At 42.0% G+C, this 144,179-nt stretch overlaps 1 protein-coding gene across 1 annotated transcript; it reads right to left on the bottom strand.

Moving 5' to 3' along the window:
- Nucleotides 1-26,492: 26,492 nt before the first annotated feature.
- Nucleotides 26,493-125,985, bottom strand: KIF26A (kinesin family member 26A; the record flags this gene model as incomplete). The annotated part of the gene is made up of 16 exons (XM_079537655.1): nt 26,493-26,668; nt 27,172-27,322; nt 27,761-27,781; nt 28,238-28,428; nt 31,830-35,202; nt 35,751-35,913; nt 37,466-37,625; nt 37,897-38,080; nt 38,328-38,590; nt 39,073-39,166; nt 40,991-41,200; nt 55,452-55,635; nt 75,258-75,424; nt 93,269-93,769; nt 123,897-124,160; nt 125,851-125,985. 16 exons carry the CDS (start codon nt 125,983-125,985, stop codon nt 26,493-26,495), a joined length of 6,237 nt encoding a protein of 2,078 aa, XP_079393781.1.
- Nucleotides 125,986-144,179: the final 18,194 nt, after the last annotated feature.

The following is a 144,179-nucleotide window of genomic DNA, read 5'->3' as shown; positions in this document are numbered from 1 at the left end:
AGGAGACTTCACTGCTAGAAAAAGATAAAGGTCAGGGAGGAAACATTTTCAAGAAAAAGTTGTTTCAGGCCTTAGTATACATAAAAGGTCATTTATTTCTTTCTGTTATACATCACCTTTAGACAGTCACACAGTTAAGGCAACACAGACATCCAGGAAGCTGGCTAGCCAACATACAAAGAGCTTTAAAAAGAGCATAAAGGCCAATATGTTCCTATTTACAACATTTCGTGACCCTAACCTAATCATCATGTTTTATTATTTTCTAATTTTATAGCTCTGCTCTTTTAAGAGAGCCAGCAGCCAACATTTCATCTCCACTGGAGAAAGGAGCAGCCAAGTGCCTGCTTCACAGCCAACGTCAGTCACTGAGCCACAAGCAGCAAATGTGAGATTGTGAATGCACAAAGTAGCAGCTGATACCCTTCTACTGGAAAATTAGACTTGAATTTTAGGTACCTATGGGTTCTCCTTTGACTTCAATTTTCGCTGGGACCCAATTTAATATTTGATTAAATTTGGATTTAAATTAGAGCAGCCAGTGGAACAACAGATTTATGCCAGCTGAGTAAAGAACTACATTTTAACTATTACATTCTTGTGTTTTTGTAAAGGAATAAACAGGCAGGAATTCAAGCCAAAGAAAGCAAGGTGTCATTGTACAATTTCAAAGCCATACAGAAGCATGTATGCTGAAATCAGAAAACAACAACTCAAGAAATAGAACTTGACAGAAAAAAACATTTTCCCTGTGCTTGAGACTACATGTTTCAGAATCACTGCTTATATCTAAAGCTGATCAAAAGCCATAAGATGATGTGTTCACATCCCCCACTGTGTAAATAGCAGTCATGACCCTCAGATTTCCTTCACCTGATATCTCAACATGCAGCCAAACCATTCATAGTCAAACTGTAGAAAACAGTAATAGCACATTCCCATTACTTGAGAATTGCATATTGTTCCATAGAAACAGTTTCTTTACAACATTTTCAATTCTAAGAATGACTGGACAGCCCTTTTAACACTATTCCTGCGAGCAGAGCTGATGTGCAGAGAGGACACCAACACATTAATCTTGCTTAAGTCCACCTGAACTGAATTCATGGAAGACTAACACCTAGAAACCCATATTAATGCCCCCAGAACACTTGAGCCTGAGCACACTCTGAACAGACATGCATTTGGATGGGGATTCCTCTCAAAGAGATACACTGAGTTGAATTCTTGTCAAAAGGTGTCTGGTTATGACCAGTCTACAGCCAGTAATTTTTCCAGGAGAAGCAGAAGCTGCAAGATCTTGTTAAAGCTCATTGATTGCCTTCTAAGGCTGGATAGTACCCAGATTCACCAAACTCACTCAGACCTTCATCTAAGGATTTGTACTGAACTTCATTTGGCCTTTACTGACATTTTGTACAAGACCAAGCAATACTCCTTCAAAGTTAAAATCATTCCAAACTATTATTTTTTACACAAATTAAATGAGCATTTGCAAAAAAAAAAAAAAAAAAAAAAAGGCATCCTGAATTCAGACAGCTTTCGTAGCACCTGTCTCCTCTACAGATATAACTGAAACAGAGCCTGATACATAAGCAATACGTACTTCTTAAGTGGCAGCATTAGTGAACATGATTTCAAGCTTTTGCTAGACCATGAAGTAGACTTCAGAGAGAGTTAAAAAGGCATGTAAAGCATGAAGGTGTTTCAGCTAGCAAAGCTATATTCAATTGTTTTAATAACATTCCTACAGCATGCAAACAGACACAACCATATTACACCTCGAATTCCATGTAAGCATATTTACGGGGAAGGAATAACTAGGTATGATCAATACTGCAGTTTCCCCTTAAAGAGATTTTTTCCAATACACATCTGAAATGCCAGTCAGTACACTCAATTTGCAAGTTCATATTCAAGTGCATTCCTTACAAATTGTTTTCTGACAAATACAAAAGAATTTCTGCTTAAGCTGATTACACATGGTGCTATAAAATATTTTAAACTCCCCAGTTGTACCTCAGTAAGTAAATACTCATGATTTGAACTTTAACCAGCGCAGTGCCTGTTGATGATACTGCCTTAGGTATATAGCGTGGCGTTCTTCCTAGGTAGCAGCTCCACACTAGAAATCTAGGAATATTAAGAGAATCCTTCTTCAAGTCCTTCAAGTAGCGCTGTGCCTCAAGCATTTTCAGGAAAGATACAGTTGAGCATTTGCAAAGATGCATACCAAACAGATTAAGTTGTATAGCACTGGTACAGTAAAAAAAAGAGGGAAAACAAGCTCAGAAGTTGAATAGGAATATTTAAAGCAACCAGTCTTACATAGAATATCACAACTTGTCATTCCAAGCACTGGTAGTTGGAGACAGGGGCCTAGGAGGAGGAATGATTCATGCATGGGCTATTGTTTACTGTAATAGCATCCCAAAACCACTGGCAATAGCAGAAGCACAAGGAAACAAGCAAGATCATTCAGTTAAATATGTCATTACAATGTGAGCACAGTTGATTTAATACACAGGCCAGTAGAAGATTGGTGCTCATCACCTAATGGCATATGATGTTTGCCACAGAAGCAGATACGGACAGGCAATGCAGATGTCCACAGATGCCACACAAGCAATGAAAAGCTATATTCATGGGAAAACTGGAAAAACTTTGCCCTCTAGCAGATGATGTGTCTAGATAAAGGCAGACTGGTATTTTCCCTTGTCACATATCAGGGGATAAAGAGATGGTATAAAATCTTTCATTTCTTGATTACATGCAGCCATAAATGCCAGCTTGTTTTAATTAAAAGGCTGAAGCATCAAGCATTTAATAGGGATTAGAGATGTTGCTCAGAGAACTTCCCTTTCCCCTCCTGTGATATGCCACTTGGTATTACATTTCCCCACACCACATTTGAAAACTCATTTCTCAGCAGTGCTGCTTGGCATTCCCAGCATATTTCATAAATTCCACATAAAACACTGTGGAGATGATACGGTGCTCATCTCAGCTACCTAGATACGGGTTTGAACACACCATTTACTTCTGTACTACAGTCAGTGTGAAAAATTTTGTCTAAAATGATTCTTCTAAAGCAGAATAAAAGATAATTTCCTAATGTCTTAAGAAGGCTGTTGCTAGCCTCCAGACTGGCTGTATTTGCTGTGCATTATATAAAAAACATCACTGATCATTTCATACTGTAATATTTTCCATTACTTTAGCCTGCTTTCAAGACTTAGTCCACCATTAACATTTACCTCTACCTTACATTTGATGTACTTTTCCCTTTTTCAACCTCCCCTCTTCAAATCATTGTTTTAGAGGTTGATAGTAATAACAAACTTAGAGATTTCTACTTTATGACATAATTCTGTGCTCACAGCATTCTAAAGTAACTTGGATGTGTATAACTGAAGCAGGCAAAGACAACAAGAAATACCTAATTATTTTAGGGTTTTTTTTTAATTAAAGACAGGTCTCCTGCAGCTGATAAACCCACCTTTATACACAAAACCCCTCAGTCAGGTTTCCATCAAAACGCAGTTTGTGGGGTCATCATTGTTCAGATTAATTTGGAGATTCAAGTGATTGGGCTAAACCACCACCTTACCAGGGGCTAATTTGAAATAAGTAGAGCTTTAAAATTAGCAACCAATATTAAGATTGAAGATGGAAGTTCAAAATAGCCCATATTACCATTTATGTTTTAACATGCTTTCATTCACCCAGTACCCTGAAGATGCAATTAGAAGTCAAAGCCTGAAGTTTAACTCTGCTTATTTAAGGCAACTTACCTACCTGAAAGTATACAGCCAGTATAAAACAGTGACAAAAATAACCAAACTTGATGACCAACAATTAAATGAGTGAACAGCCTCGCTTTCTTTCATGACCATAACATGCACACAAGAGACTTAATGAGGAACCTCTAAAGCCTATCAGTGCTGGTGGCAATTAGTTCCAAAAATTAACAAGAACAAGGTAAATAAGTTAACTATCTCATGTAGTCAGTCTTGCTTACATGCATCTGAATGTGCATGTATATACAGAAATACATAGGCACAGTACCAGTATCTACAAATTAGTGATCTGGATGGCAGAGAAATGAGAGTAACCATAATGCTGTAGTATACGAGAACATACACAAGGTTCCTATAGCATATCAGGTGTTGTGGCACTTTGAATATCGTACTTTATGCTAAATGCATTGGTAAAGAGCTCACACTTTCTTCCTCTGGCTCATGAGACACGATCACTTCCCTGCAGAGGCTGGGGAGCAGTTGCAGTTATGCTCACTGACACCTGCTGCATTTTTCCCTTTGTGTGGCAGAAGTCATCAGCTGCTGCTTAGAATAGCTCAGAAGTCCTTTTGCACAAATCCAGTAGAATAAGCTGACCCCAATACATGGCAGGATATAGCCTTACATTGTAAGACACTTATCATCCAACTTTTTTTTTACTGCATTCTTTCCCACTCCATAGCAGAGAGCAAGGATTTGTTACGTATTTCTATCACTGTACTAAATTGAAATGCTTTATGTTTCACTACAGTTTTTCAAGTAGAAAGACGGGAACAAAAATTTAAAGTTGTTTTAACATTATTCAAATACATAAAACTTAAATGCCAGCAAGAGTTGCAGCAAATGGTGAGGTAAAAATTGTTTCTTTGTTCTTTCTACAGCTCACACCAGCACCCTTTCTCATTCTTCCCTCTAAATTAAAGGCATGGTTATTTAAATGCATTTACTTAATTTCATGTAGTTATGCACTGGCTCCTTCCTCTGCAAAGCAGATAAAAATCAAGCAGATAGCAATCAAAGACTTTAATAGACCACCAGTCACTAGGACATGGCTATTTTACCCTCCCTTCTCTTCCCTCCTTCTAAAATAACTTGAAGAAGCTTACTGGGCTCCAAAGGGGGCTGGGACTCTCCATTTGCTTTTGACCCCTTAATTAGGGCAGCAAAGTAGAAAGAAGCCCTGACTTCTACCTTCATGACTTTTGATTTCTGACAGAGTTAGCTAGTCTGAACACTATTTCAATACAATTCCTCAGAAGGAGGGGAAAAGTCTGATCTGCCCTTTCTGGTACAGGAGAGAAGACATTTTTATTCAACAACAACAACAAAAAAAAAAACAATGTTCTTTTTACTTAAAATTAATAGCATACTTAATATTACACTTTTTAGTTAAAAGAAATTATCTCCACATTCATGAGTTCCTCCAGAATGGTGAACTCACTGAACATGACCCAAATTTACAACAGTTTTTATTAAGTTTGTTAGTTTTCCAGTAGATTTGATGTTAAAAAAAAAAAAAAAATCCCTCTTAACATAGCCCTTAAAGGCTGACTTACGGATTCTGCTACAACCTCCAACCAATTTTAATAATCACTGTTCTGATCACTTGAAAATCTCTAACACAATAATTAGAATTTTGGGACAAATCCTCAAGCTGGTGTAAACCAAAGCAGTTCTTCTGGCAGGTCTGCAAAGTTGAGGTTCTAGAGACTCAGCAGAAAATATTGCTGATTATCAATAATTAGAATACATATCTGTAGAATAGTATACAATACTTGTTTACGTAATATGGATAAAATTATATGGTGTCATTTTTCCAGGTGTACTGAGCCAATCAGTTTACATCAGCAAGCATGTGACTTATGTTATAGACAAGCACTAGATGCTATGTTATATTCCAGCACTAGAAGTGGCACATGGATGGGCCAAACCTATAACTAGAAGAACCACCAGCTATTTCAGGGCACCCCCTATCACTTTAGATCAGATGATCTTCAGTTCAAGAACGTGACATTTTCTCTTATCCTCCATGCAAACTTTCATCCTAAGATACACTTTCAGAATTTAAGAAAATTATTTAGGCATCTTTGTTGGCAGTAGATGAATGATGCTAAAGCTTTACTTCTCACAAGGCCATCACACAAGAAGTCTTTCTTTGCCTATTTTTTCCCCCCTCAACTTTTCCTATTTACATTTCCTTGGGCAAAGTTTTCTTACTTACTAAAATGGAAAACTATTTGTCTCATGAGAAGATTTTTCAGATGTGGAAATAAATTCAGAAATGACCAAGTTTCATATATGTTATTGCAGCTTAAAGAAGTGAACTCACCATATCTTCATGTCTACACCTTCATCTTACAAGAGACTCAAGGCATGAGAGTAAGGTTGCATGCAATTCATTTTCTAGCTACTAGCTTCCTCCATATGAAGCCCTGAGAATTATTTGGCCTGTTTCATAGACACCATATTCTGCAGAGGTGACAGAAACCTTGTGAACACCCACTCTGAAACAGCAAAATGGACAATGACTAACAGAAGGTAGAACCCCACTAGTCCTAGCTCTCACTGGTTAAAACCAAGGCTCATACCATCATTAAAATTTGTTAGACACAACTTAATTATTCCCATTATAAAATAATACCTCGATGTTACTTTCATATGAAGTGCTAAAATGAAATGGAAGTCAAATCCTTTAATCTGCTTACAAATCATATTCAAATCCAGGTATGATGGGATTTAATGCAGATTTAATCTCACTGCCTTACTTCAACATGACCAAACTCAGCTGAGTTAGTCTGCTTCAAAGCAGCTGTACACTCTAAAAAGGTAGAAGTTATCTAAGGACTGGTATGTACCAAACTGCAGTTCAGGAAAGAAATAGTTACAGCCTGGATGATCAATATCTCTGCAAGTCCAAAGCAAAAACAGTGTAGGTACTTCACAGCTAGCATTCTCACCTTGGTAACAAGATCAAAAAGAATATATCCAAGGGGTGTAATTTTCTCCTCCTATGTCACTTCCCAAAGTGTTAAATACGGGTTCTTCTTCAGCAATCCCCATACAAAAGGGTAAAATGAAGAGCAGTGTTCTTGAGTCTATTAAATGTCACCCCAAAAATCTGTAATTACCATATGCACATTAACCTGATACACGCCTTTTTTTTTTTTTACTAGGTTCTCTTTTACTATCTATTACCAGGAATTACCATCTTAATTGATGTGCCAGTGAAATCTTTTGGAGTCGCAATTAAGGCATGCAAAACTTCACCTAGCAGCTAATTCTTAACAATGCTGACAAAAAACACAAAAATACTTTTAAAAAATCAGTAAGTACGTTAGCATGGCACATGTGATAGAACTGGAACTGTACATAAAATTTCTCCCGAAATCTCCAGGCTCTGAGGGAGGAGAGATGACCCTAGGTCATCTAACTTCTCAGTATTCATTTGCATTCATACTTCTCCAGCTCCCTAAGAGATAATACAATTTCTGTGTTTCAGCTGACAATTCATAGGTCTGAACAGTTTTTCACTAGCAGATTGACATGCCATCCTCAAGAAAGTGTTTCAGTTCCTATCTTCAGTTCCTACTTAAGCTCCAGAGCTCTCCAGAAAGTACAAAGTACAGTAAAGGTACGACACCATAACCTAACTATCATCCTTCAGGTAACTATATAAAGTCCATATGAACAGCAGTCTTTCTTCTTGAGGAGAGCAAGCTCAGAGCCTAGAGCACTCAGCTGCAGATACAGCGTGGGCCCTGGGCTCATTGTCCACATTGCAGAGCTTGTTCTTTATCATGTGGCAGAACCTCCAGGGTTACTTTATCTCTAGGGATTCTTAGAGCCTTCTTGAATTTCTATGGCCCCAAAGCTTTAAAATCTTCCTACTTTATTCCAAGAGAAAGAAATAGTTAAAGATCTTTAAAGCCAAGAGACTGACTTTTTTTTTAAAGCTGTGTGAAATGAATTCAACTGAACACAGCAACTCAGTGGAATCCCTAGATCTCTTTAAATGAACCCCTACAGCAGATAATCTCCTCTTAATCAGTTTGACGCTCTGATAAATCAGCTCCTATTTCCTAGCATGGGGAGAAAAAGAGCAACTGAGTCAGTGCTCATTTGAAACAGAATATGTTGATAGAAGCTACTTGCACATGTAAATGCCAGAAAGCCTCTAATTTACGAACACAGGAAATTCATTTCTATTTTAAGTCCATGTTCATCTAATCCTAGGATATTTTTGAGGGATTTTGTGTTAGCCCACATGCATATCATTCCACTTGTCTGCACTACAGAATTTGCTCAAGTATACAAAACAAACTTGTTGGGCTAAGTAATAGTAGTAATCCATCTAATCAGTCAATTCAGCTGCTGGTTGCTTATGGGCATCTTTCACACATTAATTTCAAGACTGAATAAGCAACATCAGAACAGCTATTAAACAAAAGCTTGTTCATAAAGCTATCAGCACTGAGCCTGATATTCAGAGGCTTGTGATCTGGGAGAATGCTCTTCAAGTTTACCAGCTTTAACCTTTCCACCTGTCACTAGACAAACTACACGACAGTCAAGTCAGAGTATTAATTTATTCCTAAATATCACTTCTGATCAGCAGTTTGGTCGCTGAGAAAGAGGATGCTTTTATTAAAAAAAAAAAAAAAAAATACATCAAACTCTGCTTGTTCCCAGTCTCAATTTGCCTCTCAGTGAGTCAGAATTATTCCACTGAAGTGTTAGGCATGACAGGATGCTCAAGTGGCACACACAATGTTTATGAAATATTTCTTAAATATGTTTGAGAAGGGATACCACACATTGTCTGATGTTGAAAATAATCATGTCCTCGCCCCTCAATGGTTGGAGAAGATGCACTCATTGCCTAAACTCAACACTAAATGTACTGGAAGTCAAGAAGAATGAAAAGCCCTCTGCCTGTCTAGTAGTACACTACACAGAGGGAACATGAACAATAAATCAGAAGGGCATTCTGTGAAGGTGTATTTGAGCATATGAAGAGACAAGAAGCACTGTTATTCATTGAGAATGAAAACTCATACATGAGAATTAAGAACAGTTCTTCCTGAGAAATTTTTCATGGCTTTTTGCTTTTAAGTCTGAGATACAGAATGCATAGGAAAACCCCAAGGATGAAAAAAAATGGATACATAGATAAAAAGTAAGCAGTAGCGGCTACAGATATCCTTACCTCTGCATAGCAATAGTTTTTCTAATGAGTGCCCTCAGCAAATGTCATTCAAGAATCCAAACTTTTTATAGCTGAACTGTACAGATAAGTTATATATTTCCCTGGAGGCCCCAGTACAATCACAGCAGGCAGATCAGGGAACACATGGATCAGTGGAAGTCCACTCGTGATAAAAATCATGCAAGGAGCAGATTTTTGTTTCTGAAGTTGAGCATTTGACATTAAAGGCAGATATGCACAGTGAAGTCACCAGATCCAGTATCATTCACAGAACTTAAGGTTACAACTAAAATTTGGAAACTAATTGTATGCTTTACTTTTACTCCTTCTAATCAAAAAACATATTAAGATCCACAGCTTGATTTACAAGAACACCCTTCTTTAAAAGCACTTGTTTATATACAACTAGAGGCGTTTGAAGTCTCTCTTTATCCAGTTAATAGAAATTCAATTTCATTGTTAATACAGCTTTTGACTTGTTGATTTATGAAACAGAAAGGACTTCAACAATCAACTTTGCAGTCCAGTCAATTTTAAGACGTCCCACATACAATAAGACACCTATAAAAGTATTCTTGATCATTAAAGATACCATTGTTACATCATTATTTGGGATAGAGCATCCAGATTTCTCAATTAGGTTTACTAATCACCATAGATCTTTTAATATTCCAGTTAGATGTTTTTGCTTCTGCAATACATGGCACAGTAAACAGACTGATCTTACCCTCAGATCCCTTAAATAGCCTGAGGCACATTCAGAGCACTCTATATTAATGAAAAGGAAGTCTGCTTTATAGTTAAGTCACCAGATCAGTACTTGAGAGATCTGAATTCACTCCTTTCCCATACATGTTTTGTGTTGTGGCTGGCATCCTTCCAAATAGCTCCAGGTTCATCCCTTAGTAGGTGAAACTAATGACAGGAGCAAGACTAGGGAGTTCCTAGATAAGGACAGAAAGTGTCAAAATAACCAAGCCACAAAAAGCAAAAGCAACCTCACACAGTAACATCTTCTGTATCAGGGAAGATGAAAAGTAACTCTTCTCTAAATGAACATCTTATCTAGTCTTAGACAAGAGGAGCTAAATGTTAACCCAAGGAGGCTACGCTCCTTGGCTACACTCTACTACCCTCACTGATGATGCATTTTAAACTAGGCAGCTAATTCCACATTTCCTCCCAACTATATCACGATATCACATCAAAGCAGTCATGAAGCCCTAAGAACATGGGCAAGTTAATGCTAGTGCACTGTATTTCACATCACACCTTACTCTTTAGTTCTATCCATACTATACAGGCTACTCTGTGATAATTGCAACCTGCACAGCTTATTTTATGGAAGCTGAGGTCTCTGGACACAAACTGAAGATTTTGGGGAAAAAACTCAACAGATAAGGTTTTAACAACAGCAGTTCTTTCTCTGAAAAACACTGCTCTGCGTCGGTGATCTAACATGTGCAACTGAGACTCAGTCCATTGCTGATGAGGACCGGAGACTGGATAAAACTAACAGATTTGAACTTGTTGAAACATTTCAAAGCATTTTTGAATGCCTGTAATATGACAGTCGAAGGTGATGTAATAGCATTGGAAAGTTCTGAAGCATCTTTATAGCTTGCAACCCTCTCACTATGCCAGGTGTGTAGGAATAGAATACTCTATGAAAAGTCTTCAAAAATGACATTTTCTACAAATTTTTATGTCCATATAAAAACACTTGTACACTTTTTTTAAACAGTCTGGAAGATGAAAGCCTTTAAAATCTTAGCAGATGTGTTCTTGAAGCAAGATGGTATTTTCGAGTCAGGAAATTCTAGTCCCTTGTTCATGCTAAATGATATGGCACCTAAAAGCTCCCAGTATCAGGCCTGCTCAAAACAGCCAGATGAGGACTTAGCATAGAAGCTCTGCATGCAAAGCCTTATGAAAATTTGAACCAAACTCTTAAGTTTGCACAGATCCTTTGTATTTCACTGAAGCTAGTGATTACATAACCAGTTTATCTCTAGTAAAAGCTTGGTCCAAAGAATCACGTTTTAGTCTCAGAATGAGAAATTAATCTGAACTTAGTAGGCCTAGTCCAGGCCATTCTAGAAATATTCTCCAAGAACAATCATGTACATAAACCATGATTTGACACTTTCAAGTTCCTCCTGATAAATATAAACACAAAAGCATCACAACGTGTGAGCCAGTTACCAAATAGTAACTCCATATTTCTCTTATTCCAAGTTTTCACAATCAAACACGCTTAGACAATCCCATATTTTTCTGCATGCTTAATGCAATAAGCTTCAATAAGCTTTGATAAGAAATACATCAGGAGATTATTATTCAACTGTGGCAAGAGCCACAGAACATGTGAAAATGTACATAACATGCACTAAACTACATTGTACAGAGCCACTACACCACTGTACAAGAAATAAAAAAATAAAAACAAAATTTCTTATACACCACTGTATAAGAAATGCTGTGTTTAAAGCTACCCCATGCATAGAGAACACATCTACATATTGCAAATGCTCTGTTGCTTCATAGAATAACCCAAGTCAGAAGGAACTCACAAGTCCAACTCCTGACTCTGTCCTAGTATGACAACAGCAGGCTTCAACCATCTTGCACCTCAGATAGGTAATCGAGGCAATGAATTTGCTTCTCTGGACTAGTTAGAGTGGTTCATATACCTTTCTGGAAGCTTCTAAAAATTGAAACCACTAGCTTCTGGACTCTGGCTGCTGGCATAGTCATTGTAGATGGAGAATGGTGTGATATCAACTTTGACTGAATTGCTTCAGTCTTGTGCTTCAGACTTGCTCAAAAACTTGCTCAACAAGACATCTTGTATGTATATGCCCCTAATACTCAGTGTTTATTTCAGGCTTTCTTTGATATGTTCCTAGGGCCACTTGCCATATAATTAATATCACACATTAGCTGCAATCATTTCATTCAATCAGTTGTCAAATGCTTACAACACATGAGATCTCTTCCTTTCTCTACAAGGAAGAAAAGATTAACAAAAAAGACCCCCTGGGTCAGATTTCAAAAAAAGATACAAAGAAGATTTGGCTTCTCAAGCTTTCCTCTATGGCCAATATGTTCTTCAATAGCTCTCCCAGTATCAGCAAGCCTGCTAATCTCAGGGGAATTACATTTGATAGCATATTTAGTTCACAGGACCAGCACAGCTACATTAAACAGAGCCTGCTAATAAAACATTATATCTCCCCCCCAGCACTCCATTTGCCATGATGTAAAAGGCAGACACCCCATAGAGAAATTAATCAGAAAGAAGGAGAGTGAATCTGAGGAGTGAAAATTAAAAGACCCCACGACATCTACATCCTTATACTACATCCAGATGAAATTGGGTCCCAAAACTCAAGGATGTATTAGAATCCTTCTGAGAGATGGAAATGGTTATAGAATTCAGCATATTAAGATCATCAATATAAATTATAATTTTAAATTGAAAGATTTCTTTGCTCATCACTGAAGCTCCAGAGAATGCAATGTTTTGGGGGGGGTTGGTTTGGGGGTTTTTTTTTGTTTGTTTGTTTGTTTTTTTAAAAGAAAGCACATCTATTTTCCTCTGCAAAGGGATGAAATAGACAAAATTTGAAGAGATCTAGAAAAGTTCATGTCAGTCTTACATCAGTGAAGCCAAGCTGTTTTTCCTCCACTGGAGATACGCACTAAGTATCTGCATTTCTCCCACAAACTGAAATCTGGAAGAGGTATCCATGTTCAAATGAAGTGACATAGTTGAGTTTCCCCAAATCCCAATAATTTCTGTGTTGATCTAAGTATTCGCTAAGTTTTTCATAGCGCCAGAATAATTGTGCTTACACTTTTCCTTTAAGCATTTCCTTTTAGCTCAAATATCTTTCCCCTAACCATCCATTTTCTATGGGGGTAAAACCAGCATGTCATACAGAAGCCTCCATTGAGAACATCTAAGCATAAAATGCATAATATCAGTCTTCCCTGTCAGGGCAAAGGCTAGAATCATAGAACTGAATTGGAAGGGTTTAAAGGCCAGATGGTCTCAGGTCTATAAGACTAGCTGGAGCACTTCACAGAATTGCATGGCTTGGAAGGGACCTCTAGAGCTCAAGTCCAACCTTTCTGCTAAAGCAGGTTACCTACAACAGGTTACCTTGCATAGGTAGGCATCCAGACAAGTCTTGAATATTTCCAAAAAAGGATACTCCATAACCTCCCTGGAGAGCCTGTTCCAGTGCTCCATCACCCTCACTGTAGAGCTATTGCACATATTTGTGTGGAACTTATGTTCCAGTTTTTAGCCATTGCTGACCTATCATTACACACCACTGAGAATTCTGGACTCACTCAGTTGTTGCCCACATTTTCAATATTTATAAACATCTATTAGATCCCCCATTTTCTCTTCTCTAGGCTGAAAAGACTCAGGTCTCTCAGCCATTCCTCATATAGGAGACGCACCAAGCCCTTTATCATCTTCATGGTCCTATTCTAGATCTCTAGGAGATCCCTCTTTTCTGGAGAGCCCAGAACTCAACACAGTATTCCAGATACAGCCTCATCAAGGCAGAGTAAAGGGAGAGGACCACTTCCCTCAACCTGCTGGGCACACTCCTTTTAATATAGCTCAGGATACCATTGGCCTTCTTGACCACAAGGGAACACTAATAGCTCACAGCTGCAGAGGTCAGCCCCTAACCTGAACTGATGCATGCATTTTTTTCTCCCCAGGTGCAGGACTGACTCTACACTTGCTTTTGATTAACATAAATGGAGAAATTCTAAAAGGACTGAACAGGTTTAAAGTATAAGAAAGCTATTTTCCACCCATTTTTATCCTTGTATTTTGTTTGGCTAACAGCACAGCAGTTAAGTTCAGAAAGATGAAATCATACTCAGCATTAGTTAGAAAAAAAAATCCTAAATTGTTCCCCAGGTCAGGAAAGTAAGAAAAACTGAAGATTAAAAAATATCAGCTCCTCCACCTGTAGGACCTGCTTCCCAGAAACTTCCCCATGTTTAAGAACTAGTACAGTTACACGGTGCTATTTTCCATTTATGACCTGCTAGAAGAATGGTTCCCAAGGCTTTTTGGGCCAACACACCTGAAATCCTCAAAACTTCAAGTGGCTTACTCCACATATTTTTCATTTTCCTTTCTACTAAAAGCACTCAGAAGCAAAAACTATTTCTCATGCATACAGCAGTCTAAACCTCTAAACTAAGAGAAGCCTGCAGCTACTCATCATGGGTTTCTGCCATAGTAACCCTTCACACATACAAAATCTGATGCAGCAAAGCAAGAACCAATGAGCAAGAAGTAAATAAGGGCTGTTTATCAGGTAAAAGACTGGGGCATAGAAAGGGAGGATTAAGAAAAAAGGAAGAGCAAACCACATCACAACACCATTGCCATGCCTGACTCTTCCCTGGTACATGGTTATTATAAGTGATTAAATTTATCTTGGGCTTTGGCTCTCAGTGCCTCCCTGTGGTAACATCTTTGATAATTAGATACCTTGTTCCAGCACTGCAACAACAGCAAGGTTCTATCCTGGTTATGTGGTAGGAAAGAACAAGCAAAGGGAGAGATCAGGTCAAGTCACTTAACAAAATTACTTACAGTACACCTTTCTCAGATTAAGAAACATCCCAAATACATCCTATAAACCTTACTGCACTGTGTTCACAGGTAACAGAGTGGAAAAGGTAAAAACGCTTGTTACAACTGCTCCTTATAGATGAAGTCAAGATAGCTATCTATCTCTAAGCATTCTTCAGAGGATGCTTTATTTGGCTGGTAAAACAATCAGGTGGAATAAATCTTAATACTGATCAGCACTACACATGCAAACACTCTGCAAAACTTTAACCAAGTGAAATATAGTCCACTTGTTGGAAATCAAACACAGTTTGCGTTTCTGCGTTTCTGACTGGGTAACACCAGATTTTCCTAAGTTAGCACTCACTGGTTCATTTTTGCCATTTCCCTTGGTTGTTTTCCACTCCAGCCCTATGGAACAAGGATTATTTCATCAGTATGTTCAGTTTTGTAGCTTCCCTTCTTGTGATACAAGTACAGAAACAGTAAAAGGACAGCTCTATCTCTTAACTTTTAAGAAATATGTCTAGCCCTGTAGGCACTTATTGCATAAAAATACAGAGAATTTTCTGCTTTTGGCACATAAGCTGCTCTCTAATACAGCATAGAAATGATAATTAAGATAACAGCTTAGTTATACAAATGACTTTCATTAGATGCGTTAGACAGAATTCAAAAGTAACTTCACATACACAGTGGTTAACAATCTGCCCAGGGTTGAAGCTTGCGCAGAGCACTGGATTTTCAATGGAGTTGTGAGGAAGGACTGTTTCAGCTTTCAACATAAGTAAAACAGCATATTTCAACAAATTCACAAAGCAAAGCAACTTGGTTTTGACCATACTTCTCTGCATGAATACATAATAAAATTATTTAATTAGTACACATCAGTTTTCCCCAGGAACAGAATATCACCCAGTTGTAAAGGTACCCATAAACCTCTACCCAAGGTAAGTTCAGCAGAACTCAAATCTGAGGTTTTACAGTAACAGAATGAGTATCTTTTCCTCAGAAGCACATATTGGCCCTCAAAATAGCATTTTCACTTTTGATTCAAGACATTTGTGCAGGTCCAGGCAATGTTACATTGGTAGGCCTGGGATTCTGAGTGCTCTGCAGTAGCCAGAGCAAAGAACAAGGAGCCAAGCCCACTACCTATTAGTCTCATTCCTTTTCATGCTTTAAATTTCCCACTGTTTATCCTCCTACATTATTCTGATATTAATAGCTTGCTTTACTGTTTGCAAAATACACTTAGCACAAGGCACTGGGTTCAGATACTAATGATTTCTTTTCACAGCAGGATGAGCATCTCCAAAACCCAAATATTTTGGTATGCCGAACAAACATGAGAAAATGCTTTTTGCACTATGATGAGGAGAACTCCAGTAGGAATACACACATCAGCACTTTCTGCTCCCTTTAGCACAAGGCAGGCTTTGAAGTACAGATAGATGAGAACAGGTGTATTTTGTAAACATGTTTCTACATCCTCTTCCAAGATTACCGTGTAAAATGATTAAAGTCTCATCAACATCCTAACAAAGAGTAACAAACTTTTTTTTTTCCCCCCCCTTTTCTCAGCAAAATTAGGTTGATCAACAAACCTATTACAGAAAATCTTGAATTAGTCCGATTGGTCTCAGACATAGAAATTCAGAAAAAGACACCTCACTTTGCAAGACTATGATTAAAGGCTGCATTCACAAGAAATCCTGAGCAGGATTAGGCACACTTCTGGCAATATCTGCTGTTTGTCAGCCCTTCCCCCAGAGAGCATGACTAGAGCAATTTATGACTTTAAAAATAATCACTACAAGGCCTCCAAACCTGAAACACAGCTTCCTGGCTTCTAGAGACAAAGCTATATACAAGCTAAGGCCACTTCAGATATTCTCCTCATCTGACTATCCAGGCAAAGGAAAACATCCAATCCACTTATAGAAGGAAGCAGGTAAAAATATTGCACTTATCCATTCTCCAGAGTCACCCCTATAGCACCAATAGGGTCAGACAGGCAGAAAAAAAGAGCAGGAAAGGGAGCAAACAAAACTCATTATCTTACCTCATAATACTGCAGCCAGCACAAGCAATGAGAAATCAGCAACTCAGAGCCACAAAATGGCTCATATTCCATCCCAGGAGGCACTGTAGGGCCAACACTGCCTTTTATCAAGTCCTTAACAGGTGTAAAATTAGCAATCATTATTAAATACAATGGAGTTACATGGATTGCCAGCAGCTGAAGAAATGTGCTGGGATTGTTCTCACCTCTAGTTAATTTGCCACCATTCAATACTGTGCATGAAGCCAGTAAATTAGGAAGGTGCTCTCTGAAGCACAGCAGTAAGTTAAACCCTTTCCAAACACAGGTGCCCTCAATTGAGGATCTAAGGACCAAATCCTGCTCTCATCAATGCTGGTTTAATTTCAGGCAAACTAAATTTACTCATGTGTACTCCCTCTCAGTCTGCTCTAGTGTAATCTGTAAGAGGTCCTCGTGTGCAAATTCCAGGACAGAGCAATTTTCAGCCTGTCTAACCCCACTGAGCACAGAGCATCCTCCCTTCTTGGCTGCTTACAATTCATTCCTGGAAGCAGAGAAAGGAGTTATTCACTGAGAAAGGCAGAACCAATATCAGCTGTGTCTCATTACAGGAGATGACTTCAGGTTTAGGATGAGAAGAACCACTCAGGAAAGTGCAGCTTCATTGCACATTTTTCTGTTTTAATAGCAAGCTCAGTTTTGAAAGCAAGTTATTTGGATTCGTGCTGCATGCAGGAACTCCTCTGGCTGCCGACCGGCTTTTATTCAATTGTGCTGTACATCACATCACTCCCCCTTCTCCCCAGTAACTTGGAGAAGCTTTGGCCATCATCAAACCCATCCAACAAAAGGCAGAAATATCAGCAATAATTGCATTCCCACGGGGTTTCGTGTGAACTGGCTGCACAACTGAGGAGGAGATTAACTGTTTCACCAAGGGAAGGACAGACATGAGGTGGGCATCACGCAGACCCCAAGCAGCCAGATTGCTCTGCACTAGCTGCAGCACTCGCTGCTTTTTGTTTACTGGGGCTTTGTCACAGAAGCCTGACTTCAGTGGGAAGGACGGAGGGAAGTGCTCACAAGTCCAATAAAACCACACTTTGTTTCTGCTGCCAGATCCTGAGCACATGTTGAAGCCCAGACTGTGGGGCAGTGCTCCCTTTTATTAATACATTCTATTACTGATGTGTGTGGGAAAGGTCTGAGGGAGTGTGGTAAGCTCAGAGATAGTCACTCATAGCCGCGGGTTCTCTGCTGTTAGAGCTGCTCTGCAATTTTCCTATCGTCGTTTTATGATGTAGTCAGAACATGTCTGAAACACCCAATATAAAAGCAAACTATTGCTGTGCTTCTATTGAAAGGCCCCTGGACAAGTTCAAGTTTGGACAACCCTTTTGCTTAGGCATGAAAACGTGTTACCACTGTCCTTGGTTCATTGCATATCTTAGAAAAGGCAAAAACGAGCATAAAGCAAATAAAGAGAGTAATTTGTCTTTGTGCAGAGCTCTGGTTGGGCCGTTAGGTGAGGTGAGTCACTAGCACTGCTGGAGTTGTCACTGTGATGGCTGTAGCCCAAAGGCAGAGCCCTTCCCCTGTGCTCCTGAGCCTTGTCACTCCTTGTGCCATATGTAAGCTGCTTTTATTTCATGGCTCTTGCATCCCTCTGGGCAATGGGAGTGACTGCAGTCTGACTTAGGTTAATGCCAACAAAACACCCATCTTGACATTGTCAGGGAAAGGCTCTGCCCCAGAGGGCAGTGGGCATGGAACAGGCTACAGAGGGCAGCAGGCACAGCCCTGAGTGCCGGAGCTCAGGGAGCATCAGGACATCGCTCTCATACATAGGGTTTGGATTTTGGGTGGTGCTGTATGGAGCCAGGAGATGGACTAAGTGTTCCTTGCAGGTCCTTTCTAGCTGGGGATATTCTGTGATTCTAGATATGTGCCAGTGTGCTGCAAGCTGGCAAAAGACATCAGTAATTCATTCTGATGTAACGATAGCACAACAAAGGGAAGCCTTACGCAACACATTTGTAAACACACAGCCACGCTTTGCTGAAGTATTGCCACATCTTAAATACAAATAGCAGAACAACTGTCTGTACAGCTTGCTGCTGTGGGAGATGACGGCAAGATCAGCCCATGTGAAGTGTGGGGAGCTCTGTGAAAACAGCAGCACAGATGGAGCCACTTGCTGTGCATGCAGCAACTTGCGTGGGCCCCGGAGCACCAGCAGAACTCGACTTGTTCTCAGCTACCATCATCTGGAAAATCATGATCAGTCTGTACGAGGGTCAGAGAGAGGCCTTTCCCAGAGAAGGGCAGGCATTTGCGTTTCCAGAGGCTCCCAGTTAGTTTGCACATGGTGCTGTCAGGCTGCGATTCTCGCTTCCAACCTTATTATTAACACTGCTAATGGGGAAAGGCCTCAGAGGGCAAGGGCTGCACAGCTGCATGCCTGGTGCACTCAGAGCGGAAATTCCTGGCCACATTCCCAACATATATAGACCCATCTATTATATTAACTGATCTTATAGCATCACTGCCTCAATGTCACACCCATTCTATGAGACCTATGGATGAGAGGGGGGAGATTTTATGAAGTTTTCAGACCTGCATTTACAATTTACACACCTGAAAGCAGATGGTTTAGTCCCTCTGAGAAACCAGTCACTGCATCACCAGTGTATCTGAAAGTCTTTCCCAACAGGGTATGTAGATGAGGCCTTTGGTTGTCTGGTCTGGTGGGTAGTAGCCAGCCCACTGCTGGAGGTTGGGACTGGATGATATTTAGGGTCCCTTGCAACCCAAACCATTCCATGATTCTCTGATTCTGTGGTTCTATAAATAGCTCTCCCAGCTTCTGATTTGAAAGAAAATTTCTGTAAGTTGTGTGATTGAAATTCAGTGCTTCCATGCTGCTTGGTTTGTGTTGGATTGGCTGTCTGTCAAGGACAACCTCAGCAAAAAACTTTGACCTTCAGACTGGAGAAGGGAGTTTTCCAAGAACACACAAAGGTCTGAAGATGGTTCCAGGGCATCCTGAGAATATCACAGACCTCTCATTTTCAGTCGTTGCCTAAAAAATAATCTTGATAACAGTGCAGAGTTCTATCTTCAACTTGGATTTAGCGATGATTATGGCTCAATGACTACACCCAGCACTGGAATTTGAGCATGATGCAAAACTGTGCAGTTCTCACATGCTGTTCAAATGCCAGTACAGCTCAGTGGGCTTCAAGCAGAAGAAGCCCTGAACTGAAAGATAAGAATATGACAAATAAATGTGATTGCTGTGCTGTTAGCACCACTGGTCCAAGCCCAAACGTAACCTCACAGTAGAGCACTTGGGTCCTAGAGGAGAACATCATCCCTGGCTTTTCTATTGAGCATTTCTCCTATCCCAGTGCCTGCCCAGCACACACAGCTTTGGAAAAGAAATGCACAGTGTAGGCTCTGGCACTTCCTTTATTTATAGATGTGTTTTATATATTATTATATTTTCCTCCTTCTCTTTATCTCCCCAAAAGATGAAGAGAAAAGCTGAAGGGAAAGCTTTGCTTTCTCTCCTTTCCTGTCATAAAAGCAAATAATACTCCTTCACTGTGAAAACTGAGCAGCAGCCTGGAAATGGGATCCCATTGGAGCCTGTCTGCAAGGCTTCAACTTCCATGTCTGAATGCTTTGCTCAGGACCCAGCAAAGGACAAAGCAGGAGACAAACGTTAAGAACTATTACATTGCCCTTTCGGAGGGGAACACGACAGTCCGCACCATCCTTCCCCTTCATACCCTTTTGAGGCTAAAAAATGGTGTTTGTATAGCACTTAGCCCCATGAGATAGAAGCCTTTAGGTACAAATATAACTCATTTAAATGGTAATGTGCAATGAAATGAGTGGCACCCTTCAAAATCAGGGGCATCTGTAGGTATAACGGTGATGGGTGTTGACAAATGGAGCATCATTGTGACAGGCTCAGGGTGAACCTATATTTAAAATCAGGTTTTCCAGTCACGGGCCAAACCCATTGCACTGTGCCCTGGAGCACCACATGCACCTCCCAGAGAGCAGCATTAGGGCTCTGCAGGTTTTTCCTACACAAGGTCAGATTAATTAAAACATGTTTTAAATACAGTCGCATGAGCTGTGTCAAGTGCTCTGCAGCCCTGATTATGTCCCTGGTACTCTGAAGGGCAGCACGGAAAGCAATCTGGTAACCTCAGGCAGCAAGCCTGATAAGGAGACTGAGACTACCTTGTCACTACCCTGGGCCTGAGGGCTTTGCCTCTGCCCATGCAATGCACTGGCTGTGCTGCCAGGTGTTAGCTAATTACCTGGTACTTCCCTGTTGAAGTCAGCAGCAAAGCTTCATTTAGTTTCAGTAACAGGCAGGCTCGTGCTTCCAAAAGTCAGGACACGCTTCTTCAGCCATCCCAGGGTGACCAGGAGCACCACATGAGCTGCTGCATTCCTTTGCCACACCTGAAAGGAAGCTCTGATGGAAATGTTTACATCAAAGGAAAAAAAAAAGAAGCAACAAAATCTGCAGAATTGGACCGTGACTCCACTACCTCCCTGGGCAGCTGTGCCAATGCATTGCCACTCTTTCTGAGAAGATATTTTTCCTAATATCCAACCTGAACTTCATCCAGTGCAAGTTGAGGCCATTCCTTCTTGGTCCTACTATGTTACTGAATGTGTGCTGATGCACTGGAGAGAAACAGAAATGTAGCATGGATTTGCTGCATGAACATCACTTTATAATCCAACTTCTGGTGAGAGCCAAAGGATTGTTGCCCTTTCCTCCCACTCAGGAGCCATGGGGAAATGGCCAGGAATAACCTTTCTCAAGCTGAAGTCAATAGTCAGAAGCAAAAGGCATAAAAGTGGCAAAACCAAGCTACTGAAGTTGTCTATCACCTTCTATCACATCTAATCACTGTGTGAATTGCTCTGAAGAACTCCTATCCTTCTGCCACCATGCTCCTGCAGCCCCCTCAGCTTTTGGGAAGAGTCTTAGGAAGGGAAACAGCAAATGAAATAACAATCTCCTAAGTATGCTGCTGCAAGACTACTGTGGTGCTAAATACACCCAATCCTCAGGCAGTTCCCCTGCAGCTCTGGTAATAAATCTCTCTGAACACCTACACTGTCAAGAGTTATGTCTTACTCTCTGCATTTCACAAATAGATTTCTGCAAGTCAAACTCTGCATGAAGGCATGAGACGCACAGGAGCAGCCTGGAAGGCAATTTTTGCTTTCTAATTTGCACTCGTGATACCATTGCACATCAACAGAATTATTCTTTCCATTCTCCCAAATACCACTGATAAGTAAAAAACACTTTAAGCAGGACCTACATAGCTGAACTGAACTACTGCTAAGGCAATTAACACTGTCTGAAGCCCTGGAGCAAAAAATCCAAGTCAGTGGGACATAAGCCAAAACTGGAGTGTTTTGCTGGATACAAACCAGATTTACTTGTTTGCTTAAGCAGGTGCCTAAGTGCTCTAGTGAACCAGGGCCCAAATACACCACCATTTTTTATTTGTGTCCATTTTTGCCAGCCTGGACAGCTGATACAGAGGTCATCTTAGAGCCAACATTTTTGCCTTAAACCCTGCTCACAGCCTCAATATAGAACAGCTGCCGGTGGAGTTATGTTCCACACGTAACTTTAAAAATAAAATGCAAGTGACTGGAAAACATGGGTTTATAACCAGGAACAAAATACATGAGCATCTTGAAATAGAAATAAATGAAACACTTACTGCATGCTGAGAAAAGAACAAATAATCTCATATTTCTGTTGCATTGTCTACTACTACTGATGTTTCAATACTGCAATTAGGGTGTCCTAGAAAAGCCTTAGCTTAGACAGAAACACTATTTGGAAAAAAAAAGATTTAACATATACAATGAATAAGGTTTTGCTTACACAGAGTTTGATCTGTCTGTAGGGAATCTGTGTTTGCAATAATTGCATTTACAAAGATGTAAACGGCCCCTGAGATGTACACTTCTTGGTCAACAACAGCAGAGCTTACAGAAGTGACCACCACCTCATCCATCTTGCTTGTAAACTCTCACAAGCAAGTTGAAATCCCACTTCTTAGAAGTAGTTTTAATTTACTGGTCCACATCCATGGGAAAATACAAAAGTAAGCTTGGAGAACATCTCCAGAATCCAAGGTTCTCCTCAGCTTCCTGAGACCCCAGTAGCCAGACAAGAGCTTGGCTTTCTCACTTCATTTCTGAGGTTTTATTGAGTTACCATTAACTGATTTAAAAATACAGCAACTGTCACTACATTTTGGCGGGCTGGGAGCAATCCTGTTGCCTGGAAATAATCATAACGTGAGCTGCTTGGTAGATTGGGCCATGAGGGGACCAGAAAGGGTTCCCTGTGGAAGAAGGAGCACAGGAATTTCATGGGAAGATCCACAACCAAAAGAGAAAGCACTGTTCTGTGGCTGAGGCTTGCCAAGAGTAACTCAGAGAGTTCTCCAGCACCACTGGGATTCTGTGGTTTTATTTGATACTGTGACAAATTCAACAAGCACATTCCTTTAAGAGTGCAGTTTAATGGCTCTCTTAGATCATTAAATCTCAAAAGAAAATTGATGAAATAAAGCGCCCAACTTCTTTTTGCAACTCTTCTTTGAAACCTTCTGCAATTAGGCCACTTACAATTTATTATAAACTGAACATTTGTTAGCATGAATCTTAACTGGACAGGATTGCAAAAGTAAGTAGCCAAAAAGAAAGGAATATTACAGGATGCGAGGACTTGAGATACAAAACATACCTCACTATCCACAAACACCAGTAAGGAACACTATTTGCATAAGTAAATGTCTGCTATTTCACCCATCAGTGCCTCACCTTATTTTACATCTCAGTTTTGTTTCGTGCCACCAAGCCAGAGGCTAAATGCATCTAATACATATGCAATTTCCACGTTGACATGGAACTAAGCAGCCCTGAAATGTTTCTTTTGCTATTTTGAGGAAAACATAAGCATAGTTAGAAATTAAGGAAAAAAAAGTGTAAACAGTTGCAAGACTGACAGTAAACACTGCATGGCAGAATATTAAAACAAATGATGTTTATATAATTTGTGGTAGATGATGAGTGGCTTGGTTTTTATCTCAGAGTATTACAATATTGCTGGAGTTGGGGAGAAGCAACAGAGAACTCCCAGAGAATGAAGTGGCTGGCAAATAAAAGAACTCCTGTAGCCATTCATTAGCAACTTACAGGCCACTCTGAAAAGATGTGAGCCCAGCTGCACAGCTGTGCCCACTGCTCAGAGGTGATCACTGGTCAACTCTTGCTGCAGCAGCACCATTAAGATGCAAATCTCCACACAACAGTGAAATGGAAGCACTAACAAATCTAGCATTGCGTTCCAGAGCTCTCACGGACGCATTCTCCTTCAGCCCTATATTTTGGAGGCCTTCCACTTTGCTAAGAGATAGTCATTCCTCAGCGCTCCTCTACCTTCTTCATTTTGCTTTGGAAAAGCCACAGTGCAGTGATCCACATCTTGATTTCAATGCTGTATTTGGAAGAACTGTGTAATTCTGCACACATGCTCAAAAAAGTACAGCTAAATAAATATATCTGATAGTCAAGGATATCAGCAAGGGGATCTTCCAGAAATTCTAGATGTCACATTCCCCTGCATACAACCCAAAGCAGTGCCAAATTCCAGTATGCAAACACGGTACAGCTTTTTCCAGGAATAAACCATAAGGGACTTTGATAAGGGAAGAGCATCCTTTGCAATTTATCAAAAATCATAAAGGTATTTAAGCATCAGACTCACGCTCTCACTGTCCACCTCCTCCAGCTATTTAATGAAGAGAAAAGCATTATCACCCCAACAAACAGACCCCTTCTGAGAGCCAGAGAGTGTGGTGCTTGGATGTTGTGCTGTAAGGGCTTTGAAAAGAAAGAGGGAGGGAGGGACAGATGGGAAAATGCTACACATTACAGGTTGTTTGGACAAATAGCTTGAAAATACTTGAGATGGTGTCATTAGAAACATTAGCTTTACATTAAATCTGCCTGGAGCTACTACAGCTGGCATCAGTGGAAGATAAGGACCAGGCACAGCTACTGTCCAACAAGAGAGCAAACGCAGCAGTGTCAGAAATAGGTGTAGTGATTTGCCATGATGGTCCAACGGGGTACAGGTCTCAATTCCAGTTCCTGAAGCTTTCATGTGTTTGCAGACCCACTCATAATTGCTTTGTCTCATCATGAGAAACAAGTTATCTGAGCCACAGGTCTTTGTTCTGTAAACTGTGAAGTACTAACAGTATTATCATTGCTCTTTATTTTACCCTTTGGCGTTTTGCCTCTTTTCTGATTGGTTTATGATGACTAATGTCAAGACTCTCTTATAAGTTCTCTCTTGGGAGAGGAAATAATATAACATGACATTTAGTGCTGCGTACCACAGGCCATCCTCTCTCTTCCTAACATCAATATCACGTACATAGCAAGGAGAAATCATAACAATAGATGTATCTTTTATTCACAGATAAAAACCGAAGCAAGCTGTTATAATACATATTTGTACAAAGGATTTGAAAAAACCATAAAAAGGAAGATGATCAGAAAATATGATTCATTATGAAATGTGGTATTACATACACTATTAAACCTTTTCAAAAGTATTTGTTTGGCAACAATTTTTCAATAGTTTCCACACCTATGTGGCCTCCTTCAAAAAAGCACAAATCTCATGCAGCATGTATAAACTTGATCCTGAGGGTTTGCCTTCCTTAGAAAAACTGTAAAAAGATATACTATCTGTCTTAAAAGTTCAAAATGCAAATGCTATATTTATAGTCAAAACTATATAAAAATATGGACCTAACTTAACATTTACAAAAAAGTTTTTGCTTTTTTTTTTTGTTTGTTTGTTTTAGGGTTTTGGTAATAAACATAATTCTCAATTCCTGCAGCCACAGAGGAAAAAAGAAAAACAAAAACAAACCACAGTGCCCTTTGTAGACTTCCTCACATTAAAAAAGACCAGGTCTGTGAGAAGTAAGGTTAACCAAGGAAGTAGTAAGCAGTTAATATATATCTATATATGAATATATAAAATGGAAAACAAACATTTATTTTGATCTGAAAAAGTAATAATACAAAACCTGAAGGTAAAACAATCATCTCAAAATGCCATAATACACCTTTTCAATAGATAAATGTTCATAAAAATATCTTGAACCCTAACCAAGAAAACAATTATAATACAGTTTTAATTCTGCTACATAAAACAGCTTTTCTATGAAACAAGAAGGCAAGTTCAGGTATGAAAACATAATTTACTTATTGCTTTTGCTACAATGTTGTTTGTTTTTACATATAGTCATAAATACACTATACAGTATAAAATACTTCGTAGGAATACATTTTGTAGTCTGCTTAGGTTTGCTGGCTTTAATTCTAGCACCAAATACAAAAATGAAAATCAAATGAACTTTAAAGGCACTTCCATTGTATGCTTGTTTGAATTTTATTTTTTTTTTTTAATGTCTTGGTTTGTACTAAATTTCTTCACTTCCCTCTGGTAGAACCAATACTTGTTCCTACTTTCCTCTTTGTACAGTTCAGGTCACGTTGAGGCACCAAATGATTTATGAACATTCCCATCCCTCAGCCGTTTCTTTCTCCTACAACATTCATTGCTGCTTTTTAGCCTTCGCTTTTTCTCCTCCACTTCCCAACTGCTTAATCTCTTTACTTCTTCATGTCGGACAATCCAGCTTCACTTCCTTCAGACCCTTGAAAAACCCCTCTTCAAACCTCCACTTCCCTTACTCCGTCTTGTGCATCTGTTATTCCAATATCAAAACACGTCACTATCATGATATGTGACTTGCACAGATTAACACACTGCTCTAGTTCCTCTGTCACTTGTTCCAGTGCCTCCAGGTACTCCTGTGACTCCTTATCGAGATCAGGATCCACTTCAACTATCAAACAAACAAACAAACAAAAGCATGTTAAGATAAGAAGCTCACAAATAAAACATTATTCTATCATGAGGTTAAAAAAAAAAAAAAAAAAAAGAATGGACCATTTTACTTCTCTTCAACTAAGAAATAATTCCATTTTTCCACAGTTAACCTTGAAACTCAATCACTGAGTCTGCGAACAAATCTCATGCCTCAGTTTCCCACCCGTAACATGGATTTGAAAATACATTTCCTTCTTTGGAAAGAAGGACAATAAAAGATTATATGAATATTTAATATTAAGAATCACAGCAAGTCTCTGTTGTTAGTTTCTTCCATTTCTGGTACTACTCACCACTGAACAAAATCCTGTATCACAGAAATGCTAATGGTGTCACAGAGCGCTTGGGTCTCCTTTCAGCAAAGTATCTTAGCAAGTGCTTAACTTTGTCAGAGGGACTGCTCACATGCTGAGAATTTGCTACATGTCTGTCATACTACTATTTTGCAAAAATACTTACAGTCTTCCTTCCATTTATTCGGGTCCATCATCAACCTGCATTTTGTCTCTTCCAATTCTTCCTTCAAAAACTCATGCTTTGCCTTTACTTCTCTGATCCGCTGCTGGCGCCTCTCTAGTATCTTCAGCTTGGTATGGAAATACATCAGACCCTTTAAAGACACAGAAAAAAACTTCTCATTAATTTCCCTGTTATGAGTTGACCTCTGGCATTTGGATGCAAATTGCTCCCGGTTCACTACCTATGAAAGTTGGCAGATGAGTTTTTTGTTTGGTTGCTTTTTTTGTTTTGTTTTTACTATTATTATTGTTACTATTTGAAGTTCACATTAATGGATTCCAGTCTAGAGGAACAACATGCTACATCACTCAAGCATTTGTTGCACTTCTCAGTATGAGCAAACACCTCCAATACATTTTAAAATTACCACTGTTTATAGAGGACTTCTTTTTCCAGTAGTGGAAAAAAAAAAAAAAAAAAAAAAAAAAAAAAAAAAAAAAAAAAAAAATCAAAACAGCCTAATAATAATGAAGGAGTTATACTTAAACCTAGGAAACATGAATTCTTATTTTCTTAAAAGTATTCCTACCTTCTCAACATCCTGGAAAGGCTATTATGAAAGAAATGGGAAAAAGGCATCAGAAGAATATAGAATTTTGGTCTCTAAAATAGAATTAGGTGAAGTGTTTTCCAATTACAAGTAAATTAAACTCAGTGTATCCCTGATTTAATAGAACCCTGTCATTTACATAAAAAGTTAATGACCCTACAGTTGAGAGAAGCTGTAAGGTTTCATCAGCTAGGCTAAGTTTATGAAGTTTTCTCATAATGTATTCATTGGTAACTTTCATTTACATCATCAGTCACGTTAAACACAATTAATTTTAGATAGTAATCACTTTCGTTTTCTGTGTTAAGGGTACCTCAACATATGAATTGTAAAATTAATAATTATAGTGCATTAATTGCAATCTATTTCTCAAATACTGTTCCAGCATTCAAACAAGGATTCTGCCTGTGTACTGTAATTTATGTTGTCTACAGTTGTTATAAAATATGTGCTGACCTCGGTTTCCTCTTGTCTGTGTCGATGTAATCGTTCCACATCATCAATCTCATAAACTTTAATTTCAAATGGCTCCTTTAAAGTGCCTGGCAAAGGTGGTAGATCAACCCATTGGCCAGTGACACTGGGTTTTCTTCCTAGGGAGGCAGCATCTGGCAATGGAGCAGGAATCAGTCTACGACGCTGGAGACCTATAATAACAAAGACAAGTGATCCTCAGATTCCAAGGAGACTAACAGACTGCAGAACATTATGGCAGCAAACTGAAGATCTAGGTTATCTGGAAACTTAGGAAGAAATGCTTTTCTCGATCTTTTCCTTTTAGTAATTCCCCTCAGGCTGCTGACTGAGTTACTGCCTTGACAAAATACGTTCCTGTTGGTTTGTCAATGGGAGTAACAGCAGTTCCATTCCCAAAGCAGATGTCTGAGCACTGGTTGTTTATTCTCTCCTTGGAAAAACATTTTTCCTGGATTAACTTCTCTTTGGTGGATTTTTAATGGTATTCATTATCTTGCAATGGAAATGAGATAGAGAGTAATTTCCCACCAATACTGATAATGGCTGACAAGTATCTCCTCCTCCGGTTAAAGACAAGCAAAGCTAACATCCCTTCAATTCTATTACTTCTTTGCCAGGAGCACACAGTCCCCTCCACACAGCCACACTACCAGTACTTAAAGGAGGTAAACGTCAGCGTTTTCAGTGACACTGTAGGATTAAAAGATGTTTGGCACTTCAGAAGGTAGCAATCAATCAAGTTGCAGCTTGTCACTGCTATGCCTGTCACTGCTCATTTACACACCGGTCAGAGTATGACAAACCTCATGAATTCCTCAACAGCAGGGATTTGTTTTTTCCACAAATAAAGAGCAAACCACCACACTAACACAATTCCCAGGAGAAGAAGTTTCCTAGAGGAGAAACCAACTGGTGTACTTGAAAAATGCTAGTTCTTTTGTATACAAAAGCTGACACTTTGGTGTCCAGCAGTTTTCACAGTCACAAGTCTCTCTCTTCGTTCTCTCAAAGGCAGAAGTTTATATATGACATGAGTGAACACCTACATAGGGCTGGTTAAAACAAGGCTGCAGTGCAATCCCTGGGTAAATAGAAGGGCTGAAGGCCACCAGAAATAAGCTGAAACATCGCGTTAGCAGTAAGTACAAGCAGCTTTGGCTGAATGGTGGCAATAAATAAATTCATTGCTGACAAATCTCCCTCCTTTTATTGAAAACCTACTCTCAGAGTTGAGTTTCATTACTTTTAGTCTTCTTGCTAAAGGGAGCGTATCAAACAGACAAGGCAGTGCTGTTCAGAGGAAAGTGCACCCAAGGTAATCTACTAGGCTCAAGACCTCTACAGGAAAAATTCAAGTTAAGGCTGTCAGGTGAGCCCTGTCACAAAACTCCAGATGAAATGGAGACAAAACCCCAACAGACACCTTGTGAGGCCAATACACCTCCACAGATACCTGATGAGTTTACATGCTCTTAAAAAAAGCATCCCTTACTCTTAATTGCTAATTTCTATTATAAATATAAGGGAATGAATAGAATAAATTCCCTTAGAATAAATATTCTAAGGGAATATTTCTGGAAAGGGTAAGACTTGATTCTGCTTCTCCAACACTACTTACCATTCTCACATTCTCAATTTATTTAGTCTGAATCAATGCTATTTGCCCACTGAAACCACCTACGCTAACTCTGATCTTGTAAGTACATTGGTGAGAGCTGGATCCCCTTCTGAAGAGGACACTGAATAGAAGTAGTAAAATACAAGAAGAGAAACTTCATATCCTTCCACCGAACCAGCCAACATCAACATCATTTCTCTATGGATAAAGTTAAAGGATGAGAGTACAAAGTTTCCAGTGATACCTAAGGGAGAAGGTTTGTCTACAGGAATAGGTTTCTCTTCCACAGGTTCTGTAAATGCAGAGACCTGTCGCTTGACTACGACATAGTTGGGAGCAATGTAAACATCAAGAATCTCTAACACTTTGCAAAGATTGCAATATATTTTATGGCAATAATGGGAGTGCAAACATTTTGTCTAAGAAATATTTCATGAAGTTCCCAGGAAACCTCATATCATGGACAAAATACATTATGGTCTCTAAGTCTAAAGTATTCCAAAAATAATTTACTGATATAGAGCAATTTCAAATGGAAAAATAACTAGTTTGTCATTTTTAAAGACATTATAAGCATTTCCTGTGGCAAAAACAAATAGAAATCCATCATTGGGTAGTGCTTTCTCAATATGTGCACAACTTATACAGCTGCTAATATTGATTTGCAGGAAAAGGTTTAAGAGATTTGTATGCTATGGAAAGAGAACTGCAGCAAATGCTGCACTAAGTTTCCAAACTGATTTAAACCCCACTGAATCAATTCAGTTTCTTTGACGATAGATCCACATCACTTTAACTCATTTGATTTTACTGCCAGAATTATGCATCATAACTGTCTCTACAGATTGCAAAAATTACCCCTTGCCAACCAAAAACTCAAGATTCAGTGCACCGCTGATATCCGTTCCTGCTCTACTGCAGTACACTTAGATTACTGAATAAGAATTTGGTCTTTAGCTGACACTGACTGTCAATGATTCTTTATGATACATGTCTTCAAGCTAGATAGATAAAAATGACTACTGTACCAGCAGTCACACCAGCCTGATTTTGAAGCTGGCTACAACCAGGGACACTTAGATGAGCACCACCTGCAAGAGCAACAAGGAAAGGCACTGGAGAGCAGAAAAGGGGAGCTGGCATTCATATGCCACCTCTGCATGGTACAGTTAAGTGCGTCTGCCTTGGCATAGCATGCAAGTGAGAGCAACTTCTGAGCAACTTCCACAATAGCGTGCTGTTCTTTTTACACAAGTACCTTCCAAACATTTTTCATGAAACCTTCGCTACAGTGCAACGCAGTAATTTTGCAGTTAGCTGGCAGTATTAATGCACTCTCCCGCTCTGCCTGCAGGCCCTACTTTTAGATAATCCAATACAGTTTTCATTAATACACAAATGCTGTTCTCCACTCCAGACCTATTCCCTTGTTCCCAAACAGAAGTCTCAGCCTACTCCACAGAAATTTCCCATCAGCAGACCATCTCCTCTCCTCACTGCCCCCCTCTTGCCCTTCTTCCCCAGCCTGCACAAAAACACTCTCCATCCTCATGAAAATACTTTCAATATCTTCACTCTTCCCAATCCATCTGTAACACCCTCTTCATCTGCGCTGCACTCGCTGCTGACCCTACTGAGGAAGGAAGGTCCCCGTCTGCTGGCAGCCACCTGCTGCCTCCACCTTCACAAGGAGGCTGCCAGAGCCCCAGGGCACTCAGCACCTTCTCCTGCCCTCTCTGCCGCAGCACCTGTGTCACACCTGCAGCTTTGAAGTGAAATAAATGACAAGTAGCTGCTGTCACAGCAATACACATGCACACACAAGTGCAATGCAGGCAGTCCCCACTTCAAGCTTGCCCCAGCCCACTTCTGTTGGAGGCGCTGTGAGAATTTCACACCCTCCAGGACGCAGCAGTGCGCCGGTGGCCCGGCCACCTTCCCTTTACTCCTCACCTGTAGATCGTTTCTTGGGGGACTTGAGGCTCCTCATCCGTCCTGGAGAGGACATCCCGCTTTCACTCATGGAGTCGTGTGCAGAAGAGGCACTGCCAGTGGCCTCACTGTCCCGAATCATACTCTCATAGCCGCTGCTACCACCGCTGTGGTAGAACAGGGCCGTCCTCCCCATGGCCGGTGGCAGTTCCCCGCTGAGGACACTGCTGTTGTCACTACCATGCCCGCTGCTGTACCGCTGAGGCCGCCGGGGTGCTGTTATCTTGCTGTATGGAGATGGCAGCACTGGGATTGGAGACTTCTCATCACTGAGATTAATTCCACTGTCATTGCCACTGTCAGAGTCGGTAGAGCCTCGGAAGTGGCCCACCTTGGCAGAGCCACCAGACACCAGCTCGTTCACGCGGCTGTTGGCCGCCCTCATGGCCTGCTTGGTCCCCATGATGGTCCCTCGGCCGGGTTTGCCACCAGCAGGCTGCATGGATCGGGGTGCAGCCTTTCCTCCAGGAGCCACACTGGAGCTCTTCCCCACCGGCTGTGCCAGGGACTTCACGGAGGAACTGAGAGACTTTGATCCGCTGGCGGAGAGGCCCCGGTTTTTATTCCCGCTGGCTTGGACCTTCTGGTTAGCTGTGGGTTTTGCCTGGCTGCTTTTACCAGGTGCAGGGTTGTTGAAGGTCAATGGTAAAGCTCCACCAGAGGCAACAGGGGGAACGCCCAGCCTAGGGACAGAGCGTCCTGCCCGGACATTACCAGTGCTCCCATTTTCCCTCACCAAGTTTGCTTTGGATCCAACTGACGTCAGGCTGTCACACCTCTCCAGAGACATGTGGCTCCCATAGCGGTGCACAGCTTCATTCTTTGATGCCTTTGCCTTCAAGCTTGATGTCATCTTAGGCAAAGAGTGATCACCTTTCAGGTTCATTCTACTGCTGGCACATTCACTGAAGTAAGACCCAGCTTTCAAACGCAAATCCAGTTCATCTTCAGCCTTTGGTGTGGAAGCCCTGGCAAACTCTAGGCTGGAGGCTTTTCCCCCACCATTTCCCAGACCAACAGGTTTCTGTTCCAGGCTTGATTTGCGCACGGGAGGTGTTGGAGGCATTGGCCCACCTGGCCTGGGCAACATGCTTGACTTCTGCGGCATGCTCTTCTTTCCCAGTGAAGATTTCAAGCTGCCAGTGGCCATAGGAGCATCCGAATTCCCTCTGGTGATGGCCTCTGACAAAGTACTGTTATTAGCATGCGATACTGGCATCACTCCCAATGTGGTGGCCCCTCTCTTCAGCTGTGGCATCTTCATCACAGCTTCTGACTTCTTCGCAGCTCCACTGGAGGATTTGCAGGCCATTTCGCAACCATCCACAACCCTCTGCGAACAGGCAAGCATAGTTTGTGACTTAGTTGGCCCAGATGATGTGCCAAAATACGGGGCAGCTTTTCCTGGCTGCTTGTCAGTACCAAATGTGTGAGATTTTGGAGACAACAATGCATCTGTGGGTTTTGTTTCCAGCTGATTATCTGTGCGCAGCAGCCAGGGATCTTCAAATACACCACGTGGATTCTGCAGGTCTTTATAGCTGATGACAGTATTATTGTGGATTGGAGACGAGGTAGTTTTTGTTTTCCTAGGAAGACTAGAATGTATTGTTTCTATTACAGGCGTATCACGAGAATTACATTTTATTTTTACAGGCTGATCAGAGATACAAAAAGCACTTTTAATCTGAGATGCTTTGGTAGTTTCAGAGGTTTGAGGGCTTTTGCCAAATCCTGAGGACAGCTTGCTAGAACTCATGCTCTCACTGTCCAGTTCAGAGAAGCAAAATCCACTGTCATTCAGAGCGCTTTTCAAAGGGACAGATAAATTGTGTGAATCCAAGTTGAAGGGATCTTCAGACTTATTACAGCTGTAAGATGTCTGAGCTACAAAACTGTCACTTGACTGAGCTCCATCACTCTCAATTGTACAAATGCTGACTTCACTGAGCCATGAACTGATGGAGGAACGTCTGCTGCTGGTAAAGGGATCCTTAGCAAAGGGCACAACAATATCAATATTTACACCGGTAGAAGTTTCCTGTGAGGTATAAGCATCAAACTCGTCGTTTATGCTGCTGATAATACTAACTGGCCTTGAACCCGATGCAAGGGCCTGAAGGGAGCAGTCGCTGTTAAAGCTAATGATACTGGAAGGTCTTCCATTATCCATAATCCCACTGATGGACAGTTCTTCCACCACAGTGAAAACAAGCTCATCCTCCCCATTCAGCTCAACGGGCTGCTGTAAAGTCACCGTAGTGGTTAGTATATCTCGATCAAAACATTTACCTCTGAATGCTGATCGGAAGCTGTGTACCTCTATAGCACCTGACTGACTCTGGGCATTGCTACTAACCAGAAACGTGCTGCCTACAGAGTTTTGTTCAGGTTTGTTTGCTATCTGCTTGCTCATTCCCACAGGAGGAGTCCGAACTGCATTGCTATTGTCCAGCTCCAAACTCTGAGCTTTGGAACTTGGCACCTGTTCTTTCTGCTGTGGAGGTGGGGGTGCTGGGCTTGGCAAGGGCCTCTTCACATACAAAGACTTTTCTTTAACGACACATTCAGCTGTGACTTTATTCTGCTCTGGGTTCTTTGAAGGGCTACACCTTGACAACTGCAGGGAATCAGTGATTGTCTCCTTCTCTCCCTCCAGTACTTTGCTGTCAGCTCTGCTCTGTGGCACAGAAAGCTCTGTTTTCAAGTGAGGTGTGCTCTTTTCATGACAATTACCATTTACACCCCTTGGTGCAATACTCTGGAAAGGAATATTATGCCCTTTTTTTGGAGATGCAGTTTCTTGAGAAACTGGTTTCTTAAATCCTCCAGAAGGAGAAGACAGTTTTTCCTTTATCAGTTTAGACTGTGTGTTTTCTGTACCTCCGGCCACTGGACTACAATTGGATGTAACAGAAGTCTCTCCACAAGCATATTTGATAGGTTCCTCGCTTCCATCAATGCACTCTAACCTTTCTTGCAGTTCAGCGAAAGTGTTGCATTTAAAATGGTCCTTGTCAGAACTCCTACCGCTGGCAGAATTGTCTTTACTTCTCTTCTTGTTCAGGGATGGGATTATGGGAACAAACTCTGGAGGACCTTCATTATCTGTCAATTCCCTGTCAGACAAAGCTGCACCATTAGGACCAACATAGATGACAGTATCACACGACTGTTCACTGCTAGAGGAATAATCAGGATCACTAGATATACTCAGGACAGGAAGGTCAGGGTCAAGGGCAACAGTTCGTGGGTGGAATGGTCGAAGATGGGGCGGTCTTCGGACATGTCCTTCTTCACATGAACTCTCTCCTCCAGATGAGCTGGATGCATACTGCAAATAATCAGCAGGGGAAGAGTTATTAAAATGAATTGATATATGTGTATATATATGTGCACGTAATTGATAAAAAGAGCAGGTTTGCAATATACTCTGCACTCTGTGTGTACTATCACATCTACATCTAGTGCAAAAATATTACTGTGTGAATTAAAGTAACAAGGTCATGCAACACAAATTTTACTGGAGTCATAAATCACACCTTTTCAGGCAGTTTACATTAAATACTATACATTCTCTTTGTCCTCAACAGTTTTCTGTTCCTTTCTTATTGGTTTTTAATTAACACAAATTGAGGCTTGAGATAGTTCCACATACAAGCAAATAAAGGATTCGTGTCTGGAACAGACAGAAAGTGAATTTCAGGATTAAGGATTGGGGGTGGGATGATGGCTTGATGCCAAGTCATTTGTCAGTTCTCCTCTTGAGCTTTTATGCATTTTGTATTACTTCTTAAGGCTGAGAAATCCCATATTCCCCCACCAAGAGGCTAGAAAAACTCATTTTCAAATGAATTAATTGTGGTATGCTTGTGTACCAACCTTGGATTTTTTCTTTCTCATTCGGTGGATTCGTGATGAAAGCTGAATGGTGGTGAGGGTTTCTGCATAATTCGCTGGGGAGTCTGAAATATGCGCAATCATAGTAGTTCTGCAGTTGATGTTCCCAAGTGATTCCCTCAACAACATTGTCAACTTGTTGTCTCTGTGTAAAAAACGGGAATGTTAATATAGTTTAAAGAAATCGCAGTCTTTTTGCAGATTTTTACACCACAGGTTTACTTTTATTCTCAGAAGGATATACACATTTATGGTACGTATCAATCAGAAATTATTCCTATTATTTGCCTATACTAAAAATGAATCAAATTGTACACAGACAATTATACCAAAATTTGGACAATTTATCTGTGTTTTTTTGCATTATAATTCATTTTGTTTGTTACATAACACAGCTGTAAAATAGTTGATAATAGTTTAGTTACCTCACACTTAGCTCATACTGCTCAAGCAGCTCATGATCGCATTATATTTACCCATGCAGACTCTGCATCTCTATCTAACCTTTGTGAGATATGGGCATATAATTTTGATGAGAAAAAGTCAACAGAAATGGTAAGAAAATCCTAGAAAAATAACAACATTAGGTATCAGAAATATATTATTAGTGTCACCCTAGCTAATCTAGTTCCCATTCTGCTTTGCTTTGCTATGACATGGCAAATGAAAAGCTATAATTCACTCTGAAAGTATTCCTTCAGAAGGTGATGCAATTGTTAGCAATGGAGAGCAAAGCTGACAAGATAGCTAACATTCTGTCATCCACAGGTCTCCAACATATCTACCCAAGGCTCTTTGGAGGCTGTTTCCTATCACCACCCTAAGCTGGCCCGAAGTGTAGGAATTACTATCATGTCTGTGCTCATGAAATCATAGCAGGCACCCTTCCCTATTCTAGCCTATTCATTCTGTACTCCATCCACAATCCTAGCAACTAGCCTGAGGAAATTATCTACTTTCAGCCTAATACAGAAAAAAGGAACACCTGTTTGAGATGCAACACTAGATAAGTGGAATGACATGATTGATAATGAAGACACGAAATTAAAAAGACAAGCAGAAATTAAACTTAAGGGCAGAAGGCCAACTTCTAGCAGGAGTGTTTACATTGTGAATGTTGTCTTTAGGCTGGGCTCCCCACAGATGTGTTTGGCATAATATTATTGTCAAGCATACTCTACAAAGCAATACACCTGAATATTCCCTTCTGCTAAACAAATGTGCAACATGGTCACCTTTTCTCTTTTTTTTTTTTTTAATTGAAAAAATTAGAATGTACCACTAAAAATAGCATAGTGAAATAAAACCCCTTGATGACCATACTTTACAAATATTCTAATATCTTCTGAAATTTCAAAAGTTTCTAAATTTTGAAAAAGAAACAGAAGAGAAAAAAAAAATCTCTGTCATTCCTCCTGCATTCTTCAACAATCAAACTCTCTTCAACATATGCATTTCGCCCAAGTTAAGCATATACCAATATCCATACAATTTCTGATCACTTAAGTAAGAACGTCATGTTGGTAGATAAACATATGTATGTATCTAACACATAAGTAATATTAAGACACATCCCTCTCTGACAGAACTTCCTTTAATTTCATCTTAGGCAGAGTAAATTGCTTATGCTTATGCAATTCATTGCTCAGGTAACACCAGCCACAAATTTAAGCTAATGCATGCAATAATTGACTTACTTATACGGCACGTGTTTAGCACCATTAATTAAGGCCAAAATTACATTGCCCAAGGCAGAGAGAGACAAACACAGAGAGCCTCCTCCATCACGGCTCTTGCTCAGCACTTTTTCACAACTTCCTAGATCAATGAGATGCAAACGGCTGCGTCCTCCAGACACTAAAACAAAAAGGAAAAAAACAGTTGTACGTTATGTGCCTGTATGGGCTCCAGCCAGACTGGGTATTCAAAACTTATTCAAATGAAGAAAATAATGAATACAGCATAGGCTAATGACCAAATTAAATATTAATAGCAAGAAAAAAGCTACTGAAGTTGTAGGTGGACTGACTTGAGGGGTCACTTCACTTTTTCAAGTTTATTGCCAATTACTGTTAAGCTAACCCAAACCCAAGTCGTTTAAAAATTAAGAATATGTGAAGATTCATACTTCCTCCTTTGCCACTTTTCTCCATGCGATACTGATATATGTGAAGAGTAAAGAGCATGTGTGAATTCCTCCTGTCTTCTTCCTCACATTCAGGTTTGCTGGTACTTCTGGCAGCAATTGCAGCGTCAAGGAAAAAGGCAGCCTTCTCTGCTGTCGGAGCTCTTAGCTCACTTTGGTTTTGAAGCTGGAATACAGACAGTAAAATGTCTAATTAGCAGAGGAGCTTTTATTTTTTTCTTTCTGAATTAGCTAAATCTCTTGAGAACTAAAAGAAACAAATCTGTACATCGTGGGAGCATGACTTAACAGATTAAAAGCAATTTATTTTTTTTAACCATCTTAAAAGTTGTCATAATTGCTGTCAGATGAAAGAAAATAAAAAGTAGAAGAAATTCAGACTCAGAAGATCTATGTTGGGATATCCACTATACCTGGGTTCCACATATTGGATCTTCTCTTAGATAAACTCCAGGAGACTGGCCATCCTGAAGACTGCCAGTGGCCACTTCAGCTAACAAATCCTTAAGGTTTTCATCTTTGCCACTGATCTCCACAGCAGATACTCTAATAGAGAAACGAGTCCCAGTTTTTTCTTTACGTTCATTGATTAATTTGAAGAGCCAAGAAATTGCACAGGGGATGATACCAAGGCTTTGTGTGGAACTATCTTTCCCAATCATCGTAAAAGATTTACCTAGAATGAAAGGACAAACATGAACTTAATCCACCTTTCTTGTAAAAGACAGTTTCTCTACATATCACCGTTGCACATTATATGCAATGCCACGTGCTGCACAGATAACGGAAAATAACAAATGCAAAAAATGCCAAGTACTTAATTATTAATCCATTACTATTTATTCAATTAGTTTTGCCTTTTTTGTAACTCTGACCTACAGCAAATTAGATCTTAAAAACATCTCTGATCTTTTGATTTTCATCACAATGCACCTATATAAAAACTTGCTCTTGAATAAGCTAATCTGATGTTACATTTTACCTTTTCAAATTAAAACTTACAATCCCAGTGTAGAAATAAACCATGATAAGTTTGCAAAGCTAATTAAAAAGAAATTCTAATCTATTCATATACTCCAGGTTTATTGTTCCAGGAGCTGACAGCATGTAATTACCAGACTGACATAGTAATTAACTGTAACGAATTTGGGAGCTCACCAAGCTTGACGTGACCAAAGCAAAATATGCAACCATCTGCACCATTCACAACAGACTGGATTACTTCTGCTACTGTTCCAGAGCATACCTCCGCCTGAAAGAAAGATTGGAGACAAATAAGTAGAAGAGAATATACCGCTATGTTTTTCACAACTCTTCTGTATGAAATGACTCAATATTTTTATATTCTTCCCGTTTTTATGGCATGCGTCCTATTATTTCAGTAACTATGCTATCTTAAAAAAAGCAACAACAAAAAACCTGCTACTACAGCCTAAAATAGTTTTCAATTCTATTAAACCAATTTTCTTGGAATATTGATTCTATGACTAATGTACCAAACTGAATGCTATCCAACCAGGCTTCCTGCTGGTATAATAGCTTCGCCAAGGCTATTCAGCAATAGTAGCAACTCCACTGAAATTAAGCTGCTCAGGAGTGCTCACAGGAATTAAAAAGACATTCATACTGGAGAAAATGCATTAAGATCCCTGAATAAGATTTCATATCACATTTTCCTTTTCCAAGGAAAAAAGTATCATCAATAACTTGCTAAAATACCTGAGTGTACTAAAACCTGCATATCCATCCACATCAGTGAAGGTTTCAAATATACAACATAATGATGTATTATGTACAGCAACTGTGCGGGCTGGTGGAGGCAGGGAAAGGTTTAAATACGTAACTACAGTGAAATGATAAAGCTGTTTGTAGCTTCTTGGCAGTGAGCTTGCCTCGAGGAATGATGTCTGCACAGAAGTGGGTGGGCTGGCCAACATCACCAAGAAACACAAGTGGTACACTACAAGCACCTGAAAGTGCCTAGACCAAACCAGGGGGCAGGATCCACAGGATTGTGTCAAAACCAGCACAGCAGCTGTCTGTGATCAGCCACCTTGCAGGAGGGGCTGACCACAGGCATTTCAGTATCTGTAAGACAAAGCCATTTCCAGTTCTAGACCAATGTTGACATTACGGTTGCAAATCTCTGCAGAAAGACACAGTTTGGGTTTATGCAGGATCTCAACACCAGACTACTCGTGTAGTTACCATTGCAGCAGGAGTGGAGCTGTGTAGGACATATTCTCCATCTTCAGTGCTGGCTAGAACTTAGATTTCACGGATATTTTTGTATCTCTACTTTGGAACCCAAAAAGTCAATAACATCCTAGGAGAAGATATGAGTGTGGAATTCTGAGCTATATCTCAATATCTTTCGTCAGCATTAGTATATCTTTATCACCTTTAATATTTTGTGTTTTATTTTCTTTCAATAAAATCTAACTTTAATAATCACTCTCTGACAACAAAAGTCCTGTTAGATACTCACCATGCCATCTATATATCAGATTTAATGTTGGGGGCTACTACTGTAGAAATAGAGCCTTTTGCAGGGCACGAGGGGCACACACCATTAGCACCACCATCAAGATAAAATATTTGGTCAAGAACGTAGAATAAGCAAACTAGAAAAGGTGATGAAAACATAAAAGCTCCCTTACTACTTCTTCAGTATAGCAGTACCATGAAGTTAGCTGTATCTCTTCTCCTAACAGCAGCATTTAGCACTTAACATTAAGTATATGGTCATTACCCACTGAAAGCAGTGGGGAAGGAGATTCTTTGTGACATCAAATGGGTTAAAATTTAACTGGATGGAAAAGTGAGCTTCAAATTGGCTGTGTCTTTCACTAACAAGAGAAAATGCACAAAGATAATTCAGTCAGCAAATCCATTTCCCTTTATTTTACGTCTTGGCTAAACTGGAAGTGTCTGTCTATTAATTACTGTTGTATGTGGCTTTTCTTTTCCAAGCGTTAGGCAACTCATTCAAATAAAATTCCGTAGAAACAGAAAGTACTCTAAAGGCAAATGAAATGCAAAAGACTCAGGAAATTTACGCAAGTGACTTCATTACCTGTGAAGCATCCTGTGGGAAAACTGCATCAAAGGCAAACATCTTTGGGACAGCAACAATACCTCTTCTGTGACCTCCATTGGAAGGCCCACTTGCCGCTGGATCATAAAGCGTGATTTGCTTTTTTCGAGGATCTACCTTTAGGAAGGACATGGATTCGGATGTTTCATGTGCTCCTTGAGAGGGACAAATTCTTACCATCACTTTCACCTGCAAATATTCAGAAGAAAGTGACAACTTTATTTCCAAGCTAGAGATAAACACATGCATAGCATTCCTCCCTGATACGCTCCCCCCTCACAAGACACGATCATTTGTATTACTTAGGTGTGTCAGGACAACCGTGGGACAAAACCAGAGCCAGATTTTTTAGGCTGGTTTCCACCTGGGGGGTTTTCATTAAATTAGCTTTCAAAGGTGCACTTTGTCCCTTCTGTTGACACTTCCAGTTTCAAAGTTTCAATTTCCAAATGTCTGATCTGCAGTTATAATCCACTGTAGGTGTAATACCATGCCTAAAGAAAACAAAACCTTGGTCTCCTACCTTCTATGTGCTTAATGTGACCAAAAGTACAACCTGAACCATTCCAAAAATCCATCTGAATAATTCAAAGCTGAGAGAGCTAGCACATTCAAGCTGAGCTGAATCTGGAAAGTCTCAATTTCTTTTTCACATTACTGTAATAAACAGGTGTCTCTCTTATAGCTTTCCCAGGCAGACACCTTTATGCTGTTATTGCTAGGCAGCGTGGTGGTTAGCTGAAGATTTAATGGCAGTCTCAAAGAAGGGAAGAAAAAAAAAAATACAAACATTAAAAGCTTGAAAAGAAACTACTCACAAAGTACATTTTTACTCCTACATACTGCATTTCAAGGCAGCACTTTCAGACACGTTGGCTGTGATTTTCCCAGCAGCTCACAGGAGCCAAGTGACCTGGTCTCACTGAAGTTCAGCAAAGGCCGCACACCTGCTTCTCCTGGGCTTCCTGGAAGTCATACTCTTATTTTGAAAAGCCATGAAATACTGCCTCACACCTATATACAACGATTTATTCTTACAAAACGCTCCCAGGTCAGAACCAGTGTATTTTACACACCTGGCACTGCAGTAAATGACTATTACAGGAGCAATGTCACTCAGCTGATCATCAATTCTGCTCTGACCAGAAGATCAAACTTAAAGGAAAGCTATTCTTGGCCAGAGTAACTCTCCTTGGCCAATATAAAAAGCTTCAAGAACAAGCTGAACAACAGTATTACACACTCTTCTAGCTAACAAATGACTTTCCCAGCAGCAGTGGGACACCTGGTTTTGCTGGGTGAAGCGTCTCCACAGCTGTAATGCACCAGCCAGCTGAGCTAGAATACACACCTATGCTCTCCAAAGCACCCATCGGGACCTGTACATTCCATAATGCAACTACTGACCCAAACAAAATACTCACTCCTCCTTCTATAGCACTTGCATTCAATTTGGATGGAGAGTGAAAAAGATAGCAACCTCTCTGCTGCAAATCCAGCACATGACCCCTCCAAACAGAGAGCGCAGAAGTCATTTGCTGATTTAATACTCAGCTCTAGGCCTGTGCTGGATGTTGCATTGGAAGATGGGTTGGAAAGCATGCATCTCTAATAAAGAAAGAGCCTACTTTCCAGTAACTTGCTTTTGCTAAATTTAATCTTAAAACTGTCAAAGCAATTTGGGTTTAAGAGCCTGAGAATATTCTAAGTCATGAGATTACTATTTCATTAAAATGGTGTGCTTTTATATTACTGCCACATTCTCTTTGTCTTTGCAAAAAAAAAAAAAAAAAAAAAAAAAAAAGCAGTTTGAAGTCACCACCTCCCCATCAGTCCTGCATCATGAAAAATAATGGCAAAGGAAGACCTGAAATTGAAAACAAACTTCAGCATAGCATGGTCGGGAAATGTTGCCTTCCTCAGCACTGCAAGGAACAGACCCCAGGGCAGGCTGAGCCATCCTCTAGGACTGCCATTCATACCTGACAAGGTGAGAAGGTAATAGCATATACAGAATCACCCAGGTTGGAAGGGACCTCAAGGATCATGTAGCTCCAACCCCCCTGCCTAGCAGGGCCACCAAACATACACATTTAGACCACGTTGCCCAGGACCCTGTCCAACCTGGCCTTGAACACGTCCGAGGACGGGGCATCCACAACCTCCCTGGGCAGCCCGTCCCAGGGCCTAACCACTCTCCTTGCAAAGAACTTCCCCCTAACGTCCAACCTAAATCTTCCCTCCTTCAACTTGGATCCATTTCCCCTAGTCCTGCTATTGTCAGCCCTTTTGAAGAGTTTACTCCCCTCCTGGGTGTAGGTTCCCTTCAGGTATTGATAGGCTGCAATGAGGTTGCCCCGCAGCCTTCTCTTCTCCAGGCTGAACAAGCCCAACTCCCTCAGCCTGTCCTCATAGGGGAGGTGCTCCAGCCCCCTGATCATCTTAGTCGCCCTCCTCTGGACCCTTTCCAAAATCTCCATGTCTTTCTTGTACTGAGGGCTCCACACCTGGATACAGTACTCCAGATGGGGCCTCACAAGAGCCGAGTAGAGAGGGACAATCACCTCCCTGTCCCTGCTGACCACCCCTCTCCTGATGGAGCCCAGGATCCCATTTGCCTTTCGAGCTGCCAGAGCGCACTGCTGGCTCATGTTAAGTCTCTCATCCATTAGGACCCCCAGGTCCTTCTCTGCCGAGCTGCTCTCAAGGACCACTCCTCCCAGCCTGTACAGGTGCCTGGGGTTCTTCCGGCCCAAATGCAAAACCTTGCACTTTGCCGTGTTGAACCTCATTAGGTTCACCTAGCTTTCCAGCCTGTCGAGGTCCCTCTGAATGGCATCCCTTCCTTCCACTGTATCAACCGCACCACTCAGCTTGGTGTCGTCAGCAAACTTGCTGAGGGTGCACTCAATTCTCTCATCGATGTCATTAATAAAGATGTTAAAGAGCACCGGTCCCAAGACAGACCCTTGGGGGACACCACTTGTTACCGGCTTCCACCTGGACATAGAGCCATTGACCACCACCCTCTGTCTGCGGCCTTTCAACCAATTGCTTATCCATCGGGTCGTCCACCCATCAAATCCACTTCCCTCCAATTTGGAGATGAGGATGTGGTGGGGGACCATGTCAAAGGCCTTGCTCAGGTCCAGGAAAATGACATCGGTCGCCTTCCCTTCGTCCACCAATGCCGTCACTCCATCATAGAAGGCCACAAGATTAGTTAGGCATGACCTTCCTTTGGTGAAGCCGTGCTGGCTGTCTCGGATCACATGCTCATTCTTTATGTGATCGAGCATGTTTTGTCCAGGAGGATCTGTTCCATGATCTTCCCAGGCACGGAGGTGAGACTCACCGGCCTGTAGTTCCCCGGGTCCTCCCTGCTCCCCTTCTTGTATATGGGAGTGACGTGACCCTTCCTCCAGTCGTCCGGGACCTCACCTGACAGCCATGACTTCTCAAATATGATGGAGAGCGGCTCAGCAACCACCTCAGCCAGCTCCTTCAGGACCCTGGGATGCACGCCATCCGGCCCCATAGACTTGTATTCATTCAGTCTAAGGAGGCACTGTCGGACTTGCTCTGCCCTTACAGTGGGGAGGGATTTACCCCTGGCACCTGGCACACACAAGTGAAATGTAGTGCCCAGACTAGGAAGAATCATAACAGACAAGTGAGCACAGCACTAAGCACCACACAAACCATCCCTGCCTTCATTAAGAACAGCTAATTTGATGATTTTCATCTCAGTCCTTAACTGTTCCATTTCTCCATCTCCTCCATTCTGTGGCAGCTGAGGTGCATGCAGGCACCACCTGCACAGCCATGCAGGTGACTGAGCGTCATCACAAAGTATTCTCAGAAAGCAGCTATAAAAGCTTTTTCCCCCAACATTTTTTTCTAACAAAGAGCTTAAGAAACAATTGACCCCTCCAGTAAGCACTGCAGGAGGCAAAGACAGCAGCAAACTCTTCCACCTATTCACTCAAGCAATCCCCTCTTCTTTTCCTTTCACTTACACTGCTGTGAATATGAAAATATTGTCCCTTTTATACTGATATAAATATAAAAATGCAGTGCCGGAACATAATTGAACCTCAGAACAAATGAAACAGCTGTTTCAAAAGCCAAGTGCATCAGAGGTGACAGACTCAAGGCTGCTTCCCTATAAAAGCTCCATGGAGGCAGTTTTGTGTATTAGCCTCTTAGCCCAACCTTGACATGCAACTGAAACACCCAGAAAATAACCACCCTACGGAAAAAGAGAAAAACATACATATGTATGTATTTACAGAAGACACAAATGCCCACCTCAGGGTCATTTGATTAAAAAAAAATCTTAAAATATACATTATTTTCAAAGAATTTTCCTAAACAGTACTTTCTTTTCTCTCTTATACTTACTACTAGATTATACCAGCCAGAGCTTGGATACAAGGAAAACTGTATTCCTCCTGACCCAAACCGCAAGTTTCCTCCATCAGTGTTCCTCCCTCTAACAAAAAGATGGCTTAAGTCCCAGAAAAACAGTGCATGTCAAATCAGCTTTTTGAGACCAGCAGAAAGACACCAAAATCTCTTCCATAATGGATCAGATTCCAACTCCTAACAACCTTCAATGGTCATATTCATCTTTACAGCAAAAGTTTCCAAGAGAAATGTAACTAGACAGCACGGGGCAATATCTGCACGGCACTCAAATGTGGGCTTTTTTTTTTTTTGCTTATGAAATGAATGACAAGAATTAAATGCAATAACATTAATTTCAGGCCCACTCAGGATTACATCCTCTGTTGGCAGATGTTCAGCAGTATGGCCACTTCTGATGCACAGATCCAACTGCAGCAGTACCAGCTGCTGGTAATACTTGCATGAAGCAAAGAAACAACAAGAGGAGGAACTTAAAGAACAAATGAAGAAACAGAAAATTAAGATAAGTTGGAAAGAAAAAAAAAAAATAAATAGGAGAGTTAAAAGTAATGCCAACAGAGGGAGAGCACCAAAAGAAAGGAAAAAAGGAAAAGCAATAAGCAATACAAATAAGGTGATCCCAGAAGAGTCATCTCAGAATGAGACCATCTCTGCCTCAGCTGCTTGTAGACTCCATAAAGAGAGCTAAAATGGCAAATGCTTCCTGTGACAAGGATGAACCTCCTTGTTCTAAATGGGAATTCTTAGTAACTTGTTGCACTGTTCTTTTCTTTCTTCTCCAGTGTCACACAAAGATGTAGAATAAGGAAATGAATTACAGGTAAAAGCTTATAACCATGAAGGATGCAAGAATTTTTACATATACATTCACAGAGATACCAAATATTGCTGAGACTCAGTAATTAACTGACTCTAATCCTGGGGGTTTTGTATGCTGGGGTTAACACCCAATTAGACTTTCCAGACTTATGTTTCCACAGGAACTAGGAGGTCAGCAGAACTGCTGAAGGAAATCCTATTAAAATCAAAAGTGTTTGGGAAAAGAAGATGGCAAACATCCTGAATATGCAGCTAATAAATAAATGAGCACAGAATTTGGAAAAGCCCTGGGAGCGAGTGGCATAGGGTCACAAGTCCACCCACTCAACACAACAATGGGTATAATGTAAACTGTCACTGACAAGAAAGATTCATAACAATCAAGGTCCTTTTTTTTATGTTTTTGGTTGTTGTTTTTTTTTTTTTAATTAAATTTATTTTCTTACAGTGGAAGTTAGTGCTCTGAAAGCACACACCTGCAAACCAGAATTCCTTTTCTCCAGCCATGGGGCATACCCAGTAGGTGGATACTGAAGCATAAAAGCAAACATCACAACACTGTTTTATGCATATATAAAGAATTTTAAGTGAGACAAGCTGGCAAAAGGCAGATTTATGAAGAAGAAAAACATCTTGTTCACATGTCAGAGGAAGGAAAAAAAACCCTTATGCGAGGTACAACGGCTATGACTAAGACCCATACAGGCTTTTTTTAGAACTATCTGATGAGACCACTACAGAACTACAGAACCTGTTAAACACTCAAATATCAGTAGTCTGTGGGAACCCTAACCCAAAGCTCTAGACTTTGACATTTTTGACCATTTTGAAAGTTAAATATAATGCATATTTAACAATTCTGACCTAAACACTGAATCTCCTCAGAAGCTGAGGACAATGCAACCTGGCTAGCACCACTCTTTCTCCTCTTGCAGGCCATCACTACTGTCTACCCCATTTCACACCTAACAGTCACCAGAGACCTTTTGCCCTCTCCCCACATTGTTCCCATGCTGAGATCTCCAGGAGCAACAGCCCCACACATCCTCTTCACGTGAGCTGGTGACCTCCAGACTTCACATAAGGTACCAGATGGAATTAAGAGAGCAGGATGAGGGAGTGACAGCAACTTAAGTAACAGTCTGGCTGCAGGACAGGTCAAGATAGCGCAAGACATCAAGGATACATCAGTATCAAAGAACAGGTTTGTGAAAAGCAAAAGACAGACCAAGAAACCGTGAAAACCAAATTTCAAGGCAACTCTCTGACAGCAAGACATGAACGTGAGACTGATGGCCAGAGGCAAGCTAGCAGTCTTTTCTAATACATCCCATATATTTTGGATATGCTGAACTGAATGGAGATACAGCAAAGCCATGCATCAGTGAACATGAAACTCCTTGAAGACCAGTGAGGCAAGCGTCATCTCAGGAGAAATCACATCCAAGGCTGAAGAGCCAGTGATAGCAGAGAGAATGACACAAACCTACACAATTTTAGACAGAAACAGCCAAGAGACTCAGACAGTCAGGTTCACATTGATTATTACCCTGTAATCAAGAAAGGTGGAAGGGCTATCAACTTTGATACCAGAGGAAGGAGAAGGACTATCACACCTGAAACAAAGAAATAGGAGTATTTGGATTCCATCCCTAATACTACCGTAGACTCCTACAATATTGTTTCAGAGAATGTTTACAAAAATTGCAGCATATATCATCAAGTTGATCCTTCATCTTTCAGTGAAGCAAAGGATGCCAAATAATCTACAGAGTTTAATTTGGGGCAGGCATGTAGACAGAGAAAAAACTCTACTAATTCACCAAGTAATTATCATACTCCATGGCATTTTGAATGCTGAGGAAATTAAGACCCTGACCCAGCCAAGTATGTTAACAGAGGCATAACTGTAGCATATGGTGCTTCCTTTGAAATCAATGGATGTGCAGTGTTCATGTGTTTATGGTGATGCTTTGTTATCATTTGATGCTTATACAGTTAAGTTTCAAATCAAACAGAACAAGAAGGAAAAAAAGCAGAAGGAATGTATTAAAAGGATGTAAGATTTTAAAATACATGGGCTCAAGCCTTTTTTATTTTTCATTTTGTTAAAATAAGCTCCCTGACTTCATCTCTCTGTGAACTGGTAAAGTGCTGGCACTATACTGGAATCCAAAAATGCTGATTGTATTCTAGATTGCAACACTATCATAATCCCTAAATGAACAAGCAATTTGGTCTTTAGCAATAAATGTCATTATATCAAATTTGAATGGTCACTAAATATTCCCTGGAAATACACATCTTTGACAGGCATCACACAGCCAGGAAGTTAATCTTGTCCGATGTTCACAAAATGGCATATAACAGCAGGTTAATTAAATAACTGTGTTTAGACATCATCCACCATTCTGAATTAAGATTTCTCAGCAAGAAATTACAAAGAATTCACATTCAGTTGAATAAAGGCCATTTGCCAATGAAATCACTTGTTTCTCCACTACAGTCTAAATCAAATTAGAAAAGTCTTAGTTCAGAGCCAATATTTTTCATGGATTTAATTGTAACTGACAGATATATAACCCTTGCTAAATTGGTAGTTCTTACAAGCCTTTCACTTGCTGCCACTACCGATGGATGGCAAATTTATATGCAAAATTGCTATGCTAGCATAGACCATTTAGCTCCCCTGGGAGAACCTTAAAAAAAATCACTTCTGTATTGTACTCTATTAAAGAAGAATTGATTCTCCACTCCCAGGAGACAGGAAGAAAATTATTTTATTTTTAAAAGGTAAAAGCAAAATAGAAGAAACTGTGTATTTTAATCTAATTTTTGACATTTTTGTTTAAGTAGTTCAGTGCATTTCAGCAGGGAGGTACATACTTTTTACTGTATAGGGCTACACATGTGGATTGAAAAGTACTTAGTACGATATGTGATTTATATCAGAAATAACACTCTAGTCATTAGGAAGCAAGCAGCAATAAAGATGACAAAATTAAGTACCTATTTGTTATCTGTCATCAAACCATCGTAAGAACCAGTGAATGGGACTTGCAGCACACTTAAGAAAACCCTGCATGATCGGTAAATCATATTAGCAGTACATAAGCTTTGGCTTGGTAAAGCATAAAAGAAAGTAGATGTCTAAAACACATAAATGGAGACCAATATGTCAGATATTTCTGTTGGACAGGTATATACAATTCAGGTTCTCTATAAAAGCTCCCCTTCTATTGTCTCACATAGGAGGCTTCAGTCATTCTAACATAAAAAAAAAAAGAAAGGATCCTTGAAAGAGACAAGCACTTAAAGTTGCTGTTGTAAGTGATGCGGTATTATAAAGAATGGGCTGAATAGAACTCCAGAAAAAACATTATGCATGAAAAAGGTTTCCTACCATGCTGAAGAAAAATAGCAAATTAGAATGCTACACAGCAGCCACTGTAAAAAGGATGTCTTTTTTAATATCACAATATGATAAATTACCTTAAGTAGCACATTAATGTCAGAAATCGAGCACAATCTAACTTCTTTCCAGTGACAGTATTAAATGGCTTTCAGACGTCTTTCCTACTATTCTGACATTAAATTTAATAACACCCAGAGAGACCACAAAAATGATTCAGTTACAAGAATCATAGTGTATTGGATCATTGCCTTTTAAGTAGGATTCAGATAAATGATTCGGACTCTGATGTTTTTTGCACGTTCAAGTGAAAGGTATGAAATTTGTATTGTAACATCTATTGGTAGTGAACAAAATTCCTTTTATATTTGGCTTATATTGATAATGGGAGTTTGATCACTGTTGATCATATAAAACACGTCTCAGACAGACTTACAACTCCAGATTAATTTTATTTTTAAACTTTTTACTGCTTGGTGTTTGTTCCTAAATACTGAAAACCCTCCAAGCAGCCATAAGAGTGCATAACCTTTTGCACTCTTAGCAAGGAAAAGCAAACATAAGGTATAATTAAAGATTTGTATCAAAGGATAAATCCACACACCACTGCTGAATTTATGATAATAGATAATCTGGTATTCATGAAATGTAAAAGAAGTTAATACGATATTTACAACCAACCTTCCAAGACATTACTTGAAACAATGAGAAATTATAAATAGAAATTGCAAAAGATACGTACATACAGAACCTCTGCCGTAGTAAGTCACTACAATATTCAATCTCTGTGAAAGCCACAAAGTTCCATTTCACCACAGCAGAACTGCATGATATGCATGGAGATGATGATGTTAGATAAGAACAAATTTAAACCTTGGGTTCACACGATCAGTAATTGAGTTCAAGTGCAAGAACGGGCCATACAGTCTTTTCACATTCCTGCCCCCTCCAGCAGTTCTGGCAATACACAGCCTTTGCTGAGCTGATGCTCAGTTCAGTGAGTTCCTTAAATTCAACTGCCCTCTACCCCAGTTCAGAAGAACTCTTACTCATTTGTTTAACTTTGAAACCAATTGAAAAGGACTTAATGCATAGGGAATCTCTCCATTGAACCTGTGCTTTGGCTATAGCAAAGTTTATTTGATACAATAAGCAAATATTCACCGCAGCGCAGCTCTGAAAGTGAAAATCAAATAAGGAACTTAAAACTCCAGGTACAGATGTTAACGTTTGGTGAGGCCTTTTACGCTCTCCAGAGGTTTAGGTCCAGGCCTCTACTGGCAGCAGAGCACAGCGTTAGTGTTTCTGCATGTAGTGGTATTAGATCCAGCAACAGAAACAGCTCACCTCTGAGGGTCCTTTGGAGACATATAGAGGGGGAGTACGGAAAACCATTATGCTTCCTTAGTTCTTACCATCCTTTATTAAATTTCTTATAAGTTAATACATCCAGGAAGAAAGTCAGTAAAGAGAACAGTGAGTGGCTGTTCAAATACATGATCATGTCTTTATATCAAACTTTCAGAGACCCCGTTACAACTAAAGATGCTTATTCTTGCCTCCTGAACAGTCAAATACGGCATTTCTTCAGAAGCTCAGATTCACAATAACAAAAATAATGCTGTAGATTCCATGATGGCTAGTCATGACCGATTTATTTACAATTTAGCATTTGTGCATCCAGAGTTAGAGCTGCTTTTCCAATATACGTTTCCTTGTGTTAGTTACTATTTAAAGTTCATCTGCCTCCTTATCCTCCCAGTAATCTCAGCACAATGAGATCTTTTCACAAGTTCTCATTGTCAGTTGTAGCTTTGGCTAGCCTGAATAGGTAGCTTCACCACCTTACACAAACCATATAGGAAGACAACAAACAGCATGGGCCTCCATTTGACACTGTGGTCAACTCTGCTCCAGCGCTGAATCTAACCCCGTTTCCTATCAGCTATTAAGCCACTAGAGAATACATGACAGCTTAGGGTTTTCTGAGAAATCTAGGTCAGGGCACTTGTCGAAAGCTTTTTCAAAACCCAAATACACTCATTCAACCAGATCACCCCATTCAAATGCTTGCTGACTCTTCTGTAGAGGTCTAACGCCTGTGTTCCACAAACCCCATCAACTGATCTCTATTATATCATATTAATCCCTCCTTGCTAATTTTGATCTTTATTATTGTTTCAATAACCAGGCAACTTTGCCTGGTTGCCTGGTCTGAGAATCAGCCTTGCTATGTTTCCAGAGAAACATAGAAACATGTCTGGAGAGCATTTTTCTCTTCTACCTTCAAAGTGATGTCATATTTTCTACGCTCTCTTCCTATGTATCTTCTAAATGCATTGCATTGAATATCAGATTAGAGATAATATTGAACAATGATGGAGGGACTAATTAAAAATGACTACAGATAGGGAAATATAGGAGCCCAATCATAACGGACATTGTTAAATGTTTCAACATTGACTTAAACAGGTACTTTGCTCTAAGCTTTCAAGAGAATTACAACAGAAATTAGACTACCTAGCATGTGTCAGAACAGATTAACAGTTACTCTGTGTAGGATCCTGGCTTTGTTCACTAGCTCCCTCTTAATATAAAGGGTATTTCCCCATAGTGAGGTATCATTCACCACTTCAACTTTTTATGAAGAGAGCTGTGCTGCTCCCAGTGATCTATCACTGACACTTGATGGGTTTGTTCCTACATTTTTCATTCTCACATAACATATGCATTACCCCTTAAATGTTATCTCTTCAGCCCCCTTCACAATACAAAAAGTTGTATTGCTGCACGGTATTCTGTCATATTCTGAAAGAAGCCATGTGACAAAAGGGACATTAGAACTTGTCAAGACACCTGCGCTCAGAGGAATCAGCCCCTTCAAAAGAGTAAGGACTGGTCCTTAAGGGGTCATTCTCAGGTTAGTAAAGTTAAGTAAGGCAGCCATCAATACTGCTGCATTCTCACCTACCAGCAAGAAAGCTGTCCTCCACATCAAAAATAACCATGAAAGACAAAACAGCAGCAAGGGGGCGGTGAAAAAGGAAAACATTGCCTCAACAGCTGCCTAACCCACTGTAATTACACAGTAATAACAGGGCCAGGCACACTGCTGACCTGGGAACAATCACACAAACCAAAGAAAAAGCCAGCCACAGCCACAGCTGTTGCAGTAGGAAAAACTGACTCCAGAATCCAGCACTGCTTCTATCCACGTGTACTTACTATTGGACAGGCTGCAAGAAAAGTGTGAGGAAAGAGACAATCGGGAGGAGTGTAAAGTGAAAAGCTGTTAGAAGAGGAGGGACCAAAAGGTAACAGGATCACAGCACATCTGCCAGCATTTGCAGATTTGTGCAAATCACTCTCTCAGTTGCAATGATACTCAAAGTGAGAAAGAATGGCAGTTACTTTATTCTTATCATTACTGTAAGGAGATACTAGGCTGGATAAATCTTGATTAGCAGAAACTGGTTAAGAGGAAAATACAACAGAGAAAGTAACCACTACAACAATGAACTAAATGTTACCAAAAGTGACTTGGCATTGTTCTGAAAAGTGAAACTCAGTATTCAGTGCTAAAGAACTGAATGTTCTACATAGTACTGAAATTTTCCTTAGACCATAACATCTAGGAATTAGAATAAATGACATTTCATTTCTGCTGTTTTTGTTTTGGTTTGCTTTACAAAAAAAAAGAAGCTACATTGTAGAGTTATAATTTATAGAGTTGCAAAAAAATGAATAGGTTAAGTGGGTTTAAGATGTATTGCACATTTTAAACTATGAGTTAGAGAAGATGTCTTATTACCTTATTTTTTGAGGAGCATTAAAACTAGGAAATAGCACATCCCATCACCATTTTGATACTCTTCAGTCTTAACTCACATATAAAAGATGCTATTAGCAGAGTTCTTATTTCCAGCACTGCACAAGGGCTTTCCAAATGTTGGTCAAGTACATGATGAAAAGTCCACAGCTGGAATCTTGGGCCCAAACACTACTTTCAGTAATATTTTCAGCCAACAGCTACACAACAGAGGGTCCAACACCAGCTTGTTGATCCAATAAAATCTGAGAATTCTTTGGTGCAATCTGCCAGACAAGACAGAAATACAAGCCACACTGCCAGCATGCGCTCTCTCTCTCTCTATATATATATACACACACCCTGGAACATGTGGTCTATCTACATTTTCCATCAGTGAAATATATATTCCATGCTCATGCATGAAGAGAAGCTCATGCAGTTTAGCAGGTGAGCACAGCCCTGGTCTGTGGGTCGGTGCAAGGTCCTGCTTTGATCTGCTGCATAGTGGTAGCCCTTTGAAAGACATTTTCTCTGCTCCCGATTAAAAAGATTGGTAGACCACATGACCTAAGGCATGATTTCCTACCATCTGGGATCATTCACTTGATGTTTAGACTTTGCTGATCTGTTTGAAGACGTCAGCTAAACCAGAGTTTTCTGCAAGGCACAAGTAATGCTGATAAGCTCCACTGACCACCCTCAAAGCGTAAGAGAAAAGCTGCACACAGCTGTAGGTGTGCGAGTGTGGTGAGGTACAGAGACAGTTCTTTGAGCTGTCAGCACAGGGAGATGTAAGCACACTTTAAAGGTCTTCCTAAGCCCAAGGAAGCCCAAGGAGCCTCAGAAATGCAATGCTCCACATCGCTCCTCATGCCACAGCTAAGTGCTAAGCCTCAGGGAAAACAGGCAGGCTCTAATGGGCTCTGCTAAAACATAAGCATAGAATGGATGTTCCTTGACAAACTCTTCTTCCACCTCAGAATCTCTACTGAGTCACATTTCCTGCATTCCACCATTTAATACTGCATCATTTTTCTAACACATTTTTAAAATAGGAGCAGAAACCACACTCTCATGTATACGTTTCCACATGCTTAAAGATAACCCCAATTACTGCTTTGTTTTCTATTTATCACACGCTCACCAGTTTAAGAGAATACAGAGTATGCTCTGAGAGTAACAGCATAACAAATACAAGAACTTAGGCTGACAATCTCTTTACATTAATGCTGATTCTTACGGTTAGTCAAGGTGCTATTTGAGCTTTCTTATACACATTAAATATTCCAATTCTATCTTCAAACACCAATCGCTTGTAACTTATTTACATAAGTATTTGGACTGTGATTAAACTGCTATAAATATAAATAAAGCTCTAAGTAATTAGGTTGTATTTTAATTAATTTTAAATAAAATTAGCACGAATATTACAGTTTGAAAGGTGCTAGATTTCCCAAGCTGGAGATACATCTATTTCTCTCTAGCCACTTGATCTCCACAGTTGCTCCTGGTTTACACTGATATGTGAAGCAGAGGAAAACCAAGCACTTGTGGCTATCTCCTTTACTCGCTGCAAACAGACAGCATCAGCAGCTAAGCCTTGCTGGTAACAAAGAGACTGCTTCTGCCAAAGGTGACACCTGCATGTGTACTGGTGCACACCAAAAAAGTAAAAAAAAATTCTTTTCTTGCTTTAAGAGAGGAAAGGACAAAATAACCTTTGTCAGTATTGTTGTCAGTGATGTTAGCTAGTTTCAGCAAAGCCAAAATTTTGCTCTGAGGCTGCAGACATTCTCTAAAGACAACAAATGATAACAGCTCTCAGGCATATTCAGACAGATGGTGTGTACTTCTCTCACCCAAGACCATTCCCTTGAGCCTATCCAACCCTGTCTGAGGCTGAAAACTTCCAGCCCCATTAAAATTGATCTGGACGTCTATTTTAAAAAATTGAAATCCAAAGTTACCTTTCCAATGCCAGGGTTGTCCTTGATTTTGGACACAGCTCTCAGAAGGCATGGTGGTGCTGGGGGAGGACAGAGCTGCAGGATGCCACTAAAGTTAGTGGCATAAATAGAGAAGTCGTGTGTGTGTGGCAGGGGTGGATGGTATTTCTTTCTCTTCGAAGACAGGTTAAGCTTCTGTGCTGCTCTGTATAAAAGTAATAGTGAGAAAGGACATGTTACTAGGTGTTAATGGCAATCTTGACCAGACAAACAGATGTTCATTGTCATCATTGCCTGTTTTAACAAATCAAGTCATTGCATTCTAATTTGATTCAATAAGGACAAAACATCAGGGGACTAATAAAAGTAAACGTGGGTAGAAAAATTATGACTGAACTATTCAGTTATTTTCTCCCTCAGTAGAGTTTCAACTATAACCTAACCTTCCTCTCCTCCCCCGACAGCTTGACAGCTGAACCCTAAAATGCTAAAATCTCATTAATGTAATAAAAAGTTGAAATAATCCCCTTGTCACTGTAAAGCCCAGATGGATTTTGCTGGTGATAACATTATGGAAGCAGTGCTTTGTACACCAGAAATTACTCAAGACACAGAATGACACTTCAAGTCAGCTAAGCCTAGATCCTATCTTGTTGGCTGCACTGAAAATCCTCAGATAACAGAAAATTTCCTTCAAGAAAGATTGGCTTCTTCCTCCTCAATTCCATTTTTCCCCACATTAAAAGGGAAAGCTATTAGAGAGACAAGCTTTAATGCTTAAAATGATAATGATCCTGCTTTTGAAATGCAGAATTTGAAAACATAAAAGATGAAGGAAAAATTAAAACATACAATTAAAATTGTAACATTCTTCCTTGTGATTAAGAATAGCAACAGAACCAGCTTTTATGCTATTCCCCACCAGCAACACCAAACAGTAAAGCAAAAAAAAAAAAAAAAAAAAACAAAACCAGAAACTCAACTCTGCATCAAAACCCGCATGGGAAAAAACACCCTACAGAGCTATGTAGAACACGTATCCGCGTAAGTGAGTACACAGCAGGTAACTGGCTGTGGCTGTGAGGGTGAAATCTCAGCTCCACCAAAACCAAGAAGCATTTTGCCACTCAAACATGAGTGATGAACCTTAAGACTGTCTGTAGATAGACAGCCTTCAGATACATGTCATAAAAGAATCCAACATGCTATCTTCTATTATAACTTCGAATGATTGTTAAGTCTGTAAAGGCACAAAGTGTTACACTACCAGTATCCATGGGTGATCTGAGACCAAGCTACTGACAGTACTTCTGTTGCTACTTCAGTACAACTGTTCATAGCAGTTTGTACTGATACCAATAGTTTTTCCAGGGGTAGCAAAGCACTGTTCTGGTGCATGTTTGTGATATAAAGGCCTGTCACTTTGGGTAAATTAGTTTACAAGTATAAGGAGACTTCTTGTGGTCATATACAACAGCTACTTTATATTTTCATCATGACTTTCAGGCCAGGATCTCGAAGTACTTTTCAGCAAGAATGAGCTGGCATCAATCTCTGAAGCATTATAAGCAACAGACACATGGAAAAACTAAAATGATTGTGCTATGCTGTCATCCTCAACTCAGGGTACAACTAGACTTCTAACTTTTCCATGAATCTAGTGATGATTCAGCCTCAGGTTCCACCATCTTAGTAAGCTGATCTCTGAAGGAAATTCTTCCTTTGCTTCTATTTATAGTGGGTCAGGAGCAAAACAGAACACTCAGAGCAGGAGGGCTGCACAGTCTCTTCCAGCAACACTACTGTTAGCATCAAGTGAGTAGCAGTTCAAAGACCTGGCTGCGCCCAAGGATCAAAATTACTCACTTGGGTCAGGATTACACAGCTAAGAACAAGAATTACGGACCTCCAGACTTCCCAGCTCAATGTTCTACATTGCCCAACATGTAAGTTAAACTCCTGGACCCTTTTCTTCATCAGCATCAAGAGATGTAGACACCCTGTGTGCTTCTTTCTCCCTTTAAAATATTAAAGAAGAATATTTAGAAATAATATGGCAATATTTAGAAGAAAACAGTCATGTGATGAAAAGATAAGACTCTAGTTCCAAACTCCGAGCCAGAACCCAGCATCTTGTGAGAAACAAGCTGGATTCTTGCCTCTGAGCAAAGAAACAGTTTTTGAGTCCTGCTGCACCCAGAGACCAGCAGGAACTGTGTCCCATGGTGAAGGAAAACACTGCAAGCATGAATTTACACAGAACTTCAGGTTTGCAGTGGAAATGAGAACTGATTTAACTGCCTAAACCCCAAAAGTCGTGATAATATCTTTTTCAGTATGAAAACATACGCCTGAAACAAGATGCTAGGCAAATAGTTGCACAACTTCACTGGGGTTGCAGCTGCACACTAAAACTATAATGCCTCCTAAATACGCAGCTTTATTGCACAGAAAAGTCTATCTAGCCATTTGTGCTCTCATTGTGGAACTCAAGATAATAATTATCCTCCCTCTCCAAGTAACAGTTAACAGTTCTGGTTATTATTTAATCATCTTGTTGATTAATATGAAAGGTAGCATTTATTTCCTTGTTTACATGCTATGATCCCTTGTTGAAATGATAAAACCTCCTCAAGAGAATGTCTTCAAAGTAGAATCAAGATATGCATTACATCCTGATGAAATAATTATTCCTTCAGTATATCTGGCTGAAGGAGCTCCTCTGGGAAAAGTATGTGAAAGAGAATGGGATACAAAGAACAAATTTGCTCAGTAGTTATTTATTCAAGCACCTAACAAAGTGCTAACCACCAGTAAATGCACCCACAAAGGCCAAGCTAAGCAGCACTTAACATATAAACAAAAAAAAAATCAGCTTTAATGAAGTATAACATCTCTCAACATTTTTCAGTAACACAGTTTTGGACCATTATAAAAACCAGGTAGAAGACACCAAACCCACTAACAGCTGTCTTAACTTCCCCAGGACAGACCACCTTTCAAACTGATTTACTCCTAGCAATATCCACACTTTATAGACTTCCACAGTACAAAGTACGGTGCCATATGCTAGCTAAAGCAGTTAACTGCTAGAGTGCTGATAACTCCTTTTCCTATGAGTTTGAAGTATCCCGACGTGCTGAGAAATTTGGCAAAGGGACTGCAGATGTCCATGTAGGATAGCAGGAAACTGAGAAAGCAGAGGAACTGGAGTAGTTGTTGTAGAAAATAATCGGTGCTTTGACAGGCAACAGGCCAACTGCACCAATAATGATGTATTTAAAAAGCATTTCATCTCAGGTAGCAGAACACAAAGCTTAATTGTAACCTCTGTGTGTTTACTTGACATCAAAATGAGATTTTATTTCTGGAACAGGAACACCACAGACATCTTGCACAAGCAGTATCAATCACCTTGTTGGGTTGGTTTGTTTTCTTTTCTCTCTAAAGGGGAAAATGTATGGAGTTAAGAATTGAGCAATTGAGGAAAACAAAATATAACTAATTCTAGACTTTGAATACAGATGTAAGCAGCTGTCATCCTCAGCTCTTCCATAAAGCATAGCTCTTTCACTGCTACAAAATCCAGCTGGGCAGCAGCGTTCATATGATGTGCTTGGGCCCCTGGACTGGTCCAGGCAAGGAGAACCACAGAAGGGCTCATCAATCCTTCTGCACTTCTTACAACACCAGAATATACTTGGTGGTATCCCAGCCAAGTACTCATTAGACCAAAATATAGGCTGCATTGGTTTGGATGCAGGCCCAACCAAATGAAACAAAATCCAACTACACAAAACTCCTCACTTCAGTAAAATTCACGAGAATATGTACTCCTGGACCACTTCTGAGATGCCATGAAGATACTGGATTTCCTGCAGTCCTCATTCAACAACCCATTAGTGAATTTACACCTGAGTTTCCAGTCCTTTTTTTCCAGCATACCATTTCTCTGGCAGAATCTGCTCCATGACAACAGGGAAGGCCAACCTCTAATAAATTGTGCCCTTTTCCTCCACCACCAGAAAGGCTGAAACTGGGATCATACCAAACCACTTTCTGCAGGTGCTGTGCCTATTTCCTCTCAATTTGTATCTTTCCCTGAATTTTAATCTCTCAGACAAGGTTCTTAAATTCATCTTCACCACCACAGTGGACTGCCTGGACTTCTACAGTATCAGATACTTTTTCTTCAAAGAGAAAACTATAACTTCTAAAGAATACAGTGCAAAACTTAAGTGTTAGACTAATTTGTTTTTCTGGGTAATTTCCAAGTATTTCTTCACAGCTTTGACACTTGCATACTTTCCACCTACCTTTGGTTTTCCCCATTCAACTTCAAGCACTCATCTATGGAGCACTCTTGCAAGGGAAGCTAAGCTCCACTGTTATGCCTCTCTTCCAATTAAAGCTCCAGAGACATGTGCATATATTATTTTTATCTCTAGATGTGAGATCTACTGCCTGCATTTTGCTTAACTCTTTCCATCTCTAATAGAAGATGTCTTTTAAGATGCTCTGGAGAGTTCTTTTCTCATAGCTAGGTGTCATGGTAGAAAATAAAACTAATATATGGCACATGCAGGAGCATTCAAATATCAAATGACAAGGGACAGTCTCTAACCTGTTCTTTCCCCTCCAACACAATTTACAGATTACTAGATTTTTCTGCCATGCATGGATGAGACCAGAGAGAAAAAGCACAGCCAGATCAATTACAAAATTCTCAGCATCTAGGGAACGTGTGTATGCAGCAATGGCAGCTACAAAGCCTGACCAGTAAAATAAAATAATACAATTTTTTATTTTATATTCTTTTTATGTAGTTAGCATGACATTTCAGATACTCTTTTGTACTGCAAGCTGCTTCTACATTACATTCACTACACACGTTCTGCACATTATAGATGTGAAAGTAAACAGCGCAATTTAAATCCCTAAAGAACAGTGTTCCATCTAGGTATAATTTCTCTATGAAACAGAAAACTAGAATTTAAGCTTTTATAATGATGCAAAATTGCAAAGTTCCACAAAATGCTATCCTAACATTTACTAAGCTTCACAAGGAAAAGTGATGCAAAATATAGTCTGGGACACATACTAGAAACGAGTCAAGTGAGACAGATGCAGAGGACTTAATTAGACAACAAGTCAGATTAAGCTCCACTGAAAAAATAATAAAAGAAAACTTCTTCACATTCATTTGCGGCATGAGCCATTATGTATTAACATAGTTGTAGCATCCTTAGCCAGCCTTATCACTGTCATTCAGATTATGACATTTTTTTTAGGGTTTTACCAAGCAAATCATGGCCAAAGTAGTGCACGGTCTATGTCTCAAATATCCTGAGCTTTGGAGTTTACTTAAAAGTCCACAGCAAACCTTGACAGATATCTCAAGACTCAGCTTTATCCTGATACGGAACCTTCTGCACAGCTTGCAGAATTCTGAATGCAGGTTACCCTGGGTCTCAGTCTTTACCCTTAAGAAGGATCCTTCTGAACTTTCCCAGCTCCCAGCCCAACACAGTCATTGCCCCTCATCACATAACCAAAGCCTTTCCCACTGCAAACCAACTCCAAAGGAAGCAGTGGGAAAGTCCCAGTCTGTCATTGTATCTGCAGTTCCAGTTATTGTTTCCTTAATTACTTGTCAATACAGACAACAAATAGACGGATGTCCTACAATACACCCTCCAGCATTCCGACCTGAGCCTTCCGCAATTAACAGAATAAACTTGGTTGGCATTATCACTTTTATTATTACTATTACTGTTTGATTTGTGATTCTAAAATTAGACAGACAGCACAATGAAACAATACAGTCACTGCCCAAAACACCATACAAACTCAGAAATAAGCAAGGTATCAGGTTCTACTAGCACCATTTAACGTGGAAAATAAAACTGGTTTGGAAAGAGTCATTTTAAAACAGGAAGTGGGAATGTCTAAATCTGCCAACCAAGGTTTTGGAGAAAAAAAAAAAAAAAAAGTCACCATCTGTATTTCTGCAATAAATTTTGCCCAAGGCATCTCTTATGAAGTATGAATTACAATCTGAGATTATGTCCTGTTCTTCCCCCTGGAACAACATTACTGGCTTTCCGTGATGCATGCTTAGTTTCAGGAGCATGTGCTGACTTTCCTCACTTCAACATCATTATACATTAAAAGCACCAAACCTTTGTTTCCTTAGCCATCCCAGCACTGCTGTTCAGAAACACTGCCAGGAGGAACAATAAATGTTCCTTATTTCACTGGTTTACCTTCCTCAACAAATAAATAATTTGGATTACAATGCACAGCCTCAAACAATGGCATGTTTATAATGGGTGACAGAAATAAATTTCAATAGAAAAACATCATTCTAAAACATTCCAAAATGTCAAACTCCATCTAATACTGTGGCAATATTACTTTCTTTCATAATGTTGGCTTGGTATCTTCAACATGAGATTAAGTTCAAGCCTTGCACCTTGCACATAGCATAAATTCAGGCTTGAATTTCAGCTTCTCGCTTTGAGTGACCTCAGTGTTCTCTTACTATCTCTTATTAAAATCTGAAAGGCAGAAAAAACATATACGTCAGCTACACTGACATATTAGGAACATTACTTTCTACATTTTCCAATGGATGAATTCTACCTAATGTATTTCCATTATACATTTGCCCAAGTTGTTCTTAGAAACTTCAGGGAAAGCAAGTCACAGGCTCCAGAGGCAGTCAGTTCTAGCTTTTAGCTATTCTTGCTGTTAGAAAATTCACACCTCGTGTCTCTCTCATAAATCTGCCTTGTAATTTACGTTCCTTATCCCTCCCCATCTCCCCAGAAGACATGCAGAGGAGCTTATTTCCTTCTGCTGCAGCAGCTGTTACCTGTATGAAGACTGCAAGCATCCCTCAGCCTTCTTTCCAGACAAAAACAATCCCAGTTCTTCCAACCTCTTACAGACCAAGTTCCCTTGATTTCCGAACACCCTCGTTGCTCTCCCCTTACTCTGTTCACATTTTCATTACCTACAGAATCAAGGCCTGATGAACAGGTCTGCAATAGCCAAGATACCCCTGAAATCAGGCACCTCACTAGAGGACCAGACAGAGCCACTCTCTGCCAGACTCAGAAAGACCTCTGGGAGAATGACAGGTTAAAATAAACCTGCAGACTACAGCTGACACCCAAAGAGCTTTCCCATGGTGTACAGACCCAAGAGATGACACATCTTCTCAGCTGCACATTACTCCTTAAAGAGAAGCAGCCAACCAAGCGATTTCCAAACAAGAATCCAAGAAGGAATTCTCATAGCTCTTCTCTGTAATTTTTTCCAAAATTTAAGTAACACAAAAGGGCAGCATTTGTTGACTTTTACACTCCAACTATTTTTTCCACTCTCCCAAAACAGTTGTTTCTGAGCTGACTGGCACAACATTGTGAAGAGTGATGTCAGATCTGTATTCTTCTCAGTATGCAGATTTAAGACACCTTTTTGGCCAAGGAATGTTGCTTCAACAGCCAGGACCAAGGATCAAGAATGGACTTATTTATACACACAGCAGGGTAGCAGCTAGGCACCGCAGCCTGCCACATACCATTTCCAGCTCCGCTCTGTAATGATGTTAACCAAAGCAGGAGCAGTTGCACACACTGCTGTACTTCTATGCTCAATGTTTACAGTTGTGCCATATGACAAACTGCTGAAAACCCGTATAGGTTAATCTTTATGTAAGCAAGACTGTCAACACCTAATATAGAAATACGCCAGTTTCTGAGTCACAGACAACATAGATGCTCCGTATCGAAAACACAGCTACCTGACTGCCAGCAGTGTTGTCTCGCTCTATTTCAGGAACTGAGCTAAAGGAGGCAGAACCACATCAATCTAAGCACACACCTTAGGCAAAAACAGTTGGATTTATTTGCCAGCAGGACACAAACTCTTGAAACAGGTTGAGAAAAACTAAATTTTAGTCTCATTTGTATTCTATCAAGAAAAAGTAATAAAGCCACTTTTAAAACTAAAAAGTAATGGAACAGAAACAATGGTGCTAACTAGCCATTCATTATTAAAGTAATTACTTTAATAGATCATTTAACATTTTGCTCTGCAATACCAGCTCCCGATATACAGAAGGAAGCCAGCATTAAAATGACTTATCAGGCAATTCATTATTTTTGTTACAAAGGATATTGCACTCCATGCTATTCATCAAAAACAATCTGGTATGAAAAGCAAAAACATTCTGCTCATTCAGGCTGCTCCCAGGAAAGAACAGGCACATCTGTGATTGAAAAGGATGAGAGATAAAATGCAGGACATGGCTAACATGGGGGACATCTGAAGCACAGGCGGGGCTGAACAAGGACCCCCTAATGCAAGATTTTTCTCATTTCTGGTCACTTCCAACTGTAAAGACTCCATTAACTCTGGGGGTGGTTATATTTTAGGTTACCTTCCTCCATCCCAGCACACTGACCCCACAGACATACCTTTCTCATCACCTTCAGCTCCCTCTGTTCCACATATCAGTGCACATTTAAAAAATCCACAGAGGGTCAGTCCTTTCTTCACCCGGGTTTTATTTCAGATACTTAGTCAAAGGCTTGACATCTACACTGACAAGCAAATAACTTTTTTTTTTCTTTTTTTTCTTTTTTTTTTTGGAGGGGGGGGGGGGGGGGTATTTACTTATACCTAGTGCTACAGAGTTAAATGCACTGTATTAAATGATACAGTGGAAATCACCAAAGTCTAATATCCACACAATGAGTATTTTTAAATAAAGGAGAGACATACAAGCTTAAAGTCCAGCATTTCTGTGATTTGTTTAACTGACATCAGTCCTGAAGCAATACGTCTCAGAGACACAGTGGGCTGAAATTGCAGCACCATTTAAAATAGCACTTAGCAGGAAAATATAAGACATGTCTTTTCATATAGTTGCAGATAGAGAAATTTGTCTTTTTCTGACCAGAAAATACTAACTTCAAAGTTCAGGAGAAACAAGGAACTACTGAAGTCCAGCTTGAGATTCATTATCAAGGAATATTTTAAACCTCATTCTGGACTTCAACTAACTTCCCTAATACCTTTTAGATTAGATTCATTTTATGCTGATTAACTTCCACTGAGTCATTTCCTTATATTCAAAACTCCATAGGGCACTGCTTCTTGATAAGTGAAGCAAATCTAAGAGCAATGGGCAGAGCAGCACTAATGCTGAGCAACGTACTGGCTGAGCTTGGAAGCGTCATGCCAAAAGAATCATCATACAATCATCATGGAATTGTTTGAGTTGGAAGGAACACTTAAAGGCCATTTACTCCAACCCCCCTGCACTGAACATGGACACCCACAGGCTCCATCAGAGCCCTGTCCAGCCTGACCTTGGCTGTCCCCAGGGATGGGACCCCCACCACCTGCCTGAGCAACCTGTGACAATGCATCACCACCCTTATTATAAAAATACTTTCCTTATATCCAGTTTAAATCACCCCTCTTTTAATTTGAAACCATTTCCCCTTGTCCTATCAGAACAGACCCTGCTAAACAGTCTGTCCCCTTTTTTTTCACAGCCCCTGTTCAGATACCAAAATGCTCTCAGCTCTCCCCAGAGCCTTCTCTTCTCCAGGGTGAAAAGCCCCAACTTTTCCAGCCTGTTCTTACAGGGGAGGTGTTCCATCCCCAGGATCATTTTTGCAGTCCTCCTCCAGACAGGCTCCAACAGGTCCATATCCCTCCTGTACTGAGGACTCCACAACTGTACACAGTATTCCAAATGAGGTCTCACAGTGCAGAGCAGAGGGGCAGGATCCCCTCCCTCACCCTGTTGGCCATGCTTCTTTTCATGCAGCCCAGGATACATTCAGCTTTCCAGGCCGCAAGGGCACACTGCTGACTCATGTCCACCTTGCCATCCACTATTATTCCCAGGTCCTTTTCAGCAGGGCTGTGCTTTAATCTTTCATTCCCCAGGCTGCATTGATAGTGGAAGTTACCACAACCCAGGTGCAAAACCTTGCACTTGGAAACACCCTCCAGCATCCAACAGGAAGGATGAGGAAGGATTTGAAATCTTGCAGTCGGTCAAGCTCCGCAATTGTAGTGCTGGTGCTTTATTTTGCCTTGACATTTCATTTTTGTTACAAACGATAATGCAAAGCATTTCATTTTGCCACTAGCACAAGCAAGCAAAGCAGTTGAGCGCAGAACACAGCCAGCGTCAGCTGAAAATGCACACACCCTACAAACTGCATACAACACTCAGTAAACTGAGTGTCAGAGTGACTGCAAATCACCCACGAGAGCTAAATGCTCTATTACCAGCCCAATTTTACTACTTCAATTGCTAAGTCTGTCATGCCTTAATATAAAGCATTAAAATAGTTAAGTATGTTATTGAAAGAGCCTGAAAGACACCAATAAAGTTGTGAGACAGGTGCAAACTGTCAAATTACAGCCCTGCAGGAAAGTCACCATTATCATTTTACCAATGGAATCCCCCATTCCTGCTGCAACAAAACTACCAGTGCAGCTGCCACAGCCGCCAAGCTGAGAAGCCCCAGTTAATGGGGCCAGAACAGGCACTGATGTTCAGGAGCCAAGGAGGCAAAAAAGCAGACTGAGGGAAAGGGCTGGGATGGGTGAAGTGGGAGAACTGTTCCTCTTGACAAGGGGCATGTTCAGATGAACTGCATAAGGAGTTACATGCAGCTATGAATGAATAAGGAAGTACAGACAAGATCGTATGAAAAAACCCTAAATTATAGGATAAAACATTAAGCTCATGAAAGCAGAGGATCAGAGAGAGAAGAAAATAAGCATCTGCATGACTCCAGTCAGATCATCTATAAATGCTTCAGGCTTTTCACTAGTTTATAACTCCATTCACCGTTCACCATTCACCCAACACACATGCACGTTCCATCAATCACTTGTGTCTCTATAAATTCAAACTTTGGCAGCTCTGAAGGCACCAATTCTGTCCTACCATGTATTTGTGAACACATCTGTTTGAAGTTATCCTGCCTTGTTCTTCCTCCTGGGCATCGTGAACGTCTCAGAGCAAATCCAATACTGCAATACTGTCTGCACAGAATCACCTAAAGCAGCTCAGGAAGTCATTTCATCTCCTAAGGAGGCTGCCTCTGGTGCTCCAAAACCTCCTGTATTATCCATCAAGGCACTTGGGCTTACAAAAATCAGCCTTTCCCAAGGACAGCATCACACGAAAAAGAACTTTAAGGCAAATGGTCAGCAGGAAGCACTGTGAGTGTTCTTTTGTGCCTTAATTTAGCTTCTGCTATGAAAGAGTAAAGACCTAGAACATCCTTCTCCATTACAATGTATTCACCTCACTAAATTCATTTTTCCCCTTCTTTCACTCTCTCCCTTCCTTCTTATATTTCCTGCCATCCTGGCTGTCACCAGCCTCCCTCCTTGCATTATTCTGCCACCTCCAGCAAAGTTTACCCTGCTCCCACACCTCCCCTATGGCCCAGCCTCCCAAACATCTCCCTGACACTGATGCCTTGCACAATCCCTCCTTGGTCTGAATCATGAACACTTGTCTTCTAAATTGGGGAGCTTCATTTGCCAAGGCAATGATTCTTAGGTGCCCAGTGCTACTACTTCATCTAGTGAACACAAACCCAGTTTCTCAGCCAACTCCCTTCATGGCTCTCTCAAATCCTCTCCACTGGCTTTCCACCACAGATGATCATTCAAAGCTTCCCACATTTAATTAACCATATTAATCAGCCATATTGCCATCTCAAATCTGCTGACTTCTGAGACTCTTCACACTTCACCTCTTCACACTTTCAACACTGCTCAACTCAGAAGTGCCAAAATCCAAAACTCTGCTGTTCCCTTTCTTCTCAACTACTTTGGCTTCTTTACTCTCCCTTTTTGCTGAACCACAGCTCTGTGTCCCCAGCTGTCTTCCCCATCAGTCTCACAGTCTTCACAGATGAGCTCTTCATAGCAGGGAACTTGGCTTAATTTACATAGTGCTTTATCAGCATATGGTATGATGCACTATTAGTAATGATACCAGTAATGATATCTCGCTCTTAAACACACTGCTCTGAGAGCCATTTCTGTCTGCACAAACAAAGCCTACTAAATTCAGTCTTATCTTCTCATTTATCCTCCTTATGTGCAAAAGCTAAACAGGATATACCTAAGCCATACACTATTTAGTTTGTCCTTAATTATAGGCATTATTATGCTGCCACAGCAACTAGGAAAGCTTAAGCTACCCAAAGATGATACAAGATACTACACAATGCTACACACTCTGACTCATCCCCTGTCCCTGCATAGCACTGGGCTATATGCAGGTCACATTTACACACCAGGGACTGCTAGCAACAGCATTCCAGCAGTCGCGGCACGGCACCAGCAGGATGAGGCAAGCCCTCCAGTGTCACTCACTCCATCTCCATCTGCACATCTGCATGAGGGTTTCCTAGAATCATACAATCATTAAAGATGGAAAAGATCTCTAAGATCATCTAGTCCAACTAGATCTATCTACCACCAGTATTTCCTACTAAACATCCACGCATTTCTTGAACACCTCCAGGGGCAGTGACACCACCACCTCCCTGGGCAGCCTGTGCCAGTGCCTGACCACTCTCCTGGAGAGTATGTTTTTCCTAATATCCAACTCAAAACCATACAGCACGGAAAAGGCATCTGTGAAGGTTTTACACTTCCAGTATCCTGTGGTGGGGCAACACTCTGCAGCGACCAGGCTGTTCCAGCTCACCAGATTCTGAGGAGAGATTAATTGAAAGGAAAAATGGGAATTACACATTTGGCACCCCCTGAAACATCTGGACACTCTGCCCATCAGATTGGTCAGCCACCGTTCCTGACTGGCTTTCAACAATGACTGGATGGTAGCGAGAGGAAGTAGGACACTGTGGGGATTTAATGAAGAAGGGCTGATGCTCCGAGCGGCTGCTGAGCTGCATTAATGTCAGTTGCTTTGCCCTTGGAAGAGCCTCAGAGCTCCCATGATACTGCCACAAGCCCACAAAGACGAGACAAACCATGCACAGCTCTTTGGCTACCTCTGTCAACAAGGGCAGGAAAAGCCAGGATCCCACCTTCCCAGGTAAATTAATTCAAATTTAATTTTCTGACACTTCAACATAGAATTTCTTAGATGTGGATTATCCTTAATGAGGATACAACTGACTCTGCTTCTTCCTCTGACTTGTGATTCACCAAAAATTTACTATAGTTACCCGTAATCATCACAAGCACTTCTGTTGCAACATCACAAACTGGCCTGGCTACTACATTTCAGCACTAAAAGGTCTGGCTCAGGATCCAACGCATCACACGTTTTCTTCACCTTCTGGTGAACTACTACTTACTCAAACCCAGTTATCTACTTAAATTGTCAAAGAGATTTAAATTATGCCAGCTCTGCACAAAGCCAGGATACCAGCACATCCCAGCATGGTACAGGGCAAAAGTTTACAGCTATTAAATACAGAGAATTGGTGAACTACATTATGTTCTTAGCAGAAATATAATTCTTGCTTTTAGAAGGACAGAGAATGGCAGGATGAAGTGATTTAGCTGGAAACATCTTAAACATAGCAAGTTAAAAAAATAAAAGTATGGGTGGTTTTTTTTTTCTTTTTTTTCCTCCCCTGTATTAAATTCTGAAAGTACTGACTGACATGGAATAATCAGGTTTAACAGGTTAGCAGTAATATATGCCTCAAGTGTTCCTAATACATCATAATCTTCTTTCACAGAATTTGCATCACTGTCAAACCCAACTACTGATTTTCGGTTGATGCTTTTAACGTGTTTCTATGGTTACTTTCCAAGGTCGCATCACAGACGCCTGAACAGCAGTTCAGACAGACAAAAGGCATTTTGCATCCTTCACTGTATTAAATAATTTATGAAAGTTAAGGCATCCTCATGGAAAAAAAGAAAAAAAGGGGAATCATAAAAGAATGGTTCTGAGGTTATTTTCTCAGCAACAGTTTGAAGCACAGTAAAATCAATATCTCTTCAAAAGCCTTCAAGAGGAAGACTATTTGACTAATGTTCCACGCGGTACAAAACGCTAAGGAACACATTCTAAGTTTAGATCTATATGCACAAGCCTACATAAACTGCATGAGTGAATCTTAAAGCAGAAGATGTAGACATCTAATTTGCTACTGTCAGCTTCATCTTTTAAACCAGGCAGCAGCTACTGTCTCCGTAAGAAATCTGAATTTTAAAAATGCAAAAATAAAACTGAAAAAGTGAAGTAAAAACGGTAATGACAGCCTTTATTATTTCCATCATTTTTCATTCAAAGCCACGTAGATTTCATCTGTCCCCGAAACATTACAAATTTTGACTAGCGTAATGAAAGCATGTACACAAAATATCTGAATCCTCTGCCTACCGCTACACTAGATCAGAGTTTATTGGAACTAATTGAAGTGTCTGAAGCTTGGAACAAAAACGCATTAGTCATTTAGTGGTTGTGCTAATACTGCTGTGCCTTTCCTGCAGTTTCATTAGATACAGACTGCTTCAATACCCTAATCATATGCTCAGTCACAGCACAATCAGTACACAGAGTACTGGCAAGCTGTCCCACCATGCCTAGTGCTGATAAGGTGTCTGCTCTATGACTAACCTCAATTATTGACTATATTTTATGGTCAATCTAATGACCAAATGCTTATCAGTGAACCATCAGGTGCCTGTAATAGGATAGTGACCCTTAGTTTATATGTACCATTACTGCTCATTAGTGAATAATTAGATTCTGTAATCCACAACTCACAGGCATTACAATATGATGGAATATCCTGAATCTAGGAAAAGACTATGCTTATTTTAACTCATAAGATGTTCAATTGCATTACTCAGAGATTGTATGTTACGTTTTGCTAAAAAAGCTGCTTGTAAAAAGCATATCGTGTAATGTTTTATGTCATGCCTAAATTGACACAGCTTTCCTAAACATGCAGAAATACGATGAATGGAAAGATAAAGGGTGCGATTCACCATTGTGATTCTCCAGATTTATTAACTTAACTGATTTTAATCTAGTGAAGCCCAGCAACACCGCAAATAATTTAGAGACCTAGAAACCAGGGAGTGCACAGTGAGTGCTGTGTTTGGAAGAGTAATTCATCACTGCTTCGAAGGCAATGGTCTCACAGCAGCAAGTGCAACCCTATGCCCAAACCAGCCTGAAAAGACACAAAAACAATCCAGTATCAAAGAATATTAAAATTTAAGATGCAATACAGCTTGTTTTCTGTTCAATCTTGCTCAGGGTCAGTTGGCTTTATGCACAGTTTCCTCCAAACGGCTTTGATTTCTCTTAGCTACCCCATCACTGCTCAAACCCCACTTTGGATACCTAGGCCAGAAACTCAAAAGAACAAAGCTTCAGGTGATGGTACAGGCAGTACTGCCATGACTGTCACCAGCCACCAACAGGCAAAAAAAAAAAAAGAAAAAGACTAAAATTAAAAAAAAAAAAAAAAAAAAATCACAAATTAATAGCAATTGTTTCATTTTCAGGGGGCCCTGATTTCTCTCTCATGGGAGTGGCATTTTCTTTTTAAACAATTAACCTCTTCCAAGTTCATTCTCCCCCTCCTCACTGTCTTTCTGCCTGCTCTCTGATACAACACCTCCACCCTTTCCCAGGTGTCTGGCTAACAAAATCTAACAGCGTATTACAGCTTTCCACCAAAACCAGTCAATATTTACTTAGTCGAAAGCATAAGAGAACTCAGCTCACAGAAGGGTCCTACAGCTTTCTCACATATTTTCCCTTGGTAATTTCAAGTTTGTTCAGGTTGCTTATACAGAAAAAGAAAAAAAAAAGAAAAAAAAAGACGACGAAGAACAGTAAAAGGCTTTAGAAGCACATACAAAGTATGCAGTACTACAGCAAGGCATGGCTCAGTCCACACCAATAGGCAAAGCCCACTTGCATTTTTCCTTAAATCTGAGGAATGCCCACTTAAAACTTCACCTGCACTGTAAGGGTCAACTGGGAGCCTCTTCACAGCCAACAGTGCTGATGAGCTGCACTTTTTACTCCAGCATTCTCATTCTGACAGTGACCTACTGAGAAACTGCATTTTTCGGCTAAATCCTCCACAGCCCTTCAGTAACAAGACCATTGAGTAATGTCTGGCAATTTGCTTGTGTGGCACAGTTAATCAAAGCTTCTTCTCCTCTATGACAGATCAGAGTGAGGGAAAAAGGCTTAAAACTATTTAATTTCTTAATACACTTCTGTCTGCCGGTTCTAATATTTGGCTTTGATTTTGAATACTTAGCACTTCCACTGGACTCTGCATTTCGAGGTAATGAATGTTTTTCTTTTTTCTTTATTTTGAAAAGCAGAGCATAATTAAGCTTAAAGAAATTAAATATGACACTCAAATGAAAAAGAGCTTTGGCTGAATACATGAACTTGGGCTGCACACAAACTTAACAGGATCAATGCACTCACTACAAAGACCATCTTAAAGATATTCATTTTAACCCCATGTACCTCTTACCACCAGGTAAAGACTCTGGCTGCAGCTATTAGGTTTTTTTTCCCACATAAGGATATGAATATTGTTTTACTGTGTTCTGAATTTGTGACCTTACAAACTATGACTGTCATTGAGGAATAAACTGGAGTGAAAAACAAACAAGTAAACCAAAAAAGTTGCACAGACTTGACTTCACAGGTACGAGCCAGCCCACAAGCAAGAGTCAAAGGGTGCCATTTCACTGAATAGAGATTCCAGTTTTAATTTGAAAGACATTTATGTGCTGCCAGCAAACCACGCCACAACCCAAAAGCTAATTGTGCTCAGACCTGTACAAACACAGTTAACACTGCTTCATGAAGAACAAGACTGGAAGCCTTTATTCATGATCTACTGTTGCCACTGCTAAGTAAATCACAGACGCAGTTTCCACAAGCAAGCTACAAAGGCTTCGTCTTCTGAAGTAACTAACCCTGCACCCGCATACACTGAAAGTTAATATACATGCATATTTTTGCCTACTTTATTTCTACGACAAAGCAGCCCTCTTCCAAAGGAAAAGGCCCATCCACAGCCACTATTTAAAAAGGACTCCTGTAAAGATGGAAGCACTCAATAGAAAGACAAGAGGGGAATGTTCGGGGGGGGGGGGGGGGGAAGAAAAGAAAACATTGCTTGTAAAATCTTCAATATATTAACTGTATTTACTTTGGAAGCAAATAAGGCAAAATGTGTTCCAGGCTTACATAACTCAAATAACAGACTGGCCCTGCTATTAAGTTTACAGTTTAAGTGGCTACAGAGAGAAAGATCACAAGGGAATAATCAGAAAATATGATGAATAGGGACTGCAGCATTTGCCAGTGGTGCTTGCTGAGAGAGGCTTAGCTGAATGAGAGGTGAAGGACAGAGAAGACCTTCTACCAATTGCTCAAAGTTGGATTGTGCAAAGGGACAAAGACATAGGCATGCAAAGCTTAGATCAATCAATCCTGATCACCATGATTGAAGAAAAACTGTTAGAACTGTTGATTCTAATACTTAACACTTCCAGAATAAGTTACCTATACCCCAGCTTCTGCCAGCACCTGTCTCCCTCTCATCTCTGAAGACTTCCTCCTCTTCCTCCCAAGGGCTATACTTCAGCAACAAGAGGAGGGGACAGCATTGAAAGTTTGATCCATAAGCCCTCACAGCAGGACACATTAGAAGCAAAGGGGGAGCTGTGGGAGACAGAGATTAATGCTGATGGGGATGGATCTGCCTGGCCAGGATTAGGCAACAGTATCCACCTGAGGACTTGTTCAATGAATATATGACTGCCAGGGATCAAATTGGAACTCTCTCTCCTCCTATCTTCATAAGACTGCCCATGAATGCTTGCTTTTAGGGATTAAAAAAAAAAAAAAAAAAAAAAAAAAAAACCTCTTAAAGAGGGGCTCTGAGAAGACTGAGAAATGAAGCTGAAATGCATTTATATGCATTTATCAGCAATATAGTTAAAAATAATGAAAATACTAACTTGGGTAACTGCTAAAAGAAACGAGTGCTTTGTAAAAAATAATAAATTTTTTAAAAATTTTAAAAAATCAACCAGCCCTATTATTTGGTTAAAATAATGATGAGAACTTTGGACAGAGAAAATGCATAGGGAATAAGCAAGGAACTAATGGATTATGAAACATTTTAGCTAGCACATGGCTGCTAAAGCTATAAAACTGATTCAGTCAGGGCAAAAGACAGACTCATGTGAAGCAATTAGGGCCTGATCCAAACACAGTGATGTCATTTTCAGTCTTGTTTCAAGACTGAGGACTTCAAGAATCTTTCAATTAAGCCAGTGACAATCATTAGCAAGGACCTGTCTCTACAATAAAATCAGAACTGTGTTTTGCTGATCAGTGACAGAAGCATCACTGGGAGGAAAAGATTTGGGATCTTTTTTTCAGATTATTAGGCACTGATTTCTTTCTCTCAGTTTTAAATGTGTTATTTTCTGGATTCTCCAGTGAAATCATAGAGCTTAATCTACTCCAGTAGGTTAAATCAGGTTGTTCATACCCCCAGTATTACAATAAAAGTTGTTCAACTGGCCACTGTAGTTATTATGGAAAGGATTCACCTGTCTTTAGTTAACTAAAAGAAAAAAGTTTGAGCTTTTCCACTCACTTTCCTCTCCACTCACACCAACTTCAAATAACTATCTTAAAACAAAACACGTTATCCTCTGTCAGCAACATTTCTCTATGTCAACTTTAAACCTGCAGCACAGACCCACAACATGAGCTTCCTCACACGACACTTGGCACAGACCTTTCCCTACCTCTTGCATACAGAAGCACAGTGGTACACAGATACCTAATGCTTCAGATTCATCATACCACATTCATCTGCCCAAGTGCTATTTTCTGAAGAGTTCTCGTTGACTGCAGATTACAATTTAAAATTCGTTTTTTCAAATGTTGCAAAAAAAAAAAAAATAAGGAGAAAGAAACAATACAATTTTTACAAGAATAAAAAGGATCCTCAGTGCATAAATTTTACTTTAATGTCACTCACAGACATATGTTTTTTTCAACATTGTCTCAAAACATGTTCAGTTTTGAATTTAAAAAGGAGTTTGGAATGCAAGTACAAAGCCCTGAATTTTGTTGCTTGAAATACCATCTGCTTGACAGCGTATTGCATTTAGACAACAGTGCTAATTACAACAAAAGTTTCACAAACAAAACTAACAGTTTATTTTCATTATAAGACCCAAGAACAGGGAAAAAAGAAGATTGCTCTAGCACTATCCTAGTGCTATAAAAGTCTTAAACCGTTTTAACTGTTGCTACCAACAAGGGGAAAAAAACGAAAAGAAAAAAAAACAACTTATATATGCACACATGGCCATGCTGCTGAAAAAAAAAAATCTAAATAAAAGCCTCTTTTAGTTTTGATCCAAGTGTAAAAACTTTGTTATTTTAGCTTTTGCTCCAAGGAAAAACTATTGAAAACCAGATTTGCTACAGGTAGAAATGTCCATTAAGGACTAGATAAAGACTAACAGGCATGTGATTGGGTTTTGGTCAACTAAGGTTCCTGTTCAAGTCTGCCGAGAGAAAAATGGGATGTCAGTGTCACATCCCTGCTCCCCACTGGCAGTTTAAAGCCACAGATGACCATCTCTACCTCTCAGCAACCAGCACCAAACACTTCACCTTCTACCCATCAAAAAAGTCTCAAGAACATTTCACAACCATTTGGAAATCCACAAGCAGTTACAAAAAAAAGAAAGGTGACAAACCTGATGAAGAACGAAGCTGCAGCCGAGGCACCTGCCGAGACCCCAGCCGGAGCCACCAAGCTCTGGGAAGCTGCTGAGCCACTGGATCCTGTGGGGTCGGAATTGTTCTGTCCTGAGGTAACCTGAACACTGGGACCATCCCAGACACTTTCTGGTGCTGTTTCTGCCTGAAAAAGAAATAAAAGGAAATATAAGTTAATACTCCTGCTGAATTTCAGGCCATGACAGGGAACAGTTACATGCAGTATCTCCAAAGAGTGTGAGCATGAACACGAAGATGAGCTGAGGAGCAATACAGCTGGACAAGCGTACTACAGAAGGTCCTCCAGAGAAGGTAAAAGCCATGTCTGCAGCAGACAAGCAGAAAAACACAGAGACCTTTTGTGATGGGTAATGCACAGTTAAATAGTTTGACAGGCATGAAGAAATGGGAAACGATAAGCAGAACCCTTTTGTTTTAAAGTGTTATTTGGGAGCTGGCAGAGCTGTTTATCTGGTTCAGTTATAACTGTCAGAAATTATTTCTCAGTGGCACATCATCTACAAGACCTATCTGTATAAGAGGAAAAAACCAAAGAGTCACATTTGTAAAAAATTTCCAGAAGAATAACTCCAGGTACTAAACAAAACAAACAAAAAGCTTGATTTTTTTTTAAATGTTTATACAGGCCTGCAATTCTGCATTATGCAGCTAAGATGGATAAGCACGTGGCATTTTTGTCTCCTATAAGCAGTTCCAGTGGAAGAAGAAAACAAAAGGAGCTGCATCTTCCTCAGCATAACAGATCTGCGACATCTGAGACTGAGTTTGGAGGGAGGTGGTTGTTTTACAGTTTTGCCAAAATGACAGACACTAGTATTGTGAAACTGTGCCATGTTGATATATCCTCTCTAGCAACTAACTCTTTCAGAACCAAGTTCAATTAAGTCCCACAGTCAAACACCCATTGTCAGTGCTGGAAGGACTCCTTTTAGGAAGAACCTGCTCTCTCTGTCTAGGAGTCTAGGAGTACTGAAGATTTAATTAAAGACGACACCACAATAAATATTTGTCAAAAGAGGTAATTGCTTCACATATGATAATATATGACATTTCTGACATCTGAAATGCTACTTTGACATTTCCAACTAATTAGCTAAAATAAATTCCAGAAAAGGAGACAGTCTTGTAATGAAGCACAAATGCAATTAAGTATTTCCTGGGATGCCACCAAATTTTAAATTTTGTGTTGCTGTAGATCATGTTTTACATCTACAGATATATAAACATGGTAATAGAGCTCTCCCAGCTACATGCAGACAGTAAACTTTCCCAGACACTGAAAAAAGAGTTGCCCTCATAAGAACTGAAGCAACCCTGCTATTAGGTATCAAACACAGGAAAACTCTGCCAACCACGCAGTGCTTGGCTGAGTGTCTGGAGGTTCATTTGGACTCATTCCCATAGGTTCTGACTGCTGAATTCCTAGTTCCCAGAGAAGTCAACAAGGAGGAAGTGCATTCAGCTCTTCAGAATGTCTGCACTTCAAAGGCTGACGCTGTTATCGTAACAGGAGAGGTGACGAATGCTTCATCATACAATGCTGCAACAAAAAATGCTTTTGTAGACCACACTTCAGAGATCTGATGCTGAGACAGATGAATATACGAACAAATTAACTTAATCCTAGTTACTTGTGCTGAAAGCCTAACTTGAAGATTTAAATAACCTTTTACAAAAATCCTTCACTTCGTAATACACATGTCCCAGAAGATTACATTTCTTAGCAGTGCTATAGATCAAGAATGACAAAAAAAAATGGTACACCAGTAACACACACACACAGAAAATGAAGTCTGTCTACACCAGCCATGAGCTACTGACATTGAACCATCACACATGGACAGCTAAGAAATGAGAACTGGAGAAGGATGAAATCTGCTCACATGGTTAGCTGCTTGAAACTAAATGATGAAGTAAAGAGGACTATGAAGCAGTGGATAAAGCAGGTACCTGAGTATGAACAAATTCATAGGGAAAGCATATGGTCTTGACCTATGCCAACCATGGAAAGTATGTGGCACCCAGGGAAAAATATGCAGACTGGGAAAGATCCAAATGTGCTATCTTCTGAGTTACCTGAACTGATGTAAAATGCTACTAATGAGAAGAGCTTACTGAGTGCTCAGAAGTGTATGGATTAGGAAATATACACCAGATGCATAAGAGAATAACCAAAAGAAGAATGCATGACACATCACAGAAACAATCAAATGCCAATGTGGAAAAGGTGGACTTCAGATCTTTGACCTAAGCTGCTGCATCAGCTGTAACACCAAGCTGCCCTGAGTGATTACTTGCACACAGCACCACACTTCACCCTAGGCTTCACCTAATTAAGCAATTTGAGTGATGAAAGTAGAGTAACACAGCAAAGTGATGAAGCGAGGTGGAGCAAGACTAGTTCCTGGAGAGAAGGGATGAGAAACTCCAGAGCTGGTATACTGAGGGACTGGCATGCTCAGAGGCCGGCACAAGAGGGAAGGAAACCCCACCAGCAGCCACTCCTAGCATTAGTTTTTGAATATTCCCTTATGTTCTGCCAGGAAGACAACCACAACACGCCTTATCACGTGCACTGTCTCAGATTAAAAATTGCAGGGTAAAGCCGAATTCCCAAAATGTATGCATATTTTTTCATTCGCTTCTAACAGGACAACATTAGATAGCAGGATTTTGAAAGAAAGAAGTCACATTTAAGCAAAATATTGAAAAAAGAATACTGAAGAAGCAGCATGTTTCTAACCTGTAATACTTCAACATATGCATACGTTGAAGATAAAAAACTGTTTTTATCAGAAAACTTTGGAGAATTTTACAAGACAGTATGCCAGATTTACAAGAACTGACCGGAATCTGTTAACCAGATCAGGTTTTGCTTTTTTGTAAGCATTCATCTTCTGACAGGTCAATTCCCATAAAAGCAATTCACGTTTAACAAAAACATGAGCAACAGATAACACACATGCTTCCTTCACCACTTTTTCATTTATATGAGAACTTAAAAGCCTACATTTCTAAAAGAGACCAATGACTGTGGACATATCAGGCACCTAACTCAAAACATCCAAATCTAAACTCATTTTTCAGATAGCAGATGGTTTATACTTTTCAAACAACCGTTTCCTAGCCAACATATTTAAGTTGGATCATAGAATCATAGAACAGCCCAGGACACCGATAAATTGCCATTCCCACACTCTTAAAAACTCAAACTACAATTTCTGGGTAAATTTGACAGTATTTTTTCTCAGCTCTTTGCATGAAATTTACACTGAATGAGGACAATGGGAAACCATTAACTCTTGTAGAGGGGGAAAAAGTGAAATAAGACAAACAAGATAAATTCATCAGAAGCCTAGCGCTGAGGACAATCCATACCTTTTTCATGAAGTCTTCAATTACTCAATTAGCATTCTTAAACGCTGCAGGAAGACTGATGTTAATTCTTACCAAGAAGCTGTGAAAAAAGCCATACAAGCTCTTCCAAGTTTAGGATTAATTTCAAGGATTGTTTGCACTATGTAATGTGAAAGCATTTTCCAGCACAATCATTTTCAGCTCTCCAGGATACAGCTACATCTCCGCTGTTGAGGAGAACAAGGTCAACCTTCCTACAGGCACATCCAGTATCCCTAGCTAAAGCAACATTTCAGCACAGATAAATAAATCAGGAAAACAAATTAGCTTTCCAAAAGGAAGATGGCTACACAGTCAAACATTGATGGCCATGTTCTCATTTTGCCCCCCCCTACCCCCCCTCCCTTTTTTTTTTAAAAACCTCTGTACACCACATGCGCACTGTCTGCATGTTTGGTGGAAATCAGGTAAGGAGCCCATTTGGACCAAACAGGCACACACCTGCCCAAGGGGACATGCCCTGAGGCATTTCCAGGCTGCAATCCCACAAATGTCCTCTTTGATTTAGGTTCCTGAATCGTGCCAGTACTTCTGCAAAATGGAATATTCGAGGCTGGCCCGCTTCAGCACAGGGAGACCAGCCAAGAAAAGAGAAGATGGATCATGAGAAAGAAATGAAAACAGAATACCTGAGGACAACAGCTAACCAAGGATGACTTCAAAGTTTTAGGAGAAACAGCTCCATGGGTACATCCCTCCTTACAGTCACACACTAAGACTGTTACCGGTTCAAGAAAATCCAGTTCAGGTATGAGGAAATTTTTCAGTCATTTGCCCTGAGGCAGGAAAACTAAACAGAGATTATGGGACTCTTTTGCGCACTCCTGCTTCAGATTGTGTCTCCTATGGATGCTGAATGGTACAACTAAGTGGGCTTTGTTTTTAACTTAAGCATGACAATTATCTCATGCCTCATCCTCACCTCAGACCCTTCTCTTCTGGGGACTACAAATGGAAAATATTTCTCTAAAACAACAGGAGTAACTCTACAAAGTTCTTTTTTTAAGCACAGAATTCTGCACAGGGAAAAGACTCCAGCATGTGGCTGAAAGGGAACTGTGCTTCTGTTTACTACATTCTCATAAATCACTCAAATCCAAGCGCAGAAATCACAAACTTGTCACTATAAAGAGTTGCTGAATATTTTAGATATCATAGGCCTCCATCCAGAAATTAATGTGTTGAGTTGTTTTTGGTTTTCTTTTCTCTCTCTCTCTTTTTTTTTTTTTTTTTTTTTTTTTTTAATTTTCTAAGAAAAACGTGGAGGTGATAAAAACCATTAACTCTCTGGAAAACAGCCAATCCTCAAAGGAAGGATTTCCAAAAATGCTCTATAGTGCTGCCTCCCTTTACTTTCTCTCTGAACTCATACAGGGACTGGTGCCAATAAGAGCATAGCAAAGGCAAGAGCTGAGAATGTCACACCAGGTGTTTTGCAGGTCTGAGTGCATCCGTGATGAAAGGGTTTTGGTTTGGGGTCCCAGTGCCCATCCTGAGGATGTGGGAGCAGTGCTGGATGTGCTGCATTTTGGCTGGCAGCATCTACACGTATAACCAAGGTTGACAGGGCCACAGCAAACAACTGCGGCACAGGTTGCTCCCAGTCCAAGTTCCTGAAAGCTCAGGGCGAGGACAGAGAGACACAGAGGTGACCTGACATCCTCAGGCTGCAGAGATGTGCTGGGTATGGCAAGGGCATCCCCTGTCCCATCCCCGGTTCCCAGCACACAGGTTCCCTGCTGTGACCAGATGGCAGGAAACATCTGTCCATGTTTAAACAAGTCAGACTTGTCTAAAATCACACTATAGAGAAGCTGGACATAGATTAAATTTCCAGGTACATAGTATGCTGTCAAGTCATTACCATCTAAAGGGCAATTACAATCCTAGCAAGCTCTTAACAAGTTTGAGGTACATAGCCAAAAGTTAAGCTGAAATGTTTTCAATTTTCTGAGCATTTCCATTCTCTGGACATTGACCTTTATCCACAGATCCAAAAAAGCCAAGCTAGGTGCTGCCACTTCACCTCTGCAACTTGTGCAAAACATAAGCCTGTTGACAGGCAAGAAGCAAACAAGGGAATATAAAAATCTACATAGAGAAAAATAGATCAATCCTTGGACAGCACTATGATGGTAAAAGAAAACCAGAAGGCTAAAGAGAACTGCAGAAGAAAGTAATCAGATTCAACATCTAAATGTGAGTATTAAGGACAAACTCACAGAAGTGGGAAGGAAGAAAAATTACAGAAACATCACACCATATCTGGTAAACACCTGTACAATCAAAACTCAATAGTATTATCTTTCCAAAAACTAGTCCCATAGCGAATGCATTCAGCAGGACTTCACTAATAAACTGCAGTTGAAGCTCTAGCAACATCAATCCTGATACTCTACCAGGACCGTTCTTTTTTCCAAGCTGTTTTTACCCCTTTCTGACTTGCAGGCCAAAAGGCAGAATTTAAGTAGTTGCTTTAACTTGCTATTTTCCACTTCTGACTTACAACATCACAGCAAACTGAACTGTAAGAACTGTCTGATCTAATGATTTTGCAGTCTATTAAGGCTCTTGCTCGTATATGACAAAACAGTATTTCCCCCCTAAATGTTTTATACCAAAGTTCTATGACCTACTAACTAGAGGAAACATGGCATAAATCTCCACCTGGGTAACATTTACACTATATGTAATGCCTCCTACCCCCCAAGCATATGCCTCCTATGTGAAATGTCTCCCTCTCAGGTTGACTAGCATGACGTAAAGTTAACCATGCAGTATACATCAGTTGAAATGAAACATGTTCTGGACAAACTTTATACTACCTTTCGATAATGTTTCTGTTGGGGCTCATCATAAAATAACTAAGGTAGTTTTACAACCACAGTACACTACTGTAGTTGTTTCATAACCCACAGTTACAAAGTGGTAACAAGAATGCCTAAACCTGTACATTCAGACTTTTATGAGCATTGTGTGTTCAATGTGAATCAAACACAGAGCATAATGTCCCTTCTCTGAAATAGGTTTACAGCTACAAGAGTTGCTAATGCCTGGCTTATTGTTTTATCTTTAAAGATGAGACAGAAGGGGAAAAAAAAAAAATAAATAAAAATAAAAATAAAAATCACAGAAAAGTAGAATTAAATAGAAATAGGAAGGCCTGTCAGACAGGAAAACATTGTAGGAGATCCGAAAGCAGAGAGAGGAGAGCCCAATGGAGCTCTTACTTTTTGGTCTACTATCTGAATTACTATCACACACTGAGGATTTGTATCTTCACCACCAAAAATCACGCAGAGTATGTTTCATGGACTGTCCTCACTCTAGAAATGAATGGACAGGGATACCCAACATGCTTCCAGTGCTGATGTCTTGTGCGGTACAAGGATGGAGAAGAAAGTTCCTCTATGGTCAGGGGCTCCTGATCTCACCCTGGCCCATATCTCACATAAACCATGCTCCTCAGTCCCAGAGATTTATTAAACTTGTGGGCAGATCTTGGGCTGTCCTCCTTAGTCTCTGAAGCGTCCATTCTTTCCTTCAGTTTGCCTGTGTTCCCAGGCTAGAAAGAGTGCAGCCCAAGGATCTGAAAGCACAAAGGTGCTAGGGGGCACCGATGAACCTGCTGCTCCCCTGCTCCCCTTCACACCTTTGCAATGATAGCATTCTCTCATTCTGACTCAGCCTTCCACAGCCAAAGCTTCAGTACCCACACAGGTGACCTCACACCTCAGCCATGTGGAACAGCAGTGCAGAAAGAAGCAGCAAGCAATACTTTTTTTTTTTTTTTTTCCTCCTTCACAGCTCTCTGACCAAACACACAAACGTTACTCTCCTGTTTGTACACATAAAGCCACCACTTGGAAAGCTGGGGGGACATGAAAGGATCAGCAAGGGCACAGACTCTGCTACACATACACACTCTCAAAGTCAGGACCTTCCATGTACAATCAATTTAAAACAGCCAGACTAGAGGAACGGTTTCTTCTAATGCCTCCAGGCAAGCATCAGAAAATGTTGCTTGGAACCATCCCTGCTGACACTGCAATAGTTACAGCTTCCAAAGCCAAAAAAAATATTGCTGTTTACTGCTCGGGGTGTTTTAATTTACCATTGTGGTCAAAATTAAAAATGAACTGTTTGTTCGAATGGACAAATATATAGTTGAATCCCTGCTTTTTGTCAGAGGCTGATATGAGCAAGCAAAGGAATTCATTAACAAGCTCATAATAATGCAAATTTCCGTTAGCTTAGGATTTGTTTTCCTACCAGAAGACAAATGCTTTTCCATTAGGACTGAGTTCCACAGGCCAGATGAGTCTCTAGCAACAAAACACAGGACACACACAAATCTCTGAAGCAGAACTTGCAGTGCCTTCCTAAGGCCGCAACAAAATCTCTCAGTGACCTCAGGCAACTCAATCCAAGTTTCACTGCATCTTGCTTTCTCTATTTTGTAAAACAGAATCATCGTGCTTCCAAGAATTGTATCTCCTTTTTATTACATTATTTTGCAATTATGTTGTGACACTAATTGACATTCAATGTCAGCAAATAAAAGACAAAAGTGGCCAGAGAATGTCATACCTAATTTCTTTTTCAATCATGCTTGAACTGCTTATATATTACACATAACTACTTTAAAGAGAACATCTCTCAGGACTAATTTGCCTGACAGCTACCAAGCACAAGGCACCTATTGACTAGTGCGTCTCACTTGAAGAGATACAAGCCCTAGTTACATGAAGTGAAAGCTGGTTCTTCAGTACAACAAAATCTAAAGCATATGGCCTCATCGTCAGCAAGCTTATTAAGCAGCATTAAGTTTCCAAGGGACAGTTCAGACTATGTGATAATTGGTGAAGGACGCCAACCTTTCAAATCAGGGAAGGAGATGTGCAGGTGCTGCTGGTTCTTCCTCATGATTGTTCACTGCTTACTCTCCAATGCTGAAACTCTGCAACTCAGATGCAGAAACAGCCATGATTCCCTGTAGATGTCCCAAAGGTCTTTCAGGTAGCTAAGTTAAATGCTGTGCTAATGATGAGGAACTCCAGATCGTCCCAAACATGAGTGGGCAAAGAAGAGCAAAGTGAGGTTTGACACACATAATAGTAACCTAAGACACACCTAAACAACGCATACTAAGTAAATTTGCAGATGATACTAAATTAGGAGGAACTGCTGACTCCCTCAAGGGTGGAGGGGCCTTGCAAAGAGATCTTGACAAATTAGAGGGTTAGGCAGTTAGCAATTACAGAAAAACAAAAGTAAATGCTGGATTCTGCACCTGGGCAAGGGTAATCCTGGTTATATTTACAGATTGGAGAACAAGAGCCTATAGGCAACACTGCAGAAAGGGATCTAGGGGTTCTGGCTGATAGAAGTTCAGTGGGAGTCAACAGTGTATCCTGGCACCCAAAAGGGTCAGTGATACCTTGGGGTACATCAGACCCAGCACTGCCACTGGATAAGGGGAGAGATTGCCCTACTCTGCCCTGTGCTGTATGGCTTCACCACGAGCACTGAGTGCATTGTGGCTGCCACAAGATTACAAGGATGTAAAGCTGTTAGAGAGCGTCCAAAGGAGGGCTACATAGAAGGGGGTCAGGTGGGGGTTAGGGAAAGGCCCAGAGGACTGTGGACATGGAACAGGTTGCCCAGGACAGTGGTCCTGAGCTGCTGGGAGCTCAGGGAGCATTGAGACACTGCTCTCAGACAGATATGGTTTAGATTTGGGGTGGTCCTATGCGGAGCCTGGGGTTGGACTTGATTACCCTTGTGGATCCTTTCCAACTCTGGATATTCTATGCACACTGAACTCAGAACTGCCAGTTACAACTCCGGGAATGACGAAATCACCAAGGTTAGAAAAGACCTAAAAGATCATCCAGTCCAACCATCCAGTGTTTCAAGATGCAATAGCAGCCAAAACCACCAGATTTTCAGCATCACAAAACAGGGTACTGAGAATAAGAAGGAGTCTGTCCACACACTGAGTGAAGTTCCTAGTCCTGCATCTGAAGACAGAGGTAGCAGAGTTAGGGAAATAACAGAGATGAGCAAGCCTTTGTCAGATGGTCAAAAGACAAAGCAGCAGTCTTAGGAGGAGAGATGACATAGGCTGGGACTACTGTTTAGTGAGATGAAGGCTGAAAGACGTCTGATTGAGAGCTACAAAGTCAAAGAGGTAGTGAATATACTGAATGAAGAATCACAGTTTGCCCATCCCTGTAATATGAGATACAAGAGATGGTCAATGAAACTGATGGGGTATAAGTTTGTAAGTGATGACACAGAGTACTTCTTTGCACAGGAGTAATGAACTCTTGCAACCTGCTGGCATTGGAGATTGTGGAGGCAGGGATTGTTAGCAGGGCCAGAGAGGCATTAGATAAATTCTGAGGTGTCTGGTATATAGACAGATACTAAAGGAAACAGAGAGAGATGTGCCCCTGAGACCTCCTCAGCTGTGCATGCTGAGGACTAAGAGTAGACTGCACAAAGAAGCCAGGCTCCACAGCTCTCCCTAAACACCATTAATAACACCACCACTGGAGACAACCCTTAGCATGATGTGCTTCAGCTCAGACCCGGAAGGGTATTTCTAACATTCTTACAACTTACATCTACCTTTTCACTGGTCTTTCTTATCTTAACTAGTCACTAACTCCCATAGGTCACTAACTCCCCATAAGAATTTCAGAGTCATCCGAAGAGGCTGCTGAGAACAGAAGCAATATCTGCACAGCTATTCTGCAGAGACCAACTAAACTCAGACCATGCTCAAAGCCAGTCATCCTAAGGGGACCCTCTCCCCTTCATTTTCCACTAGCTTCCTACAACAGCTGTAACCACCTTGACCAACATTACCACCCTTTTGAGGAGTGTGAGGTTCTGAATAGCAGATCCATTATCTTTGCCCAACAGTATCAAAAATACAGCAGCAGGCTCCTTTCAGATGCTTCCTCCAAATTAGATACCAGTAAAGAACAAACTTGCCCAATTTTGAGAGATTGCCAGCTGTGCAAACCCAGAGGAATTAACTCATAAGCACTTGAGCACCAAACTAAAATAATAACAGGCCAACTTTGCACAGTGTCAAACCACAACATCAATTTGTATAATGATTTATATGGACTCACTTCCCTAAAAGTGGTTCATGCCAGACTCTCACAAGTACTGCTTTAAGATTCAAAGCAAACCTCTAATTATTGATCCTTCGTTACACTGGGAAATTACCTCATAGCAGTTTTAAAGTTCTATTTATAAGACTAATAATCTCATCATTGATTATGGTGACTGTATTCTAATTATAAATCCATTATCTCCCCAGCAATGAAATAAAATCAATAATGCACATAAATGGAAAAGAAGGAATTTAAATGCATACGTTAATGTCATTCCAAGTAGCACTATTTTATGCACCATCTCTAACAAAACTGTGTCACATCATTAGCAATAATGTGAAAAATCTTTTTCAATTAACAAAGCCGATTTGATACTATGTTCAGCAAAGTGGCAATCCATTCCATTAAACACACACATATGAAACGCTTGAAACATCTACAAACTCTATCACAAATTTTTTCCCAAATGCTCAAACAGAAACGTAGATGTATTTTATACAGGTGCTTTTTAAAACTCCTTTCAGAAGTGCCTCTTAGGGTCTTTCAGTGATTCCAGTTGCAAGTAACAATGAACGTCAATATCTGCCACATGCTCAGCTCTTCATATCACACAACAGGAGATGCTCTCACTGTGCAGTGTGATATGGAATCCCACAACCTTGACATGTCATCATTGCAGTATTCAGCCTATAGAGCAAATGTTAAAGTGCGTTCCAAAACATTGTACTGTATTCAGTCTTATCTTATGCAAGTAGGGAGACTGGGTAATTCACACTGGTATCCAGCCATGTAGCCCAGTTCCTTTGTTCCTTTCATGGGTATAGAGACCTCTATAAAATATTTTTCCTCCACCTGTCTTCAGCCGACTAAGGTCTGAGCTTATCTGGAATTTATCTGGTTCCTCAGCTTTTCACCTCTGAAACCGAGAGGCATCATTCAGTAGGAGCCCACCCTTAACCAACATAATGCAGAACAATGTCAGCTTCATTAAAGCCCTTCTAGATTAGATATATAGTCTTACTCTACTGGATGACATTTCTGAGCTCCAGCCAAAACCTAAGAGCCCTTCTTGTAAGGTGACTTCTAATGTTGGGAGGAGTGGTATAAATGAATCAGATAAAATCAGATAATACACATGGCTTAAATGTACTATGCAAAAGACACTGAAGTGAAATGGACAAACAGGAAAGTCCAAATCAAAGAAACTAATTCAGAGGGGGAAATAGAAAATTTAAACACCTGGGGTAAAAAAGAGACATTTTTCACTTAAAGTGTAGTTTATGATACATTTTCCAGATCAGAGTCCTATGAACCCCTATTACTTTGAAAAAGACATTGCATAAACTCAAGATGTTTTCAGAGAGTTACTCAGAAGTTACAAAGAATTTCTGGGAGTTTGAAGGCAATTAACCTCAGCAACAGGCCTTGAGATAACCTGAAACCCAACAAAGGTAAAATCTGTAGATTATCAACTGCAAATAATCTCTGAAGTCTGCTTGTTTTAAATCTACCTCTGATTAGTATAGGTGAAGTCTGGGCCAACATTTTTTATTATTGCTTGTTGACTGCAATTGTCAACAAAGGCCAGTATGGATTTGTTTCCCTCTGAGAGCTGTAATAATAACTGCTTAGCCTGGAGGGGTGAAGGATCAAAAGAACTGTGCTTTCAGGTGGTAATCTGAGCACCAAGAGAGTCTGAGTCCTGAGGATAGTTGCCCTGTCCCACAACTGTAAAACCAACACCATGGCAGAAGTTTCAAATACACAGTATAAAGGGATACAAACCACACCTTCACCTATAAAAATGCTTATTTTCACCTTGGAGCCAATATCCCTTCCACCAACTCTGCCTGTTTTTCATGTATCACTCTGATACCTGGAGCTATACTTTAAAATGTCAGCTTATTTTCACCTTCAGCATCCCATACTGGGAACAATCTAAAAAAAAATAAAAAAAATTAAAATGACCACAGAGTCCTTAGCAATCACAGAGTGTTAATTAACACATTTCCGTGTGTTTTGTGTGTGTATAACGCTAAATTTCTAACTTGCAGTTTCTTGGCTGCTGAGATAAGATCAACCTTGCAACTCTAAATGTAAGTGAATGCAAGATATTGCTGATGGTGTTGTCCTCTCACATCTCCCTCCACACAGGAACTGTAAATTTAGGTCAATATGAGAGAGCTTTTAGTAACTTGGATCAAAAGGTTTCCTTTTATTGTTTGGACTTGGTAAAAAAAGTGACCAACTCTAGCTTTCTTTGCTCGTCTGGTTCCTTGACATACCTCCTCTGAAGAACCTCTTTAGCACCTCTAAAGTTAAAGAGAATACATTAAAGTCTCTATGCAGTCTCAGCCCCACTACTAGTCTGAGGTTTGCTGTTGCTTTCTGCAGATTCAAGTTGTTATCCATCTTGTCTGAGAAACATCCCAAAGCTCAAAGTCATCCAAATGTCTTATAGACAAGATTTATGGTCAAAGCACTGTATTTTAATTGTTTCGTTACAAAATATATTTCACACGCAGTATTAATAAAAGGTCACCAAGAAAGCTATCAAGAAAGATTTTAAAAATCCATTTGGTATGGCATTTATCAATGTAAAAAAGTAACTGCTGAAAAGTAAATCTTCTCATCGTACTGTTTTCCTTAGTCAGTTTCTATTACATCTTCTAAGCAAAATGTAAGTCATCTTTGCTTTAAACAAAGGAAAAGGATTTCAGAAAAGTCAAGGGCTGAGCAACACTCAAATGAATCCATCTGGTTCACATTAGAAATATGTCGTCTTCTTACCCGAAGGACTCCAGGAAAGTTTAAAGTCTGACTAAAATAGCTTTCAGAATCTTTTCAAATAATAAAAATTGACAGAACTCTTGAACTTATGAAAACATGCACCCATTCACACCCATGCCCACTTTTTAACCCCACAGTTAAAGAACCTCACTCTATCTAGACATAAATATAGCTTTGAACTTGTGAATACTTTCAAGGACACACACTGGACTACTGATAAATTCACAATTTTATACACCTATGCCTTAAAGTCTTTTTAAATCATTCACTTCTCCAGATTTCCTAGCTTCCTAATGGAGTAGGTTTCTTCTTAAACACATTTCTAAAGCAAGTTGGATACAAGTAAACATGCAGTGAAGTCGCAGTACTTTGCCTTATAACCAGCTTGATTCATGAATATTCAAATTGGAAATGAAGTGTGGCAAAGATTTCATTTTGCATAAGATGAAAGAAAAAGCAATTTGCAAAACAAGCTCTATTTCACCGTGATGTTTCTACACTGCATGGCTAACATTACCACTTTTATTCAGCACATAATGCTGCATACTAATAACAGTCAATTCAAAGCATGCAGTTGAACCTCTTTTTCCCATAGCAAGTAATATATGCAGGCATTTCTAATAGGGATACAATGTATTTTTAGTAGTTATCATTTTCTCCATCTCAGGCAGGATCTCAGTTCTAGGAAGACTAAATCCCCCCTTCCTTCTCTATGTTAAGCAGTGTGGTACCAATGCTAAGCACTGCTTACATGCTTTTTCATTTGAGTAGTAACCTTGCATTCATTTGTCATGTGTAGAATTAAAAACATCAATATAAAACTATGTACTAATTACAATTGTCAGTCGTCCACTGCAAATCAGCTGTCTTACATGGAGTTATGTCAGCTCCCTCCCCTCCACAGTGTTCACTGCCTGGTCAAACTACTTATCACTGCTACTGGTGATTATTTTGTGTAATTTTTCACAACAGGCCACTTGGGTAAAGCCACTGATTACATCTTCACCTCTTGCACTCTTATTGCAATCCTCACCCTCCCCTCCCTGGACCCTCCTCCAGATCCTTAATTACTGTTCCTTTTCACAGCTCCTGAAGACCACTGTTATTATTTCAGTTTGAGCAGCACTTGCACTATGCTTTGAAGATACATTCATGTTCAAAAAAATTTATAATCTATATAATGGATTTTCACACTTGAACTCCAAACATTTATTAAAAATTTACGATGTACTGCACTTCTGACCCCAAACATTCAGCTCAGAAGTGTTTTCATAAATGTAAGTGACATTACAAGGTAATACATGCAAGTTTGGGGAAGGAGATGAGAAGAGCAGAAATCAAATAATCTTTTTATCTCTGCAGACAATTGCAGTACTACCACTGTTAAAACTAACAATAATAAAAGAATATATATGTATGGAACCTGGAGAACAGTTTGTAGATACAAGGTCTCCTAAAGTTTGGCAGCCATATGTAGTTAAACATTTTCAAGGCACCCACCTGGGTTCTGGCTCCAGCAGAAAGCAACAGACCTCTTCAACAGTTGAGGTGAGCAAAGATAGATGTCTAAGATGAGCCAGGACAGACAACCAACATGAGAGGAACAAAGCACTTCTTAGAGGTGCCTGGTACTCTCCCACTGCTATAAAGGAAGGCTCTGTAATTAGCTTAGAATAAACACCTGTCTTTCTGGCAGTTGAAAACAGTTGAGATGAATCCCAGCCTTCATCTGCATCTGTCATCCAGTCTTTAGAAAATGAATTAAGCTCACTTCAAGTGTGGCACTGAGTTATATCACTGAGATGTAAAGCACTTAGAAAACAGTTTCCTAGCAAGGAGTGCAGCACTGTTGCAAGAAAAACCCTCCATGGAGGGGGGCTGGAGGGAAAAGGGAAAACTGCAGGTTCCAAGTGAATCAGGGGCATTTGCAGAGTAGTCAAAATAACATCACAAGTAAGAGCGTGAAGTCCTCAGGGCAGGAGCTATCTTTTCTTCTTCATTTATGCAGTATCATGAGGGCTCCAAGATGCAGTCATGTTACAAGTAATAAATAATTCAGTGCTATCCTTTTCACTGCATTTGTTTTCCTTGCTCTAGAATTCCTCTAACCAGACCAGCTCACATCTTAACATGGGCTCCATATTTGAAGGTTTGCTCCACAGCTGCAACACTGGCTTTCATTCTGGTGAAACTGAGGAGGTAACCTAAACTTGAACTATCCACTCAACTCTTCATTTCAATGACGCCTCAGCTAGAAGACAATATCCTGCTAAAGCACTGGTATTTAGACTGACATGGGACAAAAAGATGTCAGTTAGAGAGAGATACAAGAGTCATCAAAAGTCTAGAAATCATTACTACATTATTACATTACAAGAAAAGGCTCAATGCCTGATTTATTTTCTGGTAAAGATTGGAACCATGACAACAAACTTCAAATAGAAAAGAAAAACCTATGAAAAAAACAAAACAAATTCTTCTCCAGCTACACTAACAGGCAACTGGAATAATGGGTTTAATATGCAGCAGTGGAGATTGATTTTTGCTTATTTATTTCAAAAGACAAGAAAACCTTCCTAATGGGAAAGGAGGTTGACAGCTGACAGTCAGTAGAACTTGTGACATCTCAAACATGACAAATTCAGAGGATGAAGTAAGACAAGCACTGGACAAGAATGCTATGCAGTGAATGCTGCTCCAGATCAGCCAGTTCCTGAAATCCCCCCAACCTTATATCCAACCTATGGGGAAAAACAATGGCAGGCACTTTCCCACCTTTCCCACCCAAACAGCTTCATCAGACACAAGGCTCTTAATAACACAAAAGGCAATAGGAGAATTCAGACACAGAAAGGATATTGTGGACAGAGAAGAACAGAGTTGGGCTTAAATCAAAAATAAAAGAAAAAAAGATAGCTTTTTTCCAAAAGCTGCTTCTAGAACTAAACTGTTCTTGCAGATGACTGGATCGCGTCCAAGCAACCTCCAGCACTCAGTCTAACACTGTCTATCCTTTCATTTAAAGGTCACTTTTCCAGGCTATTGAGCTTTTTTGCACATTTCTAGATTGCACTTCAGATCTGTTGCATTACACACAGTTTTACTTCACAGAGGTTAAATGAGGTAGCTCATTTTTATCATAGGGTAATGCAGTGGTTAGGGGAAACCACATCTATCAGTGAACATGGTTAAACAGAAAGAAATTTGGAGCTGGCAGTTTGTAAATTATTTAAAACATGAAAAGGGCAGGAAAGAAATGAGTAGAGAAACTGAAATACTTGTGCTTCCACAGACTGTAAGCCTCTTAAGCCAAAAGCTTTCTCATTTTCCTACATTTCTGTGATATACACAGAATTAAAAGGATACTACAATGCCACATGCCCTAACATTGGCCATAGCGATCCCGAACAGAGTAGCATTTTAGAGCACAGGACTCACAGAAGCAGTTCCTCATAACAGTTGAACAGAACGTTTTTTGTCCTTTTTTCTAAAGGCAATATCATAGAGATCAATACATCAATAAAGATACACCAGATACAAATGGGGGCCTCTCAAAACATCGGTACATGCAAGCATTCACAGATTTCCACGAGAGAAAAGTATGGGAAGGAGGAATCATGTCTCTGAAGACTCTTCTGGAAGGAAATACAGCAGCCTTCCTGTAAAAGTAACATTATACAATGGCACTCTTAAAATGTTTATCACTGATATCCCGGAGCTGAACCATCTGATGCTACCAAGTAATATTTGGTAATGTTCATATATAACAGCACGTAGAGCATTATGTTACATTCAAAGCTGTCTAGCACCAGCGTCCCTAGTCTTCAAAGATCTGTTACAATACCTAAGTAAAAAGCATGACTTCTGTTCACTATCAAGGGAAAATGGCTTATATCTTAGTCAAAATCAGTCTGTGTATCATTTTGTACTCAGCGCATTCAATAGGTGATCACAAATGCTTAATGAACGTGGTTGTCAATGTGATGTGCACCTCTATTAAGATCTTTCCTTTCTCACAAGAGTTCTTATAATATATATCACATACAGGAATGGTTTAAAACCAACTTTAATGCTTAGAATCCAAGTGCAGCAGTATTTACAGAAGTGTGGCACAGAGGCTACCTTCTGAACATCCTCCTGCACAGCAAGCTGTTTTGCAACACACTTAACTTTAAGATTAATTCTCCCCATCGCAGTCTATCAACATCACCTGTTGAAGTGAACAGCCTTAGAAGTTCAGCACTAAACTTGAGGGTCAAGTTCATCTTTGATACAGGTCCCATGAAGCCCCCAAAATTTTTTATGTAACCAACCTGGCCTTTTATGTTTTTCTGAAGAGGTCACCAGGTATTTGACAGCCAAATAACAACACCTGCATCCACAAAGCTACAATAGTCACAAAAAACATCTGAGGAAAGGATGTCACCATCTGAGACAAGAAAGCAAATTCCTTGTGATATCTGACAGAACATCGTTCAAAGCTCATTTTAAGCTATTCAGTTCCTGAAACATGGCTTAGAATACCATTAGCTGATCCCCTCTAACATAAATATGCATACATCTCACATTTTTTCCTTTATCCACACACACGTAAACAAAAGTTGTGCATCTGCGTTATCACGACTTACTAGACAAGCCTGAGGCAGGAAGCTGTTCACCCTGGAGATACTCCACATGCCCTCGAGGTACTGCTGAGCTTGGATGGTGACTGAACTCAGCGCACCGCTGAGACCACTGGGAGCTACTGTGACTTGAACGCTGGAGTTTGGAAAACTGCCTGTGCCTTGAGACCATCCAAGTCCCTTCTTCCTCTCTGTCCCAGAGAAGAGATTTGGTGACTTTCCAGGTTGCCTGCCCACCTGCCCAGTAATCAGCGGCAGGTCCCGCTGGGAAGAGACTGTGACCACCCTGGGTACCATGCTGGTCACTGCTGTGGCACCAGGTGGGAGGTCGGGCATTTCTGAGTAGCTGGCTTGGTTGAGGGTGTGCATCATCTGGATGGCTTCCTGTTTCAGCTGGTTCAAGTGAGTGGCACAAGTTTCGCATCTGCTCTCTCCTTCATTCCTGTTTTTCTGTAAATAGTCAGGCACTTGAAGCTTGTCAAAAATTAAAGCTGATAATCGTGGGTCCTAGAGAAGGAGGGAGGAAGCAGAAAAAGAAAAAAAAAAACACATTGAGTCAAAACACAGAAAGAGAAAAAGACAAAGTTCCACCCATGGAAACACTTTAAATCTCTACTGGTATTTACCAGGTTTTTTTTTTTTTTCCTGAATATCCCAAAAGACTTTCAGGTCATAGCTGACTAATAAACCGTAAGTGACTTCATTTGTATGAGACCCAGCATGAGAATTTTCATCAAATTAAACAATAGAGTTGTGGTGCACTTGATCTACTCATTTTTCTAATTAATTCTCCTTTGGAGACATCCAACGTGCTTGTTTTTCATGCTCAGAAGCAACCTTAGTTGAGATGCTGACCCTACAGGTATTGCAATGCATTTCAAAGGCATACCACCACCACCTTTAAACCAGGAAAATAAAATTTCAGATTATTAAAAAAATTAGTGCATGACTTGGTAAACATTTTGCTGTCCTCAGCCTCAGAAATGACTAATTAAGTAGCATAAAAACAGCTTACATGGTAGTGCTCAAAAACTGTCGCCTCTGCTAGCTAGGCCTGTTATTTCTCATCTTTGCAACCCAGATGGCAGCAATATTCCCTTACACTACCCTTGCTTTGATGAGAAATAGATTTGAAACTACAGCCATGTGTGAAGGTGCGACAATGTGCACACTAAGAAGCTGATTTAAAAGCAACACCTACTTTGCTCCCCTCCTCCACCTTGCTAGCTCATTTTAAGGCTGCCCAGAAATCTTTAAAATCCTGTTCTGTGTTTCCAGTTCAGAGACAGAGTTACCTATCTTCTGAAACACACCAATGCCTTCCCATCCCCAGCACGCTACTGTAAAGATCAGCCAGGAGATTAAATCCAGCCCTGCTGTAAATCTGCTATCAAGATGAATGCCATGCAGTAAAACTGACCCAACTTCACACACTCTCCTTCAGCTCTCTAAACAATTAAAATTTTAATGAAATCACAGCCAAAGGTTTATTTGTATAATTATTTTAAGTGAAAATATTTAATTTGCTTGTTCATAATGAGGGCATGCAAAGCTAGTACATCAGCTACCCTGCATACGCTGGGGTATCCCTAAATCAGTACTCCTTTTAAAATCGTATTACTTGATGCCAAATTGCAATTGCTCTCTAGGAAATGAATGCCCTATTAGAAAACTAACTCATTCTGGTTTTAATTACAACACACATCAATAAAACTCTTAAGAAGTCTAGGGACTGGCACTTTGGCTTTGCTCATTATTCTCTTTCAACTGTGCCATTTCCCTTTGCTCTGAATTTATAAAATCCTCAAACACTGCCCAACTTCTCCACCAGCAGCAGGGAACCTAGCTTGTTTTTAGCTACCGGATTGCTCCTGCAGTAGTTTTTGATCTATCTCATAAAATGCAGCATTGTGTTAATATAAACCATTGTGTATAGCATCACATCGCTCCACAGCCAAAAACCATTAACAAAAGTTACTTTTTCCACAGTAATTTAAATTATTGTTTATTTACTGGAAAAAATACCTCTCAGGCTAAGGGAAGCCGCTCCTGCTGTTGACTGAACAATACACTGTATTCACACTAGCGAGTGAATTTACAAACTCAAGTCAAAGACAGTATTTCATCTTTGCCTCTTTTCTCTTTATTGAGGCTTAAAACGCTTTTGAAGTTGCTCCATTTGTCTACCCTCCTGAGCAAGAAAATTCTTTCCCTTCAAGTCTCCCAGAAGTCAAAACCGCTAAATTAACAAATATTAGGAAAAAATATATATATATTTTTCAGAAACTTTTTTTCTAAGCCGGTGGCACTTTGGCAGAAAGGTGCAGTTGGTTAGACTGGAAGTTATCACAACACAGCCCTGCAGGCACCGTTATGCTTCAGGCGAGCCAAAGACCATGCCTTACACCTCACAAGAAAAACAAACAGCCCACACTTTGCAGAAACCCCTCCAAATGAGAGCCCTCTGAGCACACTCTCGCAGTCAACAACCGGCACTGATTGCACAGCCCCCCAAAAACACCACCGCTCAGTTCCATGCCACCAGGTCATGGCCTGGCACTCAAGGAAGCTCTAACTAGTGATAGGACTAGAAGGAAAGGCCCCAAGTAGGGGAGGTTCAGGTTGGATATTAGGAAAAGTTTCTTCCCCAAAAGAGAGATCAGATGCAGGAATTGGATGCCCAGGGAGGTGGTTGAGTCACGAAACATTTAGATGTTGTACTAAGGGACATGGTTTAGTGGGGAAATTGGTGGTAGGTTGGTCTAGATGACCTTGGAGGCCTTTTCCAATCTTGAGGACCCTGTGAAGCACCTGTGTCTCCTGCTGACCTGGGCCTCATCTGGCAATGCTTACATTGCTATCAAATGTCAAAAGTTTCAAATAAGCAATTAAAGCAAATCACTCGGTGAAGCAGGCTTCTCATTTGAAAGAAACAACTTTCTTTTGATGTAAAGAAAATTAATGAGCCCCCAGTTCCAGCTCTATAAACAGAGTTCACAGCACAAGGCAGAGCAGAGTCAGGCAGTACTGCAGTTACAAGGAAACTAAGTGGATGGCATATTAAAAAGGGGAGGAAATAGATCTATTTAGATTATACAAAACACAGAATCATAGAATCATTAAGGCTGGAAAACACCCTCTAAAATCATCTAGTCCAACTGTCCGTCTAACACTAATATTGCATACTGACCATGTCAGTCAGTGCCACATCTCCCCATTTCTTGAACACCTCCAGGGATGCTGACTCCACCTTGGGCAGCCTGTGCCAATGCCTCTTCCTCAGAAGAAATTTTTCCTAATGTTCAACCTGAAAACAAACTATATAAGCACACTTTATGGCAGAAAAAAAAAAGACACCTTCCAATTTCTATAAAAGGCCATCTCATTTCCAACTGCCAGGCCCTTACAGCATTGTAGCCCTTTCCCTACTGATGTTGGTAGTCATCCCTCCCTCCTCCAGCTCCCTCTCAAAGGGCCCAGCTGTGAGCTTAGATTACTTTTATTTTTCCACTCCCTGTGACAAAAACACCTGGCTAATGATTGGGCGTGAAGGGCAGAGGAAATGCAAGTTACTGTTAAAAACATTAAGCGGAACTTAAAAGTTAAGTCAGTCCCAATAAAGAGGTTTTACTACCTGGTGACAACGCCTGGACCTGGGGAGCCCCTGTTTCAGCAGCATGCGACCTAACGAGTCTGGGTGGAAGTTGCCTTCTCATGTTTTACAGAGGAAGAAAATAAAGCAGAGTGACCAAATGTGTTACAGGCACAGATGGGGAGCAGTTAAAGTCATCCTCATCACAGCTCTGCCGGCAGGGAGGGGAACAGACAAAGCAGGCGTGCAAGCTGGGGTACTGACACAATACTCAAGCACACAATCTACAAACCCACCCAAACAGTGCTCCAAATCCACTTCTGTCTGCTGTGCTACAAAATTGACTCACCCTGTTAACTTCTGCTTCCAAATTTTAGAGTTCCAAATGCTCCAGACTGCTAGATGAACAAAATAAATGGTTCTGCTACAGACCACTGCACTCGGGAGCCCAGCAAGCCCCCAGTGTGATAATTAGACATATCTGTGTGAGCAAAAGTTTTCTGAAACACCTGAATTTGTCAGTGTTTTCCAGCAAGTGGCTGTTACAGACACAAGTGACCTTACAAGCTCCTGGGAGTCTTAATCATACATGTGCAACTTGCCCCAAGGATGAGCATGCACACCTGGTTTGAAAGTGCTTCCTAGCTGAACCAAGGAAGACAATAAACATAGAAAATCAGGACTGTGTTCAAGCTAGAAATAATAGAAAATACCCACATAGTTCAATACTGTTGCATTTAGCCTGGAGTTTGCCTTCAGGCTTTGTCTCTGAATGTAGAGAGTGAGTACAGAAAACACACTCAGATCTGAAAGCACATGCAGTAATTTGTAACAGAAGGAAAAATAAAAACAGTAATTTTAATTCACACAATCCTCTCTGATGTGAAACTTAACTGCTGCAGTTCCTCCCTGTGAAATCCATCACACACCAAGCAGGCTTCCAGCAATGCAACTAACACCAAAGCATGTGGGGCACAAACAAAGGTCAGCATCTCACAACTGTAAATTACTACAGCCTGAGACCACAATCCTTGAAACTACAGACATACTCAAAGCAACTGTGATGTGTCCAAAGACATGGAAAAAGACTGATAATCCACTACAGCTTAGGCACAAAAATAATATGCAGATTTTCAAAAGCATGCAACATCAAATGACCTTGCTGGAGCTCAGCTCTTTGAAGCCTGAGTGACATGCACTTAAAAACAAAAACTCAAATTCTCTTGAAATTTTACTGTAATCTGCAATTTATCAGTAAATTCCGAAGTATTTAAAGACTGCATTTAAATTTTGCCAACAAAGAGTGATAGAAAGCTTTGCAAAAGAGAAACAAGTATACAGACTTTAAATCTTACCTGCAGCCACTGACTTCTAACTCCCAAACTAAGCAATAGGAGAGGATGTAGAAAAGCATCTGGATTCTCACTTAAGAAGTCACTGAAGTAATACCCACCCATCTGTAACCTAATCCTTGCAGTAAGGAACTATCCAGAGAGTGCGAACAAACGATGACGAACAAATGATGAAAAGTCAAATTGCCAACAACCACTCTCTGTAATTACCTGTAATTCTGCCTGCTGCTAGTTTCTGCAATGCAAGTTTACCTGCAGCAGCATTCAGAATTAAATGAAATCTTGATATAAAGATAATCAAGAAAAGAAAGAAGCATTGAATGGTACACTGAAAGACACCCTTAAACACAGACAAGGCAAACCACATTTTTAAAAGATGCTTTGGGAGAATGAAATGTGCTTTCCCAGTGCAAATGGATCAATGATAATGATTTTTTGTCTTAATTGTCTTTGCCAATTTCTGCTATGCTGCTTACAAATTAGTTTTTATCTTACATGACATTGTGGAATATCCACTAACATGCTCTATATTGACAAATATGTTGAAGGTTGAGGCTTGCTATCCACTGCATAATCACTGATAGAAAGAAAAAAAAAAAAAAAGGAAGGAAAAAAGAACATGCTACAGATACCATTCAATGTAATCAAACTAAAAAACATGCTAATAGCTTTTTGTTTTTAAAAAGTTTCCACATGGCTAATTATCTCAAGGGACTAAAAATACAAGTTCTAATTCTTCAAGTAAGCCATGCTGCAAGATCATTTGGTTACTGACCTATGTTTTATCAGAGTGTAAACAATCAAGGAAAAATAAACACACAAAGCTTTTGCAAGATGGGAATTCACAGCAAATCCCTTCTTCCAGGGGGATGAGGAACTTGCAGTGTAACTTAGCTGTTTGTGAAAGCAGCTAGCCCTCTGAACTAAGCAGGACAGCAATCAATGTTTCCAAAGCAAAACGCACATGAATTAAGAAACAGATGTATTTTAAGGCCAAATTCCATTTCATCTCTCTACCTGAATGCCTCACTACCTTTAAGCAGATTAATTTAAGTGAATGGATTGCGGTCCTTGCCCTATGCTGTCCGTCACCAAGACTTCTTCCAATCTCCAGTCCCATTATTTTGCTTCTAACTCCAACCTGAGGCAGAGCACACAGACATATCCACTATTGACTCTGGCCAACTGAGTCTCAACTCAATTTATTTTCATCTTTGGCAACCCAAAGAGTTTGGGGGAAAATACATGTATCAGAGCACATTTTATTTCTTACTTTATAAGTATATTGCATCTCTTTCAAACATCTTCATAACAAAGGTCAGGCAATATGCTACAAAGAGCTAAAAAACACATGACCCCACACTAAAAATGGCTGCAGCGTGTTTAGTTATTCTGAAGCCTCCACTGAACTCTATTTATTTCCATTTCCTGCCCACTTTAATGTACTTCAGTGGCCCGCAGTAAAGTTAAAGCAATAGGTGTCTGTCATAAAGATGAATAGTGCTATTGGAATGCATAATACAGTGGAAAGAGGAAATGAGAGCAATCTGGTTTATTTACATCTCAGACTCCCATCAGCACCTCAACCCAGCTCCCAATGGTTTCAGGGGCCTTTCCTGTTATCTTCTGTGCAGTTCCCTGCAATGATTTGGCTTTTAACCTCCCAGAACCAGAGAGTGTGAGCTGATCTCTGAGATTTGTGTGTTTGTGAGCCAGTAGAGTATGGGAGCAAACAGCCATGCATTGCATTCAGTGCAAAGGAAACAAAATAAAGGTAGCACTCATGATTTAAAACAATTAGAGACACACACAAAACAAAAGATCCCAAAGAGATCTGCTATCATACTTAAATTTAGATCAACGCACAGAAACCTGACTACTTCTGAAAAATAGTAATTACCGTATTACAAAATATTACTTTTAATCTCCTTTCTTTACAATCTAATTAAACAGATATTTTATTTGCCTTTGGAAAATGTTTTTCTTAATTTGATTCAATTTTAACATTCCACACATTCTATAAACTACACATTCAAACCAGTATGTAATTTTGTGCTTATTTTTAACAGTCTATGACTTCATTTAAAAATGATGTGTTTTAATTTGCATGTTTATTGTTGGTTTTAAGTAATCCTTTAATTTTCCCTCTTGGGTCTGTGGCTTACTGTAACTTCACAATACAAATTCAGAACTGATTTTGGTCACATGATAACACTGTATTCTAACATCCATTGTGTGTCTTTACTTTTTTTTTTTTTTAACCTTCATTATTGTCATTTTGCACAGTACCAAGTGTTTGAGGAAATAGTTGCACATCCCATCACCACACTGCACTTTGGTGTCCTTAAAACATCTCTGTTTTCACTTTCGCAGAAACACATTTAGAGAATATTTAAGAGCTTAAAAAAATAATCATAGTTTTTCCATCATATTTCATTTTTTGAAACTGAAGGGTAAGCTGCTTATATAAAAAGTCAAAACTTCTTTTCTCTTTAAAAGGAAAAAAGAAGAGCAAAACTACATGTTTATGAAAAATGTTGGAATGACCATTCTGGAAACTGATGTCCTTTGCCACTATCTACCCTACACGTGGTTTGAGTTCAATCAGGCCACTCCAATCATACAGTACCTCTGAATTCCACGACCTCTGAAAATCTGAGCAGCACCCACCACAAAGGAAACATACCCTGTTGTCAGAATGCCTCAGAAACGTGATCCTTTGGTATCATTTTACTCAAAACAAAAGGCACTGTTAGCACTATCTCATTTATTCAGGCAACAGCTCATATTTTCAGAATCAGATCACAAGGGCAAGCCTTGTGATACAGACTTCTCCAGTGAGCTGGCCAGAGACCAGCAACCCAGCCCACACAGCCCAATGGACTGGGAGAGGAGAACGCTCTAGATGAGAACTTCAGCACATTTAAATGATTGTAATGACATTTATCTCGGGAGAAGCGTGCCCATTTGCATCAGGCAAACCTTCGGGGGGGGGTTTAGGAACGCCTGGACTCCAGCCTCAGTGGCCACAACCCTGGCTTTGAAAAACTGAAGAGAGAAAAAAAATGCTTGGAGCACTCAGGACATCTGCACACGAACCCTACAACTGTTGCAGTCCAACCATCTGAACCCAATTAAAAGCACGCTCAGCAGCAGAAGTTAGGGAGTGGACACATCTTCCAAATGAACATCATTAGCATAATGTAGATTTAAAATCAACTATGAAAACCAGTGCTTGGCATTGGATCACACCCTCTTAGCATCTCTTTCACTTGCTCATTTTATCAATTATTTGTTTGGTAAATGAATACTTGAGGACCATAAAGAAACGATTTAGCTTACTGAATGGAAGGGCTGCCCACTGTGTATTCCTCCTGAAAGCTACAAATTACTGCACACAGTGCACAGTTAGCACATCATGCAGTCTGTCTCCAGAAATAAAGTTGATTACACTTATTCTTTAAAGTGCTTCAGTTAAATTGTTTTGCCAAAAACTGACTTGTTGGCTGAAAAAAATTGACTTTACATCTGAGTTTAAGCAACTTTGTAGTACGTTAGAATTTTCCATTTTTCCTCTGGTTCAGACTTAAGAAAAACAAAAGAAAAGGAGCTTCCAAGCAGAGAAAATTAGCAACTAAGTGTACCTCCAATTCCTCAGCTTCAACCAGGCCACAAACTGCTCTGATGAGTCTGCTCTTGCTCCTTTACTTACTTGGTGGCACGTGTAGAAGAGCTGCTGTGAGGTGAATAGATTGGGGAGGTAGGTGGTGCTTCACATTTATTTCATACACCTTTTAGCAAAGAACTTCAGCAGCTAAGTTCACAAACTTGCCATCAGGTCTGCTGGAAAGCAGCACCCTGGTGCCTCCCACATCTGTGGATTTGGAGAGAACCACGATTCGTGGTTCTTGTTTGGTTTCAGTTAAGAGGCTAATGCACAGAAGTAACCGATTCCATTCTGCTTAACTAGTGTGTTCCACAGCTATACTGTATTTACATGGTTCTCCCATTTCAATAGTTTATTTAGATGACAAGTTCAGCACTTAACATTTTGGAACATGAGCCTGTAGCAGTGTCATACCAAGACACTATGTAAAATAAATGCAGTAAAATGGATAGTAGTAAGACACTGTTGCTCATTTTGTTGATCCTACTGTTCTCCAGCACCTCTTACCAGAACATTATCTGATAATTTTTGTCCACAGAACAACTTATTTTCTAATGTAAGACTTACAGTGGCTATACTGTAACCATGAACAAGCACATATCCAGCCTTGTACCTTAAAACACCTAACAGGACCACTGAAAGGCACTGTACATTTTCCTGGCAACCTAAATGGCAAGTGAGAAATTGACTTTTTTAAACTGCTCTCCCCTGTCAGCCAGCAAATGATGTGAGCAGGAAAACAGTGCTGTGATTAATGTCCACCTGTAATCCTTATGGCAGTAAGGCTGGGAAGTCCTGCAAAACCTGCACATTGTACAACCTCTTTCCATCCATATAACGTGAAATCAAAGAGGACTAACTCCCTTTGTCCAAGGTCTCTTTACTGCAAACACAGATCAACAACAGCCATGTCCACAGGCAGACCAAAAAAAAAAAAAAAAAAAGCACTCTGCCTGTGCTCAGGGCATCTTGAAAACCACGTTGGTATGGTTTATAAGCTCTGTTATAACACAGGATATGAACATAGTAAATATGTGGGCAGAGCGAGCTATAACACAGATAGATGTAGACCTCTACAAACTCTTTCAAGCTCCTCACCAAAAAAAAAAAAAAAAAAAAAAAAAAAAAAAAAAAAAAAAAGCCTTATCTCCTGAGACACAGAAGCAATCAGACACCTGGCAACAACTTTCAACACCCTTCAAGCCAGATCCTATTAAAACCAGCAAGAAAGAGATGAAAGGCTGTAGCTCACCCTACCAGTCACACTTACAGAGCTCTTAAACATTTATGGTATCTAATGTCACTTCTATAGAAATTCCACAAGCCTAGACAATGCTTAACATCACAGGATACATTTATACTTCCATTCAGTTGTTAGTACTACATAAGAGGATGTTTTTAGTTTAATTTCTGTTCTGAGACCTTGAAAGACAAGCTTTCTCATCACCTGTTGGAAAAGGCCAAGTACAGAGAAGAACTATAGAAGAGAAATTACAGCCCCAAAGCAAGACCTAGGCCCTATGAATAGCCATAGTAACATTCATACTGAATACAAAGTCAGTATTTCCCTCTAAGTTCATGCATCCCCATTCCTGACTTCCAATCAACAGTGAAGACTTTCATCAACCCACTTCTCCATTTATCATAAAGCATCCATGAAACACATGGAGTTGCTAGGAGAAGAGTTAAATTAATGTGCAAACATCCCCCCCTTCGTTTGAAAATGAAGTTTTGTGGCAACAGATAGCGTTGTATCAAACTTGAAGCAAATCACTGGAAAAACACCATACATGTTACCCAAGGTGATTTATTATTATTATTACAGATGTAAATACACATTTAAAACCAGAAAATTGTGTGTAATCATGCCTTGCCAACATCCTTATAAAATCTGACAGCTAGTCAAACAACTCTAATTGTGGACAGTGCCAAAACAGTCCTACAGATCCTTAGAGCTTGAGGCCATTGAAGATAACCATCTCTTCTGGCCTCCTACACATCAGAGCCTTGCTAATTTCAGCCACGAGATGCAATGACCCCAACAGGCCTATTTAATGAAAACTGGGACTTTAGGCATTTAAGAAACATTCACTTTTACTTCGATCCACAGGTCTTTCAAAGCCACAGTGCTTCTGAACAAATCGTATTTTTGAAGTGCTATGAATAAAATATACAATCAAGCAGACAGCAACAGCACTTGAGGTGATGTAAATCCCAAGCTGACACACGCTGTTCTTTGCTGTTGTGCTAGCTTATATCAGTGAGGCCAGGATCTTTATTCCATATGATCAACTTGAGAAATCCTTGTGGTTGACTCCAGGACTCCCAGTTTGTGAGACAGCACCATCCCAAACAGTGGCTGCCTACTGGTAACCTTTGATTTACCCCTGCAGCTCTCAGAGCAATCCATTATGCAGGATATGCTTAAAAATGTGTGTTTTACTTCACAAGGCTGATGCTGTGATTCACAGGGAAAACCAGCTCAGAAGGCACAGATTGGGATGTTACTGCTCCAGTTTCAATCAGCACACACTCAGTGAAATAAATTTACATGAGCTTCTCATGGAAGTCCCTGCACGAAGATGTTAGGCAAGATTTGTTCAAGAACGCAGTCTCAGGAGCAATTCATCAGGAATCAGAGGTAAGCCAAAAAATAAATAAAATGAAAATGGGACCAGCTAGAATAACAAAGCAGCACAGCCAAGGCAGCATCCACATGACAAGCAGAGGCTTCTCCAGAGCAATCAGAACAACTGTCCACAGATCTTGCCAACGAGCCAGATGCTGCTGCTGGAAGAAGGCTTGTGTTGACATAAACTCAGAGATGTGAGATGCTTAACGCTGAGAGCAATCAATCTCCACAATTACTATCTGGCTGCCAAGATTCACCATTATGCCACAGATAGATGAAAACAAACTTCATAAAACACACGCAGATTCTACATGACGTCAAACTTCCCCCTCCTCCTTACTCCTCTGAAACAAACCGGCAGTCTGGGTGTAGCCACAAATGACCTGATGCTTTTCCTGAGTTAACAACAGAACCAGGAAAGAATATCGTCGGCTAACGGCTCGCTGTGCACACCCTGCCAAAAAGCCAATGAACTTATCATACTGTATAGGAAATTCCTATCTTCCACACCAATTAGTGACCCAACAGTGATTGATTTTATAATCCCAAACTTTATTTACAAAGTAACTTCCTCTGGGACCAACTTTCCATTACCCAGTATGTGGAAAACTGCATACAGTCAGTGCATGAAGAATCAAGGAAAAATAAGTGCTATTTAAACCCCAACTGTACCATACCTCCACATTCTTGCTTTCCTAAGGGAGATGCACTTTTGACAGTTACTTCCTTTCCCTGCCCTAACATCCTATCTCCACCATACACCGGCTGGGCTCTCAATCAAAACAGAAACAACAACAGGAACCAGCAGTTATTCATTACAATAGGATCAAAACATCTCTAGGCACTAGAGCTGTGCCAAGTCACTGTCCTTGAAGACCCTGCTGCAATCCACTTCTTCCCTCCCATATTGGACACTGTTACCGAAAGTGGCTCCACTTCAATGTGAGGCACCGCGTACTAAAAATCCCAGCTTTTTAATCTGAATCCACTCAGGAGCAGGCAGCCACATCTCAGAACTGCAGGAGGCAATGAAACTGCCCACAGAAAGGTGAGAAGATTAGCTGGTCAACAACATAGGCTGATATTTACCCTTAATTTTAATCAAGCTAACATTAGCTTTAGCTCCAGTCTATAAAACTGGAATTGCACTGCACACTGACTACCAGCGTAATCACAGCAACAGCACCACAGTATGATTACTGGACACTAATTATATTTTATAAAGAGTTAAAGACAATCAACTACATGTAATTGAGATTTATATGCAGTTTTCCACTGCCCTGCAAACAGCTTCATACATTAATAAGTTAACACTATTGCTAGAAACAAAGCAAACAGTTACATCCACATGACAAAATACATGAAGCACGAGAGCCAGATGTTGGGTCCTTTCATCAAGGAAGTAATTATTTAATTCCTGGAAAAAGAATTTCTCTCTCTTTATTCCATCGACATATAATAGTGCTCATAAAAGATCCAGTCCTGGCTCCAGAGCTTGGCCTGGGTCCAAATCTGCAATGCTGCACAGGCATAAGAACCAAGGGTCTCCTCTTCCTGCCATGCAGACACTTGTGGGCAGTAAGAGGCATTCTCAGAACACATCCACACCTCCTTATTCCATGCACTGCGTTGCAGCCCCCACAGTGGCTGCTAACAGAGACCGTGCTGCCTGCTGTGTCTCTCCAGGAAGGCTAATCCTCCACAGAAGAGCATTACAGGGATCACTGGGAAGCTGCCACTCCTCTCCATCACAGCTGCTGACCTCCAGCTCCACGAGGTCCTCCTTGGTTATCAAACTAACAGCTCTTCACTACAAGCACTGCTGGGAGCTGCTTGTCTTCCTTCCCTGAAGCTTTTTTTTGCCAAACCCTTCTTGCCCATTGTCCTCCCAGCTAATAGCAGCCATTGTCTCTAACAGTCGGACACCTAACAGCCACCATCAGCAGACATCCAAAAATGTTCTGCTCTGATTCTAGAGCTGAAGGCAGAGCTATCTTGTCTGTCACCAGCCTCTGTCCTTGGCTTTACACCAGAATGCTTACAGAGGCAACAAAGATAAATATTTACACACTGCTCACATTTGGAGGCCCAGCTGGATCTAACCCCCTTGTGTCAAACTTGCAATTCTAAAATGTTTAATGAGTTTACCAAAATCACAAGTTACACAGAGCTCTGCATGACAAACCAGTCAGCAGTTTTGCAGACTACACTTCAGATGGTGAAGAAGCATGTCCCTCTACAAGGTTATTTTAATTTTTTAAAAAAAAAAGCCAGATTCAGTGCAAAAATACCAAACGCAAGGTAAGGCACAACAGATAGAACCAGTTAATAAACAGACCCATTAACTAGGAAACTTGACTAGGAAACGTTCCTGCTTTTTAAAACTTTGCAAAATATTCCAACATACACCTGGTTATTGCTGCTACATCTGCTTCAGTTTTATGTAAGTTGGACCAAAGAGAAAGATAACCAAGTTTGCAGACATAATAAGACAAAAAATGACAACATGTTACTGTTAACTGCTCATGAAAAATGGCATAAAGAACTCAAATAAAGCAAGTGCACTGCTTGCAATATTTAAAAGTTATCACATTTTGTAATGAACTATATATAACCAAATGGTGCTTTTCCTAGTGCTGAAGAAGAGTAATTTTATTCTGAACTAAGGATTCCATCATAAAATGAAAGGAAATTCACAGTCTGAACAATCACAGTTGTGCTGAGAACATTTTTAGGCATATGGCAAATTTATAATGGTCATTGGGGATGAAGAGCTAAAATTCTGTTGCAGGCTCTGAATTCAAGACATTTCACATAAAACTGTATCTCAGGAAACAATAAATTGCTAACTGTGTAGCATCATAACATTATGGGCAACATTCAGCATATGTAAATCTGACTGCGTCAAATATGAATCCTATTTTCATTCCAAAGGCCAGTTATTTCATAAAGGGTTCAAATAAGACAAAACAATTGTCTGTAGGTATCATTAAGAGAAAAGAAGAAAGATGAGATCCTTCTGAACTTTATACAATCTGAGTTCCCTCAGCATCACGCAGCCACAACATGCAATGCAACGTTCCCAAGTTAATGCCCTGATTGCTATTGTAAGTCTGTCGTTTAAATAGTTCCTTCCTGTTTAAAATGCAGAAAGCCAAATGTGTTTTCCCACCACTAAGCATTGTGTAAGACTCCTTTCTGTTCCAGCAAGCTGGCTGAAGATGGATGAGCTTCCAAACTGATATCATTTTTAATTACGCGTTTTTTCTCTCATTACTAATTTCCTAAACATGTCTCTAATCTTGCAATGAAATCTGAGTGCAGTAGGTGTATCCACATACATCATGCTCTAGAAAATTAATATGAGATAATGATCAAGACTGCCACCATAACATAACCTGAAACAAGCAAGATACACGAGAGGTGATACACGCTCAGACTCTGATCTCAAGTGTTTCTGGAAAGCAGTGTTCGTGGATAGCTTCTCTCCCTCCCACGTCTTGAAGCCAGAAATGCATTTATTTGGGTATGGGGGAGGGAGATGCTTCCAGCACACATTACAGAGCAGCCTCTCCTACACGCTTTCTGCTAGGTACTTACAAGCTTGCAATGCCCAATGCATATTTGCTCCTCCATTCTCTTACTGTAAATACTCTACCCAGAACCACCATTCCCATAAAGGATCAATAATTGCTTGCTCCTCTACAGGTGATAAATGCAGGTGGCCTAGCTCCCTCTCATCATCAGGGAGAAGCTCCCTCCACCTGGGACAAAGTTTCCTGGTAAGATACCCTTTCCAAAAGCATAGGACAGCAGAAAGCACTGAAGGTAGCCCATGCACCAACAGGGAAGGCACATGCCCCAAAAGGATCTCACACACAGCTGCATCAGATGCACTTTCAAGAAAGCAGTCGGGACTGTGTCCAGCACTATCAGCCTAAGTCAGCCAAGTGCAGTTCACACACAGACTTTCTTCATTCCTCAATAATCTCTCACTGCCTGGAAGGCACTGCACAGGTTAACACACTGCAGCATTATCACCATTATACCAACGAGCAAGATGGCAACTTTAGGAGAGAAAACAAACAAACAAAAAAAGCAGATGCCAAGGGTAACTATCACTGAGTTTTTTCTCAGATTAAAAAAAAAAAAAAAAAAAAAATCGCACACCAAATTCTTACAGGAGCAATACTTTCAGCACACCAGCTGCCTTCTCTTCAGCTGATGGATCCCAAATAAAAGGGGCAAATCCTAAAGGCTGTTCACAGTGGCTAACATTTAAGAAATCAAATAAAGCAAAGAGTGATGAATCACAAGCATTTAAATAAGCTTACATCTTCCAAGTGGTCTTAAAATATGCCACAAGTACGACTCTGCCTACTTACTCAAAGAAAAGGCAATCACTGCAGTCTCATTCAAAAAATATAAAGGTGCAGAGAGATCAGTGCTATAGCTGAAGTGTATGTGCCAGAGTAATGCACATAAAAAATGATGCATATATAAGGAGCACCAGCTGGAGAGACCTGGTATACATGCAGCAAGTCACCAGCCCATAATTGCATGCTGAGAAAAATGCATATGCTAAATGGGTAAGTGCATCTAGGACTGTAATGCTAGTTGACTTGCCCTAGCCCCTCGGGAAGTCCATAGCACATACAGTGCCGACAGGCTGGAGGCAGGATGTTCCACTGTATTCATGCTGCTACAGAATCTGACTCAAGGAGAAGAAAAAAAAAACAAAAAAAAACAAAAAAAACCCCACAATTTTATGTTTTAAGAATAAAAAAATTTTAAAAGATGTTTCCCAAAATTGCTACCAAATCTCTGTTTTTCTACATACTGACCAAGATCAAAAGCTTTAAATGCAGCTTTGACTTCCTTGAAAATCTGCTGAAGAAATTCACCCTCCTATGAAAAAGCTTAATGAAAACAAATACATTTCTCCTACTAAACCTCATTCGGCAAAAGGAAGGAAAAGCTGAGGGATGCCCTCATTTTCCCTTTCCCATAGCTTCTTGAAAGGAACGCAAAAAGCTACAAACCGGAGCATCACCAGAGCCCAGTTGTGTATCACCCACCCGTCACTGGAACTGACGGCCTGCACTGGACTCATGAGAACACACGGTGCTGAGCAGCACCATGTAGCCCTCCACCTCCCACAGAAATCAACTGACCGCTGAAAGCAAGCCTCTGAAGTGCCTTCCCTGGGTTATGACTGGGCTCCCACTTGTTTTTAATTCTCATTTGCTGACACCTCCTTTACAACCAGAGGGACGGGTTCTTCATAAGAAGCTGTTTCAGTGGCTGCAGCTTGCATCTTAATCCACAGACTGCAGCAGGTCAGATTATCTACATGTATCAAAGACAACATTATGCTTTATAAGCTATTTTTCTGCCTCAGCAAGGAGTAAGCACGTTTTTATTTCTTACTATGTTTACCCATTACCTCACCACGCAGCATTATTGTTAGCCTTTCTGAGGCTCTCCTAGAATAGGAACATATAAAACAGGATTTCCTCCAGCTCTGCATACCTACTTATTCCAGAGTCATTAATGACATAGAACTCATTTGAACAAAGACTTAACATGAAATGAACATTCAAAACAGCTGGGAACAAAAATATATCTGCCTAGAACACTGCATCTCTGCTTTGTCTTCAAAATAAAGCCAAGGAGGCATAAATTTGCTTTAAAGACCAGTTTTACAGTAAAGTTCTCATAAGAAAAATGGAGGAGCTAAACATTTACATGTGGGACATGTTTACGTATCCCAGTGGGTTCCAAATCAAATTTAATGCAGTCTTTTCTTTTGTACTGGAGATTAGAAGTAACTTCACTGCCATCAGAAAGAACTCCAAAGATGTAAAGACAGAAAAGATCCAAGTCCTGCACAAATGGCCTCCAGAAACCTAAACCAACCATGTATTGTCTTCCATACAATTACGAGTGACAGCTGGAATATCCAAAGCTCTAAGATTTTAAAATATTTCTGACCAATATTTTAAAGAAAACTTCTGGATGTACGTTTATAAGAAAAATACAAGTAATATCACCCAAATATTTGCAGAAATTGTTTCCTGAGCTCATTACCACATCAGGATTTTGGAAAGAGATGTTTATCACCATGACTCCTTCATGTAGTTCCTGGCAGAGCTAGTGACACACTGTGACATATCCTACATCCATCACACCATGGGACGTGCCATCGAGAGCCCCATGCTGAGAAGCAGCACACCCAGCTCCCTTCTGCCCCATCATTCCTCAGACAAATGTCCTGTGGCTACTCAGGGATGTGCTTTCAGAAGGCACCCTGCAAGCACAAGTATCCTAAAAATTAACAGAAATTTTGAAGAATGTTACAGGCAAACAAACAAACAAAAACTAACAAGCCAGGCTAAAGACTGACCAATTATACGTGGCCCTGTAAAGGGCCAGAGATGCTAGGATGCAGAAAGAAGTAATCCAGAAGCTGCAAAGATATTGCTTGGGTTCAGTGCTGAACATCCAAAACTACTGGTAATCTCTTGAAGACCTCCATACCAACAGTGCACATGAGAGCACAGGCAGGCAGCCAAGCAGGCTGGGAGAAGCAGGCATGAGGCAAGGATGCAGGAAAAACACTACTGCTCACTTTAATGCTATCAGCTCCTCTCTGCCTGAGGATATTTCCTACCTCTACCTACAAACAGAGCTTCCAAGCCCTTAAGTAAACATTCTTTGAAGATAATGAAGCTTATTCTAATCTCACATTGGTGACACTCCTGCATTGTATTCAGCTGAGCTACAAGACTCCTGGGTAACTCCTTTGTAAAAATCAGGATTACCTTAACTCTTTGCTCTTACACAGACTTAAAAGGATCTTGTCAAAGCATAGAAAGAGACAGCTTTTTCACTCAGCACATCTACTTTTGTTGTTGTTGAGTAATCAGAGACATTTTCAGCTCAATCCTTTAGATGTGGATAAGCTGCTTCTGTACCCTAATGCTTAATGAGACAACCCTCCATACCAGACCTCTCACTGCTTCCACAGGAAGCAGGACCAGAGCCGTTAGAAAAGAATCGAAGAATGCCTTGTGTTAGGAGGGACCCCAAGGATCGTGAAGTTCCAATCCCCCTGCCACAAGCAGGGCCACCAACCTCTCCTTTTAAATACTGGAAGGCAAACAGGGCTGTTGTTCAAGTGGCAAGAAGAAATAAAATTGGATCAAACTTGGACTAACAAGAGGAACTGAAGCAAAAACTACAAAAATAAAACACAGAAAAGTAACAACCTTCCAAAGTGTCACTTAGACAGCAATGCTTTTGTATTCTCTCTTGTGTTCTCTTCCCAGGGTCAAGTGTTTACCGCTATTCGGCATCTCAGTTCTTTGTCTGTCTACGTTTCGTTGCACCCAATCATACAAGTGTCAAGTCCTATCACAGTAATGAAAAGTTCAGTGAAGAAGCTGGGGTGGGTCAGAAAAGCCAGCCCCGCATCTAACACATCTTCCACATAATCAAGAGACTTGGCAGTAGGAAGCTGCAATCCAACTAAAATCTTACAGTACATTTTGCTCTTGGGCTACATGCACTTAAGAAAGGTCATGACCAGAATAATAAGGACATACAGTACAAACTTGAGAAAAGGGGCTCAGATACCACAGTGCTGGTGCAGCATAAACTCTGTTCTTCAGATGTCCTTACTTTCCCAAAGGCAAGACCACTACCCTCTTATTTCAACTGCTTTCAAATGCCACAGGTTGGGCTGAATATTCATGTTCAGAGTCAGTCCAAAGGCAAATATCTTTTGGAAAGTCTGCATATTATCAGTCTGAGTTGTTTGCCCCTTAGATAAACTGCTGTTAGATTTGGATAAGCTATGTCTGAGCTGTACCAAACAGATCCTGGCAGTGTTCCACCCCACTTTTCAACACAGGTAATCATATTCCCACTGAACGGAAAAATGAATAGGATGCGTTGTTTAAAAAGGACGTAGAGAAATGAATTTGAAATACGCACACTGATCCAACATTGTTTCGCTGGTGTAAATCAACAGAAAACACACAGAGCCAGTAGGTTTCATTTTCCACCTGTTAACAGAGGCTTCCAATTCCATTTCCAATAAATGAACCATGCTGCAAACTGCTGTGAAATGAGAATCCACTGCTGTATTTATCCAAAGACAGAAGAGATCTACTGCCAGATGCATGACTACAAATTGTTGAAGATGCTCTTCCTTAAACCCAACCATGACTCCTGAAAGAGTTGTTAGCAAAGACATGACTACTTTTCACTGCCAAACAGCCTTGGCAAATGAGAAAATAAGCACAAAGCCCATTCTTCCATACAGAAAAAGAGAGAAACCCATTCACTGTCTGAGATTCACAAGTACAACATATTAGCTTGAGAAGCTCTAAATCATGCAAACTTTTTTTTTTTTTTTTTTTTTAAACTCTTTGTATGGATCTGAAAATTGAAACTGGAATAAAAAGTAACTTCACCAGAGGTCAGTCAAGCAGCAGTAAGAATGCACAAGGTGGCAGGTTAAAGCATCTCACAGTTACAAGAGTGTAAGCATAAAATTCAGAGAGGGCCCTCAGGGATCCCAGTGTAAGACGTGAAGATGTAATTAAAAACCATAAATCCATCACAAGAAAAATATGTAAACTTTAATGTATTAACTCGTATTTTTCTTCCCCAAACACACTTGGGTTACTCTACACTCCTCTGGAGCCTACAAATAAAAAATTAACAATACCAGAAGAAATATTTCTTAATACGCAATTATCAATAATAAATGATTTTTATTTTATTCTTACAGGTAATTGCTTAAAGAAGTTCTCTTAGCAGATTGCTGAGACTCTGTGTATTATAAATTACTTCAACTGTATCTCCTCTTCACAAAACCCACAAAAGGACAATATCTTACAGTGCTTCCACGCCTCTCAATCATCCACACAAAATTACCCCTGTGAGAGCTGGCTGGAGGAACGTCAAACATACGCTCTTTTCTTTGCAACAAAATCTGCAGCAGAAGACAGCAGAATGGCTCACTTCTGCATTCAGTTACGCAAGCTGCACTAACACATGAACACTTTAATAGGGGATTCTGAGTTTAGCTTTATATTTAATTACAAGCTACAGGCAGAATAGTTACAGGCCAAATCCTGGCCCACGTTTCACCCACAGCATAGTTTTTAAGACAGCTTACAAAAGCTCTGCAATGCCCTTAGTTCATGTTAAAGCTAAGAAACTTCCAAAGGTGGTACTTGAGACAAGCCAGCCCTCCCATCTGTACACCTACTGGAGAAAGGAGCACTGATGTTGCCCTGAAGTGACTGTCAAACACACCTGTGCCTCACCTCATCCTTCAAAGGCCATTATGGATCCCTACTACAGTTCTTATATATTTTGTAGCTTTTCATCACTAGTGACTGCTTCATAAGGACTAGATGGTCCAGGCCAGACAGGCACAGGAACATCTCTCTTCCTCACAGTGCCCCCAGCAATAGGACATACACCTGGAGATTACAGGATCACACAGGGATCTACATCACACACACTCAGCTTTGTTTCTTCTCTGATTCACAAAGCTAGGTCCCTGCAACACACATATATATGTGCTCAGTACAAAACGGATCCATTATCACAACACAGCCAACACTTCTCAAATAACACCTCAGTGCGCTAAACATCCCTTTTTATAATATTCAATACTCTTACTAAATCCAGGCCAAAACACCAACACAACTCTGCTGCTCTTACAGCACAACAAGAGCACAGCATTGAAAGAGGTTGGCATTCTCTTCACATTTGTTCTAAGAATACTCTGCATACAGAAATCAACATCCCCCTCACCCTGGCTGCCAGGGATTAGCTTACTCAACTATTTACCTACCGTTGTTTCGGTCATTTGGATGCCAAGAGCTCTGGCATCACTGGTAAAGCTTTATCTGCTGAACACAGGCCAAATCTATCCAACTTTTGCTGACTATTTATTGCAGCTGAAAATCATTTACTTTCACAAAACAGGCCATGAGGGGATGTGCCCAGTCTGGGCCAGTGCCGGACTGTCCAGTCCTCTCAGCAGTCTTAGCTTCTGGAGCTACTTCCACACTAGCACCTACCAAGGACTCCGCAGACAAAGCACATTTATAAGGTTTGGCTCTTAGCCACTCTTCCTCCTGGGAAGCGTGCCATTGTTTGCTGTAGCCTGGCTGCAGCTGGGCAGTGGATACAAGCAGTTGCTTTTACACCACACACTCCAGACTGTTTGGTATTAAAGAGAGGGTCTGTTGGAACACCAACATGTTCCATCCAGAGGCATTCAAAGAGAACCCAAATGCTACTGAGGGAAGACCTGAATGCTTTGAGCAGAAGAGCCCAGTCCTTCTACAGCTGACCAAAAAGCAGTAAAGGAATTGAAACAAGGATGGCCAAATTTCCCGATCATACGAGCAACTCATATGTTTTCATATTCCAGACAGCTGTTAAGACAGTTAAGACTTGTGGCCTTTCGGTATTTAAAGGGAGCTTGTAAACAAGACAGAAACCAACTTCCCACATGGTTTGACAGTGATAGGACAAGGTATAAGGGCTTTAAACTAAAAGAGAGAGATTACATTTTAGGATTAAACTCTTTAGTCAGAGGGCAGTGAGGCCCTGGCACTGCTATCCAGGGAGCTGTCGGTGCCCCATCCCCAGAGGTGCCCAAAGCCAGGTTGCATGGGGCCCAGGGCAGCCTGAGCTGGTGAGGGGCAACCAGCCCACAGCAGGGGGCTGGAAATGGGCAGACTTTAAGGTCCCTTCCAACCCAACTATACCATGATTCTACAATCCCAGAGTTCCAGGAGCCAGTGTGCAGCCTGTGGGTGATAACAGCTGCCAGTGACTGCTATAGGATGAGAACAGGATACATACCACTAGTCCAGCATGGTGCCACTGACCTCAGCCACCCCTGCAGGCTGACCTCCTCCAAACACCAAGCAGCACTGCATGATGGACTATAGACACAGCCTCTCAGCTGCTCAGCAGTCAAGATAGGAAAAGCAGCAGGCAAACCATGAAAAAAAACTTTTACCAAATAAAACTGCATACAAGCTGTAGGAAACTGCTGTACTCTGAAAATGACAGCAATGCTAAAAGGAATAAATGCATGCTACCACAAACAATAAGGTAGGAACAACACAAGGCAATAAAGAGAGTACAGTGCAGACTGAGTACATCTAACCTCCCAAATGACTTAAAGTACAAAGCCAAATGCTGCCCATTTGCAGTGTAATCAGCTCTGATCAATCTACACACACTGACAGCAACACAAACCACACTGTAACAAGTTGTGTGTTGTGGTAAAGCAGAAAACGCATTTAAACATAATCTTTTGAAAGCTGTGAGAAGTTGGACTAATACTTCACCGTGGCTGTTAGTGCTGAAAGCCAGTCAATGCCAAGCCTAGCCAGAAGTATCACATTTCGGAGCTATACAGAATACTTCCCATCCTATTCACCCAGCAGTGCAAAACCCCTCAGCAATAGCCAGGGAAGATTTGCTAAGAGCTAAATGAAAATTGATCATTTTCCCACAGCTGCCCAGCATTTCAATCAATGCTGCGCAGGTATTGACATATGGTAATGCTGGCCCAACCCCAGCAGAAGCTGAGAGCAGTCTGCCAAATTCCAGGAATGCTGATCAAAGACTGATTTTAAGGCCTGACTCAGAAAGAAGGTTAATTGTGTGCACCTAAGCCTTTTTTTTTTTTTTTTTTTTTTTTTTTTTTTTTTTTTTTTTTTTTTTTTTTTTTTTTTGTGATCAAGTGCTGAGATTCCGCTGATTCACCCTACATTTAAGTGATGCATACAACAGTCAGACTGGTAGTGATGAAACAAACTTGCAACAATAGCATTACGCTGCCTAAAATAGGTGGGTTTATTTATACCAGCTAAACATTCTTTCTCCAGCATGAAAATGAACATCTGCCAGTTACGCCCTCAAAGTTCACTCAGCTTCAAAGCAAAGCGGTCAGTGCAACGAACTATACAGCAGAAGCTTGCATTCACTTAAACTTATCCTACAAGAATACATTGCTTCTGCAAAGAAACATTAGCCCCACCCTTGGCTTGGGATAATCATTTGAAGTCTTGCTCTTGGATTTCTGTACAAACTTATCTTTTTTTTTTCCATTCAAACCAAAACATTTCAAATGAAAGCTAATAAAGAACACACTTTAGCATGAAACTTCAACAGCGAAAGAGGGACTGAAGCCACTGAAGAGCTCCTGACTTACTGCAGGGGCACACCCCATTTCCTCAAGGCAGCATTCTGGCATCATCGCAGGGATCACAGCACAGCCTGCAGATAAGCCCCTTTTAGATGCCATTGGTACTGCTTTAATCCACACTCTTGGAGCTGATCTGATACCTGCTACTTAAGCAGGCTCCACTTTGCCTGGACTTCCTCTGCAGCACTTTCCACAGCCTCACCACTCCTCTCCAGGAGAGCTAGCAATTTTCTTCACAGATTATCTGATGTCTCTGGCTTTATTTGCTGCTTTTGCTGTCGCACAGACCCCTGCCTCAAATCCCCCTGGGAAAGACAACCAACGTGAAAGTTGGTTGTCAAATTTGGTTCACAGTTGTGTCACAGAATGCACTGGTTTCTGTGTTCCTATGTTATATTTCTCCTTGTTAGGTTATTGTGGGAGCAGCCAGCCCGACTAAGAACAGTAGGCAATGATGCTCAGTGCCATACGAGCCAACAGACAGGGTCCTCACTACAATTACCAGAAATGGACAAAAAAAAATGGAAGAAATTTAGCTCTGCTGGGTAAAGGAGAGGTTAAGCACATGAATATTAGGCAGCTTGTCCAAATTCACACAAAGGCAGCAACAGGTTTAGGGGTTAAACTCATAACTTGCATCCCTACCCAGTGTCTGAACAATTCCTCCAATGGCAAAGGCAGCAGCAGGAGACTCAATTCGCATAAAAGTAAGGTCCAGGTTATCTCCCATCAGGTACCCATTTGAAATACTACACAGAACTAGTAGACACTTGTAAAAGAAGCCAACCTATTCCTGATCAAGTGCATGGCCAATAACACAAACAGAACTCTCGCCTTCCTGAAGGTGCTTTCCATTAGTGATATACTAGAAATGTAAATACAAAACAGTTATTCCAGTGCTGCAGGTCTGAGGTCAGAGGTGAATTCAGACAAATCAAGTTTCATAGATTTCCAGTAAGTAAATACATAAATACATAAAAAGATACATAAAAATAAGATACATAAAATAAGATACATAAAAAGAAGATACTCTCGATTTTACAGCAGCTGCCACATTCACTGTGAATAATATCCAAACAGATGTAGTTTGTGAAAGTAATCCAACTTTGACAAAGGTAACAATATCATCATAGAAAAGTCTTCCAGAGGACAAACATGCAATTTCATATAGATTTTCCTCCTCTACACAGAGTAGAGCAAAGCCTCCACTCATCATAATGAGATGTTCCTCAGCCAGATGAAAGCCCCGCTGGTTCTTCCCTACATCAGCATCTTCATGGTGGAAATAGGATTTGGACCCACAAAGTGAAAGCCAACAGATCGGTTGAGCTTGGAAGGAAACTCTAGATCCAACCAGTCCAACCTCTGTTCAGGGAGGAACACCTAGAGGAGGTTGCCCTGGACCACATCCAGACAGTTCTTCATCACCTCTAGGGAGAGAGACTCAGCTGTGAGGTACCCAGGCAGCAGGAAACCTAAGCAGCAACATATACTTAGTAGACAATTCTGCTGCTGAGAAAGCCAAATCCCCTGTTGGCTCCAGCCGTTCCTTGGCACTGTCAGGCCCAGAGGAGCAGCCGCTATCAGCTGCTGTTGGCCATGGGAGAGGAGGATGACTGCTGCCTCCTGTAACCTCCCTGCAAACAAGCCAGAGGCTGGGATCACTGTAGGTGGAAACTCTTGGCAAAAACAATAAAGCAGCAACTACATATTTCAACAGGTTCAAAGTAACCTCAGATGTTAGCAGCAGATGCTCTTTTCCACCCCCTGGGATTTTGAAATGGTTTATGCGTTTCCTCCCTTTCCCCTAATAGGGCATGGTGCTGAAGGCATTAGCCACAGCAATACTAATTACCCCCAGCTAGCTGGAGACCGCAGCACCTCCAGCTAATTGCGCAACCCCTGCTCCCCCTCTGCAGATCCCCCAGCGAGAAGGTCTGTGGCCTCAGGCATCCCGACTGTAGCATAATCCTACTCACCTGTATTTTAAAAGGGCTTGAAAATCCTAAATGTCTAGAATAAACCCATTACAGTTAGTTTCCGCAGCCTATCGTACAGCATGGAGATTGCTGCACAGACTGAAACAAGTGAATGGCTCGTGTCAACATATCTGACACTGTGTTGTCACTAAGCCTGTTATTAGACTGCACAGTTCCTGCAATCGGCATCTGAGCTCATAGCCCCAAGCACTCTGCAGCCGAGTCCCTGCAAGAGCCTCTCTTGCAAAATTTAATATTAAAAGCGCATCTCAAAAAATACCCTGTAGTTTCATATTTATTAACTGAGACTTTTCCACTTATGTATTTTTGAAATGTTAAATACAGAACATTTTAAGGAGCACTCAGTGCTTGTAAATACCCCTGAAAACTCAATTACTCTGCAGAGGTATAAGACACAGTTCTGCTGTTCAGCATCCCTTATTCACGTCAACCTGCATCCTATGGAAAGAAAAACAGCCCTTTGGTTAGGGAGGACACTGAGATTGGCCAAGACTCAAGTCTTTCAGCCTTCCCCTACAGCTTTGGAACCTGTCAAATGATCTGAAGTTGAGGTGAGAGACTCACAGCAAGTGCCCACAACTCCCAGGCAACACAAAGAAGCACCTGGGATCAGTACAGAAGCACAAGGAGAGCCAAGGAGATGACCGATGCACTCATCCAACCAAACCATCCTTCCTGAGCTCTGCTGCTGGTGGAAATACATGGGGTTATTTAGCATGAATGAGAAACCCACAGGGAAGTACATGCTGTTCCCAAAACTTTGTTCTTTGTTTCCTGTTTGAGTGATGCCATCAGCATCACACAGGTGTACCCATGGATGTGGGAAGCAGCAGGTGTGGTGGGAGGCAGCCCAGCAGCACGGCTGCATGCCTGAAGCCTCCTGGGACTCCCCTTCAAGAGAGCAGGTTCCTCCAGCTCAACCCAAGTAATACAAACACCAAGGGATGGAACACTTCTCCTCTAAGAGCAGGCTAAGAGAGCTGGGGCTGTTTACCCTGGAGAAGAGAAGGCTCCAGGGAGAGCTGAGAGTGTTTCAGTATCTAAAGGGGGGCTGTAAAAAGGAAGGAGACAGACTTTTTAGCAGGGTCTGTTGTGACAGAACAAGGAGAAATGGTTTAAAACCAGAAAAGGAGGGGAGTTAGACTGGATGTAAGGAAGAAATGTTTTACAGTAAGGGTGGTGAGGCACTGGCACAGGTTGCCCAGAGAGGTGGTGGATGCCCTGTCCCAGGAGACAGCCAAGGTTAGTCTGAATGGGACTCTGAGCATCTGATAGAGCTGTGGGTGTCCCTGCTCACTGCAGGAAGTTGGACTGGATGGTCTTTAAGAGTCTCCTCCAACTCAAATCATTCTATGTATTATTCTATGAACACAGAAAATGCTGAGGGCATGGTGAGCCAGAATCAAATGATTCATGGCTCATTAGCAGCCGAGGGCATGAGCTGTCCTGGTCACCAGCACAACAGAGCAGGACTGGTAAAACACCTCTTTGTATCCAGCCATGGCATACCGGGTTGGCTAGGTATACAGGGAACACAGGGCTCTATGTATTAGGAAAAGTACTTTCCATCCCAAGGGCACACACTGCTCCTTCACCTCCCAAACACTCCTGGAGCACTTCAGTGGTGTGCTCCATATAGCATGCAGTGAAGGTAATGCAACAGGGATCTCAACAGGGAAAAACAGCAGCTCCCAGAAAGTAGAACAGTGAGAACTCAGCTGAACTCATGATAATGCAGAGCTCATGCCTTCCCATCCCATACTGCCCGCACTGCACAGCACAAAATGCATGGGCTGGGGGCAGATGAAACAGGGTCATCCTTGGGCTGGGAGGGACACAGTCCTCTGCTAACTGCCTCCAAGGAAAACTTCTTCTCGTCTTGGCCTCCTCTTAGCCCCGATGACAAACTCCTATTTCGGTAGAACTGGGTATGGTTGTTACTCAGCTCATTGCACACCTCACACCATCCCTGCCTGTCCCTTCCCTGGGGGGCACACCTCGTTCCCACACACACCTCTCTGGACGGGCAGCTCGTTCTAGTTTACCGAGCAGGGATGTCACACGAATTAATTAATTAGCACTTGGTGAAGTACTGAGAAGATGATTTTAGGTGCTAAGTATTATTATTACTAATTTAATCCACAGCTCCATTCAGTCCTCAGCCTCTCTTGTGAAACTGCCAACAATGATGCCAATTAGCGGTAATTGTCGGGGTGGCTTTCGAGGCTTCTTGCCAGCCAGGCAGCGACCACCAACCCACCTCCCCAGGCTGCCAACAGCAGCAGCTTCCAGGCACATCCGGACCTCGAGAGCCCATTACAGCTCCCCAGGGACACGGCCTGCAAGGCACATGCAGAACTTTTAATTAAGGATAACACGAGGCACCTATTTCTTTCTTTTCTTTTTTTCCTCCTCCACTTGTTCAGTGCACGACCCAGCAGCTGATGCTGCAACACCCAAATGCCAATCTGTGATACTTTCTGCGATTGAACTTTGCTTTTTTTTTTTCTCCCCCATCCTCCTCATCCTTGCTGATTCTGATTCGTTCACAGCCTCACTGTGGCAGCAAACCGTAAAGACAGCAGCAGCAAAAAGAGGGGAATTGGCAGCGTGGGGTGCAATAAATCTAGTATTCAGAAGAACTGCAAAGGAGTTGTAATATAAGCAAAGAGGTCTATCTCTATATCGTTTGTCAACAGAGATTTGGAGAACTTGAAAAAGCCCCAAACAACGAACAGCATTCTGTAATCAATGCACATCATCTGAGCACCGAAACTTTACATTATTTATATATTTTAAATAAGTCTAATTGAAAGGACAGCAACACACAAATGATGAATCATCACCCTCCTGAGCAATTAGATCTGTTATCCCCACAGACTGCAAACAGAACCTTGGTTTTTTATTCTAATGTGAATTCAATCCTCTGTCAGCTGCCCCACGCAGAAGAATACAACTGCTCCCTTTCATCAGCACAGATATCAACAGCAGGAAACTGGCCCTTCTTTCATCTCCCAGGCTCCCACCCACCTTTCCAAAGGGCTTTAAACCAGGTGTGGAAATCTTTCTCAACCTGTGCTGAAAGATCCCTTCACTGCGACAGCAAGGGACAGGGCTGTGAGAGCAGCGTGCTCCCAGCAGCAGCCTCCTGCATTCGCTCTCCTGGGAGCTGCTTCTTCCTCTGACAGTGCATTAGGAAAAACTCTTTGGACCTTTAATGTACAGGCAATAAACTCAGGAAGAGGAGCTGCATTTTCAGATGTCTTGTTATATAATTAAACAAGAAAGAAAGAAGGGGGGGGGAAATGCAAGCTGCCTTTCTGGCACAAACATTACAGTGCACTCAGCCTGCCAGCTTATTGCATCAGATTCTCACTGCATGGCCAACAAGCTGCACCTGAGCACCCAACCTCTGCTGGGTATCTCCTGCTATCTGCTGGGCAGAAGGTAGTGAGTGGGGTTGCTTGCTGCATCTTCCTACCTGAGGAGCAGCTCACTGCCTGACTGAGGGGCCTGTGAGCTGTCAGTTAAGGCTGGAGGTCTCATGCACACTGGAAAACTTAGTTTTAAAAGACCCCAAATATCAGTATGCTGCTCATCCAGTACCCCCCAGGTACCCGTGACTCCGTGACTAAGCCTGTCAAGGTTCCAGCACTGTGATGATGACTCTGTTATTACTTTCCTAGACACGCTGCAGAAAAGCAGGATTCACTCATTCATTCACCCGTCATCGAGTGCTTATAAAGGACCGGAGGGAAAGGACCACACAGACACAGCCCTTTGCTCCCCACACACCTGGCCAGCTCCTTCCCCACACCGCTCATCCCATTAGGGATGGGTCCCACCACAGCAATGGGAATTGGGTTGCGTGCACACTTCTCCAGCCCTATCACATGGATCTCACAATAGGAATTAAACCATCCATAAAACAAAAGGTCTGACAGTCCTGACCCGAGACCTTTACACTGCAGAAGAGGAGCTCGTATTGACCCAATGGGTCAGCACAGGGACTCCTATTCATTTCAAAGTGTTTTGGGCCAGGCCTGAGAACGCAAACCTCACTGACACTGCTCCACAATGCACTTCCAAACAAAACTATATTTAGATTCAATGGGAATGCTGTAGATCATACAGGAAATCTTTGAATGAAAATGAAGGTCAATAGGGTTTGGCTTCCTCTTCAGACCCTCCCCTCTCTCCCCCCCCCCCCCCCCCCAGCCCCCCTATTCTTACAGCCATCCAGATAAGCATTGTTTAGAAAACAATACCTCTCTGCCAAACGTTATCAAAAAACCATGACGGGTTTTTGGTGCCCTGAAACAGAACCTCGGGGTCTTCTACTGCATTTTGCACTATCACTGAACTCCAAAGGTCTCCCCAGGTCCCAAGGCTCAGCGCGAAGCTTTTACCACCTGTATCACCTTATGAAAGCTTTGTTTCACACAGTTACTTAAGGAAGAGAGACACCAGAAGCAGTGGTAAAGATTTCTTATAGACAGAAACACAGAAGGAGGAACGGTACACATCTGGCCACCTCTGGAGCGTTCATGCACTTTATCCACTCACTGCCAGAGTCACCACGAGCCACAGACTCGAGAGAAACCACCCTGAATGACTCCAGGACCTCAGGAACCCGAGGGAAACCCGAGGAACACCGGGCAGCGAGAGCCCAGCAAAGCTCCGCTACGGCTTCCTCCCGACCACCACCACGGGGGGGAACGCGTGTGGGGACATACGGGGGTGTCAGCGGCGTTTCACGTCCTCCTAGGAGGAGGAGCCGAGCTGAACCCCCTGCAGTCTCAGTGCGCTTCCACAAACGGGACAGTACAGGGGAAGCCTGGATCCGCCGCTCCCAGTGCCCGGACGGCGTTCGCTGTGCCGCCCCGCTGCCCCCGTCAAAGTCACTTCTTATTTCAGTTTCTTTATCCCGGCAGCCGACGGTGTTACCCGCGCAGAGAACACGCAGCGGCACTTCCCGATAAACCAACGCCTGCAAACCCTGAAACTTTTGCAGCACCCTCCCGCTTCGCAAAACGCCGGGGGTGCCATATCCGCGGGGCACACACCTGCGCGCCCCAGGACCGAGTTTGCCCCCTCCCTTCTCTCCCCTCCCGGAGCCGGCAGCCCTCACTTACCGGCGGGGCGTTGGGCGGGCAGCCGCCTGCAGCCAACCTGGCCGCCTGTTTCCTCAGCTCGGCCAGCTGCGCCTGGCAGCTCCGGCACCAGCCCCCGGCCGCCGCCCGCTCCAGCGGCCGCGCTTCGCTCCCGACGGCGGCGGACCCCGCTCCTTCGGGCGGCGGGCGGCGGGCGCAGCGCTCCTCCTCGGGGACGGCGGAGGAGGCGGCGGACGGAGATTTTTTCCGAGGGGAGAGCTCCCGCCCCGCGCTCCCCTCCGCCACCTGCGGAGAGAGCAAAGAGAGCTTCAGCGCCGAGCATCGCGGAAAGCTCGGCACCACTCCCACCCACCTCAGCCACCCGCCCCGCGGGGGGGAAAATAAATAAATAAATACGCGGCAAAATGAAATAAATAAATAAAGTTATCAAACAAAAAACCCACGAGCGGGTAGCAGCGCTCCCGCAACTCACCCCCTCAGCCCGGGGTTCCAGCCCCGGCCCCTTCCTCCCGGTCACCGCGCTCATGTTGGAGGATGGGGACGCGGCCCCGCTCCGCTACTGCGGGCGGCGAGGTGCCCGGCGGTGCGAGGAGCCCATGGTGGGCAGAGGGAGAGGCGGGGGTCAGTGCTAAGTGATGCTGCCTCCCATGCTGCGGACGGAGCGAAGTTTGGGTCGGGAGAGGGAGGCGGAGTGAGCTCCCCACGGCGGCACGGAGAAGGAGCCGGAGCACGGGAGCACGTCGGAAAAAAGCTGCAGAAGTGCTCCCCGGGCAGGGGAGGAGGGGCCGGGCGGGGTGGGGTAAGCGGGGCGGGCTGGGGTTGGGTTTGGAAGGTGAGGGGGTGCTGTTTTCATAGCGGCCCTACGGGACCGTCCCAAACCGCTGTGCTCGGGGTTTTGTGCAGACAGCCCCGAGTTCCGCAGGAGCGGGGCGAAAGGGACGGGGTGCCGCGTGGCTGCCGCATCGGTGAACCCCGCGGGCATCGGGGGGGCTGGGAAGGTCCCAGCGCAACTCTGCAGGTGCCGGGGTTGCCCCCGCTTCTACCGCATCCGCCCTCTCCGGGCCGGCTCCGCAGCCGCTCGATGGAGGCGCCGCGATGTTGCTACACGCGACTGTTGACCCGACAGATGGGGAAATTAACGCTCGCAGTTAATTGTCTACTTGGCTGCCGCTCCGGCTCGTGTATTTAGCACTTTTTTTTTTTTTTTTTTTTAAGTTTTTTTCCCCCAGAGAGGGCCACAGGCGCCGCAGTCTCCCACTCCTCCCGCTCTCCCTCAGCACGGTGCGATGCTGCCCGCGGAGCGCGGGGGGAAAGCCGGGACGGGCGGGCGCTGTGCGGGGCTCAGTCCCTCCCCGGCTCTGCCGTCGCTGTGGCTATGGCGCCACCTTCCGGCCGCGATGCGGTACCGCACTGCCGAGCTCGGCTCCCTGTTCGACCCCCGGCTACGCGCAGTGGGACCGGAGCACAGCATTGCGCTGCGGGGAGCAGCGCCCAGCACGGGGAGTTGGGAGGAAAATGCACAGGGCTACGCGTTGACTCCCCCCTCCCCGAGAGACATCCTCTACTCCTTTCCATCAGACGCCTTCTTCACCGCTTAAACTTTCCTGACCACGTGTTTGAAGAGCCCCCTTCTAAAAAATACAAATGGGTGCCTGTCCCCTGGGGGCTGGGGCGGTCGTGTTCGCCCCCTACACAGCTTTACGATACCCGCGCACCGTTGCCCGGAGCCGTAACAAAGTTTCGGGTATTTCGCGTGCCCGAGTAGCTCCCGCACAACGCTCCATCGGAGACGTTCTCGGGTTGGACGGGGGCGGTGCCCCCGCGCTTCTCCGCGCCGCTCCGCGGAGCCGCCCGCACTGTTCGTGGTGCTGAAAGCCCGCAGAGCCGCCAACTTCGCTCCGCTGGAAGTTTGCCGTCGACCCAACTCCCCCCTTCCACCCCCCGTTCCGTCCCGGGCCGGGCGAGGTGCCCTTACCTTGGCTTTGCGCCTCAGGAGGTGGCTGGTGAAGCCGAAGATGATGTCCGAGTCCAAGCACAGAGCGCCGATCTCCAGCAGCCCGGGGCTTCTCCTCGGGGCGGTTGACGCGTCGGGAGGTTTGGGAAAAGCCATAGTTTGAGGGTGGGAGATATCCGGCTCCTGGGGAGGAGGCGATGTGTTTGGATGCAGAAAGAGAGTGGGGGGGTTGGGAGGGGGAAGGAGAAAAAATAGCAAAAAAAAAAAAAAAGAAAAAGAAAAAGAAAAGAAGAAAGAAAGAAAGAAAAGAAAAAATAGCCAACACCCCTCACCCTTTAAAAAAAAAGAGAAAAAAAAAAAAAAAGATAAACACGCGGCTGCGTTACTCCTTCATCCGAGAGGATGCGCGCCGCCGGGCTGAGAGAGCGCAGCCGGGCACCTCCCTGCCTCTCCCCGCCGCTCTTCCCCCGCTGTACAACCCTCCTCCCCCCCGGCGCACCTTTGCCTGACGAGCGCGGAGCTGCGCCCCGCTCAGCGGCCCGCCGGCACCGCGCTGGGTGCGCGGGGCGGGCAGCGAGCCGCTCCGTCGCCGGCCGCCATCAGCTCCCCGCGCCCGCTGGCCCCGAGCCCGCGCCGAGAGCCGCCTGCCGGCCCCGTCCGTGCTGGGGGGGAAGCGGGGGGGGTTCAGGGTGGCGGGTCTGTGTGCTTTTTTTCCCTCCTCCTTCTCCTCCTCTTCCTCCTCCTCCGGGATAAGAGCAAGGAGGGAAGAGCTGCCGGTGAGGGCAGCTTAGGAAGGGAAAAGATGCACACGCACAGAGAAAAAAAAAAAAAAAAAAGAAAAAGAAAAAAAAAAAGGGGGGGGGGGGGAAGAGAGAGAAATAAGAAAGGGGGAAAAAAGGGGGGAGGGTGGAAGAAGACGAAAAGACGATGGAAAACAAAAAGAAGGGAAAAAGAGAAAAGGGAAGAAAGGGGGAGAAAAAGAACAAAATCTTGAAGAAAAAAAAATGAAGAAAAAGAAAAGAAAGAAGAAGGAAAAAAGGGGGGGGGGAGGGGGGGGGGAGGGGGGGGAGGGAGAAGGAAAGCCTGGGGGAGCTCTGGGCTGGGCCTTTCACTCCTCTAGAAAGCTATAAATATAAGAGAGCTCCTCACCTGGGGGAGGGCAAGGCCCTACGGCTGCCACTGGGGCATCGCAGCCCCGGTCGCACCCCCTCCCTCCCCCTCGACTGCTTTACACACAGGTCCCAGCCCGGGGCCAAGCGTTTGCCCCGAGGGTAGTTCAGGACCCAGGGGGGACCCGTCCCCCCCCCGGAGGGGCACGCTCCGCTCAGCGCGTTAATCCCTTTCTGTGTATTTTGCCGCTGAACAAATAACTCACGTCCTGACAAAGGCATTATCCCGCTTCGCAGCGCCGGCAGTGAAAGTCAGATCAATCGTCTGTTTAGCCGGGTCTCCGGGGAGCGGGTGCCGGCCCGTGCCCGTTTCCCGCTGTCACTGCCTCGGGGCGAGCCCAGGGCTGGGGCCGGCACGTCGGGGTGGAGACGGAGGAACACGGAGAGGATCGTAGATTCGCAGATCGGCTTCGTTTGGAAGGGAACCTTAAGGATGTTTGAATTTCACCCCCCTGCCGTGGGCTGGCTGCCCCCCACCAGCTCAGGGTGCCCATCCAACCTGGCCTTGGGCACCTCCAGGGATGGGGCACCCACAGCTCTCTGGGCAGCAGTGCTGGGGTCTCAGAGCCCTCTGAGTAAAGAATGTCCAGTCTCTTTTAGTTTAAAGCCATTTCCCCTTGTCCCATAAGAAGAACTGAACTCTCTACGGCTACAAAAGGACACCCTGTCTTCTTTTCAATCCAGATTTACAACATTCTCACACACATCTCTGTTTGGGGGTTCCAGCCCCCCTGTTAGACAAAGAAGAGGCGGCTCTGCACAGTGGAGGTGGAACCCAGGTGTCCCAGGCAGACACAGAAGGTCCTGGGGCAGAGTCCTCTCTCCTGGGGGGAGAGAGGCAACGAAGTGAGATGCTTATGGCAAAGGGGTACAGACTTCTCCAGCTTCCTTACTGCCTCCTTTCCTGATATAGACACCTCAGACTAGTGCCAGCATGTCACCTGGGCCCTGAACCCACCTGGGATGAGGTATGCATGGACACAGCCACTGTCCCACCTTGAGCAGTCCCCTCCCCTCCCATAGACCAGCTGTATCCCTGCCTCCTGCCTTGCTGTGCAGTCTCCTCCCACCCCTCAGCTCTGCCATTCTGCCCTACACAAGTCGGATATGTCCCTGTCCCTGCAACGTACCATACCTGAAAGGTGCCACATCATCAAGGTGCTGGGAAGGGGAAGGTAGAAGGAAAAACAATTCAAGCACAATGGTGAGATGGACATCAACTGTCCAGATGAAGCATTGTACACAAGGTATAAATGGACCCATCAACAGAACCCAAGCAACACATTTACTGTGCATTGTGGAAAGAACTTCCAAGAACAGATAAAACTATGTCTCACTGCTTGCTTTGGAGGCATCTGCCCCCCTTCCCCATATCTGTAGCCCACATGAGTTTAAATATTCACCCCATGATGAACAGGCCCAAGGAGGACCTGGGATCTTCTATGCCCTTTGCCCTCCTGCCCATGAGCTTTGCCTTTTCCACCCTGCCCTGATCCTACTCCCCAGCTCTGTGCAATGACCCCAGGAAGGTTTTAGGTCTAGATGGGCACTGAGCATCAGGCACCAACAGTCCACGTGCAGCTCAACATTACCCTAATTGGGGATGTCTCTCTTCAGTTACCCCTCAAAGGGGGAAAATTATCCCAGCCTGCTGCCTTCAGGTGTCTTGCCAGCTGAAGCAAAAGTTATTAGCTTTTATTCAAGGCAGCTAAAGTAAAACATCAGCAGGGTGACAGTACTAATAACGGACTAGATAAAGTCCATTTTTCTTGGGCCCTCTGAAAGTGATCCTCAAGCATTAAAACAGGTCTCTTAATAAATACCTTATCTCCCTGACACAGAGCCCTGGCTGACGATAACCAGACACCCATTACCCTACCTCTAAAATGACCTATTTCCATCAGGGCCACTTCAAAACTAAAGGCTCCTCTTTAGAGACCCCTCCCCAAGGTAGGCAGGGAAGGCATGAAGCCCCTGAGCTGGGGGAGCCAAGCAGGGCAGGGGACCCCATTCCCATCTCCAGACAGGGTGGGGGACACTGCATTGCAATGCATCCCATCCCCCCAGATAAATCACCATGGGGCAAGGCATTCTCTTAATGAGCCAAAATCCCCAAGTCCTTCCACTATGCTTGCACTGGGACAGGGAGTGCTGGGGTCCCACAGTTGCACTGCCCTGGGCCAGCCAGGAGATGCTGAGTAGAAGAGCAGGGCTAGAGCAGGCAGTTGAATCCCAGTGGTGGAAAAGCCTTGCTCATCCCAATGTGAGCATCCCAGGCTGCAAGGTGCTGCTGCACAGGTTGCATGGGACTCATTCATTAAGGTACCATACAGGTGAGAGTGGATTTATTAAGTATATTGCTGTGATTTCACATTTAATTTACTAAGAATACAATGGTTTGGGCTAGAGGACCCAAGGGAAATCTAGGCAACAGTGAGCAAAAATCCATGAAATTCAATGTAGCACACTAATCATGGAGGCATTATAGTATTAATTGCTATAATGATACACTTCTAATCCTATCTTACACCATGCCACATAATTTCATTGGGTAAGAGAGGAAAGGAATTAAATTTAGTTCAATACAGGCAAGCGTGTAACTTAATAGAGTAGTTTGACTCCTGCACACTCATGGGTTTAGGGCTAATGTCACGCAATGCGTGCCACGGCAGGGAAGGACAGCACGAGACTTCTGATGCCCTCCCGGAAACCTGGAAGCAATGAGGAAAAGTGCTAGAATTCTGCTTTTCAAGAGGCAATCCGGCCATATAGAGGATAATTAGAATTCGTTGTAAAGATGATTTATCATGTCTATCATTGTGCTTGAAAAGGCGAGGTCACCCATGAATGCTGATGAAATTTCAAAGATCTGCTCCCCAAGGACTTTCTGCATCTGCTGCCCTCTGAGATGGGGAAATAGCCCAGGGCAAGCTTCTCATTAATACCACAGGAAAATATAAGCATTTTGTCAGACCCAACATTTTTCTTCGGTATGATACCTGACACGATTAGACCTTTAAATAACGTGGTAATAGGGCTCACTTTCAGGTTCACGGACTTGGCCTCCCCCCAGGTTTCGCTGGGTAGCAGCACCCGGCCCAGCCCCACTCAGCCCCAAACAAATGCAGCATGGGGTGGGCGGAGGTGGGAAAGCCGCTTTTGATCTTGTTTGTGTAATATGCAAACGAACATCAATGCGAGGGAAAGGGGGGGTGGCAGAGAAAGGAAAGCAGAGCAGGAATAGCCCTATGCACTGCAACACCCCAGAGCTCATGAACAGCCAAAGAAAACATCGTTGGGAAAAAATTAGTGGGACTTAAAAGACAACAATAGCAGAAACGGCCCGACTTAGAGCCTGCACCGAGGAAACCCTACAGAGCCCACCCCGCTGCCCTGGGACCGGCCCCGCTGCCCCGGGCAGGCTCCCGCAGGGCACTGCAGGTTTCGAGGCGTTCACCAGGCACTGCCCACCCAGGGCTGCGTGGAGGGCTTTTGTTTGTTTGCTGTTTGCTTGGCCTCACCTTTATTTTCATCGGGTCTGCTAGGTGGGATTGATTTGTGGGGCAGGCTGTTAAGACCACAAAGGGAAACTTCAGCCCTCACAGCCTGAGGAGAAAATAATGATCGTATCTGTGAAACCAACATGAAAAGCCAACACACCCCACTCAACCCTTGCACGTGTTCAGATGCTGATGTGGCTGCCGCCACCCTGGGGACATGGGGGTGGACACCCCTGGTGGCCAGGGGGGCTCCCAGAGAATCCTCCCCAGCTGCCCCCAACCACTCCCTGAGGGCTCCACAGGACAGGGTAGGACATACGGGCACCAGATGGGCCAGGAAAGGACAGGAAATGGGAGAAGAGAGGCTAAATGCACTCTTGAGGCAGATTTCCACTTTGTCTCCAGGAGGAGAGGGGCTTGCCAACTCAGTCCTCCCCCTCTGCACTCAGGTCTTTCCCTGCAATGCTGGGGCTCTTCCACCTGCTCACTACACTGCCACTTTCCTTCCACACCCATGGTCCCAGAGGGGCCCAGCCTCTTTTTATCAGACGCATCCCTACCCCTGCAAGGCTGCCTCCCTCATGCACTTGAGGCAATTCAGGCACAGAGCAGATTCCATGAGCCTACAGCCAAGCAGGGACTTCAGCAAGCCCTGAGTCGCAATTTGCCTGTTGGGCAGGGCTGGGTAAAACAACCTGATGCAGGGGCTCTGCTGAGCCTGCCTGGGCCTGCAGGCATGGAACAGATCTCAGACCCAGCTCTGGCTCAGCCCCTTGCCTCCCTGTGACCTTGCTCTCCAAGAGCAGATCAAACCTCCTTCTGTAAACAACTTGTGAAGGTCAGGGGAAGGAAAGCCTGACACCATTTAATGAGAGACAGTTGCAGACAATCTTATGCTCAGTTGTCCGTGTCTGCGAGGCGTGGGGATTTCTGTCTTCCAGCTTTTTAATTTCCATTCTAATTTGCAAGTCATAAAGAAAGACTGTATGCAATCCATGGTCTCCTGCTTAGTTCCTTGTCACCCTAATCATACCAGTTTAACCCTCACTCACTTGCCTGGGTGTTTCTCATGCAAAGCCCCAGCCACCTTCACATCTGTGAAACATGCCCACCCAGTCACATACAGTCCTGCTTGTGCTACACATCTGCGCTTCTAATACTATTTCAGTGGCCGCTATCTAGATCCATTTAAGCCGCAGAACGTAAAGTAATAATAATTCTGCCTCCTTTTAATGTGGGTTGGTCTTTAAGAAACTGCGGGTGAGGAGCCAGTCGAAGGCTCGCAGCGCTTCAGCACCACGGACAGCGTCCCTCCCCCATCCCCCCACCGCCTGGCTGCCGGGCGGCTCCTGCGGGCACAGCGGCGGGAGGAGTCCGGCCTTGGGCGTACAGCGTGAGCCGAGGGATGTACCGAGCGCGGACAGCCTTGTCCAAACACTCCTTGATCTCCGACAGCCTGGGACCCTGAACACTGCCCGGGGGAGCCTACTCCGGTGCCCGACCACCCTATGGTCAAGAATCTTAACGCCCAGCCCGATCTTCATGCTGCTTTCTCACGTCGGTAGAGTGAAACAGGATGATAAAGACTTGTAAGGCAGAAATCGGGACCTAGGGGAGGATTAATGCATGGACATGGTCAAAGAGGGAGAGAAAAGCCCAGTCCTGGCTTCTAGCTCCCATCCGCCCAGAGCAATGCACACGCAGGCGTTCCCAGGGTCTCTCTCTACTTTGTGACAACCAACTCATTTAAAAAGCAAACATCAAGTTCTCTGCATTCATTTTTTTTCATCAAAGATAAAGGAGCATCATATTATAAAGGGAAAGGTTAGCTCTGCTGGCCACACAGAAACACTTAGAGCTTTTGTGACTTGAGAATGCAACACGTAAATTATATTGTAGAGAACAAAATCACCCAACATGCTCCAGAGATTTTGGAGTGCCCCACTTTTCATATCACCTCACAGCTCATCCGATGCCTTGTCTTACTGGAAATTTGCTGCTTTATTTCCTTCTCCTCAGTGAATCCTGAGAGTATTTTTCTCACCACTTCATTCAGAGCTCAGTACGTTATTAATCCTTTAACAAAGCAGAAAGACTCCATCTTCTGAACTCAGTATTTAAGCACACTTGATTGGAATGAGCAAATTGTACATCTCCACTAAAACAAGGCTGCTTTGTCAGTACAAGACAAACAACAGAGCAGGTGACCATTTCCCAACAGCCTAGAGGCTCTTCAGAGCAGACTTCACTACCAGCAACAGGCAGAAACTTTTTTGTCTCGGCAATACTGCTGATCTTAGGGACTACACCAGAGGAAATCGAATTCCAAACCTCAAGTAAACTTAGCACAAAGAGCATTTAGCAGCGCTGAAGGAGCAGCGCTTCCAGACCCGCAGCTCCCGGGCTGTGCTTTCCACTCTCGGCAGATGGCACTGCGAGGCCGGGAACTGCCCTGGGAAACCTCTTCCCAGAGGAGGGAACTTTGCTGCTGCTGCAAGACACTTTCAGAACGCACACTGGAGAACTGGGAGAGGCACGGAAGCCAGTTGCTAAGAAGGCTTAAATGCCAGTGTATCAGGCAATGCATGGCAACTATCGGAGTTTCACCATGCGTGCTGCCGTTTCACTGTGCATCTCGCACATTAGAAAAAGTCACAATAAGATACATATCAGAACAAACTACTGAACTGATCATTAATGGCTTTCCTTTCATTTCCCCCTGCATGAGGGTGTTTAACAAAAGAAAACAAAACAGTTTCAAAATCAAGTGGCTAGACCAACCAGTTCATTAAGGTTTTATTTTTCAGAAAGCTCTTTTTTTTTCCCCAGTTTTTCAATGCTTGCACTGAAGTTGGCTACGTACTGTTTATTCTCTGTCCCAGGATATGAAAGATGAAGAGCTGAATCAGTGTCAGGGCGTTGACAGCCCAAGAAGGCAAAGCAGAATGAATGCAGTTTTCTGTGAAACAAGGGGGGAAAGGCGTGTGGGAGCATCAGTATTGCACATGGAAAACATTGCTGGAGAGCCTATGACACAAAAAGTGATGACAGGTTCTTGCATAATATGACACTTAAAACTATAAATGGTTCACAAAACTGGAAAAGCACTCCCTCTGTACCCACTCATACCCAGACATTTTCAGGCTACAAATACTTCACTCAAGCTCACGCATGCTTACCACCAAATACAACACATACCCTTGCATTTGTATCTCTGGGCCATCCTGGACCGGTAGGCAATAAATAGAGGAAAGGGACACACTGACGAGCTTCAATACTGGGAAAGCAAATATTGTCTACATAGAGCTGCAGGCAAAAAGACATGGCAAAAAGATCAAGAGCTTCAGGGCCTCTATTGCCTTTGCCAGAGCAAAGCCAAGCTGGAGGCTGCTGACCCTGCTGAAAGGTTGCTCTCATACAGGCACATCTCCCCCATAACGTAGGGACAGCAAACCAGAGTCCACAGCACCCTTCCTTTTAATGGCAAAAGGCACCTGGCCCATGTTATTATCTGTAGGACAATAAGTCACACTGAATAGCTGAGAAGATCCAAGCCAGCGCTGCTGAACACATCAGGCCAAAACATTCCATCACATACCAGATGTGAATTGATTGTTCAAACAAAGGAAAAGCTTGTTTCCAGCGGGGGAGGGAAGAATTCAGAAACATCAGAAGAAGGAACAATAACTGGGAGGGACAATCTCCCTGATCCACTGATCCTGCTAACTAAACCTTTACTGGGACATACCTGGAAAAACAAGCAACAGCTTTAAGTACCAAAGGTTATTTACCTCTCTGTTCATCTTCTGGCAGGTGGGACAGAAGGAAGAGGTCAGAGCAGAACAGAATTTTGTAAATGTAGGTGAGAAGACGCCACAATGCATTGGCTGCCTGCTCTCCTGTGCCAGCTCTTCACTACACAGGTCATGCAGCAGGATACTCTAATTGCCAAGCCCCCATTTCCCCACGTCATGAACAGCAAGAGCCCCCAGCTCTTCTGGAGACAGAGCAGCTCTCCCTACCCCAGAAAAGCCTATTCTTTTGTCTCCTAACGGGCCTTGTTCAGTTTCCAGTATGTAGTCAGGAATAACCCCAGCTTATATAAGTTTGCATATGCTCACTCCAGACTCTGAAGTCAAGTAACTACATGGCTACACAGATGGTGATGGCATTAGAAAAGTCCTCAACTATACCATCTAAACTTATTTTTGCAAAGATGTAAGTTTCCATGTTATTTAAAACCAGAGACTCAATTGGGAAACACAATTAATTGAACACACTTGATTGAAAGAGACAAGCTGTCAGGTTTAGAGTCCAATTCACAACCGCATGGTTGTGAAGCTGGTCAAACTTACACCAGATCAAATTTATGATCACTACTAGACTGCAAGTGGCAACACATCCACATTCCTGGATGCCAACTGCCTGACAGATGCAGCATCTTGCATGTTGACTATTTAGACCACTTACAGTTCAGTTTAGATACTGACTGTGGACCTAAGTTTACTGGCATGACTTCACAAGATGGTGGCCTCTTCTGGAATATTAGGTGCTTAATACACAGTTTGCACATACATAAAAATCCAGTGGCTGTTTATAAAGCAGTATGGTCACTTTTTTCTTTAAAACCTTATTACAAAATAGAATGTGTAAGTCGGGAAAAATATGTTTGTATTTACTAGGAAAATAAAAATAGGGAGAGGAGATGCAAACAACATTATTATATGTGATGAATCTCCTGTTTATTTTAGAGAGTCTGGAAATTGCCTTATTATTTTCAATTGAACCACATGTCTTTGTAAAAGATGTGTTCCGCTCCAAACCATAAATATTCCAGGGACATCCTATTAGACGTGTTATGCAAGAGGGGGAACTAGCTTATCCAAAGGCATTCATGGTGCCTACAGACTTGCACTTACAGTAAGCCTGTCCTCTACGCTCCCTCTAGAACAAAGGAGATACTGCCTTCACTACAGTTCTGTCCTCCCTCTGGAGATGCCTGGAAGATAAGCCTTTCACAAATGCTGCCTAAAATTAGTGTCATGTGAATATCCTCTTCTGTTCTCAAACTTTGAGACTGTGAAAACAATAAAGCACTATTCTTTAGTTTGACATGAGCACAAAACTGCCTTTTACAATTTTACATCTGAATCTGGTTAGATGGAGCCTGCAGTGCCACCACCTCAACCTTCAGTATTTGTGGGTGCACTGTAGAAGTATGAAGACAACAGCAGCCCCCAAAGAAACGTGTATGGTCACCGAATCCATATCAGCCTGTGAAAATGTTCAGGGTAAACACAACCTGATGAGGTGAGTTCACATACACACTGCAGTGAGTGGAAGGAACATACCGGAATATGTTTGACATTCTCTTTCTATTCCTAAATCATCATTTAGATCCCTGTCCATCAACAGGGAGATGGGAGACACCACATAGGGAAAGACCACATACAAAGATCCTCTTATTATTCTAGATTTGCCCTTGCATCCATGTGTTTGAGAATTCTCCCCTCCCCACAAGCAACAGAAGCATCTTTTAGATCAGGGAGCCACTTTTCAGACTTCCTCCTTTCATAATTTAAACTGCCAAAAGTTTACTACTTTACCAAAAGTAGTTCTTCCATATACCAGTGCAGCTTCACAAGCCTTCTGACCTGGATTAACAAAGGTTAGGCCAGACAGCATTTGGGATTGAGAATCTCTGGTTTCACCTGAAGTGGCAAAGGCACAGATCATTGTAGCAGTATCAATAGCTTCTATTTGCTTATTCTATTCCATCCACGTACACAAATAAATTGGAGTTTCTCTGGTCTTATGCCCACGTGAAAGAGAAAAGATTTGGCTTTCTATTTGGATGTCATAATATTAATGGAGAACATCTTTACTGATTTATTACAATGTAATACTGCCGATTCCAAGCATTAAGAAAATAAGAAAAAGGCATAATGAATTACTCATCCCCACCCTACAACAAAAATCACGAGAGGAAAAAAAACGGGCTTTGATTCCATTTGTTTACCAGTTTCTGAGCACTGCTGGTGCCATCAGATTACTATTACAAACCCTCCTACCACAGTGAGAGCTAGTAACTGTCTAAAGATTTACAGTCATGTTTAAGTAAGTCACACAAATCTTGAAGCTGAAGATTTAAGAGAAAAAAAAAAAATCTAGCAAAACAGGCTAACAAGGAATCAAACAAGAAGGGATTCAGGATAGAGCTTCCAGAGCCATCAAGAGCCACTGATATTGAACAGATTCAGAAGGGTCGCTAGGCTGTATGACCCAGGAAAACTGATACATTCACTAGACCAGATTAAAACTGCCCGACATAAACGAGTATGTCAGTGTACTACATGTCATGTGTTAATCAAGATCAACTATATGCACAGTGGTCCTTAACAAAACCTGCTCTGAATGGCTCTGTTTGAGCAGGGGCTGGACAAGACCCCATGAGGTCACTTTTTTTTTTTTTTCTTCATTTCAATCATCATTCTCTGAAAAACCCAAAGGAAAGAAAAAGCAAACAGTACAGACTTTTGGTTTGAGTCAGTTTTCTTGGTTCTGATTTCTTTTGAAGTCGGGCAAAAAAAAAAAAAAAAAAAAAAAAAAAAAAAACAACCAAACGCCCTGTTGGCAAAAACTGCTGTGTAAAACTCATGAGATGCGGTAACTAAACATTATTATAAATTTATTTCATCCTGACACCAAAACTAGCTCTACAGCTGTTTTATGATAGTGTGAAGGTTAAACTACTACAGAAAAAGCACTCCTGCATGCAGCTACTATAAAAGTGTCACTGAATTATTTCTAATTTTAGTGCCCGTTGATCTAAAAATGCCTCCCGCTGCACTCCAGGAAGCAAGAAAAAGATCAATCAAATAAAACTGGCAGTGGAGGAGCATGTATCTAACTCAAGAAGCTGAGCAGCTCTTTACAGAACTAGGACTGCAGGGAGACTCAGGATGGCTTTGAGTCACTATAGCCCACTAAGGAGATGTCTATGGTCAATTTAGTGTTGCACCGCTTCACAGCAAACTGTGGGAGATGTGTATTCTAGGGTGGAATTAGCTTGTCTTCAGCCATCCAATTCAAGATGGTAAGATAACTGAGAGTGCCCATTTGCCTTCACTAACCACAAAGTTAGTACAGAAAACTAGGTATTTCATTTACATTTGGTCAGGAGAATCTTATCCAAGTGCCCAATAAAAGGTAAATCAAAGGATCACTACCCCAACTTCAAATGCCATTACACTCCCACCCTGAGACCCAAATTCAACATACACCAAAGTGAGGAAAGAAACATGATCCAACATCAGAAGTAACAAGCTTTCTGGATATGTTTGAAGAAAACAGTGTTCTCGAAAGCCCTTTACTTGCATCTTTACCAGTACTCTCAGATACCAGTAAAAATACTATCCGAGCACTAGGTCTAAGAACACCAAAAAGATTATATGAAACCATGTAAGCTAAGGGGAGATGTAAATAACTGGTCTGTCAGACAGAAACAGAATAAATACCAGTTGGTGAAATGATCATCAGCACTCATCAGCTACCAGTATAAACTGCTGAAAATCATGAAGTTTTACAATGAATGTCATGCACATTCTGAAATTATGGGTTCTCATAAATTTGTGCCAAGGAAAGGAAATCAAAAACAAACCAGCTAGCAAAAAATCAGTTCTTCATAGTCTAAAGCAGAGACTTTGTCACCTCATTTATCTCATGGGGATGTCATTACTGCTAATATGGACAATTAACTGTATTTGGAAAAAAACATTTTCAAAAATTATCTGCAATTCTCCATCATCAGTTCTGAGTAAAAAAACACTAGTGAGGAGAAATGATTTCCTCACTGGGGTAAGCTGGTATAGTTGTACAGAGATGAATGACCATACACCAAGGCTGAAAGCATGGCCACTGATTCACAACTATGGGATGGGTTAATCTCTTCCTTCTCAGTCACTAAAGTTTAGTCAGATCAGGTCTACATGTTTCTTCTGCTGGCAGCAAATTATGGAAGAATTAAGGCTGGAAAGACTCCTGAGATCATCCAACTATCCACTCATGCCTGTGACTGCTCTAGACCATGTCACTCATTGCTACAACTACTCTTTTCTTTAACACCTCCAGGATGATGACTCCACCACCTCCCTGGGCAGCCTGTACCTCACCACTCCTTCTGAGAATAAATGTTTCCTAATAATCAACCTGAACCTCCTCTGCTGCAACTTAAGGCCACTACCTTTCATCCTATTACTGTTACCTAGGAGAAGCTAACCTCCACCTCACCACAACCTCCTTTTAGTGAGCTGTAGAGCACAGGAACATCTTCCTTCAGCCTCCTCCAGACTAAATAAGAGGGGCTCCTAAGCCCCTCTTCATAAGATTTGTGTTCCAAATCCTTCACTAGCATTGTTACCCTCCTTTGGGCATGCTCCAATATCTGGTTTCCCAGCATGGAAATTGTGCAAACACCATTGCAAACACCATCCCAGAAGCTGAACAAGAACCTGAAAATGCTGAAGATCAACACCTAGAATTTTTTCCTTTTTGTTACTAGCTTTTCACAAAACAGCTCTTAGGCTATTACTGTTAAGGGTTTCTAGAGAAACACCTATTGATCAAGAACAAGAACTTCAGCCTGATACCTAGAGTGCCCCAATTCCGTTGTTACTCAGCAGCACCAAAACCTGTATTACTCCTACACAGAGAGGTGTTCTCCCGTAGATGACACAGAAAGAGCAAAGCTGAACACACCTTTACTCATTTCAAATGTGAATTTGATTTGAATGCATCTCTCACGAGGTGTTGCCACCCAGCTCTCTGACCAATCAGCAGCATATCCAACACATGGTGTGTGTGTGTGCGCGCGCTGAAACTGCAAGGTGCTGTCAGAGCATGAAGCAGCCTACAGAAAAGGGTGGGGAGGGAGGAATGCACTGCTGCTTCCTGATCTTTGGGCACAGCACACAGGAGACTGGCTCCTTTGACCAGGGGACCAAGGGTTTAACTCACTCCTGCGTCCAATCTGACCATAAAATACCTTTGCTATTCATTTTTAAAGGGAGCAGAAAAATTAAGTGTTATTATACGAAGGCCAAGATTCTAGTGATAAGAAACTTAAATGCTGTCTGCAATGTTAATAGTAAGAGCTAAAGACATGCTCTGCAACTGCGGGGCAACGTTTGACTAAGTTTGGCAGAAGTCTCCTCCCTTCACACCCTCAGGCTTTTGCTTAGCTTAGACAATATCACAAGGAAAGGCTGTTTGCCCAGAGGTTTTCAGTGCATATTTGTTGGGGATTTTTGTTTGTTTGTTCATGGACATGGCTTACCGCCAGCTTATGAAAACTACAAGCTTTGTCATCAGGAGTTCACCCAGTCTGAGAGAGGAAAAACAACGGTTAGAAGTCAACCTTATTCTATACCTTTAAAGCACCACAGAAAAAAAAGCACACATCAAAGAGATGTTTCAGAAATGTTGTGATGCTCTCTGATTTCATAGAAGGGTTATAACAAAGCATCAGTTTCTATACAAGCATAATATAGCTTCATCACAACACAGACAAACCCGATGCAGGAAGATTCAGCTCTTTTCTCCACCTAAGTAGAGCCTTCCCACCAGGTTTGTTCTTCCAGAGTTACTGAGGCCATTCTTGAATAAAAAAAGAAACATTCTCTGACCCATATCAGAGAGAGCTTAAGCTTTTTAGGGGTACAATGGACTCAGAGGAAAAAAGCCACTACTTACATCACCTTGAACCCCACTACACAGAGCAACGATAATACCTTGGAATCAGGAAACCCTTGCTTAAACAGCTCACATTGCCATTGAAATCAGCAACAAGTTTGGATAGAGCCAGATGGGAGGATCAGGCTTATCAGCTGGAGGTGGCACTGGGCAGAAAAGCACTGGGTCAAACCCCAGCTGATGTAAATGAGTGCAACTCCCCTCGAGTTAACAGAGCTGGGCCGATTCAAGCCAGCTGTGGATCAAACCCACAGTGTGTTTTGCAAGTCTATTTCCAACTCTTCAGGGCTCTACTTTGCTGTGTTTAAACATTCACAACACCCACTGAATTTAATGAGAACTGTGTGTACAGAACACTAGTGTTATTTCTTTTTAAATATTTGGGAGGTGCTCAGAGACTGTGATAATGAGTGCCATATATTAGAACTGAGACAGAATGGTATTGAATCATCCGACCCTTAAGTGGGACAGGTCATTAATCTTCTCCTTGGGAGAACATTTCAATTTTTGCCTTGGCAAATGAGGAATCATCATTAATAGATGTGGGGGTTCTACCTTTGCCAAGTCCCAGACAAAAATGTGTTTTTCCATTTGCCTTGGGCTTGTTTAAGCTTGCCTAAGGAGGCCAGCCTCACAGTTTGAGAAACACTGCTAGCAGCCACCATACTCTCATTCCCAGCTAAATTAAACCCTATTACACTGTAATTAACCTTGCCTAACTTGTTCTGAGTTACAGCAGTAGGTTAAAAAAAAAAAAACAAAAAAAAAACCATCATGCCTTGCCTAAACTGTCCCTGAGAAGCACTTCTACATACCAGGCTTGCCTACTATTCAAATATTTCATCTTCTCCTGGAAGCTCCTCCTCTGAAGATTACAACTCGACTGCAGGCAACACCAGAACTCTTCCTGACTTCAGCGTGACCAGAATCATCTGCTATTATCCTCCTGTGCCCCGATTTCATGCCAAATCGTGTATTTTTGGAAGAAAATAGAAGTGATGGCAAGACCACATACATTTAAGGCTTAGGTACACTAAGGCTTAAGAGATACACATAGGCAGGCTCACTACATTTCTTAAGTTACATTTAAAGCAGTAAAATTCTACTTTATGAATCAGTCCATTGACCATTTTATTTAGATGTAAGATTAAAAAGAAAACAAAAAACCAAACATTTCTAATTCTATTTGGCTCGTGGGGCAAGCGTGAGAAGAATAAGAAAGTAGGAAAAACTTTTTAAAGTCATCCTTTTAAAAGGAAAACAAACTGTTGGTAAAACCATTGTTTCCAGATTCCATTTTAAAAACTCAAAGTTCTTCAACTGTATTTTGAAAGACCCACTTTTATCGGAGGTCCATCAGGCTTGGTTAAGCCCACAGTTTTTGATCAGACCATCAAGGCAACAGTCTTAAAACTATTATAAACCCACTGAAGTCATTCTGATGAAGGTCTGGATAATCCTTTAACTGCCTGCAGTAAAAACATACAGGGAAAATACAGCACAAAGCACCAGAGCTTCAGCTTTGCACTGCTCCTGATAAAAGGGTATTCAAGAAAAAGAAACACTTGCATATAAGAAGTGCCATCATTGATTACGTATGTCACCAGTGGAAAGGTGATAAACCTCTGAAGTGCAGCGCTGATGGTCAAAGCCAACATGAGTTTTCCTTTATGTCTGGACATAAGGGTAAAAAGAATAAAAAGAACAAATGGTTATACATCAAACTGCGTAACGCCTCCCACAGAGCCAGACTAACCCTACCTGCTCCTTTAAAGACATTACACCCCTCGATTCGCGCAGTACAAGCAACAACTATTTTTTTTTCCCCTCTCAGTACCCCCACGGATACCACAGATACTGTCCCTTCGCCTCCTGTCCCCGCAGCCCCCCCGGAGCCGGAGCATCCCTCAGGGCTCAGCCCCGTCCCTGCCGCCGACCCGCGGCGCTTCAGCTCTCCGTCGGCCGCCCGATGCCCGGACCTCGCTGGTCAAGTGGTCCTAAACATTTCACAATTATGATAGAGAACTGTTGAACTGTTAAGAACCACTGCACCAAGGAGGCTGAGGAGGCGCGGGGCGGGGGACGCGCTTCCCCCTCTCTCCTAACAGCCGGCCTCGGCTCTTCCTCTCGCCGCGGCGGACCTGGGGACGAGACAAAACACACGGGGCAGTCGGGCTGGAGAGCACCCGGACCCCCCCGCTCCTCGTACAGAGCTGCCACTTACTCCTGGCCAACGTCCCGCCGGCCTCGCGCTGGGGCTTGGAAAGAATAATAACAACAGCAAAAGTTTTATAAAAGAAAAAGAAAAAAGAAAAAAAAGCCATTCTTCTCAGCTCGGAGCCGCTTTCTCCGCCACCCGCCCCAGTGTCGGGCTCAGCGTGCGGGGCACGCTTTTATACCCGCGCGGGCACGAGCCGTCCCCTGCCGCGGCGGCCAGGAATGCAGCCCTCGCCCCTGCCGGGACCAGTTTTTCCAGGCTGCCTTCTCCCTGACGGGGTGGTTTTGTTTCGAGCCATCATCATCATCTGGGGCAGCCCGACGTCAGCAGGGAAGAAAGGACAAACCTGTTCGGCGTTTCCTCCCGCCCTCCTCCCTGTCACCGGGGGGAACCGCTCAACAGGTTTCGCCTGAGCCGGAGGTGGCGGCTGCGGGAGCGCGGAACAGACTCCACCCAGCGCCCTCCTGACAGCGGCTGCCGCCTGCCCTCGGCGCCCTCCCGGCTTCCCCCCGCCTGGCTGCCAGCCTCACACAAATGGGATTAAAATAATAATAATAATAATAATAAAGCCCTAAACCGGCCCGTCGTGTTCGCTGGGGGATTTTTGTTGTTGTCGAGGCACCGCTCGGCGCCTTCCCCTCAGCAAATATGGGGTGGGGTGGGGGGCTGCCCGCTTTTAGAAAGGCTCCGTGGCTCCCCGGATCGGCTGGTGGCATTGCTGTGCGCTGCCCTGCCCTTCCGTACGATAATCCCCGGGCTTGGTGCGATCCCCATGTTGCTCAGCATGTTTTTTTTTGCTCGGGAATGCCATGAAATGCTGCGTGCTGTGGAAGTAGGGCTGCCTGTGCCCCATCTTCCCCACAGCCCCACCACTGGATCCGAGGGAAAAGCTTCTTTCAGTAATGGTGGTGAGGCACTGGCACAGGTTGCCCAGAGAGGTGGTGGATGCCCCATCTTTAGAGACAGCCAAGGTCAGGCTGGACAGGGCTCTGAGCACCTGATGGAGCTGTGGGTGTCCCTGCTCATTGCAGGGAGGTTGGACTGGATGGCCTTTTAGGGGTCCCTTCCAACGCAAACAATTCTTTGATTCCATGAACTTCCATAAATCAGGCCGCTTGCCTCAACACCGCGAGTTGCTTTCTCTGAATTTTGAGTTTCTTCCATTAATTCCTGTCAATTTCACTCTCTTTGTCTGTAGGTGAAGAATGGAACACAACCCACTGGGTTTTCAGAGCCCTGCTGCTGGGGTGGGCAGGAAGGCCTTCACACTTTGCTATGGTGGGACAGGGCAGCCTGTGTGATGTAGGAAAGATGTGGATGGTTGGCCCTGCTCTGCCAGTGACTCAGCCTCAGGCCTTCACCAAGTCACTTCACCACACCTTGAGGAGGAGAGATAATGCGTACCTGCCTCATCTTATGAGGCTTCACTAAAGTTAATAGAGTGTTTTGCATGTTTAAAGAGCTGTATATGTGCTGTGTAGGAATTCTGGCACTCCAGATCCTATGATCTTTGGCTCTTTATAAATGTATAGGCAACTCAAGCCGGTCCTGGAGGAAATGCCCATAAGAACAGGCATTGCAGAGCAGCGAGGGACTCCAGTGCATGTGATTGAGGCACTCCCACCAGAGCAGGAGCAGACAGGTTGCTCCAGGAGCCTATGCAAACTCCCCAGATACAGGCTGGAGGCGTTTCAGTTCCCTTTGGTTAAACCA

Source organism: Tetrao urogallus (genome assembly GCF_951394365.1).
Source record: "Tetrao urogallus genome assembly, chromosome: 6".
Classification (NCBI taxonomy): domain Eukaryota; kingdom Metazoa; phylum Chordata; class Aves; order Galliformes; family Phasianidae; genus Tetrao; species Tetrao urogallus.
Note: the sequence above shows the minus strand (reverse complement) of the source record. Positions and strands in the feature narration are given on the sequence as shown.